The following is a 104,296-nucleotide window of genomic DNA, read 5'->3' on the forward strand; positions in this document are numbered from 1 at the left end:
CTGGAATGCGTCACCGTTCTGTTGCCAAACACAAGCCAGTGTTTAGATACAGAGTTCCTCTGGCAGATAAAAAGCGTTTCAAAATGAATGTAAATTTAAAACTTATTTTTAGAGGTCAAATTAGGCAGAAGGTCGTGTTTTTGCATTACTTACCAATTAAATTTCACTAAGGAGTAAGGACAATGACCACACAAAAATTGTTAAGAAATATGGACAAGTGGGTAGCCTTTGTGCCAATAATGCGCCAAAGCTGAAGGAGAAGTCCTTGCAAATGTATAAACATAATGATAATTTGCACGGCCATCCATTTTATATGACCACCTGTCCGTATCAAATGAATGGGTGTCAATCATTTTGTTTTTTAAATTTTATAGACGCCGTCCATAATAGATAGACGTTCATCTATATAATATGAATGAGCGTCTATTTATGATAAACGATCATCTATAAAGTATGGAAGGTCGTTCGTGATTATTAGACAGTCGTCCATTAACAGGAGATATATTTTTTGTCCAACGTGTCTGTGTCTGACTGGATGCTATGTTGTTTGATAAAAAATTTCGGTGTAAAAAATGGGTCTCCGTAGCATAATTGCTATTTATATACAAATTTTTTGGTGAGTTTTGTAATACAATATTCAAATAAAAAAATTAAGTATTTTTTCTTAATTTCTTCAATTTAAAATTACTTTGAAAGCTTTATCTATACCCTTAAATTTAAAAACATGACAACCCTATGTTATTTTCGAGGACTAATTATATTTTTCTTATGACGGAGAATAAGGTGGATTAATAAAGAAATTTTGATATAATAATTAGGAAATATTCAAAATTCTCCTTGAGAAAATCCTATGAATAAAATTCTCTTAAACCCAAATAGGGGTGGTCATTAAGGCTCTTACCCGACCGACAGTTCTAATGTTCCAATTGATTAGTTGAGATACGTACACATAAGCTGACTCAGACACTCCAGATAATTAAAAAAAAAAATCTTATAAATAAAATAATATATATAAATAAGGCTTTACTTAATCGTTTAAAACACAGTTTTGACTTTTAAGTAATGGTTATAAGCTCATCAAGAAATGAGTTTGGTAATCAATCAAAGATCGATCAATTAAATCACACATTAGCATTAGGATTTAGGACCACTGATTGAATTGGTTACAGTGATGTATAAGTCTATTCAATTTCCCGTTTTGCCGCTAATAAGGAATACATTCGGATCTTGAACCAAATTGAATCGTGTCTTTGAATTGGAAAAACCCAAATCGTTTCCTAATTCTCTTCTTCATTATTGAAACTTTTGCTTATTTCGCACTTGGAAAGAGGTAAAGCTATACTTAAAGTAAGATAAAGACATGTTAATCTATGAATATTATCATTGTTATTCGTATTACACTTTTCCAGCTATTGTTGATAAGGGCTTGTTATTTTGGTTGTGTGTGTAGTTAGATGAGCTCGTGACCAACTTCTGCCTGTTAACTGGTAGATGAATGATAGTGATGCGTTTGACAACTCCTGACTTCTGGAAACCCAATTTTTACATTATTATATTTTTATTAAACTTTTAATGGCATCTGAATTAATCGCCTTACAACTAAAGTGCCAATTGAATTTTGAAAGAGTTCAATGGCAAAATTATAAAAAAAAAAAAATTTACAATTTAAATATAAATATAAATACATATTATCAATCTTTTTTATACTAGAAAATATCATTAATTAAGAAAAAAAGTATATTAAAAAATAGAAGATGAGAGGTATAAAAAAAAAGGGAAATTAAAAGAGTGTAGAATGGATTTCAGAATTTTTTTTTTTTTTTTTTAGAAAATTAGATAATTAAAACTATTTTTTATGATTAAGAGATATTTTATTATGTAGTTAAATAAAAAATATGATAAATTATAAAATTTACATATAATCAAACATGTGAAAATGCCATTCTTTTCGTCAAAAATGCCACACTTGACTAGTTGACTTCATCTTTTCCAAAATAATGTCATGTACATGTATCACGTAGATATTCAATTTAACTATTATTGGTTAATAAAAATATAACATAAAATATTAATTTATGTGTATATTATACATAGATAGGGAGAGAGAGAGAGAGACAGAGACAGAGAGACAGAGAGGGAGTTCAATGAAAACGGCATGTGCATGTCGCTATCGGAAATTAGTATGGGAGACTTTGAGTGAGTTTGATTTCGCCACCATAAATCACAATTCACACCGAACCGCCCTTTCCAAGATATGTGGCTGATCTCGTGGAGTCATTGTACGGGCCCACAAGTTTTTTTTTTCTGATGTCACCAGCATGTAGTATATGATATTAAATTGGTTTTTGTGCAGAGGATTATACCGTGTCATATAATAGTACCACATTCACAAATAATTACGACTTTACTTACTACAACCAGAATTTAGCTGTCATTCATGGCCAAAATCATCACGACAATCATATCTCTTTTTCAGCTAAATTGGCATTGGCACATGATTGGCCAAATTTAACTGATAATATGTCGTTTTGACATCGACTGGCAACGGTGATTATTGAAGGTAAATTTTTGTTAATTTATAAATTTTTATTATGAATTATAATTAAATATTTTAAATTAAATAGAATATGACTGAATTTTGAATTGAATTCTATGAATAAAGAAACAAACACGTTTTTACTCTTTACAATAGGATAGAATAAGATTTAAAAAGTATACCATAGAATAAGATTTAAAAAGTATACCAAGCAGGGGTTAGTAATCTCAAATTTTTTGTTATAAATGAAACTATATTAATAAATTGATATGATCACATGTATTAAAAAAAGAATGATAACAATATGATAATATTATATTTTTCTAAATAAAAAAATTTGATTCAAATTTGAAATGTGTAATATCACTCACTGTTAACATATTATGTATATATTACATGTTACTGCATTAGTTAAATTTACTAATGCTTATAACAAAGCACAAACTCGTGTTTATAAACTATAGGGTAATTATTTTGTGTTAACTATTATATATATTTAACGAGAAAATACTCCTCATAAGAGATGTATATATTCAGTTATGAACAAATACATGTTACACACTTTGTTGATACATCACCTCTTAATTGGTTGTATATATCACTTTAATTGAATCGATAATTTCAAGCGACATCAATTATAAACTTTTGAAAACTTAAGTTCATAATTAATCTAAATGTCAAAGTAGCACATGAATAATGTGTGACATTTAGCATCTAAACAGGAATATGCTAACTTATGTCTATCTACATCTAATGGTCCATCCACATTTAAACTGGGGATAGAAAAAAAAAAATGAATACATATCTTCTACTAATTTTATAAAGATGATATTAATATAAATATTTTTCTTACTGAAACTATAAGAAATTACATATCTAAGATTTATTTATTTATTTATTTTGTTTTAAGGGATTATACTAAACCCTCCCTGAGGTTACCCCAAGGAATTACCCTAAACCCCCTGCCGTTACCCAAACGTTGTGAATTGGCTGTTTAATTAAATGGATGAAGGGCAAAAGGGTCGTTGTAATAAAAAATTCCTGTTGTACAGATAAATAAATAAAGAAAAATGCATCTAAGCCCAATAAATAAGGATTCTACTTTTATTTTTTAAACAAGAAAATAATGAAAATAAAAACCTAAAAAGCCCATGATACCACCAGGTACCAACAGCCAATTCCTGTTCAAATCGGTGGCCCCTATTATTTTTCGGCTTTTCTCTTAATCATATTCGAAAAAGAAACCCCAAATTTCTCTTCTTTTCTCATAATCAATCCTGAAAAGAAACCCTATATTCTACTATTGAATTCAAGTCTTTCCACTCAACATCATGAACACCTAATATATAACCCACAAAATGTTTTCTCTAATGAATAAAGCAAATCCAAATATGGAAAACAACGATATACTGTTGGAGGTAAGTTGAAGTTTTGTTGAAATAGCTAAGGAGAAATTTAGGACTGTCTCATGAACATTTGTGACCCTGGACAAGAGTTATTTTGGAGCCCTTTTAATAATATAAGCATATATTAAAAAATTATTTCAAATCTATTTTTCTTGCCTTTTGAGATGCAAAATCACTAATTAAATTTTTATATTTAAGTTTAAAAACCAAATTTTTTTCAATTGATAATATAGTCAAGAGTAAACGACATATTCCCACCCAAGGTTTGACGAAATCCCAGGTGAGTACCACAGGTTTTATTTATTCCATATTCACACCCTTAAAGTAACAGTGTTATGAACTTTTAGGGTTTAGGACGTGCAATTACCATAATGCCCCTAACCCTAAATTAATAAATTATGTTTTAACCCCTAATTTATTAGAATTATAAAACTTACCATTTTATTTTTAAATTATATCAAAAACACCCCCGGTCATTACACACCCTCATCGGAAACAGCCCGATCTGGGCTGTTTCCGACGCCGTCGAACGTCCTGGTCACTCCATCACCTTCCTCGTATTCCATCGTCCAAAACCCCTCTCATTCCCGACTCATTTGCCCCTCCAATCGCCGGCACCGTTAGACTTAGGGTTTTGACGTTCTTCACCGGATTCCGGTCGATTCCGGCGGTGAAAATCCAATTGGACACCACCAATGAAACCAGCGTATCCAGATCTATAAATTCCCCATGTCCCCAGCAGCCGTCTCGTCGTCATTCGCCGACCGAGAGTTCGTGTTCTTCGGCCGTTTTTCGATGAAGCGGTGGACGGCAAACGGTGAGCTGCCGTGGCTGGAAACGTTAGGGGTTTTGTAGGCGAGGATTGGAGGAGTCAAATGGTGGTGACAAGGGTGATTTTGGGTGAAAAAATCGCCGGAAAAAGAGCGAAAAAGTTTACCGGCGGTGGTCTGCTAACGTGCGCCGGAGGACTGTTGCAGGCGGTGGTCTGCTAACGTGCGCCGCCCATGTAAAATGACCAATTTACCCCTTTACCGTTATATCAAACGTTTTTCCGTCACTTTAAGGGTGGGAATCTGGAATAAATTGAACCTGTGGTACTCACTTGAGATTGCGTCAAACCTTGGGTGGCAATATGTCGTTTACTCTATAGTCAAATTACCTAATCTTTCTCGTGAGGGCAAGAGGTGGACGGCGGGCTATCGGGATCAAGTAAGTGAGGGGTTTTGGGGAGAGGGCTAAGGGGACGAAGATGTTGGTGTCGGGGAAGGTCAACGACAGCGGATACGTGTCAGAACTGTTGCACGCGGTGAAGAATGAAAATTGGTTGCAAAAATTAGCAAAAATCGACCAAATTGGGGGTTGTCAAGGTTGTGAAAACGTTTCGAAAATGATTAAGCTATGAATCCGATCAATTTTGGTGAGAAAATTGATTGGAATCATCACTTCAATGTCGACAGCAACACTATGGCGGTGTAGAGGGGTGGAGATGCAATGTTTTCATCATTTTAGGGATCAAATGGGTGTTTTGAAATTTTAGACATTTAAATAACTAGTTTAGTTCATTTATGGGTGTGAATGGAAAATATGAAACATCGTTTTTTTTTTTTGTAAATTTATGTAAAAAAAAGTATAATGAATTTGGGCTTTTCTGGCTTTTTGGGGGCCCTTTGGACCAATTTTGATAAAAAATTATAAGCTTTTTTAGGTCCAATGGTATTTCTGTGAATCTATTTAAAAAAAATTTAAAATAATTTTGGGCCCTTTTTTGGGGCTTTTTTTTTTTTGGGCCCTAGGCAGGTGCCTTACCTGCCTACCCCTTGGGCCGGCCCTAGGAGAAAAGTCGAAGTTTTGCTGAAATAGTCATGGCAGAAAGAGTCGCCGCATGGCTTGGTTGTTGTGCGACCAATGCTAGGACCGACAGTGGGCGTGACGTGGCCGCTGTTGCACAACCATTCCGCACACTAGTAGCAATTCTTTCATTGGGTTCCAGCTTCGGATTTGCTTTGTTATAATTTGTTTTTTTTTTTTTCCTTTATTATGAGATTGATGATGGTGTACCATGTTAGGGTGGGGTTTTTTCTTTTGTGAGATAGATGATGGTTGGATAGTTTCAGTTTTGAGAGATGGTTGTGACTCTGTATTTGTAATGGTTGGTTTTTATGGAGTGATTTGAATTTGATGGTCGTGTAGATTATAATTTGATTTGTGAAATAAAGGAAGCTATTTTCAGCCTGGATAATGAAAAATAGAAGAGAAAAGAAGATGCATGGCGATCAAGGAGTTTTGCTCTTTTTTTTTAAGTTTTTGGGTTCAAATCTGGGGGTTACTTACCAGGCTATCACAATAATATTGTGACTTATTTGGTCATTTGAGCTTGTAGGATGTTTAATAAACTTCGAGACCACAATAACATTGTGGTTTACCTGATCCTTTGGGTTTGTAGGATGTTTAATGGAACTTGAGATTAGTTGAGGTGCATACAAGTTGGTCCGAACACCTCAGTTTAAAAAAATATATATAATATAATTATTAATTTTTTTTAAATATACTTCTTTTTTATTTTTTTATTGCTTAATGTTATTTAAATATAAAGTTAAAGGACAGGGGCAAGGTGGTTTCACCGATTTGCTACCCTTGTCACAGATTATATTAACTTTGGATAGTAACATAATATCAACTTTGGGTGGAAAAGTGGTATTTTAAAACTTTTTGGGTGGGAAGTGTCACTAAGCAAATGTTGCGTGGGAAAAGTTGTTTACTCCAAAAATAAATAATAAACATGTTAAAAAAAATGCATTGTAAAACGGCCCCATAACTTATGGTAAAGCCAAAGCTATAGATGGAAAAGTGACCCGACCCGCGTTGGGCCTGGGAAATTTGAGAGTTGGGCCGAGCTCGCCAGCAAGTACTAGTTGGGTTACGCCTGCCTCTTTTCAAAAGGGCTAGCCTAGCCCAACTCGATAACCCTAGCCTAACGTGTTTTTGTGTGGGCCGGGCCCAGAGGCCCACAAAAAAAAAGTAATTTTAAATTTTAATGTTTTTTTAATTAACTTTTCAAATATCAATTCAATTCAATTAATTTTTTTTAGTTAACATTTCAAATATTAATTCAATTGTAATATAAGAAAAATTAGATTTATTCATTTATCAAAAAAAAAAAAATAATAACAAATTATAACAATTATTGCATCATTAAAAACCTTACCAAGAAAAACTCAATTGGGACAAAAACTTGGTAAGGAAAACAGAGTGCAATAATTGATGGTTAATTTACAAATTACAAAGTTACAATTTACAAAACAACTAATTTGAGGATTGACTAGGACCTCCCTCAGCTATATTATCTAAATTACAAAATTGAAATGATTCTATTAAAGTATTGTCGATAACCTTATATTGATCCTGATGGTACGATCGTTCCCAATTTCGAAAACATGTGAGAACTTTAATCAATTTTGGTGAAAGTTTAGCCCTCCTTTCATTTAAAATTCTTCCACTTGCACTAAATGTTTGTTTGGATGAGACGGTAGAGGCAAGAACAGAGAAAATATCCAGGGCAAATCTTGATAGTATCGGAAAAATATATTTTATGGTTTTCCAATTATTTAAAACATTACAGTTGGCTCTTTCCTGTGAATCTGCTGGTAGCAAGTCAGGGGTTCTCAAATATTGGTGAAGCTCATTACTCTACAGTTACATGGAGAAGATTAAATTCGTTGTTAATGCTTCTGAAGAGGAGGCTATGCTTCGGGTTCGGGTCTTCTTTCGTCTATCAATTGCATTCCAAAAGTCAAAGTCTACATTTGTGTCTTCTACTAGTTCTTCCTCGGGTATTGTGCCTATTCGCTGGTTTCCATACCTACTTTCATGTTGCAAATATACCTTTCCAAGACACTTTCTTATTTGTCCTAGTTAATTGGCATAGTCTTCTTCTTGTAAATTTTCACTTAACATGTCTAAAACTTGTTCTAAACCCACTAATTTAAGCTTAGGATCAAATATAGCAACTAAACAATAAAGTAAAGGAATAGGTTTCCAATATTTTTTAAATTTAAATTTCATTGCTTCTATTGGTTCCACTAAAATTTCATTGTTTCTGTTTCGAGCAAATAAATTTGAAATTTCTAAAATTGTATGTATTATCAATGGACTAGTAGGATAATACACACAAAAAAGTTTTAAAGTTGTAACATAAAAAGTTTTAAGAAATGAATAAAAATTTTGAGCTATATGCCAATTACACTCTACCAAAAAATAAGGATCCCTCTTATTTGCTACAAAATAACTAATTAAATTTGCATAAGGTGAACATAAATCAAGCATTAAATAAGTACTATTCCATCTAATTGGCATGTCTAATGCAAAAGTTCAAGGAGACAAATTTGAAGTTTTACAAGCATCTTTAAATTTAAAATTTCTTCTATTACTACCAGTAATCAAAGCTAAATAATCCCTAATTCTATCAATATTATTTCTAATTCTTTTCATACCACTTTTTAAAATTAAATTAATAATGTGATATGCACAACGTTGGTGAAAAAACTTCAAATTGTTATAAAAAATAAAATTTAGTTTAAAAAAATATACAACTCTACTGTTAGCACTTGTATTATTTAAAGTTAAACTTATTACTTTGTTAACCAAATCATATTCTTCTAAAACTTCAATAATTTTAAAATAAATTTGTTGACCACTATGATCTACATCTATTAATTTAAATCCTAATAAAGATTTATTTAATTTACATTCGTTATCAAAATAATGACTAGTCACACAAATATAATCTTGTTTAGCTCTACCACTCCAAATATCGGTTGTTAGAGCCACACTAACATAACAACTATGTACTTTATTAAACAATTTCTAGTTGCAGTTTTAGAATAAGTTTTAAATTATGGTAAAAATGAATTTTTAATAATTTTTTCAAAATATTTATATTCAGCCATATTAATAGGGATCAGTTGCAGTAATATATAAAGTTAATTGTTTCCTATATACATCATAATTATAACGCCAAGTATTACCCGTACTAGTTATTTGAGTTTGATTGGTTTGTCTATATCAATGATGATTTATATGTTTATCTGCATGTTTTTTTAAAGTATTAGTACCATTACTTGCATCAGTTTTATAAATATTTTCACAATACTTGCATCTTGCTTTCTTCATTTGAACTCTATTTTCTATCTCGCAAAACTTTACTAAATGCATCCAAACATCTGATGTGTGCCTGTCATCGGTTTCAGTAGCTGCAGTTGATGAACCCACTTTTACTGCATATGGAGTTGGACGAGGACGATGATTATAAGAATGACCTTTAGAACCACTGGGAGTTGTAGCAGCATGGGGAGGAAGGAGGGAAATATTATGAGATGTATCAGATTCTGAGAATGGGAAAGCGAGACTATTTGAATCTACTACGTTTGTGTTAGTAAATTTAATGGAACTAGGATAATTTTCTTCATCATCGAAATTGATGGTGGGATTATGGAAATATCTACCTATTCTAGTTATAAAAAAAAAAAAAAAAAAAAGGATATAAAAGAATTAAAAAAGAAGAATTGGAATTTGAAAATATGAATTGAAAATTGCAAAAAGTGATAAAAATTAAAATGAAAGCAAATTTACAGCTAAGATTTGAAATTTTTTTAGAGCAAGAGGAATTGAAGAAAATGAAAACATTTTGGATGTGAGGAAATATAAAAAGTTTAAGCCCTATTTATACAGAAAAATGGTAGAAAAGAAAAGGACCAAAAAGAGCCTCCAATGATTGTATTTGAAAGGTAAAATTGGTTTTTGATTTTTCCTTTTTTTCGCCAACTGTTGGCCCGCCGGGTTGCCCGTTGGCAGCCGCGGGCCAACCGGCCGGATCGGATGGGTGTTTTTTTTTCTTTAAACAAAAATCAACCCGCCCCGCTGGGATACCCGGGCCGGGCTCAGCCAAAGCAAAATTTGTAGGAAGAACTAGTACGGGCAAAATTTGTAGAAAGAAGCGAATGGGAACAGCAACAGCGCCATGGAAGCTGCTTCTGTTACACGCGATGGAGTCCAACTCCCACCTCAAGCACTCGTCTTTCTTTCAGCTTGTACGTTTATCATTAGTTATTATTTTTTTTTTTTTTGGGTTCATAGTTGATTTTATGCTAAGTTTGGGTTTCAGGCAACGATTGGATTAAATGGGAGACCTTCGAATCGCACCGTCGTTTTCAGGTATTCTCTCAATTGAACCAAATTCGTTTGAAACAGAAATGGAATTAACGCCGTCAGTGGTTGTTGGGTTTTCAGAGGATTTCAAGAAAACAGTGACAAGATTCAAATCAACACTGACACACGTACTCGCAAGGTTCTGTAATTTTGGTTTCGTTTTTATTTAATTTATCCTATTTTTATTGCAGTCTCTTGTGTGTGTTGAGTTTTGGCTTAAAATTTGCAGATTGAAGAGCTTAAGCATTGTCCATTTGCCGAGGTAATTAGTGTTTGAGGTATACATATCGGATTGTTTGATATAATGAATTCAAAACTTTAAAAGTGCTCAAGTATGTTTGGTTATTTTCAGATGAAATTTTGATGTTTCAGATATGTTGGTACTTTACCGACTCTTGGGAGCAATTTCGGATCAATGGAAGAATTGATATTATTGATGGGTTGGATCCTGATCCTGTCAAACTACAGGTGATACTGGGTGTTGTCCCCTAATTTAAAGTGCATACGAGTACCCATTTTATTTTTGTTTATAGCATAGTGTTGCTCAGTTTTGCAACTTGATGCTGTATTTTGAGATTGACTTGGATGAATTGGTTGGTGTTTGACGTATAAAATTCCATTAGAAATCTGATAGTTTTCCTTTGAAATTCATAATTGATTACATGCGAAGAACATTTAAAAAAAAAAAAAAAGAAACCCCCAAGATTCCATGATTGAATTACCCTTCTATATCAGAACCCAAGTTGTGTTGAAGTTTAAAACATTCATGGCATGAAGTTCGTTCCAAGCGGATGGTTGAAACTTTTGGTTTAAGCAAGTGGAGGGCATTGACATCCAAGTTCAACTATTAGAGTTGTGGCAAACCTAACTTTATGAGTAATAGGCTATTTGTGATTTTCCATAACCTCCAGCAATTGGGGTTCTTCTGCTGCTTCTTCTTGAGATGCTAAATCTCAATTTGAATTATTCAAAACCTTTGTAGTCAGCTTAGGGTGGGGTGCTTAGTTTCTTTTTCCTGTTAATTACCTGTAATTGTAGATCATAGTTGCACAGCGTGGTGGCTGATATGTGGAAACTATAATAATTTAGTCCTTCTGTGTGTTTGTGTGTGTATGTTTGCTCTGCTTGAATATATTTACATTATCAAATGCCAAATAGCTTCACAAGAAACCTGCAATGAGATCATGATTTCTAGTTGGTGTTTTCGTTAAGTGGAAAGTCCTACACCCTGCTGTATATTAATGAAAATTAAGTTCCATAATAGATTACTTTGTTATATGCATTACCTAATAGATTTTGCTATCATGCTTTAATAACAATCTATCTCTCTCTTATTAAAGGCAATCTACATATTTTGTTTCATTTTTTTTCTTCTAAATTTCATGATGCAGATAAGAGAGAAATCTTGGTCTGCGAGTTCTGTGAAATCAAGATTGCAGTACTTGGGCTCTAATCCAGGTCTTCCCTGTCTAGAGCAACAACCCCTGGAGTTTTCTCTAGATTCTTCTACTGGCCCAGTTGATGCATTTTGCCTGCTGGTTCTAGATCCAGATCAGGTTAAAAAATTCTTCCTTAAAAAAGTCTTGACATTTTTGTATCTCTCTTTAACTTTTAACAGTTTGCATCTTATATCACAGGTTGATTACTTGAATCTGAAGAGTAATCAGAGGCTAATGTTTACATCTAGACTAAGTGATGATGGAGAGAAATGCTGGACTTCAGAGAGTGTCAACCCATAATCTTGATTTTGTGTTGGTAAGAATAATAATGAGAAAATCTGTTGCCACCTTGAACTTGAAACTTTTATAGAATTATTAGGGATTTGATTTGATATTTTTTAATAAAAAATCCATTCATGCACCCTAACTGCTACAGATTCTTTTCTTTTACCTGCTGGAATATAAGAGTGATAAGATTTATAAAATTTTCTTAAATAAATTAATACCACAAACAGGCAAAAGTCTTACTTACCTGATTGATGTGAAGTCCTGAAAATCAATGTTGTGAATGTATGTAAACCTTCCATGTAAAGCATCTTGCTTAAATGAGTATCCATTACAATGTGTTGCGGGAAAGTGGAGAATGAAGGAAATGTATTGGGGGAAGTAAGTTTCTTTCAAAACTGAGGTTATGGAATACTCATTTGAGCAAGAGGCCTTTCTATGGAAAGAATAAGAAAATTCAGCCATGCCTTTCAGGAAATAAAAAGACTAATCTTATATTCTTTTCATATGTATCTCATCTACCACTACTCACAATTCTCTCTGAGAGGTGGTTGTACCAGCCTGGCCAATTTTAATTATTAGTTGTTGAAAATTTTCCTTCAGTGGAATACGGATATTTGGGCTGTTAGCTGGGCATGAAACAGCATTGCCTAGTCTTATTTGCCCAAACTTTTGAAGAAAGATTCCTTGTGGAATATTTGATTATCGAGACATTCTTAGGTAATTTATAATCATATTTTTAATAATATGTAGATTTATTTTAACAATATGTTAGTATTTGTTTTAAAAACACTATCTTATTACAATCTAAAGTTTTTATCCGGCTAAAAGATTTGAGTATAACAGTGTTTAGAATATGATTAAATCGCTAAGTGAAGAGGTATTGTGCTTCTCAAGTTAATTGTACTACACTATTAAGTACTACACTACTAAGTACTACATAATGATATTAGGAGTAGATTTAAATATTTTAATTAAGGTCATTGTGAGTATATAATTTCAACTCTAATTCGTGTAAGCACTCAGAAACATGCGATTATGGGGGTTGGTGCTTGTTTAAAATTCTATTCGTTTCACTGGTCTAATGGATCTTAAAATCCAGATGGATGATATGTCTGATTTTCAACATGTACCCCATGTTTTTGATAAAGTGTCTCACAGTCTCTTCCATCAACCTTTTTTTTTTTTTTTTTTTTTTTTTTTTATTGGGTGTACCACGTCCATGTGATGCTCAACGTGTGGCTAAGAAGGAGGCCTATCCGCCTTTCAAAGGCTGGGTGACCTCAGAGTCAGTTCTATTATTGACTTTCTGATTTGCTGGCTGCTGCAGATAAGGTATGTTGTAAATTTGTGCGTAAAATTTACACTTGCTGCATTAACTGAATTATTATCATCAATATTAATACTAACTAGACATTAACTTGTCTGTGATTAATGGGTAAATGTGGATTTCTAATGGAATACAGTATTTGGGGTTTAGGGTGATGCCAAGTCCTGGCAACATAGAAAGCCAAGCATTTTTATTCGTTTATATTGTTTAGCTGCATACATCAGTATGCTTCTCACAATTTTTGTGCGTTGGTGTAAGTTAAGATTGGATATGGTTGCTGCTTTGTTTATCATCAATAACGCATAGGGCTTCAAATTTTGTTTTGTTTCTCACTTTCACTGCCATTCACATTACTTAAAACTATCGCTATTTGCTGTAAAATACAACCTTTTCACTGTTCGCAACTGCTACTACCTACTACTCCAATAATATTTTCAAATTTGGTCTGCCCAAAAATAGCATCTAAAAGTAAATGGCCCTTAAGCTGCATGTGGGATTGTATTTTGTGATTGGGTTGTTTGTTTTCTGGATTTTGGAATTGTTATAGGCAATAATGACCATTTTGGTTCTCTCACTGTGTTTTATACATAAATTTATCAGTTTCCCAATTCGTTATTTATAGTAGAAATCACATTACGTAAAACATTATATAATTTAAAATGAGTAAATTGGAAAGATGGTTTATCAGTTTTATTAATTTCCCAACCATTACTTCTTTACACCCACAATTTCACGGTGTCAGAGAAATGAACCATAGATTTTACACACTTGCACTAAATTCATCCCATTTTGTGCGATTTAATTTATTAAAAATTTCTAACACTTGGGCAAGTCTGCAGGCGGATGAGGTAGTGTCTCCAGCTCTCCTTTCCCATTCTTCACTATCAATACTGTACCTAATCCCCACGACTGGTGTATATCGAAGTGACAATGCATAAACCAAACCCCTGCATTTAAATAAACTTTATCATCACGTAGTAATATTTACATTCTAACAAGTCAATACATACATAATTATCCAGAAACAATGCTTGTTTAACAATTAAAGGAAAAAAAAAAAAAAAAAAAAAAAAGACATTACCTGGATTGTCTGCAGTGAACCGAATTGCAGCCCATCCGCCTACAGGAACTCCAATTGTGTTCATGTAAGGGGGATCCACCAGATTGAAATTTACAGTTTGTGGATTATAGTTGCCGGTACCATAACCCACAACATAGAAGCTGTAGCCATGAAGATGAATTGGATGGTTTTCGGTGGTGAGGGTCCCAGTATCTTGCAAGATAATTTGCACTCTAGTTCCATATTCAAGGATCTTGGTCCGAGTCCCATTCATTGACTGTGTGTCATTAGGGATGTTATTAGGAGCCCCATTGACAAAGTCATAGAATTTAAGGGGCGCACCAGGGAAGTCCTCTGTGAAATGGCCATCAATTTTCTTATAATAAGCTTCCAAAACTGAAACACTAGGCTTAATAAAACTAATGTTGTTCATTGAAGCTGCCATAACCCCATTATTAACTCCTTGGCAATTTTGTTGGGGTGTTTTGGACTGGCACTTTTGGACATTCAATCCAATCGTGACAAAAAGGTTACTGTCTATTTCTTTTGGAACTTGAACAGGATTTAAGCTTCTTAATCCATCCATGACAGTCTTAACAGCAAGATTATCGTTAAAGTTTGGTAATTTAGCTGGAAATGATAAACTATTCGGTATGGCTCCTAAGTATTGGAAGTAAGAAATTGCTGATATGTTTTGAAATGAGACGTTCTGTGCAGACATGTATGGTCCCATAGCCATGGAATATTTTGCTGTTGGTTGATCAGCAGTGACGAGGACGTTCATGGTCTGTCCTGGTCCAAGCATCACACGGTCTGTAACGAATGGCTTTGTGTACTCAGCATCAGCTTCCACAATTGTTAATTTGTGATTAGCAATAGCGAAAAAGTTCTCCATGTTTAAGCCTGCGTTTATTAGCCTTAATAGATACGTCTTCCCAGGGACAACGTCAATCTTATACACATCTGAAATTATGATTGCATTAATTAAATAATCTAAAAGTTAAAGCGATAAATTATATTAAAAAATTGCTTAATTATTTACCATTGACAGAGCAATTGTAGTTGGGACCAGGGTGGCCGTTGATGGTATATGCATTAGCCGGTGGAGGAACTCCTCCGCTAGCTAGAACTTGCCGCTCAAGTTGTACTACGTCCTGCAGCCAATACTCACCTGACACATTTCAAAATATAAGAATTCGGAACAAATTCAATTTACATGCATTAGTTTTAATTAATCATTACACAGCTTTACCAAGGATTATAATATGCTCTTCATGGGGGTACTTGAAAGGGTAAGGGACCCCAGTCTTGGGATACACAATAAGAGCACCATAAACGGTGCCCCGAAGCCATGAAACATGAGCATGCCAAAAAAACGTGCCCTTCTGTTGAACCAAAGTGAACTCATATGTGAAAGTCTGTCCTGGTTGAATGGGGCACTGGGTAATGTAAGACGGTCCATCAAACCAGCACGAGAGTCTTTGCCTCACTCCATGCCTGCAAATATATAAATGGCCAATAACAAATTTAAGATCATTAATTAATTAATTAATGATTTATCTAATGGACGAAATATTGATAGCTTACCAATGAATTGTAGCATTGTAAGGTGATTGATTAGTAACTTTGACAATCACTCTATCATCTTCTTGTGCATAAACTACGGGGCCTGGGAACATGTTATTGACTGTGACGATTTCATTGGAGTTACACAGTTTAGTGACTCTCATAGTTTGTATCTGATTGACATGATCAAAACTGTAAGTCATTAGAAAAAGAAGTTGAAACATATTCAGTTAATATACAAATATTAAATGATAAGAGTAGTAAAAGAGACCTTGAAATCATAAAATCTAGTTGATCTCCCTCCAGGCCAAATCGCCATAACATGTACTGTGCAGGCACAGGACAACAAGCTTAACCATAGAATGAATAAAGTATTGGTTAAGCTGGACATTTTGAGAGAGAGAGAGAGAGAGAGAGAGAGAGAGAGAGAGAGTGATTAATTACAAGAGTTGAAGTGGAGAGTAGAGTGGGAAGAAGGTGGTTTTAATAGAGAGTGAGGGATGTATTTTTTTAAGGTCGGGAGGGGGAAAGGGGGTTTGTCTAGTTGTATTATGTTTGTCAGCTTTCATGATTCCTCTAACATGGTTTCGTGATAATAAGATGTTGGAAGCGTGATTGTATATTGTGACCCAATGTGGGGAAAGTTTAGCCTAATTCTCTTTATATCTTTTAAAGGAATAAAAAGATGGTTTATTTTCTTTATGGTTCATAATTTGTCAGCAATTTTGCTGTGGAAATCATGTCTTTTTGACTGAGAAAATAGCCCTATCTATCTATATATATATACTTACCTCTAATAAATCCTCTAAACCCCACTAGCACACCAACCATAGCACAGCCAGCCACTCTGCTAGGTCTGAGTCGATCGATGCCTTACAAATAATGATACCACAAATAGAAGGAATGTTTTTACATGACAGACATCCGCCAATGAAATGCTAGAAAAAGAAGTAAAAAAAGACATTTAGCTTTGCAGCACTCAAACAAAAATGTGGGCTTGTTTGTTATGCTTTTCTTAGACATCTTCTTAACTTCTTTTACTCAATCATAAGCAAACTTCCTGCACGCCATCCTAATACTTGTGCCTCTGTAACTGTGGCCCTCTCCTGTTCACACCAATTTCTTTATTATCTTTGTAAGATTATTTGTCAAATGTTTGTTCATCATTAATGTCAACAATTTTTACCCATTTCACTCTTGAAGCTCTATGATTAGGGTGATGAAATTATGATTGATGATTGAGACTCCCATGTGATTGATTAACCACTTATCTTGAGAGATTATTGCATATATATATTTACTGTCCTTAAATAAACAACTTAAATAGCAGTAGAAGCTTCTATTATATAAGTAAGAAACTCTGCAAGTTAGTGTTTCAATTCGCAGAATACCCATCTTAATCTAAATTGAAATTAAGAGCATGAACTGAAGGTTTCTCAAGTTTCAAAACCTTGGAAAAAAAAAATCAAAGTAAATTAAGAGTGATTGATTTGCATAGAGGGTGCTCCTCAAAGCAGGCACAAAAACAACTGTAAGACAATAAATAGTTATAAAGGAATGTGTAGAATTGCATGCACAATATTCCACCCAATTGACAAAAAGGGAAACTGAAAAACTTGAAGAAAATATACATAATGTCGACCAAAATTCAGTGAATAGATGATTGTGTCCAACTGAAAACTTATGTATCATGCTGCAGGCCTGCGTGTGAAAGTATCTTCTTTGCTGATTAAAAACATGATTATTTCTCTATTAATCAATTAAATCCTACACTACGTACTCCTTATCAAGATTTATTTACATAAATTGAAGCAGTTGGCCTAAAAACTCCACGTAAACGGAAGACATTAATCAACCCATTTATATATCTTCCAATTCAAAGAAAACTAATTAAATAAATACAACATTCTAACCGAAACATAGACCTTTTTGCTCTTATTTAATAAATATAAGTTGAGTATATGTAATGTTTGGTTAAATAGTAATAAGTTTATGTATCAACATCAAGATCTTTGATAAAAGAGTGCATAGGATAGGAGTTGAAAATTAGGATCGTCAGCTTTCACTTATAGGGACAAAATGTTTAGGTCTAAAAGAGTTGACTCTCCACTTCTTAAACATATAATGTAACTTAAGCTTTTTCTGCTACAGCATAATTACACTTGAAAAAGAATAAATAAAATTTAAGAGTGAACTGCACTCCACCAAATATCTCTTTTAATTCTAATTCTTTAATGGTCTCTTTTCATAAATAAATAATTATCTCTTTTAATTCTTTAATGGTTCTAGATCCAGATGGTGCCTTAAGAGTATCAATAATACTATACTTACAAAGAAAGATCTTTGTAAAATTTCTTTGTAAGTGTAGTATTACTCTAAGAGTATTTATGCATCGACATTGCAATTAAGACAGCTTTTTAATCCGGTGTGCAAGATGTCAACTAATTCGGTGATAAAAAAAAAATATGTAGAAATATATATAATTAAAAATTAAATGTTTATTTACCAAACACTATTTCAACTTTAAAGCAGTACACGTAGGATGCTTAATTAGCTCAGTAATTACTATTAAAAAGACATCAAGAATTCAGTAAGGTTAGAGAAAATGCCAACGGTTATCGATAACAATCAAATATAGTCTTACCTTAAGGGATTGGTTTGATAGTTAATAAAGTTTGTTCAATTTCTTGAGTTTTTGAGTTTAAATTTTGAGGTCACTTATCACAATAATATTGTGATTTATCTGATTATTTAGACTATAAAGTATTTAATAGACTTTCAAGATTAATTGAAATGTACGCAAACTGGTTTGAATATCCTAATTACTAACCAAAAAATAAAAAATAAAAATATGGTCTTACAAGGATCGAGGAAATGTGTTTAGTGGTTCTGCCTTCTGCGAGTTTCGTAAACAATGGTTGTGAAAGAATGATTACTGTTACGCTGTCTATAAACTTTCTTTATAACAAACCCATTATAATAGTAAGGAGGTGATGTGTTTGTATTTAATTGTTAATTGAGTTAGTAATTTTGAAGAATAAAACTGTTCTAATTCATAAATATTATCCTTCCAAGGTCCACCTTGTCCTTATCTGGCCAAATTCCGGGAGGTAAAGCCAAAACCTTGTAGCATGCAGCCAATAAAATAGTAGAATGTGTAGCCACAGAATCCATGAGTTACTTAAGTTCGCAGATGAGAAAATTAGCAAAAAGAACAGAAGAGGCATTAAATACAACCAGTCTCATTTCCTGGACTCTGCATAACCATTTGGCATGTAAATGCAACACAGCTAAATAGAAACTCCTTACAAATTGACAGTCCATTATAGCAAAGCAGAACCCAGCATTTGAATGCAGGTATCTGAATTCCATTACTTTTTCGGACCTCCCAATGAAGCCAAAAAAGTTAAAGAAACTCTATACAGTATACACACCAAGACAAAATTTTGTAACAAACCATTGTAACCTCCTCGCACTAAAAGTTTATCTTATAATCAAAAGAATCATGTTTTTATTTGTTAGGCTAGTAGCTCAAGCAGAAAAAAGGTGTTTGAAATCCATATTTCTCTCTTTTATCTTCTTCAATATCAGTTACACACAGAAACTCATATCATGGCTATGAGATGTTTGAGTTTTTCAACCCAGAGAACTGACAAAGTACAGGTTTCAAGAAGTAGGATTCTGGAGGAGAAACGAGCTAGGCTCTACATTATCAGGCGTTGTGTTTTGATGCTGCTTTGCTGGAGAGATCATGAAGATGAGTGATCAATTTTTATGGATATGCAGTATGGTATATAATTACCTTAGTCTGGGACCATATAAATTAGGCTTTATGAAGAAAATAGGGTAACAGTAAACATAGTGTTGCAAGTAATCCAAACTCTGACCATCTATGTACTGCCTATCTATGCATTTTCTGTTTTACTTCATCTTTCTCTCTTTCTGGGGTGTTATTTATATTTACTTTGAACAATCATCTTTCTTGACTCACTTGAACAAGCCTGCACGCTCAACCTCAAACAAAACTAACGCACCTACGACTATTCCTTTCTTTTGTTTCTCATCAGAAGTTGCAATTTAATGGCATGTATATGATAAGGTAAAAATCTTATACTAGCAGAGAAATTTAAAACTACTTGTGGCAGCGTGTCATGTTAGGATTTCGATAAAAAGAATTGCAATGAATTTCATAGGCAACATGGACTAATAATTAGAGAAGCAAAAATATATTTTTTTGGATGCTACAGCAAAGGTTTTAATTCGGCAGCATAGAAAGTCACCCACACATTTTAGCATCCAGATTTGCCAAACAACTCCAGAAGTGGAGAACATTATCTGAACTGCCTCACAAACTATTAGAATGATCACTGTCTTCAACAAATTAAGTCACATTAATAGATTTTGTTGTATGCTGCAGCAAGGATGTTGTTCTCGCAGCAATTAGAAAACTATGTTGCATCTCATTAAACCAGACAAGGAAACGACATTGGCATAAATTCACTCCATACTCTTTACAAACAAGATTTTCCGACAACTCCCAGTTGGGAAACATTCCTTAGATTAAGTCACTCCTTAACGGTTAAAGAAGTAATGATAGATTTTGTCGTGTGCAGCCGCAAAATCCTCATTTTGTCGCCAACTGAAAATGTCAAATCTAGCTATCCAACAAAATTAATATGATAGCATCCAATATCGGAACCACACTCTTAGTCTTTTTCACCAAGATCTCGCAACCTACTCCATATTACAAATGTTCCCTGAATTAACTCACTAAATGCTATAATAAATGAGAATACCAAAAATTTCTCAGTAGACTGCTGTATGCTGGAGCAGATATATCACTTTGGTGGCAATCAAGCACGTCATTTTGCATCAAATAGGAGAAAGAACAATATCAATTCATAAAACCTTAATCGATAGCCTTTAGCACTAAGATTTCCCAACCAACTCAACAACAAAGAAACAATCCCAAATTCAAATTTCTAAACACAACCTTTGTATCACCAACTATTAACAGTCATTGCAGAGGAAACAAAACAGGTAAGGAATCAAATGATGTGCATGAAGGGTAACAATCATTCATTTCTCTTATATACTTGTACAGCAAAGAAATATTAGAATTTGATTGTCTGGTTAAAAAAAAATTTTTGAAGAATGAACAAGTACCTTAAAATTCCACCAAGACAGCCAGTAATTGGCTCCGCAAGTTCAATCTATGTAACTGCTGTTTCCTTTTAACCTCTGAAGTCTGAAGTCACTGATATAAAATCCTTAAACTTTAAGAAGGGATGCTCTGTATTCAGTTCTCTCTCACTGCTGATGGAGGTGAATGAAAAGCCCTATCAACTCTCCAATTAACCTAAATGCTCATCAAGCAGCTAAATACTTTGTCAAGCAATATTTTAGTATTTCAGAAAACAATATATGATGTTGTGACCAAAGGGAAAAGCACCCTTCAAACACAAATTGTTTTAAAACTCCAATTAGAACTACTACTCTACCTTAAACTGGTCTTAGTTTGCCTCACATAAAAACTATCACAACAGCAAGGCTCACTACAGGTAAATCAGAACATCTAATCATTGTGTTGGAAGGAGATCAAAACAAACAAAAATCAATCTCCATGAATTTTCCTGACATAGACCAAACTGAATATTCAGTCTACATCTCATTGTACTCTGCTGACTCAATATTCTAGCTATTACTGACTGTTCATAAGCATCCAATTCCTTAAGTAAAACAACACGACGTGATAGTAAATTTTAGATGAAATGCTATTCAAATTCAGACCAAAACAATGTACAAAACTATTTCGTTTTTAATCTAAAAATCTAAGTCAGCAAATTGTAAATGTGACCAAAGAAGAACTTAAATACAATTCAAACTTGCAGATGGACGAAATTTTCCCCACCATAAAGAATTTTAGAAAAGCTCAATTGAATTAGAGAAAATAAATGAAGATGGAAATTCAGACTTAACCCATTTAGTTTTTAAATAGATAACCTCACAATGACATAAGTAAGTTAGAATTTTCATGTATAACCATATTTATTTACCATTCGATTAGTAAATAGAAGCAAGTTGATGAGGCGCAAGTTTCTACAAGAAGCTACATGCGTTGATACACAGATTCTTACCAAAACAAGAAAAGAAAAAACACAAATAATTATATAAAAAGAAACCATACATAACGAACCCTAGAAGAGTAAAATATGATCAAACTTGAAGCTTATTGACATCGGAGGCGACGGTGGGCTCCAGGCCGTCTTGGCCGGTGGGTCTGGCCAACATAAGTGGTCGATCCTTGGCCTCTTCCTCGTCTTCGAGATCGGTGGTGCTGAGGTTGATGCAGGAGCAGCGTTCCAGCGAGGCAAAGAAAGCGATGGCGACGTTGGTGCCCACCCAGTTGGCCATGCGATCCAATTTATCACATGACATGAAGCTGCAATTATTGTCCATTGGTTGATTGATTGACATATTGTTGGGTGAGATTTGACTCATATTGATGATGATGATGATGAGTATCACAGGGAGAGGACAAACGGAACCTTGGTTCTTTTTGTTTGTCACTAGTTACTACTACTATGTAACGGACCGTTGTTGTTTTTGTATGCCTCCGTTTGGCAGAAGAGCTATTAAAAAAAGTATAACTATGCCGTATTTTATATTGGAAAATGTTAACACGTGTCATTTATATTACAAAAGGTTTATCTTATTAACATGTTTTTACTTATTTGTTATCCAAATGTCTATTTTTAAGAATCAAATTTAAAACAAATCCTTTCAAATTGAATCTCTAAGCAAAACGATCTTACCCCTTTACTTTCACTTCCCTCTCTTCTTTTCTCTTCTCCTTCTCTCTTTTCACTGAAACAACACTACATTTATAACATTTTTATACAATTCTAATATGATAGTTCGTGATTGGTTAACTGGGTCTCATTTATCTAAATATAAATTAGTCAATCATAAACTGTCACATCAATATTGTATAAAAAAGTTATATGAAAAAGTTATAAGTATATGCTTTATTGTTTTCACAATTACTTCGTATCACACATAAAACTTATCTTCATAATCTTAACCCAAAATAAACTAAACACGTCAAATTTAAATCTTTATAGCCTATTTTTTTACAAGAAAAAAAACCTATATACCCATCTTTAAACCAAAATATACTTATTTCTTCTCTAACCTAATTTAATTTACAAAATCAAAACACAATTTCCCAAGTATGTTTCAAATAACACCAATAAAATGTTAATTAAGTGAATATTATATTTAACTCGTATGATTGTTTCTAGTTAAAAAAATTATTTAAAATATTAAAATTACTAGAAAATAATGAACAAACTTCTTACGTTAATGTATTATGGTAACATTACATGTCTCATCTGTGACTATCTAATAATCTACTATTAGGGGTGTAAACTAGTCGAGTCGAGCTAAGTATCATCCTAAACGAGCTTGGCTCAGTTAAGCATCAGACGAGTTCGAGTCGAATCACAAGTCGACCAAGTCAAGAAAATTCGGCTCGTGTCGGCTCGTTTAACGCGAGCTCAAATTGACTCGATTATGGTTCGATTACGGCTCGTTTAGCCCTTTTTTAATATAACTTACAGATCTTGCTTTACACAAATCAGATACAATTTTTGATAAATTTGCATCTAAATCAACATAAATCACATCCAAATCAACATAAACAACGTATTACACAACAAATTATACAATCCAAGACAAAAAAACAAAAATGTCCATCAAAATTATCATCAAAACGGCATAGAACTCAAACTTTCGAAAGTTGAATCTCTAATGGTTTCTGTGTTTATGGGTGGTTTGGTGTGATAATCAGGAAATTATTTTTGGGGTTTCTTGTTTTAGGGTTCTTGATTTGGGGGAGAATGAATTTAAGCGATTTGATTTTGGGTTAACTGGGGTTATTTGGTTAAGGGATAATTTGTAATTTTTTAAACCTTTTAGTCTTTTACATGTCAAATTACAAGGAAACCCAAAAACTTCTGTTATGCACAAAAAAACCCTAAACGAGCCACTATTGGCTCGCGAACCGAATCGAGCCGAGTCGGGGTAGACTCGAACTCGGCTCGATAACTTACTCAAGTAGAATTCAAGCCGAGTTCGAGTATTTAACAAGTCGAGCCGAGCCGACTTGCAAGCGGTTCGGCTCGACTGACAGCCCTATCTACTACAGCTATTTTCTCATACAAAATAGTTCCTAACACACAAGGCAACATGCCCATTCATAAATTGGGTAGAACAACTAATTTCCATGTATAAACCAAAATCAGGATATAAAAAAGTATTGTTCAGATCATATATCATTGAATTATAGCTCAATTGTCACCAAGACGGAGTCTTTGTAAGTAATTATCAAATAGGAAGAAAAAAATTCTGATACCTAATTAAAGTCCGATCTATCATTGATTAATATGTCACAGTAAGCACATTCCAGCTACTGCAAATGTATTCACCTAGCTGTTTGTAATCTCTGGCTTTGCCATGCATTCACGTTCTTAAAATGAGGCTGAGCGGGTGAGCTTTGGCTTGGCTATCTTCTTGTCCTCCTCAAGAGAAATCATGAGAAGATTGGAAGGGTTCTCAACCATCATTTTTGCAACCAAATACCCAGCAATGCTCCATGTCTGATATTTTCTTGCCTGCTTCCCAACATAACGTCCAGTCTTACCATCATAGTACTCAGGCCAACCATCTTTAGAGAGCCGCTGTTCCACCAGTTCTATTGCTCGTTTTGCAATTTGAGGCCTTCCGGTCTTAATGGATGCTGCAGCAAGTAGCCACAAGAGAACTACAAAAAGAAACCATACGGTCACACGTTAAGGGAAAAAAAAAAGGGATCACCGCGGTTAACATGATTGACAACATAGACTGAGTTTTAATCGGGAAACTGACTGAATGAATACAAAATACAAAGCATTAAACATAAGCACAAAAAAGAAAAAGGCGCTAAATTTCAGAAACACAGGTAAAAGCGTCATATATTCATTAGTAGCTAATAAAATAAACAAAGTAGGAATATCACAATACGAGTTGTGTGTTCATGACACTTACCTGGCCAAGATCCACCGTTATGGTAACTCCAGCGTGTGTTCTTTGGATCATATCCAGTGCCAATCCTCCATTCATGTCCCTCCAAGGCTGGGTAAGAGATCTTCAAAGGCATCTCTCCTATCAAGTCCTCCCAGCGCTCCTCAATCAAATCCATAATGGCTGTTGCCTGCGCAGGCGTGGCAAGAGAACTCAAAATGGCAATGCAGTTCCCTACTAAGAACCACCGGAAGTCCATGCGAGCTGGGCTAACATTGCCAATCAAATATCCTCCTCTCAAGGGCATGAAATCAAAAACCCAGTCGGGGATAGAATCCGGGATGACATTAAACTTGTTAACAGCTGTGTGGGAGTACTCCTCAGTCTTATAACGGTATATGTTATTTAACTGTGTAAAATCAAGCCAATAGTATTTCTGGATGTGATAGCTGAGAGCTGTGATCCTCTTATCAATTCGTTCTATCAATTCCTTGCCGTCACGCTCTGGTTTTAACATTTGTCTGGCACACCTCAGTGCAAAATAGAAGAGAGCCTGGATCTCAATTGGATACCCATATATTCCCTGTCATAAAAACAAGCCAAATTTTCAATCCAGTTGAACAAAAAGACTTAAGTATGCCAGCTATCAACTTCACAGAGGGTCCCCATTAGGCAATCAGCAGGCGTTCAGCTCGAACATAGTACTGTATATGGATGTCTTTCAATTAGCTGATAATTTTGAACCATATATAAGCTAGCTGTCATTGTTTATCAGGAAAATATAACAAGCTGCACTCAACGTTCCAATCATATATATTAAAGGGACAGATAAACTGATAAAGATGGCTCCAAAAGAGAGGAGCTGCTACCCATGCCAACTCCCTTGTTCAACAACTTCAGGCAGCACCAAAGAAATAGGACTCGGCTGACATTGGGTCAAAACAGCAAACTAAAGGACTAAAAATATTTGAACAATTAGCAATTTTTTATTTTTTACACGCATCTTTTTTAACTTCATATTCTTGCGAGACTATATAACTAAAAAGACTCACCATTCTCCTGTCAATCATGCTACATCCATCTGCACACAAAAGTGTAGGGAAAGTGTCAAAGCCATCTGAGAGACAAAGGTTGAGAATCAACTTCATTCCTCTCTGCACCTCAGGCCGTTCTGCTAGTGTATAATCACCAGTGCACTTGGTATATGACCTTAGCAGTATAATCCACCAAAAGCCAGAATCCACAGGCGCTACTCTTCCTATGGCACTACCACCAAAATCCGCAATCAAGGTCTCCTTTTGCTGATGCGAGTTAGAGAGTACCTTAAAACTTGCGGGCATCACACCTTCTCCAAGGGTAAAGTTATCAATCCTTTTCTCCCAACCTTGGAGGTGAAGGGTCTTCAATAGGAAGTTCTTTACAATCTCAGGTTCTGCAGGATCCCTCATCAGGCAAGCTAAGCCAGTTGGAACAAAATCTCTCACAAAAACCTGAACATGTATAGGAATAGGAATAGATTATTACCATTGATTGGCAGAGTTTAATCAAAACGTTAAATAGATAAAAAAAAAAGTTGCTCAAACGGCCGTAATTAGACACATATCTATCCACCAAGTATGGGAAGAATTTTTTTAGAAGAGAAAAAGGCAATTTATAAGTGTTTCCTGATCATATTTAAATATTAAGATCTAACACAGATCTAGAATTACAAATCACAATGACATATATGATTTTTTTCATGAGAAAATCGACAATAATCAAAGGAAACTTATAAATAAAGTTGTACCAAATTAAATACAAATCAAAACCAACAATCATGTAATTTGTGTTTGTAGTTTGGTATATAGGTAGAAGTCTGATTTAGAAAAGAAAAAAAAGGTAGAAAAAGGTCTAATAATGAACTCGTAACATGCTTTTATTGGTTTAATTTGTTCAATATTTTCTGAAAAATACTCTTAATCACACCTTCATATAGGATGAACAGAAAGAAATATATTGAAAACACAAGTAGATTAACCTGATTGTAGTTCAAAGCCTCGGCCATAGGATCCATTGCAGCGAATGTCCCCACAGGCTTTCCTTTGAAGTAGACGTAAGATTTCTTCAGTCTCTCCCATGCCTCTTCCATCATCGCGGCACCATTATTCTCTCCACCACCACCGTTCGATCTCATCACATAATCATATATTTCAAGGCTCGTGCCAACACTCGGACACGGCTTTAACGACATTGCCTTTGGCAGATTCACGTTATCGGACATGTTATCGTTGCTCTGCAATCTCACCATCTTCTGCACCTTCTCTGGCTTCACTATCTCTCCGGATTCAGAGCTATCTTTCTTTATAGATTCTCCATCTTCCAAAGATTCTGAATCATTTTCTTTAGGTTCTACAATGCATTTTGAAGTTTCAATGACTATAAAATCCGTCGAAGATTTCTCAGAAATCGTCAAGTCCACTGAAGTGACTTCCGATAGATCATCCGTTGTGGAGTCAAAAATTGATGAGTGCTCCTTTCTTCCAGGTGAAGACGCCACTAATTTAGGTTCGTTGTCAGACAAACTCTTTTCTTCTGGACAATCTCCGTCAACAGCTGAGAAAGAGTTCGTCAGTGCCGGTGGAGGAGCAGCCTCTGCTTCCTTTGCATCATTTAAGAAATCTCGTTGCATCTTCGACATTCTAAATTAGTAGCAAGAGATTACCTTCGAAGTTTTTATTGGTGTTTGGCTGTAGAGAGAGGGAGAGAGAGACAATTTCAGGTACCCGATAGAGGGAGTGACTGAGTCACTCACTCAACTTGAGAGAAATAGAAAGTACGAAGTGTGTGTTTTCTGTTTTGGCGGTTTGAAGGAGAATTCAAGAAGGCAATCCAAATTTTAGGTCTCGTTTTTTTATTAATTACAATGTTACCATTAGGCCCATTAGATAGTTTTTTGGTTTGGTGAAAATGTTTGTTAAAGTCTTAAAGATCCTAGCAGTGATATTATGGTAATTTATTAGGGATATTAACAGCTAGCGATCGTTTAGTTACCGAGACGGGAAATGAAGGATGGATGCCAACGCCATTGTGCGCCAGCTGCCAGCTAAGCACACAATACAGCTGCAAGCGTTGTCTTAACACGTGTCCCCCGAGAGCTAATATTAGTTTATGGGGGCGAGACTGAAGCATGAAAAATAGATATATCTTTTAAGTATGAAACTGTGCTGAAATTAAAATCTGTTCAACTTATTTGTCAGGGAAGACGATCGTGATCTCCAGTCAACACAATTACTCGGAAAATTATATTCATATAGTCTACGGCTAAGTTGAAAAAGAGCCAATATTACTGATGTTTGATAGCTAATTATAGGGAGAAGACATTTTCCCACCCAAGGTTTGACAAAACGACACTTTCACACCCGTCAAGTTTCAAAATGATACTTTTCCACCCTTCGTTAGATTCTTTTAGTATTTTCTGTTAATATTTGACTGAAAAGACGAAAACAACCTTAAATAGTTCATTTCTTAATTAGTTTATTATAAATTAAAATTTAGTTAAGTCAAAGTCTTTATTTGATTATTTATTAGTCCAAGTGTAAAGATACATTTTTTCCTTTGTTTATTTAATTAATTAGGAATATTAATTTTTTATGTTAATTAGTAAAAATGAAAAACATTATAAATTTAATATATTATTAAATAATAGTGATGAGATATTGATGGCATTATAAATAAATAAATATTAAAGTCATTTAATTTTAAACAAAATTTCATAGCATTACTCTTAACTTTTTAAGTAGGGCTAACTATTTTTTCTTTTTTGATTTTTTAACTAATTAAAAAATAATAAAAAAATTATAAAGTAAAATAGTAAAGGGTTATTTTCGTCTTTTTAGTAAAATATTAACAGGAAACATAACAAAACCTAACGAAGGGTGGGAAAGTGTCATTTGAAACTTGATAGGTGGAAAAGTGTCGTTTCCAGTGTTAATTCTGGTTACTGAAAAATGGCAGTCCTTGATGGTGCCAGTGTTGAGTTCTGGTTACTGGTTCTGAAGCAATTTGATGATGCCAGGTTGAGTTCTGGTTACTAGTTCTGAAGCAATTTGATAATGCCAGGTTTGAGTTCTGGTTGGTTACTGATTTCTGAATTTTTTTTACTGATTAAGTTTGCAACTGGTAGTACAGATTTCTAGTCAGTTTTTGGTGATTTTTTTAAAAAACTGCTAGATGGTTTTTTTTTTTTTTTTTTTTTTTTTTTTGTTTTGACAATATTAATGAGTGTTGCTGAAGTGAAGGTTGATGAAAGTTTTTTTTTTTTTTTTGGTGAAGTTCTGATGATTGAATATTGGTGGAGTTACTTATAACTCATTTTGGCAGTAAAGAATTTGGCCAATCTGTTATGACTTTGGCAGAGTGTGCTATGAATTTGGCAAGCTGAAGCGGATTTTTTTTTGAAGTGTTGCTACTGTGTTGAAAATTTGGCAGTGCAGAATGGGTTATGAATTTGGCAGTGCAGAATGTGTTATGAATGAAGATTGTGCTGCTGTGTTGATAGGTTTACAGTGCAAGAGTTGGTAACTCTGATTAGGATTGTACTATGAGTTTTTTGTTGATAACTGAAACTGGAAATGTTGACTCAAAACCAGGTTTGGTATTAAGTCTACAACTGGTAGTGCAAATTTCTAATCAGAGTTGGTGAACCTAATTTCTTTTGTGCATTTTCTTTTACTAATGGTTGCCACGATAATGCATGTTGGTGAAGTGAATATTGATGAATTTGGCAGAAATTGCTAATGAATTGTTCTAATTCTGCTAGCTGATACATTCTACTGGTTGATAATGTTAATGAATGATTGATGGAGTGACTGTTGATGAAGCTTGGTAGTGCATTGTGAATCTGGCAGTGAATATGTTGTGAATTTGAATATGTTGATGGAGTGACTGTTAATGAAGCTTAGTAGTGCAAAATTTAAATATGTTGTGAATTTAGTAGTGCAGAATTTGAATATGTTGTGAATTTGGCAGTACAGGATCAGAATCAGAATTAAGCTGATTAAGCTGAACTTTTAGAAATCAGAATTAAGCTGATGCTGAAATTTTAGAAGTATCAGAATTAAGCTGATTAAGCTGAAATTTTGGAATCTCAGTTGAGCTGCTATATTGTGAACTAAAGTTGACAGTGAAGAATCAGAATTGAGTTTTTTTTTGCTGATGATCTGAAACTGGGAGTGAAGACCCTAAACCAGGTTTGGTTTGAGGGGAGATGTTGATATAAGAGGATGAAAGTGCCAAGTTGTTAAGTCTTTGGATGATTTTGATAATAGGCCAAAGTGGTGTCGTTTTAAGTAGAAAGTTTCAGCTCACTTACTTTACTCTTTACTCTGTATAAGTGCTATATAAAAGGAACAGTTGTTTGTTGTTCCTCTTTAATTTGTAACAAGAAAAAATTTCAGTAACAAAGACAGTTTCGTTCTCTCTCTTAAACTCATTTCAGACTTTCTTTAACTCGTTTTAGCTTTTCTCTGTATAAGTTCACAAGCATGTCAAAGACAATATACTTTTTAACATGGAGATAATTCAATACAAACTGCTGCCTAGCAAGAGGGATATACAAAATTATACCTTCCATTTCACTGCAATCAGTTCGTTAAGGGTGGTGTTTTAACTAGTAAAAAATGCAACATTTCAGGCTTTCAGCCGTCAAATCTGATTCCGAAAAATTCTGCATTTCAGCAAGTCAAAAAATGTAAACGTGGATCCTATTTCAGATGTGAATGTAAGCTAACAACTTAGTGGGCCAATCTTTTCTAATTGGGCGCCTATTGGGTGCACAGCCCGAACCCACATTGGGCCAATTATGGCTTTGCGCAGGTCACAATGTAAAGCTAGAATCTGGGGATTTTCGGTTTCAGAATGTAAAACCACTCACCAAACTCAGTTTATGATAAAACCTCTTCGTCTTCTTCAGTTAGAATCCTCGGAATTACGGGTACGGTTTCATTTCTTTCCCAACCATGGACATAAACACGACCACGACCACAGTCAATTGGGTAAGTCTCCCAAACCTTGTACTCCTCTTAATCGCCGAACGCCTCCCCACACGAATCGATCTCCTCTGTTTTCGCGCCGTTAGCCATTCATTTCTGCGCTCAGTCCCACCCCTTCCAAAACCCATTTCTACACTTGCTAGTCTCAAGGTTCCCTTCCCCCCATGTCGCCCAAGCCCTATCAACCCAAACCCTATCCTCAACACAAAATTTATGCTCACTCAGTCCACCGTTTACGCCATTCAACCCCTTACCAAAATCTCCAACACTTACAAAACCTCCAAAACGTGGGTAGTCCGAGTCAAGGAGTCAAGCTCTGAAAAAGTTCAAGTCCTGGACCCGTTTTATAGGTTTCCTATAAAAAAGTTGCCCAAGAAGTTACCCAGGTCCTTGAATTTGCTGGATTATCAGGTCAAGGAATTGACTAAAGTGTTCGGACTTGTGTTAGTTGACGTTGAGAAAGGTGACGAGTTAAGCGGATTTCAGTGTCCTTGAGTTTGCTTGATTATCGGATTATTCGTTCTCTATTTCAGCTAAAGAGTTTGCTGGTGTAAAAAGAATTGTGTTTATTTTACTGATGATGCTTTTGATGAAGTTCGTGATGATCACTCTGGATTGGATGCTGGGATATATGACTTGGTGGATGATAATGCTGTTGGGGCACTCTCACACCAACATCCACTGAACCTCTTAATTACAATTGAAAATGAAAAATAATATTGCTGTTTGATTCTGAGGGAGGTAGTGGTAGTCGGCGGCCATGTTCGGTTTGAAATTTAGCAATCATTGAAAACTACATAAAAAGATATATGACACAGCTTATTTGTAATTTGATCAACAGGAGTGATTAATCCACTTAAATTAACCTTTCAAGTCTCTTGAGTTTGATAGTTAATCTTACCATCTACCATAAACCTTAAGATCGAAGATTTAGGTTTGGTTAAAGTACAACAAAAATAAAAATTCTTCCCAAAGAGATAGTTAATGTTTTATTTTTTATTATTATTAAATCGCAAATACTTAAATAGGAAATCAAATATGAGGTCGTGTGTCTATTTATACTATCTTCAATTCACTTTAACTATATGGGTTACCCACATATAGGTTAACTAATATTTTATCTGTCTTAGCGGCGACAAGTTATAATATCTCAAAGTCTTTTTTGAAACAATATTTTAACTTTGGATGAAAACCTAGGCTTGTGTAATACAAGAGGGTTTGGCATTCTTAAATTACCATATAATATTATTAACATATTAACCATAGTCATTTACTTATTATTATTATTTTTTAATGAATAATAATTAAATTAATAATAGCCGTTAGAACATAAGAAGTTTAATAATGGTTTTTTAAAGTCATCCCAGGTAAGTCGTAACCTTAAGTTGAAATGGGTAGTTGGTTTCAGGACATGATTGATCAGCTGATCAAGCAGTAAATGTTGAAAAAAAAAAGAAATTCCTCAATCAGCTGTTGATGATCTTAACTTGTAAAAAAAAAAAAGTAAAATTCAAATCCCTAATTAGCTGCAAGTACCATGGATGAATGCCAGATAGAGTCTAAAGAAATCAAACCAACAAACAAACGTACGTAACATCGTCAATATATATGTATATATAAATCAACTAAACTCATTTATAATTAGCAGTATTAGTCAATATCAATATGTGTGAACCCGTATGCCATTGCACGGAGTATAACTCTTTGGATTTTGACTAGCTATATAGTTGGGTTGAAATAGACAGCTGATGATGAATCATCGGAGGTGGTTGAGTTGAGGTCGTTGCCTTAATTAAGGTGAAATGGCTCAATAAAATACTAGAAAAAAAATTCTTGTTTTATGTAGAAGTGATACTTTAATTAATCTGTTACTTTTCAAAGGAAAACATTTCATCAGGACTCTACATATAATATAAGTTGTCATTTTCAGTATTTCTTAATTTTAAATATTATATTTACTTCATAATCACTCAGTCAACGCGAAAGTAAATACTTAAAACATTTACGAAATAAAAGTCAGCAACTCAAAACTTATAGAGGCGCCATGCATGGACGTGCCAGTGGGTTTCAAACTTTCAATAAATCTCAACATTCAACATTAAGTATGTAGCTTAATGTTATTAAGGGTCAGCCGCATTACTGTGTATTAATCTTTTACTTTTGGATGAAAACCTAGGTTTGGGTAACATCAGAGGGTGTTAATGTTTGTTTTTTGTTTTCTATAACTAGTTGTAACTAGGACTATTTCTTATAATTAATACAAAATGAAGAACTTTGTTTATCTTTTTCTTTCTTTGAATCATTTACATTTGAAATATGGAGAAAGAACATATATATATATATAACCATTCACTAATTATTATTTTTAATGAATAATAACCATTAAAACATAACAAGTTTAATTATGGTTTTCCAGAGTCATCCCAGATAGTTGAGTTGAGGTCATAACCTTAAGTTGAAATGGGTTAAAGTCAAAAGTGTTCACCTCAATGCAAGTAGATTTATTTAGAGTGATGCAATATGCACTTCAATAATTCTCTAACTATCCCTCTGATCAAAATAAGTCTAAATTAATTTTAAAATTACTCATATNTGTTTATTGGGTTGAAAAACATCAGGCCAAGTGTTAAAAGTTTTTATGAGGTCAAAAAATTGTAATAAAGTAAAGTAAAAATACGTTTAAAATGATTTTTATGGAAAACTTTACAATATGTATACAAGTTTAATAAAATATTATTTTGAGAAGTGTATTATCAATCCCAAGGGTTAGTATAAGAAAGTTTGTTCTATCCCTTTGAGTTCGTTCAAACTTTATGAGACACAGTAAAATAATAGTATGCTGACAAATATATCAAGTGACCACAATACTATACTAGCAAATATGGTTGTCAAATCAGTATTATATCGTATATCAAAAACCTAATTTTTTGAATTGTATATCGCGTATTATATCGTATCTTATCGTATCGTAGGATACGACTTTTTCAAAAAAATTATAAAATAATCAAAATTTTCTAAAAATTAATGTTATCTCCAAGATTAATTAAAGAATTTTGTGATATTATTGACTTCAAATTATGGTATTACATAATCAAATTAATTACAAAATTAATAACCTATATTATTTTCTCTCAACTATTCCTATTATTTCCAAGATCAATTTCAATATATATATCTCCCTTGTATTATTATTATTATGCAAAATGGATAACACATGTTCCTAAAGGTGGAACAAATAGGTCGGGTTAGGCAGGTCAACCCTAACCCGAACCGCATTAGAAAGGGTTCAACTCGACTTTCAACTCGAGCCGCCTTATAGGCGGGTCGAGTTGAACCCAACCCGCATGCAACCCCTGGGCGAGCCGGGTAGCTATATGGCAACCCGCCAACCCGGCAGGTTGCTATTTTGTTTGCAACAGCCAACCCCACCGGGTTGGCCGAAAAAGAATTAAAAATAAATAAAAAATTAATTATTTTTTTAAAATTTTGCAGGGAACATTGGCCACAGGCCCACGGTAGCAACCTTTTGTTTAGTTTCAAGGGCAATTGCAAAGAGAGGTCAAACTTGACACATTGTTATTATTATTTTTTATGGTACGTAAAGTATAAAAAAATTAAATACTAAAGTCTTATTCTCAAATTTTCATGTCTTGTATAAAATATAATTCATTATTCTGCTAAAGTTTCATCAATGAAACTGTATCCAAATACTAATAAACTATGATACCATCACATTTTACAATTAAACTATATAAATTTAAAAAAATAAAAAAGATAATCCAAAATATTATTTATTATTTATAATAAATTTTTAAATACTTTAGCATTAAAATATATTTAATTAAAAAATCAAACATTTTTTAAGACTAAGTCCTAATACGACCCATTATAAAACGACTTATTAACAAATTGACCATTGATGACCCAAACCGATAAGAGTAATACTACATATACAACATTCTCATACAATATTTCTCATATAGTATTATGTGGCAAAAGATGATTGAGTGAAAGTTTAATTTAAATTTAAAATCATTTAATCTTATTTTGTCATATAATATTGTATAAAAATATTGTATGTATAAACCACCCCCAAATTAGTTGTTTTGTAAATTGTAACTTGTAAATTAATTGTCAATTATTGCACTCTTTTTTCTTTACCAAGTTTTTGTCCCATTGGGTTTTTCTTGGTGAGGTTTTTAACGAGACAATAATTGTTGTAATTTCTTATTTTATTTTTTGATAAATGAATAAATCTAATTTTTCTTATATTACAATTTGATTGTATTAAAATTGAATTAATTTTTGAAATGTTAACCAAAAAAAAAAAAAATTAATTTAATTAAATTATTAATATTTGAAAAGTTAACTAAAAACAATTACATTTATTCATTTATAAATTGTTAATTATTTATTTGAAAAGTTAACTAAACAAAACAAAATAAAATCAAAAATCAAAAAAGGGGGCTAACCCGGCCCGACCCTCAGCCTAATCCGGCGGGTTAGGGTTGGCGGACTGGACTGGGCTAGCTAATCTCAAAAAAATGGTGTGCCTAACCTGGCCTGTCTTTGTTGGCCGGTGGGATAGGACCGGCCTGCCAAAATCAGTAACCCGTCGTGGGCCGGGCCGGGCGGGTTACTTTTTCAACATTGTTCCTCTTCATTTTTTCATGCAAAATAGGTAAATTTGGACAAGTTTTAGTGAATCGAGTTAGTGACCCAGTTCTTGGGCTTTTGGCATAAATTAATAAAGTCGTATCGATATTTTTAAGAATACGAACAAATATATATTGTATTATAAGATACATATCAATGTATCAAAAGGTTTATGATACACTCTCTATTATGTATCGTAAATAACTTGTATTGAAGTATATTATATAATATACATCAGATATCATAGAATACCGATAACTGACAGATATATCAAGTGATCACAATCCTACATTGACAAATACGTAAATTCGTGATGGGTCCCTTGCGTCTATAAACTGGTCCTTTGGACACGACGCCATTCGCAAAGAAACAAAACTAAGATCACGACGTCATTCGCAAAGAAACAAAAAACTTAGGGAGAAAAGATCATTGGCGAGTAAGTTTTACATTCACGCGTAAGTTTTCGTATATAAATATATAATTGAAACATTGTTGAAACTCCAATATTATTTGATATGAAACAGAGCACAAATGGAGAAACTTTATCATTTCAAGGCCTTCGTTCTCTCCATACCCACATATATCTCCCAGCAGTTACACTCTACAACACCACCACTTCCTACAAATAATAATGCAGGCGATCATGAAGCAATGGCGAATCACATGCACCAGCGCCAGCACCACCTTCCACCAGTTGCTGATCGACGTAACTTAGACTGGGCGATGATGATGATAGGTTTTTGCTTGCCATCAGCTGTTGAAATATCTCTCCAATCATTGCAGACATCCCACTTCCCACCCATCTTCCAGTTTATTTGTCTTGCTTTCGTTTTCTCCTTCACTTTTCTCTTCCTTAGCAAATTCATTAGTTTAAGGTTTCCTAAAATAGCTCAGGTGCTCGAATGTTTTGGTGTATTTTTTGCAGTGACGGCAATTTATTTAGCCATCACAATTCCACTCCCTCTGTGGCTCAAATGCTTCACTTGGACTTTGTATGCAATTTCCTTCATTGCCGTCATGGTTTGTATAATTTGTACTCGTCTCTAATAACTTCTGTTTTCGGCAATTTGACAAATTTATGTAATGCGTCCTCTACTTATTTTTGGCAATAAGATAATTCCGAAAGAGAGAGTGAATAATTACTTGACTTGAAATGGTTCATCGCTTAGGATTTGGATTAACTTATATTTAAAATATTAATTACTTAAATTGACTTTATACTCAAATTCATGCTTCTAAAATTATTTAATACAAGTCAAATGAGTTTCCAATAAGTAATCTACCACACCCAATCAAAGTAACAAAAACTAAAAATAATTAATATAAACTCAATAAAACAATAAACAAATCAATAAATTGCATGACACAATAAGATTGATTATTCACTTGTTTTAAAATAATAGAATTTTAAACTTGGTCAGAAAAAAAAAAAATCTTTTTTTCTTATATTTATAAAGTTGAAATCTAAATTTTAAATTTTAATTAATATGATTATTGATATATTAGCATGCATTAATTTAAAGTAATAATTTATTGTTGAGGAGGCAAATAAAAAAAAATGTCCTAAGAGTTAGGATTGGGCCAGCTCAGCCCAATTCATCAGTCCCTTTAAATAGTCACGTGAGTCTCACGTGGAAACAACAGTAGAAATCACAAGGGAAGTCTTGAAAAAATCCTGGTATTGTCTCGACGGAAACGAGGCTGTTGTGAGAGATGGCAGTGGCGGCACTCGGCCAGCTCAACCTGGAGGAGCCACCGCCAGCTTGGGGTTCTCGTAGTGTCGACTGCTTCGAGAGATTGGAGCAGATTGATGAAGGAACATATGGGTAAGTCAAGCCTTTCACTTTCAAAACCTTTTGTTTTTTTGGTACCCTTTTGCCTAATTAATTTTTACCCATTGTTGTTTTGTGTATTCATATATATAATCTGCGAGGAATCTTGCAAACTGGATCCGTGGGAGGATAAAGTCTTAATTTTAATTCTGTGTTGCGTGGGGTTTATGTTTAGGGAATTCCCTTTTCTGTTGATCGATTGAGATTTATGTTTGTGTCATAAATTTATTTGTATCTTTTGAATTTTTTACTTAAAATTTATGTCTTTTAGGTATTCCTTTTATGGAAGTAAGAGAAAAATTGACTCTTTAGATGTTTGAGGCAATATCAAAATAAAATTTTGTGGGTTTTTTTAATCTAAATTTTATTCCTTTTGGGTCTTTAGCTCATGATGGAATGAAGAAAAGGATTTGTTAAGCGTGTAGTGGAGTATGGAGATGGCAGTGGCGGCACTCGGCCAACTCTTCGTGGAGGAGCCACCGCCGGTGTGGGGTTCTCGTAGTGTTGACTGCTTCGAGAGATTGGAGCATATTGGTAGTTTAAGTTGAGATAAAATATGATAGTAGTTACAGAAACAGAGTAATGTGTTTATTCTTTAGGAATGGATTGAAAAGGAGAGAAAGGAGAGGTTAAATTGATAAGAAAACAAAGAAAGGCAGAGAGCTTTGTAGCTAAAGAGTATATTATATGCATGTGTGGGAGAAAGACACAATCAGAATGTTGGATTTTAAGGAAGAGGAAGAGCTTCGCCTTTGCAACCAGAATGTGTGGGAGGAAGAACTTCGCCCCCGGGTATTGGCGGTGATGATGCCTTAGAAGCTGATAAATAAAACAAATACACTTTGACATGTTACTTATGTTACCGTCTTCACAGTTTAAGCGCAACTTTTTGATGTTTAAAATAATGAGTTTCATAAGGGCACCTAATTGATACAAACAAAAGGTCACCTAAAAAATACTATTAACATTAAACTAGATACAATTTTAATCATTAAACCAAAATACTAACTTACAAAAACAGACAGCTTGAAATTAGATATGATGGTGAAAAACTCAAACTATCTCAATTGCTTTTTCTCCAACAAGTTCCGACACATCTAACCACCACTGTGACCTAATAGTAAAAGAGCAAAGGGGTTCAATATGAGTTTTTGAGTTCAAGTCCCTACAAGCCCTATTAGGGGTGGCCATTGAGAGGATTTATCCGGCTGTCAACTTCAGGGTCTCGAAAGATAAGTTGAGGTACGTGCAAGTTGGTTCGAACACCTCTGGTCAACAAAAAAAAAAAAAAATTTCTGACACATCACCATCCTTTTAAATCCAAATTAAAACTTTGAGAGTTAAATCAGAGATAGCCAACAATTCATTTTCATTCTAATATGTAATTAATAACACAAAAAGAAAAAAAAATCAAATGTGTGATTTTCACTCCAATATTCTGTTAAACATAGTGCTAGACACCACCTCATTATACAGGGAGAAATTACTGAAGAAATAAGCAAGAAGATTTTAACGGTGTTCAACCTCCAACAATATGTTGCCCAATGAATAGCAGAATCACATCAGGGAAATTGATGTCTACTACAGCAGCACCTATGGCTTTTAAGGCCCAATTATAACCAACAGAAGCTGCAAAATGTATCACCCCTTGGACACCTTTATCTAACTTAGTAAGCCCACTTCCACCTTAAAACGAAAAATGTGTTTACTTCAAAAGAAAGAAAGCAAAGCAGTTTTGAAGGAATTTACCTGCCATGATATGCCGCCCAATTAAGTGCAGTGTATCCATAACATCACGAAAATTGATATTTACAATTAATACAATTTATGTACAAGAAAAAGAAAAAAAAAAAGGTTAACAAGTAATTTTAAGATATTATTATATATTAAAAAATGGGAAGATTAAACAAAAAGACAATTTAGCGATTGAAGAAAACCGCGTTAATGGAGGGAACCATAGAGTTTCTAAGTTGTTTATTGGGTTGAAAAACATTGGGCCAAGCGTTAAATTTTTTTATGAGGTCAAAAAATTGTAATAAAGTATAGTTAAAATACGATTTAAAATGATTTTTATAGAAAAATTTACAATATGTATACCGTTTAATAAAATATTATCTTGAAAACCCTAAGGGTTAACCTAACGGTCAAGGATATTTGTTTTCTTTCTTGAATTTTTTGGTTCAAGCCTTGAGACTATATGCCACAATAACATTGTGACTTATCTGGATTAGTTCTAAAGATTAATTAAAATACGTGCAAGCTAAGTAGTGTTTGTATTGCTTTTCCTCCAATAATTTCTTACGCATCACCGAAATGAAACAAAAAACTTTCTTGGTAGAAAAATGTCCCCCACATAATTCAACAATTGGGTTTCCTATCTAATTTGGAATGAATGGGGCTCTTAGCCAACAATCATATATAAAAATGTATGCACGTCAAGGCCCTTGGATTGTAAATTACAAAGAAATTAAAGACTATAATACTCTCTTAATTTGAGATTTTACTTTTGTTAATGTTGTTTCTTCTGGATTCGTTTCTCTAATACTATTGATATTTATATAAGAATAATACCACATATACAAACTAATTATTCAAATTCTTATATACTAAGCGACATAACATAATCTTTTGACTGAAATATCATTCATTTATTAACATTATTATATACACTCATCAAACACTTAGAGATCATAGAAATCTTTGCAAATTTTCTGACAGCTGAAAATAAAATTCAGTTTAGATTTAAACCCTTCATCCATAATCGAATTTCTTCAACAGCCATGGATGAACTCTACATTCAAATGAACAAACTGCTATATGAAGAAATCAAATAATAGACATGTCTTGAGCGTAGGCAAGAATTCTCTTGAGCTCCCTGTTATAGAGGCATAGTCGCTCCAGATTAACAAGGTGACCTGCCTTCTCTATTGCCTTCAAAGGTTGCATTCTGTCCGACTTGTCGATGAATTAATTAATTAAATAAATTATATATCGTCATAAATTATTTGGTCGATGTTGATTCTTTTTCAGTAGAATAATTGTAGCAAAAAAACACAGGTAAATAAAGAAAAAAATGTACATCAATTAAGATGAAGTAATACTCTTTCAAGTTCCAGGCAGTTTCCATATCGAAAATCAAATCATTTTCAATTTCACCCCACAAGATATACACCTTCTGCAAAAATTAATTTAAATTTTACATATTACATGAATGTTTATAATTAAACAATTAAGAGAACTTTATTAATCGATGAGTAATTAAGGACATACTAACTAAGACAATTGTCTAATTAGTACTTATGGTTAATGCATACTGAAATAGTGTTACAATCGAACCAAGTCGAACCAAGCTGAGTATTAAAAAGCTAGTGCTCAACTCAACTGGAATGGTTGAGTGTGCCCTCGACAAAAGTCAAAAACTACACCATTATAACAAAATAATTACGTACCTGTCGGTAACGAGGGATAGTAAATTGCTCATCACCTATGACCAAGTTCAGTTCCCATCATAGACCCACGTCAGCAGACACTCAAATAAGTACATGTTATTAATATATTTTTTTAAGCAAAAAGCTAAAGAATTTAGGGATTGGCGGTAACCAACGCGTCTACGGTAACCGACGCAGTCTACGGTAACCAACGCAGTCATGACATCACGAAAATTGGAGGACAGGCATATCTAAGAATTATCAAAACTTATCAAAACGATAAGTTGTAAGTTGGTATCCAAAAGATTTTAAAATGATAAATAAGTATTTTTTATTATGTTCTGTTAGTGATTTTCTTTTGATAATATCTTGAAAGTTTGATATTTTAGATTTTATAAATTTAAAAATTTCTAAAAAACCCCTTAAGTTTGCTAATTTAACTAAACATCCTATATATAAAAAGTTTATTAAATGACAAAAATACTCTCACCACCCGCAGTGCCAGATTCCAGCCACCATCTCCGGAATCTGGCCTGAAAATTACGTTACGACACAGACTCATCGGATCTGTGTCATAACGTGTCGATCTGATCGGAAAAGGCCAGATCTACGGCTAGATCTGGCTGTCGAGGCCGTAAAACTCCATCTGCGGCGTCGACGGCCAGATCTGGCCTTTTCCGACCAGATCAGTCACAGATCTGGCCGAAAAAGGCCAGATCGATGCGTTACGATACAGATCCGATGGGTCTGTGTGGCCGGAATCTGGCACTGCAGGTAGCGAGGTGTTTTTGTTATTTTACAAAAATTTTATATATTAGGGTATTTAGTTAAATTAGTAAACCTAGGGGATTTTTTAGAAATTTTTAAATTTATTAAAAACTAAAATATCAAACTTTTAAGAGCATTCTAGTCTTTTCACTATTATCAAACGAAAATCACTAACAGAACATGATAAAAGGTATCTATTTATCGTTTTAAAATCTTTTAGGTAAAAGTCGTTATTTCTATAAGCCTTTGGCTTCTCCTTCCTATCGAATGAACGGGCCACCGAGTCAATGGACTTTTTTGTTTAAGGCAACTTCTAGCTCATTTCCGATCGAGTCGCATAATATCAGGCGCACCAATTATCGTGTAAAAGTAAAGACTCTGCGGAAGTTTTTTCATTTGAATCAGAGAACAAATGGAGAAACTTTATCATGTCAAGGCCTTCGTTCTCTCCATACCCTCATATATCTCCCAGCTGTTACACTCCACAACACCACCACTTCCTACAAATAATAATGCAGGCGATCATGAAGCAATGGCGAATCACGTGCACCAGCACCACCTTCCACCAGCTGCTGATCGACGAAACTTAGACTGGGCGATGATGCTGATAGGTTTTTGCTTGCCATCAGCTGTTGAAATATCTCTCCAATCATTGCAGACATCCCAATTCCCACCCATCTTCCAGTTTATTTGTCTTGCTCTCGCTTTCTCCTTCACTTTTCTCTTCCTTAGCAAATTCATCAGTTTAAGGTTTCCTAAAATAGCACAGGTGCTCGAATGTTTTGGTGTATTTTTTGCAGTGACAGCAATTTATTTAGCCATCACAATTCCACTCCCTATGTGGCTCCAATGCTTCACTTGGACTTTGTATGCAATCTCCTTTATTGCCCTCATGGTTTGTATAATTTGTACTCGTCTCTAATAACTTCTGTTTTCGGCAATTTGTCAAATTTATGTAATATATATTTACCTGTAAGCATATGTCAATGGAGAAAAGGTCTAAGACGAAAATTTGATTATATTTGCTATGTTAAAAGACATATGAATGAGATAATTCCAAAAGAGAGAGTGAATAATTATATTATTACTTGACTTTAAATTGTTCAAAGAAGCATAATTCATTCAAAATCAATACCACCACTACCGTTTAGGATTTGGATTAGCTTTTATTTATAATATTAATTACTTCGATTAACTTTACACTCAAATTCATGCTTCTAAATTTATTTAATACAAGTCAAATGAGTTTCCAATAATTAATCTACCACACCCAATCAAAGTAACAAAAACTAAAAATAATTAATATAAACTCAATAAAACAATAAACAAATCAATAAATTTCATGACACAATAAGATTGATTATTTACTTGTTTTAAAATAATAGATTTTTAAACTTGGTCAGAAAAAAACTCTTTTTTTCTTATATTTATAAAGTTGAAATCTATATTTTAAATTTTAATTAATATGATTATTGATGTATTAACATGTATTAATTTAAAGTAATAATTTATTATTGAGGAGGCAAATAAAAAAAATTGTCCTAAGAGTTAGGATTGGCCCATCTCAGCCCAACTCATCAGTTCCTTTAAATAGTCACGTGAGTCTCACGTGGAAACAACAGTAGAAATCACAAGGGAAGTCTTCAAAAAATCCTGGTAGGGTCTCGACGGAAACGAGGTTGTTGTGAGAGATGGCAGTGGCGGCACTCGCCAGCTAAACGTGGAGGAGCCACCGCCAGCTGGGGTTCTCGTGTGTCGACTGCTTCGAGAGATTGAGCAGTTGGTGAAGGAACTTATGGGTAAGGCAAGCTTCACTTTAATCAAACCTTTGTTTTTTTAGGTACCCTTTGCCTAAATAATTTTACCCATTGTTGTTTTGTGTATTCTTTATATAATCTGCGAGTAATCTTGCAAACTGGATCCGTGGGAGGATAAAGTCTAATTTAATTCTGTGTTGCGTGGGGTTAGTTTAGGGAATTTCCCTTTTCTGTTGATCGATTGAGATTTATGTTTGTGTCATAAAATTTATTTTATTTTTTGAATTTTTACTTAAGTTTATGCGTTTAGGTATTCTTTTATGGAAGTAAGAGAAAATTGACTCTTTAGATGTTTGAGCAATATCAAAATAATTTTGTGGGCTTTTTTTATCTATTTTATTCCTTTGGGTCTAGCTTATGAGGAATGAGAAAAGGATTTGTTAGCGTGTAGTGGAGTATGGAGTGGCAGTGGCGCACTCGGCCACTCTTCGTGGAGAGCCACGCCGGTGTGGGGTTCTCGTAGTGTTGACTGCTTCGAGAGATGGAGCATATTGGTAGTTTAAGTTGAGAGAAAAATATGATAGTAGTTACAGAAACAGAGTAACGTGTTTATTCTTTAGGATGGATTGAAAAGGAGAGAAAGGAAGGTTAAATTGATAAGAAAACAAAGAAAGGCAGAGAGCTTTGTAGCTAAAGAGTATATTATATGCATGTGTGGGGAAAGACACAACCAGAATGTTGGATTTTAAGGAAGAGGAAGAGTTCGCCTTTGCAACCAGAATGTGTGGAGGAAGAACTTTCGCCCCCGGGTATTGGCGTGATGATGCTTAGAAGATGTAAAATAAAACAAATACACTTTGACATGTTACTTATGTTACCGTCTTCACAGTTTAAGCACAACTTTTTGATGTTTAAATAATTGAGTTTCATAAGGGCACCTAATTGATACAAACAAAAGGTCCCTAAAAAAATACTATAACATAAAATAGATACAATTTTAATCATTAAACAAAATATAACTTACAAAATCAGACAGCTTGAAATTAGATATGATGGTGAAAAACTCAAACTATCTCAATTGCTTTTTCTCCAACAAGTTCCGACACATCTAACCACTATTGTGACCTAATGGTTAAAGCGAGAGGGGTCCAATTGAGGTGTTTTTAGTTCAAGTTTACAAGCCTAATAGAGGTGGCCACTGAGGATTTATCCGGCGTCAACTCAGGGCTCGAAAGATAAGTTGAGGTATGCGCAGTTGACTCGAACACCTCTGGTCAACAAAAAAAAAACAAAAATCTGACACATACCACCTTTTAATCCAAATTAAAACTTGAGAGTTAATCAGAGATGGCAAACAATCATTTTCATTCTAATATGTATAAAACACAAAAAGAAAAAAAAAAACAAATATGTAATTTTCACTCCAGTATTCTGTTAAACATATTGCCAGACACCACCTCATTATATAGGGAAAATTACTGAGAAAATAAGCAAGAAGATTTTAACGTGTTCAACCTCAAACAATATGTTGACCAAGAATAGCAGAATACATCAGGGAAATTGATGTCTACTACAGCAGCACCTATGGCTTTTAAGGCCCAATTATAAAACAAGAGAGCTGCACAAATGTATCCCCTTGGACACCTTTATCTAACTTAGTAAGCCCACTTCCACTTAAACGAAAAATGTGTTTACTTCAAAGAAAGAAGCAAAGCAGTTTTGAAGGAATTTACCTGCCATGTATGCCGCCCAATTAGTGCAGTGTATCCAAACATCACGAAAATGATATTACAATTAATACAATTTATGTACAAGACAAAAAAAAAAAAAAAAAAAAAAAAAAAAAAACTTTAACAAGTAATTTTAATATATATTATATATTAAAAAATGGGAAGATTAAACAAGAAGACAATTTAGCGATCGAAGAAACTGGCCAATGGAGGGAACATAGAGTTTCCAAGGTGTTATGGGGGAAAAACATTGGGCCAAGCGTTAATTTTTTTATGAGGTCAAAAAAATTGTATAAAGTAGAGGTTAAAATACGGTAAAATGATTTTTATAGAAAAATTTTCAAACAGTGTACCGTTAATAAAATTATCTTGAAAAACCTAAAGGTTAACCAACAGTCAAGGATATTTGTTTCTTCTTGAATTTTTTGGTTCAAACCTTGCGATATATATACAATAAACATTATGACTTATCTGGATTAGTTCTAAAGATTAATTAAAATACGTGCAAACTAAGTAGTGTTTGTATTGCTTTTCCTCCGTAATTTCTTACGCATCACCGAAATGAAACAAAAAACTTTCTTGGTAGAAAAATGTCCCCACATAATTCAACAATTGGGTTTCCCATCTAATTTGGAATGAATGGGCTCTCATTCAACACATATATAAAAATGTATGCACACCGAAATGAAACAAAAACTTCTTGTAGAAAAATGTCCCCCACATAATCCGACAATTGGGTTTCCATTAATTGGAATGAATGGGGCTCTTAGTAACAATCATATATAAAAAGTATGCACCGAAATGAAACAAAAAGCTTTCTTGGTAGAAAAATGTCCCCACATAATTCAACAATTGGGTTCCATCTATTTGGAATGAATGGGGCTCTTAGCCAACAATCATATATAAAATGTATGCACGTAAGGCCCTTGGATTGTAAATTACAAAGAAATTAAATACTAAATACTCTCTTAATTTGAGATTTATTGTGTAATGTTGTTTCTTCTGGATTCGGTCTCTAATATACTGATATTTATATAAGAATAATACCACATATACAAACTAATTATCAAATTCTTATATACTAAGCGACATAACATAACTTTTGACTGAAATATCATTCATTTATTAACATATATATACACTCATCAAACACTTAGAGATCATAGAAATCTTGCAATTTTCTGACAGCTGAAAATAAAATTCAGTTAGATTTAAACCCTCATCCATAATCGAATTTCTTCAACAGCCATGGATGAACTCTACATTCAAATGAACAAACTGCTATATGAAGAAATCAATAATAGACATGTCTGAGCGTAGGCAAGATTTCTTGGATCCTGTTATAGAGGCATCAGTCGCTAGATTAAAAAAGGTGACCTGCCTTCTCTATTGCCTTCAAAGGTTGCATTTGTCCGACTTGTCGATGAATAATTAATTAAAAAAATTATATCGTCATAAATTATTTGGTCGATGTTGATTCTTTTCAGTAGAATAATTGTAGCAAAAAAACACAGGTAAATAAAGAAAAAAATGTACATCAATTAAGATGAAGTATACTCTTTCAAGTTCCAGGCAGTTTCCATATCGAAAAAAAATCATTTTCATTTCACCCCACAAGATATAAACCTTCTGCAAAATAATTAAATTTACATATTACATGAATGTTTATAATTAAACAATAAGAGAACTTTATAATCGATGATAATTAAGGACCTACTAACTAAGACCAATTGTCAATTAGTACTTATGGTTAATGCATACTGAAATAGTGTTACAATCGAACCAAGTCGAAAAACAAGCTGGTATAAAAAGCTAGTGCTAACTCAACATGGAATGGTTGAGTGTGCCCTCGACAAAGTCAAAAACTACACCATTATAACAAACATAATACGTACCTGTCGGTAACGAGGGATAGAAATTGCTCATCACCTATGACCAAGTTCAGTTCCCATCATAGACCCACGGCAGCAGACACTCAATAAGTACTGTTATAATATATTTTTTAAGCAAAAAGCTAAAGAATTTAGGGATTGGCGGTAACCAACGCGTCTACGGTAACCGACGCAGTCTACGGTAACCACGCAGTCATACACACGAAAATTGGAGGACAGGCAATCTAAGAATTATCAAAACTTATCAAAACGATAAGTTGTAAGTTGGTATCCAAAAGATTTTAAAGATAAATAAGTATTTTTTATTATGTTCTGTTAGTGATTTTCTTTGATAATATCTTGAAAGTTTGATATTTTAGATTTTATAAATTTAAAAATTTCTAAAAAACCTTAAGTTTGCTAATTTAAATAAAAATCATATATATAAAAAGTTTATAATGACAAAAATACTCTCACCACCCGCAGTGCCAGATTCCAGACATATCCCGGAATCGGCCTGAAAATTACGTTACGACACAGACATCGGATCTGTGTCATAACGTGTCGATCTGATCGGAAAAGGCCAGATCTCGGTAGATCTGGCTGTCGAGGCCGTAAAACTCCATCTGCGGCGTCGCGGCCAGATCTGGCCTTTTCCGACCAGATCAGTCACAAGATTGGCCGAAAAAGGCAGATCGATGCGTACGATACAGATCCGATGGGTCTGTGTGGCGGAATCTGGCACTGCAGGTAGCGAGGTGTTTTTGTTATTTTACAAAAATTTTATAATTAGGGTATTTAGTTAAATTAGGAAACCTAGGGATTTTTTAGAAATTTTAAATTTATTAAAAACTAAAATATCAAACTTTTAAGAGCATTCTAGGCTTTCACTATTACAAACGAAAATCACTAACAGAACATGATAAAAGGTACTATTATCGGTTTAAAATTTTTAGGGAAAGTCGTTATTTCTATAAAGCCTTGGCTTCTCTTCTATCGAATGAACGGGCCACCGAGTCAATGGACTTTTTGTTAAGGCAACTTCTAGCTCATTTCCGATCGAGTGCATAATATCAGGCGCACCCATTATCGTGAAAAGTAAAGACTCTGCGGAAGTTTTTTCATTGAATCAGAGAACAAATGGAGAAACTTTATCATGTCAAGGCCTTCTTTTCTCCATACGCATCATATATCTCCAGCTGTTACACTCCACAACACCACCACTTCCTACAAATAATAAGGCAGGCATCATGAAGCGACCAGCACCAGACAACCTTCCACCAGTTGCTGATCGAGTAACTTAGACTGGGCGATGATGATGATAGGTTTTGTTGCCATCAGCTGTGAAATATCTCTCCAATAACCGCAGACATCCCAGTTCCCACCCATCTTCCAGCTTTGTCTTGCTCTCGTTTCTCCTTCACTTTTCTCTTCCTTAGAAATTCATCGTTAAGGTTTCCTAAAGCAGCTCAGGTGCTCGAATGGTTTGGTGTATTTTGCAGTGACAGCAATTTATTAGCCATCACAAATCCACTCACTTTGTGGGTCAGATGCTTCACTTGGACTTGTAGCAATTCCTTCATTGCTCCCATGGTTTGTAAATTTGTATAGTGTCTAATAACTTCTGTACGTTTTCGGCATTTGACAAATATGTAATGCGTCCTATACTTATTTTGGGCAATTGGTAATAACATATATATGAGATAATATCCGAAAAGAGAGAGTGAATAATATATAATTACTTAACTTGAAATGGTTTTATCGTTTAGGATTTGGATTAACTTTTTTTAAATATTAATTGTACTTCGATTGCTTTAGCTTCAATTCAGCTTTAATTAATATGATTATTGATATCAGTATAACATGTATTAATTTAAAGTAATAATTTATTATTAGGAGGCAAATAAAAAATTGCCCTAAGAGTTAGGATTGGGCCAGCTCAGCAAAAATCATGGTTCCTTAAATAGTCATTGAGTCTCGTGGAAAAAACAGTAGAAATCACAAGGGAAGTCTTCAAAAAATCTGGTATTGTCTCGACGGAATCGAGGTTGTTGTGAGAGATGGCAGTGGCGGCACTCGGTCAGCTAAGTGGAGGAGCCACCGCCAGCTTGGGGTTCTCGTAGTGTCGACTGCTTCGAGAGATTGGAGCAGATTGGTGAAGGAACTTATGGGGAAGCCAAGCCTTTCACTTTCAAAACCTTTCGTTTTTTGGTACCCTTTGCCTAAATAATTTTTACCACTGTTGTTTTGTGTATTCATATATATAATCTGCGAGTAATCTTGCAAACTGGATCCGTGGGAGGTAAAGTCTTAATTTAATTCTGTGTTGCGTGGGGTTTATGTTTAGGGAATTCTTTTCTGTTGATCGATTGAGATTTATGTTTGTGTCATAAATTATTTTTATTTTTTGAATTTTTTACTTAAAGTTTATGTCTTTTAGGTATTCCTTTATGGAAGTAGAGAAAAATTGACTATGTTTGAGGCAATATCAAAATAAAATTTGTGGGTTTTTTAATCTAAATTTTATCCTTTTGGGTCTTTAGCTTATGAGGAATGAAGAAAAGGATTTGTTAAGCGTGTACTGGAGTATGGAGATGGCAGTGACGGCGCTCGGCCAACTCTTCGTGGAGGAGCCACCGCGGTGTGGGGTTCTTAGGTGTGACTGCTTCGAGAGTTGGAGGATATTGGCAGTTTAAGTTGAGAGAAAATATGATAGTAGTTACAGAAACAGAGTAATGTGTTTATTCTTTAGGAATGGATGAAAAGGAGGAAAGGAGAGGTTAAATTGATAAGAAACAAAGAAGGCAGAGAGCTTTGTAGCTAGAGATATATATGCATGTGTGGGAGAAAGACATAACCAGAATATTGGATTTTAAGGTAGAGGAAGAGCTTCGCCTTGCAACAGAATGTGTGGGGAAGAACTTCGCCCCGGGTATTGGCGGTGATGATGCCTTTAGAAGCTGATAAATAAAAACAAGAATACTGCTACACTTACATTATTCTTTTATACAATTTCTTTACGTCATGATGTGACATATACCACAATCATACAAAATTTTAATTATTTTAAATTTTTAATATTGTAATAGAATTTGTGATTGTGCATATGTACATCATGATGTAATAAAAATATGTAAAAAAATGGTGTAAGTGTAACATTACTCATAAAACAAATACATTTGACATGTTACTTATGTTACCATCTTCATAGCTTAAGTAAGCAAAACTTTTTATATTAAAAAAATGAGTTTCATAAGGCACTTTTTTATATTAAAAATAATGAGTTTCATAAGGGCACCTAATTGATACAAACAAAAGGTCACCTAAAAAATTACTATTAACATTAAACTAGATACAATTTTAATCATTAAACCGAAATACTAACTTACAAAAATAGACAGCTTGAAATTAGATATGATGGTGAAAAACTCAAACTGTCTCAAATCTCAATTGCTTTTTCTCCAACAAGTTCCGACACATCTAATCACCACTATGGCTTATGGTAAAAATGTAAATGGATCTAAGATAACTTATTGAGTTCCAGTCCCTACAGACCCTAATAGGGGTGATTAGTGAGGGGATTTATCCGGTTGTCAATTTCAGAGCTCTAAATGATTAGTTGAGGTGCGTATAAGTTGACTCGGATACTTCCGATCAACAAAAAAAAAAAAAAATTCTGGCACATCAACATCCTTTTAAATCCAAATCAAAACTTGAGAGTTCAAATCAGAGATGGCCAACAATTCATTTTCATTCTAATACGTAATTAATAACACAAAAAAAAAAAAAAAGTAATTTTCACTCCAATATTCTGTTAAACTTAGTGTTATACACCACCTCATTATATAGGGAGAACTTAATGAGGGAATAAGCAAGAAGATTTTAAAGGTGTTCACCTACAACATGTTGTTTGCCCAATGAGTTGCAGTCCATCGAATCACATCAGGGAAATTGATGTCTACTCCAGCAGCACCTATGGCTTTTAAGGCCCAATTATAACCAAAGAGAAGCTGCAGAATGTATCTGCACACCTTTATCTACCTTAGTAAGCCCGCAAATCAGTTTTGAAGGAATTTATCTGCCATTACATGCCGCCCAATTAAGTGCAGTATATCCATAAACATCACGAAAATTGATATTTACAATTAATACAAGCTATGTACAAGAAAAAGAAAAAAACTTAAATTAATTTTAAGATATTATTTTATATGAAAAAAAAAAAAAAAAAAAAAAACATCGAACCAAGAAGACAATTTAGCGATTGAATAAAACTGCGTTAATGGAGGGAACCATGAAGTTTCTAGCGTGTTTATTGGGTTGAAAAACATCAGGCCAAGTGTTAAAAGTTTTATGAGGTCAAAAAATTGTAATAAAGTAAAGTAAAAATACGTTTAAAATGATTTTATGGAAAACTTTACAATATGTATACAGTTTAATAAAATATTTTTGAGAAGTGTATTATCAATCCCAAGGGTTAGTATAAGAAAGTTTGTTCTATCCCTTTGAGTTCGTTCAAACTTTATGAGTCACAGTAAAATAATAGTATGCTGACAAAATATCAAGTGACCACATACTATACTAACAAAATGGTTATCAAATCAGTATTGTATCGTATATCAAAAACCTAATTTTTTGAATTGTGTATACATATATATCGTATCGTATCGTAGGATACGTCTTTTTAAAAAAAATTATAAAATAATAAAAATTTCTAAAAATTAATATATCTCCAAGGTTAATAAAGAATTTTGTGATATTATTGACTTTAAATTATGATTACATAATCAAATTAATCACAAAATTAATAACCTATAATTTTCTCTCAACTATCCTATTATTTAAGATCAATTTAATATATATATCTCCCTTGTATTATTATTATCAGCAAAATGGAAACACATGTTCCTAAAGGTATAACAAATGGGTCGGGTTAGGCAGGGTCAACCCTAACCCAAACCGCATTAAAAGGGTTCAACTCGGGCCACTTATTGGGGGTCGAGTTGAACCCAACCGCCATGCCACCCCTGGGAGCAGGTTACTATTTTGTTTGCAACAGCCAACCCCACGGGTTGGCCGAAAAAGAATTAAAAATAATAAAAAATTAATTATTTTTTTTAAATTTTGCAGGGAACATTGGCCACAGGCCCACAGTAGCAACTTTTGTTTAGTTTCAAGGGCAATTGCAAAGAGAGGTCCAACTGACACATTGTTATTATTATTTTTATGGTATGTAAAATATAAGAAAATTAATATTAAAGTCTTATTCTCAAATTTTCATATCTTGTATAAAATATAATTCATTTTCTGCTAAAGTTTCATCAATGAAAACGTACCAAATACTAATAAACTAGATACCATCACATTTTACAATTAAACTATATAAATTTAAAAAATAAAAAAGATAATCCAAAATATTATTATTATTTATAATAAATTTTTTAATACTTAGCATTAAAATATATTTAATAAAAAATCAAACATTTTTTAAGACTAGTCCTAATACGACATTATAAAACGACTTATTAACAAATTGACCATTGATGACCCAAACCGATAAGAGTAATACTACATATACAAATTCTCAGACAATATTTCTCATATAGCATTATGTGACAAAAGATGATTGAGTGAAAGTTTAATTTAAATTTAAAATCATTCAATTTATTTTGTCATAATAATATTGCATAAAAATATTGTATGTGTAAACTACCCCCAAATTAGTTGTTTTGTAAATTGTAACTTGTAAATTAATTGTCAATTATTGCACGCTTTTTCTTTACCAAGTTTTTGTCCCATTGGGTTTTTCTGGTGAGGTTTTTAACGAGGCAAATAATTGTTGTTAATTTCTTATTTTATTTTTGATAAATGAATAAATCTAATTTTCTTATATTACAATTTTATTGTATAAAATTGAATAATTTGAAATGTTAACAAAAAATAATAATAATAATAATTTAATTTAATTATTAATATTTGAAAAGTTAACTAAAAACAATTACATTTATTCATTTATAAATTGTTAATTATTTATTTGAAAGTTAACTAAACAAAACAAATAAAACAAAAATAAAAAAAGGGGGCTAACCCGGCCCGACCTCAGCCTAATCCGGGGGTTAGGGTTGACGGGCTGGGCTGGGCTAGCAATCCCAAAAAAATGACGAGCCTAACCTGGCCTGTCTTTGTTGGCGGCGGGGTAGGACCGGCCGCCAAAATCAGTAACCCGCGTGGGCCAAGCCGGACGGTTACTTTTTCAACATTGTTCCTCTTCACTTTTTCATGCAAAATAGGTAAATTTGAACAAGTTTTAGTGAATCGAGTGGTGACCCGGTTCCACCTAAATTTTTTTGGGCTTTTGACCTAAATTAATAAAGTCGTATCTATATTTTTAAAAATATGAATGAATACATATTGTATCATAAGATACATATTAATATCAAAAGGTTTAGTACACTCTCTATATGTATCGTGAATAAATTGTATTAACTATTATATAAACATATTAGATATCATAGGATACTATGCTGACAGATATATCAAGTGATCACAATCCTACATTGACAAATATGTAGACTCTTGATGGGTCCCTTCGTCTATAAACTGGTCCTTGGACAACGACGCCATTCGCAAAGAAACAAAACTAAGATCACGACGTCATTCGCAAAGAAACAAAAAACTTACGGAGAGAGATCCTATCATCATTGGCGAGTAAGTTTTACATTCGCGCGTAGTTTTCATATAAAAATAATTGAAACATTGTTGAAACCAATATTATTTGATTTGAAACAGAGCACAAAGGAGAAACTTTATCATTTCAAGGCCTTCGTTCTCTCCATACCCACATATATCTCCAGCAGTTACACTCCACAACACCACCACTTCCTACAAATAAAATGCAGGCGATCATGAACCAATGGCGAATCACATGCACCAGCGCCAGCACCACCTTCCACCAGTTGCTGATCGACGTAACTTAGACTGGGCGATGATGATGATAGGTTTTGCTTGCCATCAGCTGTTGAAATATCTCTCCAATCATTGCAGACATACTCCACCCATCTCCAGTTTATTTGTCTTGCTCTCGTTTTCTCTTCACTTTTCTCTTCTAGCAAATTCATCAGTTCAAGGTTCCTAAAATAGTCAGGTGCTCGAATGTTTTGGTGTATTTTTGCGGTGACGGCAATTATTTAGCCATCACAATTCCACTCCCTCTGTGGCTCAATGCTTCACTTGGACTTTGTATGCAATCTCCTTCATTGCCCTCATGGTTGTATAATTGTACTCGTGTCTAAAGTCAAAGAGGTTTCCAATAATTAATAACCACACCCAATCAAAGTAACAAAAAAATAAAAATAATTAATATAAACTCAATAAAACAAAAAAACAATCAATAAATGCATGACACAATAAGATTGATTATTCACTTGTTTTAAAATAATAGAATTTAAACCTGGCCAGAAAAAAACTCTTTTTTTCTTATATTTATAAAGTTGAAATCTAAATTTTCAATTTAATTAATATGATTATGATATATTAACATGTATATTTAAAGTAATAATTTATTATTGAGGAGGCAAATAAAAAAAATTGTCCTAAGAGTTAGGATTGGGCCAGCTCAGCCCAATCATCACGTCCTTTAAATAGTCACGTGAGTCTCACGTGGAAACAACAGTAGAAATACAAGGGAAGTCTTCAAAAAATCCTGGTAGCGTCTCGACGGAAACGAGGTTGTTGTGAGGATGGCAGTGGCGGCACCGGCCAGCTAAACGTGGAGGAGCCACCGCAGCTTGGGGTTCTCGTAGTGTCGACTGCTTCGAGAGATTGGAGCGATTGGTGAAGGAACTTATGGGTAAGTCAAGCCTTCACTTTAATCAAAACCTTTGTTGTTTTAGGTACCCTTTTGCCTAAATAATTCTTACCCATGGTGTTTTGTGTATCATATATATAATCTGCGAGGAATCTTGCAAATTGGATCCGTGGGAGGATAAAGTCTTAATTTTAATTCTGTGTTGCGTGGGGTTTATGTTTAGGGGATTTCCCTTTTTTGTGATCGATTGAGATTTATGTTTGTGTCATAAATTTATTTTTATTTTTTGAATTTTTTACTTAAAGTTTATGTCTTTTAGGTATCCTTTTATGGAAGTAAGGAAAATTGACTCTTTAGATGTTTGAGGCAATACAAAATAAATTTATGTCTCGTTTTGCAGACAAGTGTTCATGGCTAGAGAAATCAGACTGGGGAGATTGTTGCTTTGAAAAAGATACGAATGGATAATGAGAAAGAAGGGGTATGTTTCTTTTAGGTTAATATGTGCTTTTATTTTCAGGCAGATGGTAGTTAGTTAAAATTTGTTTTGGTTTATCACACGTCCAAGATTTCAAAAAGTAGCTGTTTCGCCATGCACACAAAGCATTTGATTCTATAATTTTTTGACACTTATTTTGTTAATTTTGTAGTTCCCTATCACCGCCATTCGTGAAATTAAAATTTTGAAGAAGCTTCATCATGAAAATGTATTAAGCTGAAAGAGATTGTCAATTCTCCGGGTAAGTTTGTTTTAGCTGTTTAGCACATTTGCTACTTTCTTTGAAGTTCTACCAACAATATTGGATCTATATTGTTCATACCTCTAACATTATCCTTTCGCTTAAAGGTCCTGAGAGGGATGAGCAAGGGAGGCCAGGTGAGTAAGCTGTTGCACAGACTGTAGTTAAGTTGGTTTTAGTATCTTGAAAGTTCATTTGAGTTGTGTCTTTGTCGAGACTACAGATGGTAACAAGTACAAAGGAAGTACCTATATGGTTTTTGAGTACATGGACCATGACTTGACGGGCCTTGCTGATCGTCCTGGACTCAGATTTACAATTCCCCAGATAAAGGTATTATATTACTGATACTTAAGAAGACGGTTATTTCTTTTGCATCAAACGTCTAGTGATTGATAATATGTGAATTCTTTGTTTGTTTTGGAAGTGTTATATGAGGCAGCTGCTCACTGGGCTCCACTACTGTCATGTTAATCAAGTACTTCACAGGGATATTAAAGGTTATTATCATTTTGCATTTTGGACCTTTTTGTTAATTTAACTTGGTTATGACTGAACAAAACTTCTTCCTGCAGGTTCAAATCTTTTGATAGATAATGAAGGAAATTTGAAGCTAGCGGATTTTGGTCTTGCGAGGTCATTTTCTTATGACCACAATAACACTCTTACAAATCGTGTTATTACTTTGTGGTATCGGTAAGTCTCAACTTTACAAACAGCATGATAAATTGCATATGTATTGCCAAGCATGATCTCCGTATACAACATTATTATTTTTTTTTTTAAGAATTTGCTTGAGTTTATATATTTAATTGGTTCTGAAACATGTGAATTGGCCAGACCTCCGGAGTTGCTACTTGGAGCCACAAGGTATGGACCAGCTGTTGACATGTGGTCTGTTGGGTGCATCTTTGCAGAGCTATTGAATGGAAAGCCTATCTTGCCAGGAAAAAATGAGGTTAGGTGTATGTCCTGGATTTGTTTTTGTCTGCTGTGATTATTGCTCGGGAATTTGTGTGATTGTGCTTGTAAAGTGATTTGATTGTATTAAATTCCTGACTTGCTTGGCCTTCCTCTTCAAGATTGTGTTTTTTCACATAAATTTCACCTTTTGAAAATGATGAACTTAGATTTGAATGTAATGCAAGTGAGATATGGCTTCTGGTGGTAAATTAAGGTTGGTTTTATATTTTTCCCTTGATGGAGGAATCTGTTTCTTAATGATAATGTAGTGAGGCAGAATGATTTCTGCAGAGCTCAACTGGAATGTACTGTAGACTTGGAGAGAGAAATGTGTTTATGTCTTTATGACAACAATAGAATAGTAACTTAAGGTGAAGGTTTGCAACCTTGTGAGCATAGGGGAATTTGAGATGAAAGCTGAAATGGTTCTAGCTTTTAGGACAAAGACTTCGTGCAGTATTTTCTTGTTGTTGATAGGAAGGGTGACTACCTATTGAACCTTTAATATAGACTGTCAATCTGTTTTATATTGTAGGTTCAAGCAAGATTATTCTTAACCCAATTTGTGCTCCTTTCTTGTTAGGGCTGTGCCATAATTTGTCAATATACTACTTTTAAGTGCATTGATTCTCATTCTATATGCAACTAATCAGCCACTACTTTCAGTTTATAATTGCTTCTGATGTTAGACGTTCAGTTGTTTTCATTTCGCTATCCTAAGGCATTGGAACCGTTGGGAAATTTCTGTGAGGGATCAAATGACATTGATTACAGTTTTATCACTTCTTCTTCACTTATGATATAAAATTGATTGATATTTCTGGTAGCTACATCTTATGTATAAATTTTTAACTTTAATTGCAGCCTGAGCAATTGAATAAGATATTTGAGCTTTGTGGTTCTCCTGATGAAGTCATCTGGCCTGGTGTCTCCAAGATGCCTGGGTATAACAATTTGAAGCCCTCAAGGCCCATGAAGAGGCGTGTCAGGGAGGTTTTCAGACAGTGCGTAAAGAAATATTTGCCTTTCAAATCTAGTGTTGTTTCCTTATTTTTTAATCACAAAATAATGGAACTTTGTGTGTGCACAAAATTATATTTTGGTGAAAGTTTATTTGCTTTTACAGTTTTGACCGCCATGCTCTAGAATTATTGGAGAAAATGCTAATGCTTGATCCTTCCCAGGTATCACACTGAAACTATTTTTGTGAATTGGCTGTCCGCATATTATATCCTCATTCTGTTGCACCACATCGTTATATATGATGCTTCAATACTACATTTTCAAATTTTCTTTAGTTTGTTGACTTATTCCCTTTTCTTTTTTGCAGAGAATCTCTGCAAAGGATGCACTTGATGCCGAGTATTTCTGGACTGACCCCTTACCTTGTGATCCCAAGAGGTGTCTCTCCTGTCTTAATCATATTCCCAACCATTTGTGTTAGATAATATCCATAATACTTTCAGAAAACAAGAGCTAGCAACAATCTTGGGTCTTAATAACCCGTTTTTGTGACATCTGGCAAATGAGCTCGCATCAGTTCGGTTGATAATCCTATGCTTGCTACTTGTTATATTCTAATAGTGTTTGCTTGAAAGAGGAAGCAATTCCAAATTTTAGCCAACCTCTACTTGATTGCTTGATTATATGGAATGTTATATTGTCCTTATTTATTTATGCAGCTTGCCTCAATACGAATCATCACATGAGTACCAGACCAAGAAAAGAAGGCAGCAGCAACGACAACATGAAGAAGCGGCAAAGAGACAGAAAATACATCACTCACAGCAGCATGGTCGCCTGCCTCCTATACAACATACTGGGCAGTCTCATCACTGGTCTGGACCAAATCATCCTATGAATAATGCAGCGCCTCCGGTTCCTGCTGGTCCTGGTCACCATCACTATGGAAAGCCTCGAGGGCCTCCTGGAGGCCCAAACAGGTATGCAAGCGGAAACCAAAGCGGGGGATATAACCAAAATCGTGGAGGCCAAGTTGGAGGGTACAACAATGGGCCATATCCACCACAAGGGCGTGGTCCACCATATGCTGGCAGTGGTATGCCTGCTAATGGTCCCAGAGGACCCAGTGGTGGCTATGGTGTTGGCCCTCCAAACTATTCCCAAAGTGGTCAATATGGAAACTCCGGCACTGGCCGAGGTCCAAACCCACCAGGTGGTAGTCGAAATCAACAATATGGTTGGCAGCAATAAGGTTTATAGGTACTGCTTGAAGTCAATCAGATACTACACTAACTGAATATAAGTAATCCAATAAACTGAGATGAATTTATCTGGCCTCGGTTTGGGATGCTTTTCGAGTTATGTCAAGACTCAAGACTTCGTATTTTATTGGCTTTTTGTTTTATATCTAAAAGCTGTTTTCGTTCAGGTGCCTCGTCTTCATACGGCATTTTAATTAAGTGCTGGTGAAAATTTGAAGATTAATCTTATGTGTTTTTTATCTGTACAGACCAGAATTCTCAGTTTTGAAAAGAGTACAAGTTTTGTTCAACATTTGCCCATGTTATTTACATGCTTCACAAATTGTGTTCTTGGAAAAGGAAAGTTATTTGGAGATTATCTTCAAGTTTTCTTAAATGTCCATGTTTTTGGATACAGATACTCTGAAGTTTGTTCAATCTCAATTTATTCACCAACTTTGTAATCCCATTGAGGCTTAATTTATGCATCACTTATCACATAATATAAGAAAGAGAAAAAGACAAAGAAAGGCATACATAAAGCATAGATGTCTACTAACATTAGCATTTAGCTGAACTTAATTCTCTTTACGTTAGAAGAGAGCCAGGAGAGGCTAAAGCCTAAAACTAAAAGATGATGCAAGGGGACATTAGCCATCGCTGGTGTTAGAAAATGGTACAACAAAAACAAACTCCACTCTCAGAATCACAGCCAAAACAATTTAAATTTTTTCTTTGGCAAAATATGCAACATTCTCAGCCTCATCCCACTCCGGCTCCTAGACGTTTTAATTGGTTGGATTGAATGTCTATGCAGATTCAACTTTGAGCACAATCTTCATGAACTCGTATACAAAATAACTTATGGCAGCTGATGGTAGAACCTGAATGATCACAAAAACAAAAAGATAAATTAAGTTGCGATTCACAAAAAAATAATGTTCGTTATACAAAGTGAACAATTTACATATAATAGAAGATAAACACAATTTGATCAACTCTAATATTATGGTAGAGAAAAAGATGCAACATAGACATTTTAGACTTTTTGATTGATTCCCCACAAAAAGGCAAAGCCAAGTTGATGATGCACATGGACCACATAAGAAACTCCTTATCCATATCAAAAAAATCTATATCATAGAGAGGGCATGTGAAAGCCAAAAAAAGAGAGATAAAACATCAGACCTGCAATAAGCTAGGAATTAATCCTGCATAGAGAGCAGGAACACCTCCTTGCTCAACTATCTTGACACAGGTAGCCAATGCACTTAACTTTGTTGCGTGGACTTGCATCTGAAGTTGTCTTCTCACGACTTCAAAGGGGTATGTAGCAGCTTCAGCACAAGCACCAGCGATTGCCCCATAAAGCAATGTTCTGATTGGACCCAACTCCAGTTGTTCCAAGGCATTCAGTTCCTGACCTCCCTGTTTCATATACTGAATTCTTTTCCTCCCTTCCGGTGAATGGAGATAAGCTGACTTCAGTATATCATAGACACCATAGAATACAGCACCTGAAGGTGCCATGCTTGCAATTGAGGGTACCAAACCCTTATAAAGAGAAAAGAATCCTTCAGTTTGGATCATGTGGCGGAAAGCACCAATTAGACCACCCAATGCTTCTCCACCAGGTGCTACCATAACTGTCCTTATCTGCAACATTTATCATGTCGGTAGGCAGTAAGATTTTATCAGGGTTCAGCCAAAATATACATATAAGAAAGGATATTAACAGATTTCTATGGCCAGAACATGCTCAGAGCAAGTAGTGTAAACTCCTTGAAATATGCTTACTTCTCCTGTGATCTCTCTAACCAAATATAACAGATATCAAGAGAGCTTAAACACAAAACAACTTACGCCAAAAGAGAAATTGTTTCACGACAGCAAATTACATGACCACGATAAAAATAATCATAAACTCGCACTTACAGTGTCCAATGGTAAGCAGAGCAAGGTAGCAGTGATTCCAGATGCAGCACCAGCAACAAACCGCTCAAAATTTGTGGTTTCCTCATTCCCAGTCAATTTCAGCAGATGACTTCTGTATGTATCATAAGCATAAAAGTTGATAGCCTTAAATGGAGCAGTACGAAGAATATTAACAAAATTTCCTTTCCAAAAACCTTTCAACCCTTGAGTAGCGGCAATTGTCTTTATAAGGTCAAAAAGGTTCTTCTGTTCACCGCGGACTATGTATTCTAACTTTAGTCTTTCAAGAGGGGCAACAAAAGTTCTGATAGCACGACACCAAAAAGAATTTCAGCGAAAATCTAAGTTAACAGAACAATTTGTATTCATAAAACTAGATTCATAGAGCAGTGAAACTACAATATCTAGTGATAACTATAATAAGCAACACAACATAGGGGAACAGAAAAAAATCATTGGGGTGTACACATGCACGAGATTTGTTCTACATAAAATTATAGAAAAACTGGAACCAAAACATTTTAATTTGTACCTGAACAAAAAAAAAAAAAAAAACATCAGAATTTTCATTACCGAATAAGCTTAGAATGTTCCATCTACAACATATCAAACGAAAATCAGTGACATTCAAACTACAAGTTTGACATTCTAGGTTACTACTCAACAAATTAGAAGTCAAAAGCTCCATATTACCACTAAGACAAACTTTGGTGAACTTATATCAATCCTTAGAAGGAGTTCAACAAAAAATTGTCTTTTAGCAAAACTCCGATCATCCAGGAGTTCAAGTTCAGATTCTAAAAGAACGTGCAGCTGAAAATTTTCATTTCCCAGGTCCAAACCATGAGAAATATTTATCTATGTTAGTCTAACAGTTAAAAATGACATTTTGTTTTTTACAATTGCAACAGAGTCCTAGCAAGTCCATTTACAAAATAACCACAACAATAAAAACAAACAAAACAAAAACATAAAAGCAAGGCAAAAACCGAACCTCGAGACAGCAGCAGAAACAGCACCAGCCAACAAATGCTTGGTAGTATTAAAAGCACCTAAGTCCTTCTCGTTCTCCTCCACCTTAAGTGTCACCGTTTCCTCCTCCACCTCCATATCCGCACCTTTACTTTGTCCATCCTCATTTGGCCCCCAACTCTCACTCGATTCCCCGACATACCCACCGTCACTCCCCTTCACCGATAAACTCACTGATAAAAACCCACCTCCCCCTCGCCGCCTCTTCACTAAACGCACCGTTTTTCCCAACCCAAAACCCGAACTACTACCGGCACCACCCCCGCCACCACTCTTCAAGATTAACGAAACAAACGAAGGAGAAACCGTATGATCATCAAGAAACAATCCCCCATAAACAAAAGGAACAGCTTGATCAGAAAAGGACTGGCCTTTGATCAAAGAATCGAAGCTCAAAGACCGATCTTGACCGTACATTGTTATCGCGGGTGGTTGGTAATGGTGAGTGTAACTAGCATTACATTACATGAAACGAAATGGGGTTTTTGTAGAGAGAGGAGGCGTGAAGAGGAAGAGAGAAAGGAATGGAATTGATTTGATTTGAGGGAGAATAACAGATGGGAATTTTTGGAGATGCGTAAATTAATATGCTTCCCTTCTTAGTTCTTGTTGTGGTCTTAAGTCTTAGGCTTGATCGCCGCGGCATTTAGTCGTTTGTTTTTCTTCGGTTGTTTTTTGACAACACTCACAACATCGGCAACACTGTTTGCTAAACATCTGTTTGGCTGTGACACATTTCACACGTGTGCATATGTTTCTACTGTTTATTATGTGAAATACCAACCTTTTGGTTTATGAAACTTAATATATTATAAAATGAATAACGCCATGTTTACAACGAATAATCAAGGAAAATTTTTATAAAATTAATGTAAAATGATTTTTTATCTGGTTATATGTTTGATTATATGATTCAGTTGTAAGTATAACATTATTTGTACAAAATATCTCTATCGAGTTTTGAATCTTAATAATTTGATTGTCAATTACGTTTAGTGTGTGTCATTTGGTTGAATGTTTTAAGTATTATAATAAAATGAGATACAAGTTAGATAAACCTCAATTTATTCGTATTTCGACTAATCTTCTATAAAGATTAGCACAATAACTCACCGTCACAATTTCTTACCTAAGTCTAAAATTATATGCCTATCTACATTATTTTCAATTTATCCTAATTATTTAAACTACTCACGAATTGGTCAAACGCATGTAATGTGAACTTTATAAATAGCTATATCTTGAAGTTGTGTGCAGGGTGTTCATACTACGATGAATTAATATTATTTGATAACATAAAATTTTTTATTCGATCAAATAGTTATAAATTATAATTGCAAGCATGCATTTTGATAATGGGAGGGATATGAGTAGATATCAATTAACATAATGTTGATCCAATCATAACACAAAGAATGTCAATTGCCAATTTGCCATTATTTTCTAGGATGTGTCGATTCATATATAAATAATTTCGATTAATATTTAATAATTATATAATTTCTTTATAACTTTGAGGGAATGATTTATTTGTTCATATTTTATCTTCTCTAGGATACCCTTGTCAATTGCCAAATCTATATAAGTTTTGATTAATTAATTTGTAGATAATTGATTTTTACAATCAAATGGAGCTTTACCAAGCATTGAAATAGAAAATTTTGAGGTTAAAATTCCATAGAATATTACTATTCTACTTGACAGTAGCATATTTAATAATCAAATAGTGGCTCACATACCTAGAAACTATACCTATCCTGATAAAAGAATCTTGCTCATTTTCCATTCAACTTGTTCATGGAATATGTCCTACTCCGATAGGTGTGGTTGTCTTAATATTTAAAAAAAAAAAAAAAAACTACGGCTTTACCGGTCTTAGATTTGTGTTTTTGGATGTCTTAATATAGTTTCCATAAATAGTAGTTTGTTATATATCACTACAATTTATCAAGTGAAATCATTATAGATGACAAATAAGAAACTGACATGTGGTAAATTGTAGAGAAAGTTGTGAGAAGGTGTTGTTGGTCTAGCATTCTTATATATTTTTTTTTAACATGGAACCCGTAAGCATGCGGAAGGGATCGAGATGTAATTGGGCTCTAGCATGGGCCCATTACTATTTGCCCAAAAGCCCATTTGGTAAAGAGGCTATTCTAAAGGAAGCCCAAAACATTCCTGCCAAGCAATTTCTAAAGCTGTTTCATCTGTTGGCATTCGTACATACTACAACTCACAAATGGGTGCACTTATTATAAAATTAATATCCTCTGTCTGTTGTTGGCATAAAATTATTTTTTTCAATTTCTATTTAAATATTCAAGTTGGTACATCACACCTTGATCAAGATCTATCAATTTTTTCTATTATTTATAAAGATAATTTCCAACAACTTTATAATAAATTATATTATTTATTTTTTATTATAGTTTTATATTATAGAAAAACAAAAAAAAAAAAGTAGAGCAAAGTATGGAGGTGGTATGGTGAGTAAAATGTTCAATGTCTTTGTCAATTATGCAAAAGAATCAATAGGTCACATATTTTTGTTGGACAAACATACAAATAACATAAAGATATTTATTGGGTGTTGGCTCCATATATGTAAGAAAGAACATTAATCTCTCTAAATCAAGTTCCATATACATCCTAGTTTAATAGTGGTTACACTTATAACCCTCTAGAATGAGAATTATGCACCCTAAAAGGGTAACGTTCCTTTTCTAGTGGCTTTTGGATCAAGTGTGGATGACTCTTAGACCCTTTCGATTAAGGTATGTTAATATGTGAATATATTTAACTTCTTTATTTTTATTATAATGTGTATATTTATATTATATGAAATGTATTAATTAACGTTACTAAATGATTTTTAAAATAAATAGTAATTTACACTTTTAACTCATAGTAGTTGATTTGATAAGTAAATTTATTTATTTCATTATCTTATAAGTATAGTCACAAATCGATTGTTACGCATGAAATATAGTTTGGATCTCAACTTTGTATGTATAGTTTATATATTGCACTATAATCATTTGGGTATATAAAATATATCCCAATAATCAAATTCAAAGATTCAGAATTGAACGAACATTAACATCTTGTATTACAGTATGATTGAAGAATCAAATTCCCAGATTCAAAACCTTGAATCGACTCAACGTCACTAAAACTATATTACAAAATTCCCAAATTACCCTCTTAACCATAGAAAGTGTGGATGTGGGTACCATACCAAGATGGGAGAAAGGAAAAAATCACATGTTACTATGTTATGGTGGGGGGGTCATTGTCAAATGTGGGTCAAAATAGTGGGAAGATGATTGGAAAATCAGGGGTGGAATTGAGAAAAACAAGAGTTTGGAATAGGAACAGGAAACCCGTGACTCCTCTTTTTATTTTTTTCTCTCACTTGTAGATCACATGCACCTCATTGGAGACAACCGGACAAATCTAGTACATCGATTTCTATTTTATTATCCTCTCAATTTTTTCTTTTCCTCTTTTGCCCTTCACTTCTACGATTAAATTTTATATCTAACAGCCCCTTATCAATTCAAATTATTTGAAAAACGCCAAGATTAGATGAAGGTAAATTACTTTGAACTCTCAGGATTAGATATGTCTAATGTATTCCTAATAAAAACTTAAATTAATGACAAATTTTTGGAAGATATAATCATGAAAAAGATTATAGACTATATGATACTTTCATAATTTATATAAAAATACCTTCCATAAAGTATATCTATGTGACATTAATCACTAAAATAAATAAATAATCTATATTTATTTATTTAATTGGCGTCTTTAATGGTGTTGGAGCTTGTCTTAAATATTTGTAATTAAAAAGTGCAGAGGATAAATGCGGTCTCTCAATTTGATCCATTAATGAACGAGATTAATTAGAGGAGCAAAAATTAAATTAAAATTAAGATAAGATAAATTTAATTCATTCAATAAATAAAATGAGAAGAAAATAAGAGGAAGGGCACTTAGGCTTTAATCAAAAATATAAGAAGATTTGGCGTTGTTGCGATTGTCCAAGTCAGACTTTATGCCACGTCGTTCTTTCAGTTTTTATTTTAATTTTTCAAATTTTCTATTTTCTGGAACTCGAAAATTCACTCTTCCTTCTCTCTCTTTCTTTCACTTCTTTCTAATACTCTTCACAAATTCTCTCCAATGGCGGCCAATTCATGCGACGAGGTGAGAATTTATATTCGTTCGAGCTTACTAATCGCTCTCTTCTCTTCTAAACGAGCCTATTTCGTATTTCGTCAGAAACGACCTCGTTTTGGTTTGGAGGTATTCATCTCTTTTTAGCAATGGTGTGTAATTTGCATGAATACTTCGATTTCGCGCGGTTTAGTGGTTGCTAGTGGTTTAGAGTCAGATCATTACTGTTTCTCTGTTTGGCTGCTGACAAAACGATGAGAAAATGTGATGAAGTGATGAGAAGTTGAAGTGTTTGTGTGTTTTGGCTGGCTGATGTAAGTTTTGCTGTTTCTTATTTTATTCCTGATTTGGCAGTGAAAGAGAGTTTAATTTCAGACAAAAAGTATGTTTTTTTTTTGGTTTGGGTGATGAGAAATGTGAGAAATTGAAGTGTTTTTGTTACGGATAGCTGATGTAGAAGTTCGGCTTGTATTTGTGTTATTCTTGGTTTGCATGCTGTTGAAAGTTCTTCTTTTTTTTTTTTTTTTTTTTTTTTTTGGAATTTTAGTTTGTAGTTGTCTATGGTTGATGTGGAAGTTTGTTTTCTACTTCCGATTTTCTTGATTTGCATTCTATAGAAGCTAAAATTTTGTACTTCTATTTTTTTCCTAAATTTATTTATTTATTGCTGAGAAAATGTGGAAAAGGAAGGATAGAACCTTGAGTTTCTATTTTTAACATGTCAACGAACTAAAGACTTTTTTTTTTAAATGTTTTTATTAGTGTTTAATTTGTAATAATATTTACTCAATTCATACAGAAAACAAGGATTAAAAATAGTAGAATTCTCTTTAGCTATCTAATGCATTTATTTTATTTTGGTTTTAGCATACACAAATTGCTGCTATCTTGGATTTTCTTCCTCAATTTTTCTGGATCTAGCTTGGAAGACAAATCATTTTATTTTATCTAGTGATGGAGAGAATTTGGTGTGTTGATGTGTAAAGCCCTGACTGTGACTATTAGGAAATTTCAACCACTAAAAAAAGGATCAAAAGATCAGATTTAATAGGAGTTAGCTAATCAACTTTACGTCAAAATGCTTTCAGAAAGCAACTCTGCTAAAGATTGACATGGGTATCAGCCCAACTTATTCTTGGTTCATTGTCTTTTTTTGAATTTGGTATCCTTTATTGTCTATGTTTATCCACTCTCGCTCTCCCTCTCATATATATATATATATATATATATATAAAATTTGTTTTGGAATCTGCTAGTATTTTCCTATTTTAATGATAATGATAGTATCAATTAAGAAGACCATGGGTATGGATGGTGGATTGGTCTTGTTTTTGTTTTGATTTAAATACATTTATTGATATAGATTATTACTGAACTTTCCAAGAAGCATCTGTTTAATATGATGTTGTACTATCATACGGTTCTATGCTAGTTAAACGAATTAATGGTGGGTTATGCATACTCTCTTTTTGCACAATCAACTTTTAACACAATTGATTCTAGGAAAAACCATACTTCCCTGGCATAATGGATGCAAATAACAGTCTACCTGTCAGCTGTTCATGCTTCCAGTTACTTAAGCCAAGTTTTGATGAGGTCAATCATCACTGTTCTCTGGGTAATGGTGCTTTACTTAAGTCACTTATGTAATTCAATATGCATTCTTCTATTAGTTGTTTAGTGGATTCTCTTTGATCTGAAATTTCAGATGTTTTGCCTATTGTAATTGAGGAAGCTTCATTTCCAGTAAGGGAAAAGTGTCCCTTTCACAGTTCACGTGTAAGTTCATCTTAATATGGCATCCTTTACTTTTCGTTGTTCACATGGAAGTTCATCTTAATATGTATCCTTTACTTCCTCACTGTTCACATGTAAGTTCATCTTAATGTTATGCTTTACTTAATTTACTTAATCATCACTGTTCACTGTTCAAATGTAAGTTCATCTTAAGATGTCATGCTTTACTTTGTTCTTTGTGTAATTGGATCCTCGTATTTTGAGTGAGAACTTGATGCTTCAAAAAATTTGATTGAAGCTACCGATGACCTTATAGTTGTACATGGAAATTCAATTTCTTTTTTTGAACTTGTAACTTCTGTGTTTGGTTTAAGCAACAACATAAATCTGTGTTTGGTTTAAGCAACAACATAAATCTGTGTTTGCCTTAAGCAACAACATAAATCTGCTATAGTACTGGCCACAAGCCACAATGTTAATGCTTGCTTGAAAATCAATCCCTGTTTTTCATTTCAATTTCCTTCCTGCATCTTTGAACTACCATAACCTTATAACTAGGCTCTCTTTAATCTGTCAAAACTTTGGTAAGAATTCTCCATCCTAAATGATTGTGTCTCAATTTAATTTGGTATTTGTGTACTTTCCTCCAAATGAATACCTTGTCTGAAGTTGGAAACTCTATAGTTCTATGAACTTGATTTTTGTATGTGCAGGTTCAAGATGTGTATGGCATTTCAGTGTTGCCTGAGGAAGACGTCACCAGTCCAGAATGTACATCACAGTTAGCTTTTTTGAGCTTTGTTGAAGTTCCTTTTCCATCTAAAAATCAGATGTGCCTGGATGACCAACTGGATTTTCAAAACTGCATCAATCTACCGATGAAAAGTACCGATGCTTATCAATCTTGTATTGTGGACATTAACATTGATAAGGAAAATTTGGAACCACTTAAATCCAATGATGAAATTGTCGGCAGTATAAAAAGTGAGGGCACGATAAATGTAAGTCTTTTTTCCTTTTCTGCATATTGTGTGGACTTAGAGGAATCATTCTTATATCAGTGTTAGATGTGGTCTGGAAAAGTTTGGAAAAACATAATCTTCAAGTGATTGCTTATTTTTCTTAATTGTTGGTAGTCTTTGTACTTTTCTCTTCTTTTTATAATTTTAGTTACTTGTTGGCTTGCAGCATATGCAAAAGGTGTTGCAGAGGCAAGCAAGCTTAAATATAGGTGAGAATTTTTAGATTTTTTTGAATAATTATGGAAAATTCTTGCAAATTTTGATAATTTTTACTTTCACTTAGAATGTTCTTCATTATAGAATATAAGCCCTTCCATGACTTCTCAATTACAAGATCAAACCCGAGGAAAGAACTTTACATGACATTCATAATCCCAGTATAATTTTGGCTAATGCACACACATGCACGGGCACTTTCAAACTCACAAATAGACAACAGGTGTGTGGTTACTACATTGCATGGAACTATATCCCTATGCAAACCAAGGTGATCTTTATTGGTTCACTCTGCCTTACAGCCTTGCTTCCAGATATAATTGTCTCTGTCACATGTGTCATCAAAGCCTGTAGGTCTCCGTATGGCTGCTCTGCTTGGAATTGCCCTCTCTGTCCCGGCAGTTTCTTCCTAGATTGCTCGTTACCTTCTTCTCTGACAGCCTGAAATCCAACATATTGAAATTCACTTATGTTGGATTTCTTAGGCTCCTTAATTTCTGCATACTATCTTCAAAAAACTCATGTCTCATGTTGTATCAATCCCCTCTGTATAAGTGATACATTTATCAAATATTTTGGTCACTGCTTTGCAACTTATGCCAATTAAACTGTGCTGACAACTAACTAAACTAGTGTTTGTTTCAACAGATAAATCACCGACCGAGAGGATTCATGATGCACCAATTAATAGATGGAGAAGATATAGACGTGCTGCCTCATTCGACTCAAGAAAAGTTGTCCTCCTATTCTCTATATTGTAAGCTCTAGAATCTCAAGCAAACTGCATATACCTATGGGATGATCTGAGACTACACCTTCCTATGCATAATGTCGCATCCTTTTGACTTAGCTCTAAAATGCCATTAACATCTTTTACCAATCCTTTCTTTAGCAGCCAGTTAAGACTAACCATCTTTTTATTTTCTCTCTGGTGTCAGGTCAAGCTTGGGGACCTTAATATTGATATATCTGACCCTGAGGGTTCGACTGAACAGCGATGGTTTTAGCCAGGTCTAATTTCTATGACATTTCCGACTTATATCTCATGCTTAAACCACTTTGAAAGTTTGCTCAGGAATCACTTGTTTCAGTTCCCTTTTCTGGGTTTGGCAATGTTTATATCTTTTAGGCTTCCGGCCTTTGTACATAACTAGGATGATTGAGGTTTGGTATGCAATTTAATGCTTTGATTATTAAATATTGTATGAAGTATACAAAAAAAAAAAAAAAAGATAACCAAAATAAATTACCACAAATTAAGAAAAAGATTAACATATCCATTATTGGTTACAAATTAACATAAACACTCTGAACTCTCTTGAGAAAGTTGCAAGTATGATCGCCATGATTTGCAATAGGGTTGCCAAAGTTTCTAAGACTAAGAACACTCCTTGCATAACTGTTGACAATCCTTTTAAAAGTTAAACCATCCAGTACACCATAATTATAATCCTCTGGCGGAATGCATTCATTAATGTGTTGTATATGATTCGTCAGAAGATCGATAACATAATCCCCATGGTGAAAAGTGTCAAAAAATAAACCTCATGTCCACAGGCACCAAAGTTTTCCATTATAGTCCCAGAACTTTGCCAATAAGCTATATCATCAGGTCTTATAACACCAGAGTATTTAATCTGAATTCTCTTACCCAATAGTAGTCTTTCTTCTCATAATCTTTCAGCACCCATATACTAACAATAGCCAGGGATCCTCTCAAACTAATCAATGAATATTTTTTATGCAAATCTGCAAGAGTACTCCAATTTTGGATGACGAGTCCACTTGAATTCTTCTTCCTTGAAATTGAAAGACACAATCATCGTCTCATATTGGTTACCTCCTATGAAAAAAGGCATCCAATGCATATCTTCATATGCAGTCACTCCACAAGAACTTAGAATACAAGAGGGGTTTGAGGAGATTTGTCGCTAAGAATTTGTGCCCAAAGTGTAAACTTGAGTCTCGAATTGCGTGTTTCGTATACTAAGCACTCGAACAACCTTGTCTGTGCTAGTTGTACAATCAAATCCCATTCCATACAACAATTCCTTCCACATACCATCGGTTTTCAATAGCCCTGCCATTGGCTTTGTGTCATGGGCTGTGAGTTTTACACCCAAAAGGCTAACCTATTAGGTGAATGGACTCTCTCTATTTATAAGCCCATGACCTTCCCAATACATTTTTGATTTGAGATTCGTTACATTCTTCTCCACCCAATCTTGTGATGCCCTTGTCACAGGTAGAGTCCCCTGCCTATCCGTCCACCTCACTCTCGTGTGGACCCACAATCACATGTGAACGTCCCTATGTGGGCGTTTGGCAGGATATCGAAAGACAGATCAGATCTGCTCTGATACCACTTATCACGGGCTGGGAGTTTCACACCCAAAAGACTAACCTATTAGGTGGAGGGACTCCCCCCATTTATAAGCTCAGGACCTCCCCAATACGCTTCCGATGTGGGATTCGTTACATTTGGTAGCTCTAAAACTTCTCCCATGGGAGGATTCAATAGAAAGACTAATTCATGTTGTTGATGTAATTCAACACACATTTGTATAACTCGAACCCATAATAAACCATAAGCAACACAACAAAGTTTATAGTCCTCCTTTTCCCTCTTCTCTGAAAACTCTAGGATAGGAATTTCACTTTTCTTGATTGCATAATTAGCCTCATCATATGGAATGGAATGGTATTTCTTCACTAACTTCAAATATGGAGGACTATAAAGAATTTTGAGGCTCTTCAACACGTGCTGATTCGTACATGTTAGCGAAAGAAACACTGTCGATAATGCTGCACCACATCTTCGACACACATCGAAAACGCAAAAGCAATTTTACGGGCAACCTCAAAAAGATATCGACAACGATATGAGTAGGAAAATTACCATAGCACTGCTGCTTGTTCTTCCCAGAAGTACTCGGGCAGTTGGTGATTTCCATTAATATCGTAAACTCAATCTGAAAAAACCAATCCATTTGAGCATATAACCATAAACAAGACAAATATTAAACGAAATCAATCAGTAATTATCACTAAATCTGAGGTTCTGTTTGGTAGCTGAGAAAATCAGTCACTAGACAATCAAATTCTACAGTCTTAAACTCAATGCCAAACCTCAGCTTGCATCTTTGATTATAAATTTAGTATTTTCCATGGAAACAAACATAGTCTTTGAACAACTATTCGGAAATTCTCGAGATTCAAATTTACTTTATAGAGCAAAAGAAAATATTCGTTTTTTTCCCTGATTCCTTGCTCTAAAACTCTCCACGATCAACCAAGAATCTAACTTAAACAAGCCATAAACAAAAGCAAAACCGAAAACTAACCGATCATGAAATGAATACCAATCAGTGACGAAGATGAGGAGAAGGAGACTCTCACTCGATGGTCACAGTGGTGTGTGGCGATGATAGGTGGTAATTTGACGATTAGTTTGAAGATGGGCAAGGAATAAGAGGGGTGAATTTATCCTTTTCAATTTTTAGCAAAGGTGATACTGAAATTTTATAATATTAAAAACTGATTATAATTAGAATTTAAAAAGTTTTGAGTTTTGATTCCTTTAAAACTCTATATGAACTCATACACATGCAATTCGCCATTGTTTGTACGAGTTTCAACAATTGAAAAAGGAAAATACAATTAAAATTAAGAAAAATATCTATCATTCATTACAGCATAGTCAAAAGAAACAAGGAAACAAAACTAAAATTCTAATGGTCACCATCGTTTGTTTCATTAGGCGAAACATAAATATGACGAACTGTCTGGAGAATGTGAAAGTTAAATTCTCATAATTATCGAGGGGAAACATAGATGTTGCGGGCTGTTTTGAGGAAATTATAAGAATGATTTGCAACGGGGTTGCCAAAGTTTTTAAGACGAATAACACTCCTGGTATAACTATAGACATCCCTCTTGCCGTCTGTATAATCCTCTTGCAGAATGCAAATCCTTTTATCAATGTAATCCATCTGATTTTTCTTAAGATCAATAACATGATGTTTATTGGGATAAGTATCGACATATAAACTTCGGTGGCCCCAAGCACCAAAGTTTTCAGTAAACCCATGTCGATATGAATTAAAATGATTTATATTAACATCACTAAATCTAAATTCTCTTACCCAATAATACTCTTTCTTATCATAATCTTTCATCACCCATATCTCCATCTCGTTATAAGGGAGAACATTGACAATAGCTAGGGATCCTCTCAGATTAATTAACGGAACCTTTATACAAGACTTATGTGCAAAGTACTTTAAATTCGGATAACGAATCCACTTGAATTCCTCTCTTTTGAAATCAAAAGATCTTATCATCGTCTCGTATTATGTTTTTTTTTGGTTTGGTTGATGAGAAAATGTGGAAATTGAAGTGTTTGTTGTTTCGGATAGCTGATGGAGAAGTTCGGCTTTGTATTTGTGTTATTCTGGTTTGCATGCTGTTGAAAGTGTCTTCTTCTTTTTTTTTTTTTTTTTTTTTTGGAATTTTAGTTGTAGTTGTCTATGGTTGATGGAAGTTTGTTTCTATCGATTCTTGATTGCAGCTATAGAAGCTAAATTTGGTTACTTCTATTTTTTCCTAATTTTATTTATTTGATTGCTGAGAAAATGTGAAAAGGAAAGGATAGAACCTGAGTTTCTATTTTTAACATGTCAACGAACTAAAGACTTTTTTTTAAATGTTTTTATTAGTGTTTAATTTGTAATAATATTATTCAATCATACAGAAAACAAGGATTAAAAATAGTAGATTTCTCTTTAGTATCTAATGCATTATTTTATTTTGGTTTTAGCATACACAAAGCTGCTATCTTGGATTTTCTTCCTCAATTTTTCTGGATCTAGCTTGGAAGACAATCATTTTATTTTATCTAGTGATGGAGAGATTGGTGTGTTGAGTGTAAAGCCCTGACTGTGACTATTAGGAAATTTCAACCACTAAAAAAAGGATCAAAAGATCAGATTTAATAGGAGTTAGCTAATAACTTTACGTCAAATGCTTTCAGAAAGCAACTCTGCTAAAGATTGCATGGTATCAGCCCAATTTATTCTTGGTTCATTTCTTTTTTTGAATTTGGTATCCTTATTGTCTATGTTTATCCACCTCTCTTCCCTCTCATATATATATATCTAAAAAATTTGTTTGGATCTGCTAGTATTTCCTATTTTAATGATAATGATAGTATCAATTAAGAAGACCAGGGTATGGACGGTGGAGGTCGTTTTTGTTTTTTGATTTAAATACATTTATTGATATAAGATTACTGAACTTTCCAAGAAGCATCTGTTTAGTATGATGGTGTAAAATACAGTTCTATGCTAGTTAAACGAATTAATGGTGGGTTATGCGTGTCTCTTTTTGCACAATCAACTTTTAACACAATTGATTCTAGAAAAACCAACTTCCCTGGCATAATGGATGCAAAAACATATACCTGTCAGCTGTTCATGCTTCCAGTTACTTAAGCCAAGTTTTGATGAGGTCAATATCACTGTTTCCTGGGTAATGGTGCTTTACTAAGTCACTTATGTAATTCAAATGCATTCTTCTATTAGTTGTTTAGTGGATTCTCTTTGATCTGAAATTCAGATGTTTTGCCTATTGTAATGAGGAAGCTTCATTTCCGTAAGGGAAAAGTGTCCTTTCACAGTTCACGTGTAAGTTCATCTTAATATGGCATCCTTTACTTTTCGTTGTTCACATGGAAGTTCATCTTAATATGTATCCTTTACTTCCACTGTTCACATGTAAGTTCATCTTAATGTTATGCTTTACTTATTTACTTAATCATCACTGTTCACTGTTCAATGTAAGTTCATCTTAAGATTTCATGCTTTACTTGTTCTTTGTGTAATTGGATCCTCGTATTTTGAGTGAGAACTTGATGCTTCAAAAAATTGATTGAAGCTACCGATGACCTTATAGTTGTACATGGAAACTCAATTTCTTTTTTGAACTTGTAACTTCTGTGTTTGGTTTAAGCAACAACATAAATGTGATAGTTACTGGCCACAATGTTAATGCTTGCGAAAATCAATCCCTGTTTTCATTTCAATTCCCCTGCATCTTTGAACTACCATAACCTTTAACTAGGCTCTCTTTAATCTGTCAAAACTTGGTAAGAATTCTCCATCTAAATGATTGTGTCTCATTTAATTTGGTATTTGTGTACTTTCCTCCAAATGAATACCTGTCTGAAGTTGGAAACTCATAGTTTTATGAACTTGATTTTGTATGTGCAGGTTCAAGTGTGTATGGCATTTCAGTGTTGCCTGAGGAAGACGTCACCAGTCCAGAATGTACATCACAGTTAGCTTTTTTGAGCTTGTTGAAGTTCCTTTCCATCTAAAAATCAGATGTGCCGGATGACCAACTGGATTTTCAAAACTGCATCAATCTACCGATGAAAAGTACAGATGCTTATCAATTGTTATTGTGGACATTAACATTGATAAGGAAAATTTGGAACCACTTAAATCCAATGATGAAATTGTCGGCAGTAAAAAAAGTGAGGCACACTATAAATGTAAGTCTTTTTTCTTTTCTGCATATTGTGTGGACTTAGAGGATCATTCTATATCAGTGTTAGATGGTCTGGAAAAGTTTGGAAAAACATAATCTTCAATGATTGCTTATTTTTCTTAATTGTTGGTAGCTTTGTACTTTCTCTTCTTTTATAATTTTAGTTACTGTTGGCTTGCAGCATATGCAAAAGGTGTTGCAGAGGCAAGCAGCTTAAATATAGGTGAGAATTTTTAGATTTTTTTGAATAATTATGGAAAATTCTTGCAAATTTTGATAATTTTTACTTTACTTAGAATGTTCTTCATTATGAATAAAGCCCTGCCATGACTTTCAAACTCAGAAAAAGACAACAGGTGTGTGGTTACTACATTACATGGAACTATATCCCTATGCAAACCAAGGTGATCTTTATTGGTTCACTCTCCCTTACAGCTGCTTCCAGATGTAATTGTCTCTGTCAAGTGTCATCAAAGTGTAGGTCTCCGTATGGCTGCTCTGCTTGGAATTGCCCTTCTATCCCTGCAGTTCTTCCTAGATTGCTCGTTACCTTCTTCTCTGACAGCGAAATCCAACATATTGAAATTCACTTATGTTGGATTTCTAGGCTCCTTAATTTCTGCATACTATCTTCAAAAAACTCATGTCTCATGTGTATCAGTCCCCTCTGTATCAGTGATAAATATCAAATATTTTGGTCACTGCTTTGCAACTTATGCCAATTAAACTGTGCTGACAACAACTAAACTAGTGTTTGTTTCAACAGATAAATCACCGACCGAGAGGATTCATGATGCACCAATTAATAGATGGAGAAGATATAGACGTGCTGCCTCATTCGACTCAAGAAAAGTTGTCCTCCTATTCTCTATATGTAAGCTCTAGATCTCAAGCAGACTGCATATACCTATGAGATGATCTGAGACTAACACCTTCCTATGCATATGTCGCATCCTTTTGACTTAGCTTAAAATGCCATAACATCTTTTACCAATCCTTTCTTTAGCAGCCGTAAGACTAACGATCTTTTTATTTTCTCTCGGTGTCAGGTCAAGCTTGGGGACCTTAATATTGATATATCTGACCCTGAGGGTTCGACTGAACAGCGATGGTTTTAGGACGGTCTAATTTCTATGACATTTCGACTTATATTCATGCTTAAACCACTTTGAAAGTTGCTCAGGAATCACTTGTTTCAGTTCCCTTTTCTGGGTTTGGCAATGTTATATCTTTTAGGCTTCCGGCCTTTGTACTATATGTGATTGAGGTTTGGTATGCAATTAATGCTTGATTATAAATATTGTATGAAGTATAAAAAAAAAAAAAAAGATAACAAAATAAATTACCACAAATTAAGAAAGATTAACATATCCATTATTGGTTACAAATTAACAAAAACACTCTGAACTCTCTTGAGAAAGTTGCAAGTATGATCGCCATGATTTGCAATAGGGTTGCCAAAGTTTCTAAGACTAAGAACACTCCTGCATAACTGTTGACAATCCTTTTAAAAGTTAAACCACCAGTACACCATAATTATAATCCTCTGGCGGAATGCATTCATTAAGTGTTGTATATGATTCGTCAGAAGATCGATAACATAATCCCCATGGTGAAAAGTGTCAAAAAATAAACCTCATGTCCACAGGCACCAAAGTTTTCCATTATAGTCCCAGAACTTTGCCAATAAGCTATATCTCAGGTCTTATAACACCAGAGATAATCTGAATTCTCTTACCCAATAGTAGTCTTTCTTCTCATAATCTTTCAGCACCATATACTAACATAGCCAGGGATCTCTCAAACTAATCAATGAATATTTTTATGCAAATCTGCAGAGTACTCAATTTGGATGACGAGTCCACTTGAATTTTTTCCTTGAATTGAAAGACACAATCATCGTCTCATATGGTTACCTCTATGAAAAAAGGCATCCAATGCATCGAAGGAAGCCCAAAACATTCCTGCCAAGCAATTTCTAAAGCTGTTTCATCTGTTGGCATTCGTACATACTACAACTCACAAATGGGTGCACTTATTAATAAAATTAATATCCTCTGTCTGTTGTTGCCATAAATTTTTTTTTTTTCAATTTCTATTTAAATATTCAAGTTGGTACATCACACCTTGATCAAGATCTATCAATTTTTTCTATTATTTATAAAGATAAATTTCCAACAACTTTATAATAAAATTATTTATTTATTTTATTATATAGTTTATATATTATAAAAAAACATGAAAAAAAAAAGTGAGCAAAGTATGGAGGTGGTATGGTGAGTAAAATGTTCAATGTCTTTGTCAATTATGCAAAAGAAGTCAATAATGTCACATATTTTTGTTGGACAAACATACAAATAACATAAATGATATTTATTGGGATGTTGGCTCCATAATAGTAATAAGAACATTAATCTCTCTTAAATCAAGTTCCATTATATCATCCTAGTTTAATGGTGGTTACACTTATAACCCTCTAGAATGAGAATTATGCTACCCTAAAGAGGGTAACTTTCCCTTTCTATTGTGGCTTTTGGATCAAAGTGTGGATGACTCTTAGACCTCGATTCAAAGGTTGTTATAAGAGGATAATATTACCTTCTTTATTTGTAGTATAATCGTAATAATGGATTCAAAATTGAAACTGCCTAATAACGTTACTGAATGATTTTATAAAATAGGTAATGTTACACTTTTAACTAATGTAACGGTTGATTTGATAAGTTAATTTACTTATTTCATTATTTTATAATCGAGAATATATCAACAAATTGACTGCTACATGGAATGAAATATAAAGTTTGGATCTCAACTTTACATGTATAGTATTATATATTTTACTATAATCCTTTGGGTATATAATACAATATAATCCCAATAATCAAATTCAAAGATTCAGAATCTGAACGAACATTAACACCTTGTATTACAGTATGATTTGAAGAATCAAATTCCCAGATTCAAAACCTTGAACGGACTCAACGTCACTAAAACATATGTTACAAAATTCCCAAATTACCCTCTCTAATCCACAGAAAGTGTGGATGTGGGTACCATTACCAAGATGGGAGAAAGGAAGAAAATCACATGTTAACTATGTTATGGTAGGGGGGTCATTGTAAAATGTGGGTCAAAATAGTGGGAAGATGATTGGCAAATCAGGGGTGGAATTGAGAAAAACAAGAGTTTGGAATAGGAACAAGAAGACCCGTGACTCCTCTTTTTATTTTTTTATTTCACTTGTAGATTCACATGCACCTCATTGGAGACAACCGGACAAAATCTAGTACATCGATTTCTATTTTATTATCTCTCAATTTTTTCTTTTCCTCTTTTGCCCTTCACTTCTACGATTAAATTTTACATCAAACGGCACCTTATCAATTCAAATTATTTGAAAAACGGCCAAGATTAGATGAAGGTAAATTACTTTTGAACTCTCAAGCGGATTAGATATGTCTAATGTATTCCTAATAAAAACTTAAATTAATGACAAATTTTTGGAAGATTATAATTCATGAAAAAGATTATAGAACTTTAAGATACTTTCATAATTTATATAAAAATGCCTTCCATAAAGTATATCTAATGTGACATTAATCACTAAAATAAATAAATAATCTTATATTTATTTATATTAAATTGGCGTCTTTAATGGTGTTGGAGCTTGTCTTAAATATTTGTAATTAAATAAGTGCAGAGGATAAATGTTGGTCTCTCAATTTGAATCCATTAATGAACGAGATTAATTAGAGGGAGCAAAAATTAAATTAAAATTAAGATAAGATAAATTTAATTCATTCAATAAATAAAATGAGAAGAAAAGCATAGAGAGGAAGGGCACTTTAGGCATTTTAATCATAAAAATATAAAGAAGATTTGGCGTTGTTGCGATTGTCCAAGTCAGAGGCTTTATGCCACGTCGTTCTTTCAGTTTTATTTTAATTTTTCAAATTTCTATTTTCTGGAACTCGAAAACTTCACTCTTCCTTCTCTCTCTTTCTTTCACTCTTCTTATATACTCTTCACAAATTCTCTCCAATGGCGGCCAATTCATGCGACGAGGTGAGAATTTATATTCGTTCGAGTTTACTAATCGCTCTCTTTCTCTTCTAAACGAGCCTAATTTCGTATTTCGTCAGAAACGACCTCGTTTTGGTTTCGTTTGAGGTATTCATCTCTTTTTAGCAATGTGTGTGTAATTTGCGGTGAATAGTTCGATTACGCGCGGTTTTAGTGGTTGCTAGTGGTTTAGAGTCAGATCATTACTGTTTTCTGTTTGGCTGCTGAGAAAACGATGAGAAAATGTGGATGAAGTGATGAGAAGTTGAAGTGTTTGTTGTTTTGGCTGGCTGATGTGGAAGTTTTGCTGTTTACTTATTTTATTCCTGATTTGCATGGTGAAAGAGAGTTTAATTTTCAGACAAAAAGTATGTTTTTTTTTTTGGTTTGGTTGATGAGAAAATGTGAGAAATTGAAGTGTTTGTGTACGGAAGCTGATGTGGAAGTTCGGCTTGTATTTGTGTATTCTTGGTTTGCATGCTGTTGAAAGTTCCTTTTTTTTTTTTTTTTTTGGAATTTTAGTTTGTAGTTATCTATGGTTGATGTGGAACTTCTATTTTTTCCTAAATTTTATTTATTTTTATTTATTTGATTGCTGAGAAAATGTGGAAAAGGAAAGGATAGAACCTTGAGTTTCTATTTTCTTAACATGTCAACGAACTAAAGACTTTTTTTTTTAAATGTTTTTATTAGTGTTTAATTTGTAATAATATTTACTCAATTCATACAGAAAACAAGGATTAAAAATAGTAGAATTCTCTTTAGCTATCTAATGCATTTATTTTATTTTGGTTTTAGCATACACAAATTGCTGCTATCTTGGATTTTCTTCCTCAATTTTTCTGGATCTAGCTTGGAAGACAAATCATTTTATTTTATCTAGTGATGGAGAGAATTTGGTGTGTTGATGTGTAAAGCCCTGACTGTGACTATTAGGAAATTTCAACCACTAAAAAAAGGATCAAAAGATCAGATTTAATAGGAGTTAGCTAATCAACTTTACGTCAAAATGCTTTCAGAAAGCAACTCTGCTAAAGATTGACATGGGTATCAGCCCAACTTATTCTTGGTTCATTTTCTTTTTTTGAATTTGGTATCCTTTATTGTCTATGTTTATCCACTCTCTCTCTCCCTCTCATATATATATATATATATATATATATAAAATTTGTTTTGGAATCTGCTAGTATTTTCCTATTTTAATGATAATGATAGTATCAATTAAGAAGACCATGGGTATGGACGGTGGATTGGTCTTGTTTTTGTTTTGATTTAAATACATTTATTGATATAGATTATTACTGAACTTTCCAAGAAGCATCTGTTTAGTATGATGTTGTAATCATACAGTTCTATGCTAGTTAAACGAATTAATGGTGGGTTATGCGTGCTCTCTTTTTGCACAATCAACTTTTAACACAATTGATTCTAGGAAAAACCATACTTCCCTGGCATAATGGATGCAAATAACAATCTACCTGTCAGCTGTTCATGCTTCCAGTTACTTAAGCCAAGTTTTGATGAGGTCAATCATCACTGTTCTCTGGGTAATGGTGCTTTACTTAAGTCACTTATGTAATTCAATATGCATTCTTCTATTAGTTGTTTAGTGGATTCTCTTTGATCTGAAATTTCAGATGTTTTGCCTATTGTAATTGAGGAAGCTTCATTTCCAGTAAGGGAAAAGTGTCCCTTTCACAGTTCACATGTAAGTTCATCTTAATATGGCATCCTTTACTTTTCGTTGTTCACATGTAAGTTCATCTTAATATGGCATCCTTTACTTTTCGTTGTTCACATGGAAGTTCATCTTAATATGCATCCTTTACTTCCTCACTGTTCACATGTAAGTTCATCTTAATGTTATGCTTTACTTAATTTACTTAATCATCACTGTTCGCTGTTCAAATGTAAGTTCATCTGAAGATGTCATGCTTTACTTTGTTCTTTGTGTAATTGGATCCTCGTATTTTGAGTGAGAACTTGATGCTTCAAAAAATTTGATTGAAGCAACCGATGACCTTATAGTTGTACATGGAAATTCAATTTCTTTTTTTGAACTTGTAACTTCTGTGTTTGGTTTAAGCAACAACATAAATCTGTGTTTGGTTTAAGCAACAACATAAATCTGTGTTTGCCTTAAGCAACAACATAAATCTGCTATAGTACTGGCCACAAGCCACAATGTTAATGCTTGCTTGAAAATCAATCCCTGTTTTTCATTTCAATTTCCTTCCTGCATCTTTGAACTACCATAACCTTATAACTAGGCTCTCTTTAATCTGTCAAAACTTTGGTAAGAATTCTCCATCCTAAATGATTGTGTCTCAATTTAATTTGGTATTTGTGTACTTTCCTCCAAATGAATACCTTGTCTGAAGTTGGAAACTCTATAGTTCTATGAACTTGATTTTTGTATGTGCAGGTTCAAGATGTGTATGGCATTTCAGTGTTGCCTGAGGAAGACGTCACCAGTCCAGAATGTACATCACAGTTAGCTTTTTTGAGCTTTGTTGAAGTTCCTTTTCCATCTAAAAATCAGATGTGCCTGGATGACCAACTGGATTTTCAAAACTGCATCAATCTACCGATGAAAAGTACCGATGCTTATCAATCTTGTATTGTGGACATTAACATTGATAAGGAAAATTTGGAACCACTTAAATCCAATGATGAAATTGTCGGCAGTATAAAAAGTGAGGGCACGATAAATGTAAGTCTTTTTTCCTTTTCTGCATATTGTGTGGACTTAGAGGAATCATTCTTATATCAGTGTTAGATGTGGTCTGGAAAAGTTTGGAAAAACATAATCTTCAAGTGATTGCTTATTTTTCTTAATTGTTGGTAGTCTTTGTACTTTTCTCTTCTTTTTATAATTTTAGTTACTTGTTGGCTTGCAGCATATGCAAAAGGTGTTGCAGAGGCAAGCAAGCTTAAATATAGGTGAGAATTTTTAGATTTTTTTGAATAATTATGGAAAATTCTTGCAAATTTTGATAATTTTTACTTTCACTTAGAATGTTCTTCATTATAGAATATAAGCCCTTCCATGACTTCTCAATTACAAGATCAAACCCGAGGAAAGAACTTTACATGACATTCATAATCCCAGTATAATTTTGGCTAATGCACACACATGCACGGGCACTTTCAAACTCACAAATAGACAACAGGTGTGTGGTTACTACATTGCATGGAACTATATCCCTATGCAAACCAAGGTGATCTTTATTGGTTCACTCTGCCTTACAGCCTTGCTTCCAGATATAATTGTCTCTGTCACATGTGTCATCAAAGCCTGTAGGTCTCCGTATGGCTGCTCTGCTTGGAATTGCCCTCTCTGTCCCGGCAGTTTCTTCCTAGATTGCTCGTTACCTTCTTCTCTGACAGCCTGAAATCCAACATATTGAAATTCACTTATGTTGGATTTCTTAGGCTCCTTAATTTCTGCATACTATCTTCAAAAAACTCATGTCTCATGTTGTATCAATCCCCTCTGTATAAGTGATACATTTATCAAATATTTTGGTCACTGCTTTGCAACTTATGCCAATTAAACTGTGCTGACAACTAACTAAACTAGTGTTTGTTTCAACAGATAAATCACCGACCGAGAGGATTCATGATGCACCAATTAATAGATGGAGAAGATATAGACGTGCTGCCTCATTCGACTCAAGAAAAGTTGTCCTCCTATTCTCTATATTGTAAGCTCTAGAATCTCAAGCAAACTGCATATACCTATGGGATGATCTGAGACTACACCTTCCTATGCATAATGTCGCATCCTTTTGACTTAGCTCTAAAATGCCATTAACATCTTTTACCAATCCTTTCTTTAGCAGCCAGTTAAGACTAACCATCTTTTTATTTTCTCTCTGGTGTCAGGTCAAGCTTGGGGACCTTAATATTGATATATCTGACCCTGAGGGTTCGACTGAACAGCGATGGTTTTAGCCAGGTCTAATTTCTATGACATTTCCGACTTATATCTCATGCTTGAACCACTTTGAAAGTTTGCTCAGGAATCACTTGTTTCAGTTCCCTTTTCTGGGTTTGGCAATGTTTATATCTTTTAGGCTTCCGGCCTTTGTACATAACTAGGATGATTGAGGTTTGGTATGCAATTTAATGCTTTGATTATTAAATATTGTATGAAGTATACAAAAAAAAAAAAAAAAGATAACCAAAATAAATTACCACAAATTAAGAAAAAGATTAACATATCCATTATTGATTACAAATTAACATAAACACTCTGAACTCTCTTGAGAAAGTTGTAAGTATGATCGCCATGATTTGCAATAGGGTTGCCAAAGTTTCTAAGACTAAGAACACTCCTTGTATAACTGTTGACCATCCTTTTAAAAGTTAAACCATCCAGTACACCAGAATTATAATCCTCTGGCGGAATGCATTCATTAATGTGTTGTATATGATTCGTCTGAAGATCGATAACATAATGCCCATGGTGAAAAGTGTCAAAAAATAAACCTCGATGTCCACAGGCACCAAAGTTTTCCATTATAGTCCCAAAACTTTGCCAATAAGCTATATCATCAGGTCTTATAACACCAGTATTTAATCTGAATTCTCTTACCCAATACCAATAGTAGTCTTTCTTCTCATAATCTCTCAGCACCCATATGCTAACAATAGCCAGCGATCCTCTCAAACTAATCAACGAATTTTTTTTATGCAAATCGGCATAGTACTCCAATTTTGGATGACGAGTCCACTTGAATTCCCTCCTAAGAAAAAAAGGCATCCAATGCATATCTCCATATGCACTCACTCCACAAGAACTTAGAATACAAGAGGGGTTTGAGGAGATTCGTCACCACAAATTCGTGCCCAAAGTGTAAACTTGAGTCTCGAATTGCGTGTTTCGTATACTAAGCACCCGAACAACTTTTTCTGTGTTAGTTGTACAATCAAATCCCATTCCATACAACAATTCCTTCCACATACCATCGGTCTTCAATAGCCCTGCCATTGGCCTCATGTCACGGACTGGGTGTTTTACACTCAAAAGACTAACCTATTAGGTGAAGGAACTCTCCACATTTATAAGCCCAGGACCTCTCTAATACGCTTCCGATGTGGGATTCGTTATATTCTCCCCCACTTAATCATGTGACACCCTCGTCATAGGTGAGGCCCCCTACCTACCCGTCCACCTCACTCTCGTGTGGATCTACAATCACATGTGAACGCCCCTACTTGGACACTTGGCAGGACATCGAAAGACGGATCAGATCTGCTCTAATACCACTTGTCACGGACTGAGAGTTTCACACCTAAAAAAGCTAACCTAGGTGGAGAAACTCCTCCCATTTATAAGTTCAGGACCTCCCCAATATGCATCCAATGTGAGATTTGTTACACTTGGTAGCTCTAAAACTTTTCCCGTGAGAGGATTCAATAGAAAGACTAATTCATGTTGTTGATGTAATTCAACACACATTTGTATGACTCGAACGCATGATAAACCATAAGCAACACAACAAAGTTTATAGTCCTCCTTTTCCCTCTTCTCTGAAAAATCTAGGATAGGAATTTCACTTTTCTTGATTGCATAATTAGCCTCATCGTTTGTAATGGAATGGTATTTCTTCACCAACTTCAAATATGGAGGACTATAAAGAATTTTGAGGCTCTTCAACACGTGCTGATTCGTACATGTTAGCGAAAGAAACACTGTCGATAATGCTGCACCACATCTTCGACACACATCGAAAACGCAAAAGCGATTTTACGGGCAACCTCAAAAAGATATCGACAACGATATGAGTAGGAAAATTACCATAGCACTGCTGCTTGTTCTTCCCAGAAGTACTCGGGCAGTTGGTGATTTCCATTAATATCGTAAACTCAATCTGAAAAAACCAATCCATTTGAGCATATAACCATAAACAAGACAAATATTAAACGAAATCAATCAGTAATTATCACTAAATCTGAGGTTCTGTTTGGTAGCTGAGAAAATCAGTCACTAGACAATCAAATTCTACAGTCTTAAACTCAATGCCAAACCTCAGCTTGCATCTTTGATTATAAATTTAGTATTTTCCATGGAAACAAACATAGTCTTTGAACAACTATTCGGAAATTCTCGAGATTCAAATTTACTTTATAGAGCAAAAGAAAATATTCGTTTTTTTCCCTGATTCCTTGCTCTAAAACTCTCCACGATCAACCAAGAATCTAACTTAAACAAGCCATAAACAAAAGCAAAACCGAAAACTAACCGATCATGAAATGAATACCAATCAGTGACGAAGATGAGGAGAAGGAGACTCTCACTCGATGGTCACAGTGGTGTGTGGCGATGATAGGTGGTAATTTGACGATTAGTTTGAAGATGGGCAAGGAATAAGAGGGGTGAATTTATCCTTTTCAATTTTTAGCAAAGGTGATACTGAAATTTTATAATATTAAAAACTGATTATAATTAGAATTTAAAAAGTTTTGAGTTTTGATTCCTTTAAAACTCTATATGAACTCATACACATGCAATTCGCCATTGTTTGTACGAGTTTCAACAATTGAAAAAGGAAAATACAATTAAAATTAAGAAAAATATCTATCATTCATTACAGCATAGTCAAAAGAAACAAGGAAACAAAACTAAAATTCTAATGGTCACCATCGTTTGTTTCATTAGGCGAAACATAAATATGACGAACTGTCTGGAGAATGTGAAAGTTAAATTCTCATAATTATCGAGGGGAAACATAGATGTTGCGGGCTGTTTTGAGGAAATTATAAGAATGATTTGCAACGGGGTTGCCAAAGTTTTTAAGACGAATAACACTCCTGGTATAACTATAGACATCCCTCTTGCCGTCTGTATAATCCTCTTGCAGAATGCAAATCCTTTTATCAATGTAATCCATCTGATTTTTCTTAAGATCAATAACATGATGTTTATTGGGATAAGTATCGACATATAAACTTCGGTGGCCCCAAGCACCAAAGTTTTCAGTAAACCCATGTCGATATGAACTAAAATGATTTATATTAACATCACTAAATCTAAATTCTCTTACCCAATAATACTCTTTCTTATCATAATCTTTCATCACCCATATCTCCATCTCGTTATAAGGGAGAACATTGACAATAGCTAGGGATCCTCTCAGATTAATTAACGGAACCTTTATACAAGACTTATGTGCAATACTTTAAATTCGGATAACGAATCCACTTGAATTCCTCTCTTTGAAATCAAAAGATCTTATCATCGTCTCGTATCTATACGTTGCTTTAAATTAGAACGCAATCAATGCACTCCATATGCATTCACCCCACAATTACTTAGAATCAAGAAGGGTTTGAGCCGATTCGTCGCCATGATTTGTGCCCAAAGTTGAACTTCAGTATCAATTCCGCATGAGATATTTCCATCACCCGAACAATCTTGTATTGTGTTAGTTGTACAATCAAATCCCATTCCATACCACGACTTCTTGCACCAATTAATCTTCCACAACTCTGAAGTTGACCTCGGTAGCTCCAAACTTCTCCCGTTAGAGGATTTAATAAAAGACTAATTCATGTTGTCGATATTTTCGAATGCATAGTAAACCATATTCAACATAACAAAGTTCATAGGTTTTCTTTTCCCTATTGTCCCCTGAAAATTCTAGGATAAGAATTTCACTTTTCTTCATTACATTATTAGCCTCATCATAGGTCATGGAATGCAATTTCTTCGTTGACCTCAAAAGGGAAGAAGTATACACAATTTGAGGTTCTTCAACACATGCTGATTCGTGCATGATACAAAGAAACCTCGTCAATAGTTTTGCAACACATTTTGGAGTCGATTGGTTCACTCTGCCGTTTGTATAATCCTCTTGCAGAATGCAAATCTTTTATCAATGTAATCCATCTGATTTTTCTTAAGATCAATAACATGATTTTTATTGGGATAAGTATCGACATATAAACCTCGGTGGCCCCAAGCACCAAAGTTTTCAGTAAACCCATGTCGATTATTAAATGATTATATTAACATCACTAAATCTAAATTCTCTTACCCAATAATACTCTTTCTTATCATAATCTTTCATCACCCATATCTCCATCTCGTTAAAGGGAGAACATTGACAATAGCTAGGGATCCTCTCAGATTAATTAACGGAACTTTATACAAGACTTATGTGCAGTACTTTAAATTCGGATAACGAATCCACTTGAATTCCTCCTTTGAAATCAAAAGATTATCATCGTCTCTTATTCTATACGTTGTTTTAAATTAGAACGCAACCAATGCATATCCCATATGCATTCACCCACATATACTTAGAATACAAGAAGGGTTTGAGCCGATTTGTCGCCATGAATTTGTGCCCAAAGTGTGAACTTCAGTATCAAATTCCGCATGAGATATTTCCATCACCCGAACAATCTTGTATGTGTTAGTTGTACAATCAAATCCCATTCCATACCATGACGTCTTGCACCAATTAATCTTCCCAACTCTGAAGTTGACCTCGGTAGCTACAAACTTCTCCCTTAGAGGATTTAATAAAAAAACTAATTCATTTTGTGATATTTTGAATGCATAGTAAACCATATTCACAACAAAGTTCATAGTTATTCTTTTCCCTATTGTCCCCTGAAATTTCTAGGATAGGAATTTCACTTTTCTTCATTACATTATTAGCCTCATCATAGGTCATGGAATGCAATTTCTTCGTTGACCTCAAAAGGAAGAAGTATACACAATTTGAGGTTCTTCAACACATGCTGATTCGTGCATGATAGCAAAAGAAACCTCGTCAATAGTTTTGCAACACATTTTTGACCACACTCGAAAACGTAAAGTGATTTTACGGGCAATTCCAGAACGATATCATGGACGATATCAGTAGGAATATTCTTTCCAGAAGTACTATCAGTTCATGATTTCATTAATCTCATACATAAACTGAATCTGAAAATGTCCATGAATTATATAGTGACATCTAATTATAAACGCAAATATCAAATTCACCTGATCGAGCAAGAAAGCTCAAGTCTAATCGATAATGCCTTGGCTCCTAAAGAAACAATGAAGGTAATATAGTAATTAGTAAATAACAACATAATACTAGCAGAAAATTAATTATTGAATCTAAAAACTTATAGTAACGAATTATAAACAAGAACTACTCCAAAAGCAAAAGCTAATTTGTATAACCACCACCGAATTTATAGTTAAGGCTCAAAACAAGATTTTAACCTATTTGTATAAACTTACAGTGAATTTGGTGTAGAACACAAACCCTAGGACACACCCCCAAGCACGAAAACAGATATATTCATACTAAAAGTCCTAAATTTATAGTTAAGGCCCAAGAAAGATTTTATCCTTTATGGGAGAAGATTTTTTCTCTCAAACTCTTTAGTTTTTTCTTTTTCCTTTTTCCTTTTTTTTCCTTTTCAATAAAAGTGGTATTTTCTTAAATAAGGAAATTTGCAAATCTGGAGAAGAGATGCTTCCTGATTTTCAATTTTGCTATTCCATATTTGCAGGAATACAATATATTACAGAAAGACTTTTCTTTCTTTTGCCTTAAACTTTGCATAAAGCATTGAAAGCCCGAGTACAGACCTGGGTTTTTAATTTTAACATTCAACAGAACTTGTAATAAATATGATACTGCACTGGATACAATTCATTATTCTGCAAAAGCCTGTTTCATTTAAAGCTTTCAACATGCCTAAAAATGAATCATCTGACAAAACAAATCCCAAATACAGCTTCTATACTCAGTTACAAACATTTCAAAGATGTTCCTCAAAAGAACCCCAAAAAAGAAAAAAAAAAAAAAAAAAATCAGAACTGTCTGTTTTAGTATTCTGGAACAAGGATAATTCCTTCAGCAACTTAAAATACTAAAAACTTGAAAGTATATTGAACAAAAAGTTGTAGGCAAGTTAGCTGAATTCTCTCTAGAGATGTTTGAATGGTTCAAAGTTGTAGCTTCTTTCTATATTTTCTACATTTTGTTTAACAAGCACAACCCCCTCGTTTCTGATCTATCTGAGATACCTCACGTCGGCTTTAGGTTGACATCCACCATGTCTTCTTGTTTTGTGGAAGAAAGGCTCCATTCCTGGCAATGCGCCGCTATCTTGCAAATAGAGGCTGTAATATTACATAAACCATCAAGATTAAAGTGATAAACGGACCCAAATGACAGCAGTTTCTGGAATGAAAAAGAAATGCAATTTGTCCATTATTATTTACCTTGATATTGAATCCTGCTTTGCACTTGTTCTATAACATGACTCCGGACTCGCGAGCCTTGCCATCTCCTTCCTCTATGGCACTTGCCTGTTTTGTTTCATCACCAAACCCACATTATCAAACAACTTATCCATACATCCCAAACCAAAATAATTTATGCTAAAATGCTCTGTTCATTCATGAAAGGACACATTGATGCAATAACATTCCGTCAAAACTCCAATCGGGAAGTTAGTTCTTTGCAAATTACCTTTTATCAACAAGATCGGTTTTGTTCCCAACAAGGACAATAATAACATCACCACCGCGTTCTGTTCGAACCTCCTCAATCCACCTAGAAGTGTTCAAGAATGATTGTCTATCTGCAGGGTGAAATCATTTGGAAATTTGAAGCAATATGCCTTCTTGTGAATGGTACAAATTGAACTATCGTTAAATAAAAGATAGAACAATGTGATAGTCCCATTTCATCTAAGACATTGCTGGATATTTTCGGTTTAACATGATGCTAATTTGTAATTTTAGAGTCAATTGCATTGAAAACTAACATTGACATAAGTGTTTTCAATTTTCAAAGAAAAAATTTCTACTTTCATGATCTTGTAATTTTACTAAGTTATATACAGAGTTGAATACTCACTAGCTACATCATAGACGATTACTGCAACAGAGGAATCTCTGATGTAGCTTGGAATAAGACTCCTGAATCTCTCTTGCCCGGCTGTATCCCTGCAAAATTCACATATAAAGTTCCAAAATCAACCCCACAAAAACAAAACATGAAAGTAATAATAGAACAAAAAAAATCTAAATCAACCAACAGAAATTTTATTCACACAATTACACATTCATCACAAACTTCCATTAAAGAAAAAAAAAACATTGAAAATGATTCTTACCAAAGTTGCAAACGAACCGTCCGATCTTCAAGGTACATTGTTTTGGATAAGAATCATCCCAATTGTAGCCTGCAATTCACTAACCAAATGATAAACAACCGACAAATTACCAAAAAGAAAATAAAAGCATCTTCCAATAACCATTAAATTTCAGATCGTTCGAGATCAAACGATTATTCATTTACAAAAAAAAAAAAAAAACCCAAAAAAAAACGTAAGATTTAAAATGTAGCTAAAACATTAAAATTTAAAAGAGAAAAAACAAAAACAAAAAAAAAATTCAAGACCTGATAAGTGGTGTCGAATTTATCGTACATGAAACGGGTGATGATGCTGGTTTTTCCTACGGATTGATCTCCCAAGAAAACCAACTTATATTTGGCAAGAGGCGAGACTGTTGCCATGATTATGTTATTGAAATTGAGATCTGAAAATTTTGAGTCAGATTGATCTGAAGAGAAGAAGAAGCTGCTTTCAGTTTCAATCCGTTATATAATGAACGAGGAAAAACCGCCAACTATGACGAGGGAGACTTTGAACTTGTTCTCTCACTTATTTTGTTTTTACCCTTCTCTTTTTCTTTTATCCTTTTACACCCCTATAAATTAAATTAATTATTAAATACCCGTAAAAACCCGTTTAATAATTATTAAATATTATAATGATGATTAAAATAAAATAAAAAAAGGTGCGTGAATTTATTGAAAGAGCGGATCAAAATTCTGAAAAATACTGATGAATCATTCTCAAGATAAAAAAACTGATAATAATAATTAAAATTCATCAATAAATTTTAATGTTTCTTAATATCGTTCAAAATAATTTATTATTTTAAGGGGAGAAAATAAAAAGATAAAATGAGCATGATCTCTCTTTAAATCTTTAGACTTTATAACTTGAGTAAGCAAAAATCTTGATTTAGTCCAACATATCAATCATACCCTTTAATCTTTAGCTCCAATCTATACATATTTTATTATTCATGAACGATTTAATTAAATACTAGCATTAATTAAATGAATCTCATCTTGCTATTAAGTAACTTCAATGTTAGGTAAAGTGTAACGCTGAATCAAGAACTTCTTCTCTAAGATTTATTTTAAGCTTTTGGGATTTTGAATCTAGTGTTTGTTTCATTATTGATCATAAGCTTTATTTATTGAAATAAAAACTCAAATTGGAAGTGTTTTGATCTCTGTTTTAAAAACTGGATTGGACTGACGGGTTGTACCGATCTGACCAGGACCCGGCAGCTTCTCCGCTCCGGTTCAAGTATTAGAGGGTTTTTTATAATATTTCAAAATTACAAGGGTTAATTTGTATTTTATAGGGGTGTTTTGAAGAGATGTTAAAAGTTTATGGATTAATTAGTAATTTTTTGGGGGTATTTTGGAGATAAATAAAAATTTTAGGGACTAATTAACTTTTTAGGAGAATTTTTGTAATATTTAAGAGATTAATATGTAATTTTTTAAAAATAAAATTGTCGCTGACGTCATCGATCCAACCAGTTAGCCCATGACCTTGGTAGTAAAACGGGTTTCCCTTCGATCCGGGTTTTAAAACAATGGTTTTGATCCGAAAACGAGACGAACGATATTTCAATAATTGTGAATCTAAGTCAAATTGCTTCACATACATGCAATAACACAGCACATGCTTGAAAGAGATCTCTCACTTGAAAATAAAATTTACACTTTGTAAATGACATGCATGCATCCACATTTTAGCTCCAATAATAGCATTTATTAATATTTACAAGTATTAAGTCGATGAGGTGCGACCAATCAGTCACAAAACACGAATAATCAATCACAAAATATAAACGGTTGATGTATATTAACATGACGTATCATGATTAGTTGATCACACATAAAACGTGGATAACCAACAAATGTTAACATGACGTACATAACTAACAAATGTTAACATGACGTACGATGATTGGTTGATTGCGCATAAAATAGAGGGGTAATGCTATGCGTACTAACGGATTTTACTAAGCAGTGTACTAACTTAAAGCATAGTACGGATACCATACACATAGTACGGGTACTATGTGTGATTTTAACAAAGGTTAGTACATTGGTTAGTAAAATCCGTTAATACGCAAAGTATTATTCAAAATAGAGTTACTCAATACTTTCTCTATCCTCATATATGCTAAGTGGCACTTGTATGGTACAATTGAGTTCTATAAAAGCAGCAGAAAGGCCTCTTTAGTAAAGCATAGGCAATAACAAAACATTCCGAGCCAAGCATTATGAAAGTTGGAGCCACAGAATAGCTGGTCCAGTCAACTGTACGTGGTTGAAAATGGACGATTCATACCCAATATTCTCTCTGCTTGCCCATAAATGTTCACCTGGACGTTTGGTCTCTATCAAATTTTTGAGACATTTTGGCCAACAAAAAGGACTTGTATTAACAGCCCACCAAACCCATTTAATGTTACTACCATTCCAACCACAGACTCACTTCTCAAAATTATTTAAGCCATGCCCCAGTCTCCTATAACTTGATCCTCTTCACCAGATGCTTCACACAGTGAGCCACCATGAAGTCATCATCTTCGGCAATTCAGTTGCGAAGCCCTGGCAGTGATTCTGATTGCCCTGCTCAAGCTTATGAACAAAGTATAGTAATTCCCAACAGATTCATCATAGCCGATAGCATCGAGAAAAAGGAACACTCATGGTACACAAAAAGAATGTGTTACATATGTGAACTCAATAACTTGAAATAGCATATTGTGTTGTTACATTACATCTCACCTTTACTTGGTTGTGTTCTACAGGTTTGTCAGTTCTCAAATCCCAACAGATCTATCGATTCAAGTTCAAGATGTCACCTTTAATGTTCACAAGGTAACAATTATAGACAAGAGTTGAAGTATACTGCACAATCATTGAATCCTTCTCTTGCAGAGCTAAAAGAAACTAAGTAAATATCTTGAATATAGAAAATTACTTCATATATTCATATAATAGTCTTGCAAATTGAGACACTGCATAACATTCAAATCCTGCAGATAAGTAGATATCTTCATTACGAAATAGTTGACATTCAATAGGCACTTAGTTTGACGACTCTACTTTCTATAGACAGTTTTCTGGTGTATGACTTGAATGAACTGTTAAGGGTGCAGAACTGTGTATTCCATCATCTGATATCTCATATGATTTTCCTGAAACAGTATCCCTTGGTGTCAAAATGCGGGTACATAGGCCGACTGGAGCTTCAGCCTTCCATCTCAAAGTTTGGGTATGACGTTAAGCTTGAAAACTTCCCAGGAGGACCAGATATTTTTGAGATCATTTTGAAATTTTGTTACGGCCTCCCAATAGACTTCAGCCCTGAAAACATTACTCCACTAAGATGTGCAGCAGAATTTCTAGATATGAGCGAAGAATATGAAGATGGAAATCTAATCTCCAAAACAGAATCTTTCCTAACATTGGTAATCCTTTCTTCATGGAAAGCAACCATTACTGTTCTCAAATCTTGTGAAACTTTATCTCCGTGGGCTGAAAACCTTCAAATTGTCAGAAGATGCTGTGATTCAATTGCTTGGAAGGCTTCAAGAGAAAATTCAACAAACGGAGATATTGTTAATGAAGAAGGATGGTGGTTTGATGATGTGGCTACCCTTCAGATTGATCACTTCACAAGGATTATAACAGCAATAAAGGTGAAAGGAGAAAAAGCAGAGGTAATAGTAAAATGCATCATGCATTATGCCAAGAAATCGTTGCCAGGCATGGAAGTAGAGTTAGAAGGACTAAGAGGATACGGGTATGGAAAGAATGAGCTGCAGTTCAGTATTTTGAATGCAGGAAAGGAGGAAAGGGGGGTTGGACACAAGGAGCAAAGAATGATTATCGAAAGCTTAGTAAGTATACTTCCTCCTCAGCAAGAAGCTGTTTCTTGCAAGTTCTTCTTGCAGATGCTGAAGATGGCAATAGTTTATTCTGCGTCACCAGCTTTAATTGCAGAGCTTGAGAAGAGAGTGGGAATGATGTTAGAAGAAGCCAATGTCAACGATCTTTTGATTCCTAATTATAAAAATGAAGATCAAGGAAAACCATACAAGTGAGTAATCTAATCTCTTTATTCTAAATTGTTTGACACGTGTTAAAATATCCAAAGAGGAACTCTTATGAAGAGATTTCATCATTAACAATTAACTAATTTGCAATATTGTTTATCTGCAATCATGATGCAGTTCACTTGAACGACACACAATGCACAACACTGATGTGGTGCAAAGGATTGTGGAATACTTCTTGATGCATGAACACCAGCAGCAGCAGATGCAACAAAAATTTGGAAAAACTAACGTAAGTAAGATCTTAGACAGTTATCTTGCTGAAATTGCTAGGGACCCAAACCTCTCCATCACCAAGTTTCAAGTGCTGGCTGAATCCTTACCAGACAATGCTCGAACATGTCATGATGGTCTCTACAGAGCCATAGATACCTACCTAAAGGTTACCTATCATTTGTCCATTGTATCTCTCCGAATTTATAGGTTATTCAATTTTTTAAACCTAATAATCTAATATGCTTTTTCAGTCTCATCCTTCTGTACCTGAACATGAACGAAAAAGGCTGTGCAAAATAATGAACTGCGAGAAACTGTCACTTGATGCATGCACGCATGCTGCACAGAATGATCGATTGCCTCTAAGAACAGTTGTCCAGGTAAGTTTCCTAAGGACTTCATACCAGAAATTTCTCATCCCCCATGAACTATAGAGATAACAGAAATTTTGCTAGAATTTTTGAATTATCACTTTGCTGGACATGATTTAAGTACAGAGAAACAGGCCATGTGCTTAGCATTCACCATATGTCATGCAGGTGTTATTTTCAGAGCAAGTAAAAATGAGGACAGCAATGACACGAGGTGAAAATTCAGAACAGGATGAAAACCAGTCATCTACAAGTGTAGAGATCAAGAACCTGAAAGTTGAACTGGAGAATGTAAAGACAAGAATGACAGAGCTACAAGCTGACTACTCCGAGCTGCAGCAAGAGTACGAGAAGCTAAGCAACAAGCAGAAGATCATAACAGGATGGAGTTCAGGTTGGAGGAAGATCAAGGGATCGTTCCATTCAAAAGTCGATCCAGATGAAACTGGTGATCGACAACAGAGACCCAACTCAACTAGCGTCCGAACCAGCTTCAGACGAAGGCGGTCAATAGCCTAAATCTCACTGATATCTCTACATTTTCTGTATAAAAAAATCTGTTTCTATAGCATCTCTTGTAGAAATATATAGCCGAACTCAAAGTTTGTCCTTTTTTTGCAATATATCTCATGTTTATTAAGATAAATAAAGTTCAATCTTTGCCATATAACTATCTTATACAATGTCACTTTACATAACATAATGGGTAAACATTGTCATTTCACACTGAACTAGCTCATTTATATTACCGAACACCATCACACATTGCTATAAATTAAACTCAACTAAACATAAAACTCAAAACTTTCATCAAACATACATAACATAACTGGTAAAGGTTTATCATTTCCACTAAAACTAGCTCAGCACCATCACCATAGGCCATAACATAAACTCAGAAAAGCATAAAAAATTCTGAAACTTTCATTATTATTCAATGAAGTTCACAACAACCCATTATCACAAGAACAACAAAACCTTAATTAAACCATAATTAATCATCCATAAACTCTGATTAATCGATAAAACAAGCATTTTCTACCTCGACCTCATGCTACTCCATGGAAACTTCACAGCTGCCCCGTCATCAACCAACCCCTTCCCCTTCTTCTTCTTGTTCTCTTCACTTCTCGTCTCTCCCTCAAGCCAATGCTGTCTCTTCCCTTCCTCAACAAAACTCGACTTCTTCTCTTTTTTCATCCGCTCCTTTTCATCCAAAATCATCCCAACAGGAAACAAATCTCGCGACAATGAAAGGGGATTCTTTAGAGTGACATAAGCCTTCTTGTAGTCGGGTTTCGCGATCAACACGCCGCCCCGCTTCATCTTCTTTCCCTCCATGTTGAGCGTACGGACCTTCTCGACTTCGAAGCCGTAGAGGGACTCGAGGACCCGTTTGATTTCGATCTTCGAAGCTGATGGGATGGTTTTGAGCGCGATTTCTGAGATGCTTGTTAAGTTTGGGGTGGTGGGCATCAAGAGTTTGATGGGAAGATTTGCGAAGTGAACTACTCTTCTTCCTAGTCTACCCGCCATTGTTGTTGCACTGTGTTTGTGTTTGTGTGAATTGAAGAAGAAAGGTTTATTTGGGGTTTTGTAGTCTGGGCTTGGGCTTGATCTTGGCCGGGGATGATTAAGCCCACTAATTGGGAATTTGAGAATAGTTTTTGAAAGAATGATACGTTACCGTTCAACCTATCAAATCATTTATATGTCTGATTAATGAATAAAACTGCTTTATTTCTTTATTAATTTCAAAGATTATATAACAGAAACTTTATTAGATTCACCCATAAATACACATAGAACCTTTTTATTTTCTAAATAATTGTATCATATATAAAACATATCGTACCATTTATGAAAAATGTTAGTCTTACATAGAGATATATAAAGATATCATACCGTTCACTATTAAAATCATTCGTATGATTCGGTCAGTTCAACCACTCTTCAACATGCTATATTGTATTACTAAAAATGTTATATTAATAGAAAGATAGATTATCTTGAAGATCACTGAAAATGTTATATTAAATAGATTTCGTTAGATTAGAATAAATTTGTGGATATAAATAATTAATATGTTTGGTTGAGAGGAATAAAAGAATTATAAGAAAAGTTTTTTATTGAATTACCCTTTTTTTTTAATGTTATTAATAATATTATATTATTATATTATTAATATAATATAATACTGGTATATTATTAAGGGAGTGTTTGTCTGGGCTTATGAAAATTAGTTTATAAGCAACAAGTGCTTATAAGCTAAAATTAGCTTATAAACATTTGAAATTTTAAGCAATTACGTGTTTAGTTAAAATACTTATAAGTGACTGATAAGTAGTTGACGTGTTTGGTAAAATATGGCTTATAAGTACATTTTATTATAAAATGACTAAAAAATGTACTACATTAAATAAGGGTATACTATGGAATTTTAAAATTAAACAAGGATAATGTAGTAATATATTTGGTCAAATTAACTTATAAGCAGGGTGTTTATAAGCAAAAAAAAAAAAAAAAGTACCTCTCCCCCAACTTATTATTATTATTATTATTTTTTTTTGTGGCTCTTGATGCATGCACGCATGCTGCACAGAATGATCGATTGCCTCTAAGAACAGTTGTCCAGGTAAGTTTCCTAAGGACTTCATACCAGAAATTTTCTCATCCCCCATGAACTATAGATATAACAGAAAGTTCTATAAAAGCAGCAGAAAGGCCTCTTTAGTAAAGCATAGGCAATAACAAAACATTCCGAACCAAGCATTATGAAAGTTGGAGCCACAGAATAGCTGGTCCAGTCAACCTGTACGTGGTTGAAAATGGACGATTCATACCCAATATTCTCTCTGCTTGCCCATAAATGTTCACCTGGACGTTTGGTCTCTATCAAATTTTTGAGACATTTTGGCCAACAAAAAGGACTTGTATTAACAGCCCACCAAACCCATTTAATGTTACTACCATTCCAACCACAGACTCACTTCTCAAAATTATTTAAGCCATGCCCCAGTCTCCTATAACTTGATCCTCTTCACCAGATGCTTCACACAGTGAGCCACCATGAAGTCATCATCTTCGGCAATTCAGTTGCGAAGCCCTGGCAGTGATTCTGATTGCCCTGCTCAAGCTTATGAACAAAGTATAGTAATTCCCAACAGATTCATCATAGCCGATAGCATCGAGAAAAAGGAACACTCATGGTACACAAAAAGAATGTGTTACATATGTGAACTCAATAACTTGAAATAGCATATTGTGTTGTTACATTACATCTCACCTTTACTTGGTTGTGTTCTACAGGTTTGTCAGTTCTCAAATCCCAACAGATCTATCGATTCAAGTTCAAGATGTCACCTTTAATGTTCACAAGGTAACAATTATAGACAAGAGTTGAAGTATACTGCACAATCATTGAATCCTTCTCTTGCAGAGCTAAAAGAAACTAAGTAAATATCTTGAATATAGAAAATTACTTCATATATTCATATAATAGTCTTGCAAATTGAGACACTGCATAACATTCAAATCCTGCAGATAAGTAGATATCTTCATTACGAAATAGTTGACATTCAATAGGCACTTAGTTTGACGACTCTACTTTCTATAGACAGTTTTCTGGTGTATGACTTGAATGAACTGTTAAGGGTGCAGAACTGTGTATTCCATCATCTGATATCTCATATGATTTTCCTGAAACAGTATCCCTTGGTGTCAAAATGCGGGTACATAGGCCGACTGGAGCTTCAGCCTTCCATCTCAAAGTTTGGGTATGACGTTAAGCTTGAAAACTTCCCAGGAGGACCAGATATTTTTGAGATCATTTTGAAATTTTGTTACGGCCTCCCAATAGACTTCAGCCCTGAAAACATTACTCCACTAAGATGTGCAGCAGAATTTCTAGATATGAGCGAAGAATATGAAGATGGAAATCTAATCTCCAAAACAGAATCTTTCCTAACATTGGTAATCCTTTCTTCATGGAAAGCAACCATTACTGTTCTCAAATCTTGTGAAACTTTATCTCCGTGGGCTGAAAACCTTCAAATTGTCAGAAGATGCTGTGATTCAATTGCTTGGAAGGCTTCAAGAGAAAATTCAACAAACGGAGATATTGTTAATGAAGAAGGATGGTGGTTTGATGATGTGGCTACCCTTCAGATTGATCACTTCACAAGGATTATAACAGCAATAAAGGTGAAAGGAGAAAAAGCAGAGGTAATAGTAAAATGCATCATGCATTATGCCAAGAAATCGTTGCCAGGCATGGAAGTAGAGTTAGAAGGACTAAGAGGATACGGGTATGGAAAGAATGAGCTGCAGTTCAGTATTTTGAATGCAGGAAAGGAGGAAAGGGGGGTTGGACACAAGGAGCAAAGAATGATTATCGAAAGCTTAGTAAGTATACTTCCTCCTCAGCAAGAAGCTGTTTCTTGCAAGTTCTTCTTGCAGATGCTGAAGATGGCAATAGTTTATTCTGCGTCACCAGCTTTAATTGCAGAGCTTGAGAAGAGAGTGGGAATGATGTTAGAAGAAGCCAATGTCAACGATCTTTTGATTCCTAATTATAAAAATGAAGATCAAGGAAAACCATACAAGTGAGTAATCTAATCTCTTTATTCTAAATTGTTTGACACGTGTTAAAATATCCAAAGAGGAACTCTTATGAAGAGATTTCATCATTAACAATTAACTAATTTGCAATATTGTTTATCTGCAATCATGATGCAGTTCACTTGAACGACACACAATGCACAACACTGATGTGGTGCAAAGGATTGTGGAATACTTCTTGATGCATGAACACCAGCAGCAGCAGATGCAACAAAAATTTGGAAAAACTAACGTAAGTAAGATCTTAGACAGTTATCTTGCTGAAATTGCTAGGGACCCAAACCTCTCCATCACCAAGTTTCAAGTGCTGGCTGAATCCTTACCAGACAATGCTCGAACATGTCATGATGGTCTCTACAGAGCCATAGATACCTACCTAAAGGTTACCTATCATTTGTCCATTGTATCTCTCCGAATTTATAGGTTATTCAATTTTTTAAACCTAATAATCTAATATGCTTTTTCAGTCTCATCCTTCTGTACCTGAACATGAACGAAAAAGGCTGTGCAAAATAATGAACTGCGAGAAACTGTCACTTGATGCATGCACGCATGCTGCACAGAATGATCGATTGCCTCTAAGAACAGTTGTCCAGGTAAGTTTCCTAAGGACTTCATACCAGAAATTTCTCATCCCCCATGAACTATAGAGATAACAGAAATTTTGCTAGAATTTTTGAATTATCACTTTGCTGGACATGATTTAAGTACAGAGAAACAGGCCATGTGCTTAGCATTCACCATATGTCATGCAGGTGTTATTTTCAGAGCAAGTAAAAATGAGGACAGCAATGACACGAGGTGAAAATTCAGAACAGGATGAAAACCAGTCATCTACAAGTGTAGAGATCAAGAACCTGAAAGTTGAACTGGAGAATGTAAAGACAAGAATGACAGAGCTACAAGCTGACTACTCCGAGCTGCAGCAAGAGTACGAGAAGCTAAGCAACAAGCAGAAGATCATAACAGGATGGAGTTCAGGTTGGAGGAAGATCAAGGGATCGTTCCATTCAAAAGTCGATCCAGATGAAACTGGTGATCGACAACAGAGACCCAACTCAACTAGCGTCCGAACCAGCTTCAGACGAAGGCGGTCAATAGCCTAAATCTCACTGATATCTCTACATTTTCTGTATAAAAAAATCTGTTTCTATAGCATCTCTTGTAGAAATATATAGCCGAACTCAAAGTTTGTCCTTTTTTTGCAATATATCTCATGTTTATTAAGATAAATAAAGTTCAATCTTTGCCATATAACTATCTTATACAATGTCACTTTACATAACATAATGGGTAAACATTGTCATTTCACACTGAACTAGCTCATTTATATTACCGAACACCATCACACATTGCTATAAATTAAACTCAACTAAACATAAAACTCAAAACTTTCATCAAACATACATAACATAACTGGTAAAGGTTTATCATTTCCACTAAAACTAGCTCAGCACCATCACCATAGGCCATAACATAAACTCAGAAAAGCATAAAAAATTCTGAAACTTTCATTATTATTCAATGAAGTTCACAACAACCCATTATCACAAGAACAACAAAACCTTAATTAAACCATAATTAATCATCCATAAACTCTGATTAATCGATAAAACAAGCATTTTCTACCTCGACCTCATGCTACTCCATGGAAACTTCACAGCTGCCCCGTCATCAACCAACCCCTTCCCCTTCTTCTTCTTGTTCTCTTCACTTCTCGTCTCTCCCTCAAGCCAATGCTGTCTCTTCCCTTCCTCAACAAAACTCGACTTCTTCTCTTTTTTCATCCGCTCCTTTTCATCCAAAATCATCCCAACAGGAAACAAATCTCGCGACAATGAAAGGGGATTCTTTAGAGTGACATAAGCCTTCTTGTAGTCGGGTTTCGCGATCAACACGCCGCCCCGCTTCATCTTCTTTCCCTCCATGTTGAGCGTACGGACCTTCTCGACTTCGAAGCCGTAGAGGGACTCGAGGACCCGTTTGATTTCGATCTTCGAAGCTGATGGGATGGTTTTGAGCGCGATTTCTGAGATGCTTGTTAAGTTTGGGGTGGTGGGCATCAAGAGTTTGATGGGAAGATTTGCGAAGTGAACTACTCTTCTTCCTAGTCTACCCGCCATTGTTGTTGCACTGTGTTTGTGTTTGTGTGAATTGAAGAAGAAAGGTTTATTTGGGGTTTTGTAGTCTGGGCTTGGGCTTGATCTTGGCCGGGGATGATTAAGCCCACTAATTGGGAATTTGAGAATAGTTTTTGAAAGAATGATACGTTACCGTTCAACCTATCAAATCATTTATATGTCTGATTAATGAATAAAACTGCTTTATTTCTTTATTAATTTCAAAGATTATATAACAGAAACTTTATTAGATTCACCCATAAATACACATAGAACCTTTTTATTTTCTAAATAATTGTATCATATATAAAACATATCGTACCATTTATGAAAAATGTTAGTCTTACATAGAGATATATAAAGATATCATACCGTTCACTATTAAAATCATTCGTATGATTCGGTCAGTTCAACCACTCTTCAACATGCTATATTGTATTACTAAAAATGTTATATTAATAGAAAGATAGATTATCTTGAAGATCACTGAAAATGTTATATTAAATAGATTTCGTTAGATTAGAATAAATTTGTGGATATAAATAATTAATATGTTTGGTTGAGAGGAATAAAAGAATTATAAGAAAAGTTTTTTATTGAATTACCCTTTTTTTTTAATGTTATTAATAATATTATATTATTATATTATTAATATAATATAATACTGGTATATTATTAAGGGAGTGTTTGTCTGGGCTTATGAAAATTAGTTTATAAGCAACAAGTGCTTATAAGCTAAAATTAGCTTATAAACATTTGAAATTTTAAGCAATTACGTGTTTAGTTAAAATACTTATAAGTGACTGATAAGTAGTTGACGTGTTTGGTAAAATATGGCTTATAAGTACATTTTATTATAAAATGACTAAAAAATGTACTACATTAAATAAGGGTATACTATGGAATTTTAAAATTAAACAAGGATAATGTAGTAATATATTTGGTCAAATTAACTTATAAGCAGGGTGTTTATAAGCAAAAAAAAAAAAAAAAGTACCTCTCCCCCAACTTATTATTATTATTATTATTTTTTTTTGTGGCTTATAAGCTCAAAAAAATTATAAATAAACAAGTCAGCTTAATTTTAGAGCTTATAAGCTAGTTTGACCAACTTATAAGCTTAGACAAACACCCCCTAATTATGGTAAAATTATAACATAATTAATATAACCAAGTAATTTTAGAAAACTAAAAAAGAGGTGGTATTCAGATTATCCCTATATAATCTATTAGTGATTACTATTGGTATTGGAGGATTACCAAAATTTTTTGTTATTTGACAACCAAACATGGTAGTAATGACTATTGGCATTGAAGGATTATCGAAATATTTTATTACTTGATAACCAAACATAGATAATAATAGTAATATAAAATGATATTACTGAAATAATGGGGGATTACGTTCCAATTAAACCCACCCTCAATAGGTTCAATTTAGTTGTAATAAACTAAACTTGATTGAAAGAAACAGTTGTTAACATGAAAACGAATCTTCAAATTGAATGAGCCAGACCGTAGGACCAATGAACAAGGGTGAGCATGGGTAACAAGTAGACCCAAAACCAACCTTTACGGTGTTGGTTCTGGTTCTCTATGGGTGAAACCAATATTGTGCAATTCCGGTTCCGATTCCACCAGTTCAAAGAATCGAAATCGACTTGGTAACCGGAATCAGAACTAAGATTCGAATACCCAGGTTGGAATTGGTTTAGGAACCGGGGGTTAAATGATACTTTAGAAAATAATAAGGGCTATTATGTCATTATGGATATTGAATAAGAAGTTAGGGTTTGCGAATCAAAGATTACAAAGACAATCGCCACCGGCCGTCTTCTTCTTCCTTATTATTAACTTGTATCCCACCAGTACAACAACAACAACAACAAATACATTCAAGATTCAATAACTTGGTGTAAAACTCAATCAAATTATGCCAAAAAATGGAAATTTTATTACCATTTTTTAAGATATTTGAAGGGTTTTGACTGTGGTGAGGAAAAAGAAGATGAAGGGATTGCGAAAGGGTTTGTTTGTGAATTAGAGAAGACGAAAGGAGTGAAAGCATGAGATTAAGAATGTAAAATGATAATTATTCGTATAAAAATTGGAAAGATTTTTTTTTTTTAAATTGAAATAGTGTATTGGCACTTTATGAGAGAAAGACAAGTGTCCTAGTGTAGGCGGGAACAAAATTATATATATTTTGAAAAATACTAAGTTTACAACCTAATTTTACAACATTTTCTTATAACTCTGACTTGACAATAGAGTTGATACTATCACATCAGCTTCCATCACATCCAAGACATT

General features: G+C 34.1%; 11 protein-coding genes and 1 pseudogene across 17 annotated transcripts; 6 read left to right on the forward strand and 6 right to left on the reverse strand.

The window, feature by feature from the left end:
• The first annotated feature begins 9,899 nt into the window (after positions 1-9,899).
• On the forward strand, positions 9,900-11,899 carry LOC116144286 (pyridoxine/pyridoxamine 5'-phosphate oxidase 2-like). 2 transcript variants are annotated; one of them, XM_031429757.1, is made up of 7 exons: positions 9,900-10,028; positions 10,103-10,152; positions 10,210-10,285; positions 10,376-10,408; positions 10,519-10,614; positions 11,538-11,702; positions 11,784-11,899. In XM_031429757.1, exons 1-7 carry the CDS (start codon positions 9,939-9,941, stop codon positions 11,883-11,885), a joined length of 612 nt encoding a protein of 203 aa, XP_031285617.1. In that variant the 5' UTR covers positions 9,900-9,938; the 3' UTR covers positions 11,886-11,899. The 2 variants fall into 2 exon arrangements, with proteins under 2 accessions (XP_031285617.1, XP_031285618.1); XM_031429758.1 differs by having other exon boundaries at positions 10,228-10,285.
• Positions 11,900-13,884: 1,985 nt separating this feature from the next.
• LOC116144156 (laccase-6-like) lies at positions 13,885-22,432 on the reverse strand. 3 transcript variants are annotated; one of them, XM_031429613.1, is made up of 7 exons: positions 21,883-22,432; positions 20,993-21,142; positions 15,848-15,999; positions 15,513-15,757; positions 15,303-15,431; positions 14,282-15,223; positions 13,885-14,147 (listed from the first exon to the last, which is right to left on the reverse strand). In XM_031429613.1, exons 3-7 carry the CDS (start codon positions 15,988-15,990, stop codon positions 14,017-14,019), a joined length of 1,590 nt encoding a protein of 529 aa, XP_031285473.1. In that variant the 5' UTR covers positions 15,991-15,999; positions 20,993-21,142; positions 21,883-22,432; the 3' UTR covers positions 13,885-14,016. The 3 variants fall into 3 exon arrangements, with proteins under 3 accessions (XP_031285473.1, XP_031285472.1, XP_031285471.1); XM_031429612.1 differs by lacking the exon at positions 21,883-22,432 and having other exon boundaries at positions 20,993-21,396; XM_031429611.1 differs by lacking the exons at positions 20,993-21,142; positions 21,883-22,432 and adding an exon at positions 16,098-16,243.
• A 1,925-nt stretch (positions 22,433-24,357) lies between these two features.
• On the reverse strand, positions 24,358-27,566 carry LOC116144174 (probable alkaline/neutral invertase F). The gene is made up of 4 exons (XM_031429631.1): positions 26,907-27,566; positions 25,942-26,379; positions 24,914-25,472; positions 24,358-24,650 (listed from the first exon to the last, which is right to left on the reverse strand). The coding sequence occupies exons 1-4, from the start codon at positions 27,564-27,566 to the stop codon at positions 24,358-24,360; spliced, it is 1,950 nt and encodes a 649-aa protein (XP_031285491.1).
• Positions 27,567-49,000: 21,434 nt separating this feature from the next.
• Positions 49,001-58,984, forward strand: LOC116144206 (cyclin-dependent kinase C-1-like). Its single transcript, XM_031429653.1, is given in 13 exon segments — positions 49,001-49,131; positions 55,165-55,245; positions 55,415-55,475; positions 55,478-55,504; positions 55,612-55,641; positions 55,728-55,837; positions 55,932-56,004; positions 56,080-56,200; positions 56,345-56,462; positions 57,332-57,471; positions 57,594-57,651; positions 57,798-57,868; positions 58,150-58,984. Coding segments are annotated over 12 exon segments (1,362 nt in total). The 5' UTR covers positions 49,001-49,131; positions 55,165-55,224; the 3' UTR covers positions 58,682-58,984.
• Positions 58,985-59,109: 125 nt separating this feature from the next.
• Positions 59,110-62,272, reverse strand: LOC116144208 (probable mitochondrial adenine nucleotide transporter BTL3). The gene is made up of 4 exons (XM_031429654.1): positions 61,601-62,272; positions 60,607-60,910; positions 59,860-60,327; positions 59,110-59,555 (listed from the first exon to the last, which is right to left on the reverse strand). Exons 1-4 carry the CDS (start codon positions 62,053-62,055, stop codon positions 59,481-59,483), a joined length of 1,302 nt encoding a protein of 433 aa, XP_031285514.1. The 5' UTR covers positions 62,056-62,272; the 3' UTR covers positions 59,110-59,480.
• Positions 62,273-65,838: 3,566 nt separating this feature from the next.
• Positions 65,839-69,993, forward strand: LOC116144284. The gene is made up of 7 exons (XM_031429755.1): positions 65,839-65,949; positions 67,324-67,438; positions 67,529-67,599; positions 68,271-68,558; positions 68,746-68,788; positions 69,444-69,552; positions 69,734-69,993. The coding sequence occupies exons 2-7, from the start codon at positions 67,348-67,350 to the stop codon at positions 69,810-69,812; spliced, it is 681 nt and encodes a 226-aa protein (XP_031285615.1). The 5' UTR covers positions 65,839-65,949; positions 67,324-67,347; the 3' UTR covers positions 69,813-69,993.
• Positions 69,994-79,316: 9,323 nt separating this feature from the next.
• LOC116144273 lies at positions 79,317-83,554 on the forward strand. Of its 4 annotated transcripts, none has more exons than XM_031429743.1 (7): positions 79,317-79,514; positions 80,839-80,953; positions 81,044-81,114; positions 81,832-82,119; positions 82,307-82,349; positions 83,005-83,113; positions 83,295-83,554. In XM_031429743.1, the coding sequence occupies exons 2-7, from the start codon at positions 80,863-80,865 to the stop codon at positions 83,371-83,373; spliced, it is 681 nt and encodes a 226-aa protein (XP_031285603.1). In that variant the 5' UTR covers positions 79,317-79,514; positions 80,839-80,862; the 3' UTR covers positions 83,374-83,554. The 4 variants fall into 4 exon arrangements, with proteins under 4 accessions (XP_031285603.1, XP_031285600.1, XP_031285602.1 ...); XM_031429740.1 differs by having other exon boundaries at positions 79,317-79,508; positions 80,837-80,953; XM_031429742.1 differs by having other exon boundaries at positions 79,318-79,409.
• A 5,855-nt stretch (positions 83,555-89,409) lies between these two features.
• Positions 89,410-90,985, reverse strand: LOC116144257 (annotated as a pseudogene).
• Positions 90,986-93,030: 2,045 nt separating this feature from the next.
• Positions 93,031-95,908, forward strand: LOC116144256 (BTB/POZ domain-containing protein DOT3-like). Its single transcript, XM_031429717.1, has 6 exons — positions 93,031-93,245; positions 93,346-93,415; positions 93,745-94,640; positions 94,774-95,038; positions 95,124-95,252; positions 95,412-95,908. Exons 1-6 carry the CDS (start codon positions 93,106-93,108, stop codon positions 95,760-95,762), a joined length of 1,851 nt encoding a protein of 616 aa, XP_031285577.1. The 5' UTR covers positions 93,031-93,105; the 3' UTR covers positions 95,763-95,908.
• Positions 95,909-96,149: 241 nt separating this feature from the next.
• LOC116144259 lies at positions 96,150-96,798 on the reverse strand. The gene has a single exon (XM_031429718.1). It carries the CDS (start codon positions 96,777-96,779, stop codon positions 96,282-96,284), a length of 498 nt encoding a protein of 165 aa, XP_031285578.1. The 5' UTR covers positions 96,780-96,798; the 3' UTR covers positions 96,150-96,281.
• A 1,439-nt stretch (positions 96,799-98,237) lies between these two features.
• On the forward strand, positions 98,238-101,115 carry LOC116144293 (BTB/POZ domain-containing protein DOT3-like). The gene is made up of 6 exons (XM_031429764.1): positions 98,238-98,452; positions 98,553-98,622; positions 98,952-99,847; positions 99,981-100,245; positions 100,331-100,459; positions 100,619-101,115. Exons 1-6 carry the CDS (start codon positions 98,313-98,315, stop codon positions 100,967-100,969), a joined length of 1,851 nt encoding a protein of 616 aa, XP_031285624.1. The 5' UTR covers positions 98,238-98,312; the 3' UTR covers positions 100,970-101,115.
• A 241-nt stretch (positions 101,116-101,356) lies between these two features.
• LOC116144294 lies at positions 101,357-102,005 on the reverse strand. The gene has a single exon (XM_031429765.1). The coding sequence runs from the start codon at positions 101,984-101,986 to the stop codon at positions 101,489-101,491; it is 498 nt and encodes a 165-aa protein (XP_031285625.1). The 5' UTR covers positions 101,987-102,005; the 3' UTR covers positions 101,357-101,488.
• Positions 102,006-104,296: the final 2,291 nt, after the last annotated feature.

Source organism: Pistacia vera, unplaced genomic scaffold (genome assembly GCF_008641045.1).
Source record: "Pistacia vera cultivar Batoury unplaced genomic scaffold, PisVer_v2 Contig44, whole genome shotgun sequence".
In the NCBI taxonomy this organism is placed as follows: domain Eukaryota; kingdom Viridiplantae; phylum Streptophyta; class Magnoliopsida; order Sapindales; family Anacardiaceae; genus Pistacia; species Pistacia vera.

Bases quoted from the DNA above. Each gene is read 5' to 3' on its own strand.
- LOC116144284 (XM_031429755.1), top strand. From the start codon at position 67,348: ATGGATGCAAATAACAGTCTACCTGTCAGCTGTTCATGCTTCCAGTTA. The intron at 68,789-69,443 runs GTGAGAATTTTT...TTGTTTCAACAG, and splicing joins GCAAGCAAGCTTAAATATAG to ATAAATCACCGACCGAGAGG. The intron at 69,553-69,733 runs GTAAGCTCTAGA...CTCTGGTGTCAG, and splicing joins GTCCTCCTATTCTCTATATT to GTCAAGCTTGGGGACCTTAA.
- LOC116144156 (XM_031429611.1), bottom strand. From the start codon at position 16,217: ATGTCCAGCTTAACCAATACTTTATTCATTCTATGGTTAAGCTTGTTG. The intron at 15,432-15,512 runs GTAAAGCTGTGT...GAAATGTGTCAG, and splicing joins AGAGCATATTATAATCCTTG to GTGAGTATTGGCTGCAGGAC. The intron at 14,148-14,281 runs GTAATGTCTTTT...ATTTAAATGCAG, and splicing joins GTTCACTGCAGACAATCCAG to GGGTTTGGTTTATGCATTGT.
- LOC116144174 (XM_031429631.1), bottom strand. From the start codon at position 27,566: ATGTCGAAGATGCAACGAGATTTCTTAAATGATGCAAAGGAAGCAGAG. The intron at 25,473-25,941 runs GTGAGTCTTTTT...TTTTTATGACAG, and splicing joins GCATGATTGACAGGAGAATG to GGAATATATGGGTATCCAAT. The intron at 24,651-24,913 runs GTAAGTGTCATG...TTCTTTTTGTAG, and splicing joins TAACGGTGGATCTTGGCCAG to TTCTCTTGTGGCTACTTGCT.
- LOC116144294 (XM_031429765.1), bottom strand. From the start codon at position 101,986: ATGGCGGGTAGACTAGGAAGAAGAGTAGTTCACTTCGCAAATCTTCCC.
- LOC116144259 (XM_031429718.1), bottom strand. From the start codon at position 96,779: ATGGCGGGTAGACTAGGAAGAAGAGTAGTTCACTTCGCAAATCTTCCC.
- LOC116144293 (XM_031429764.1), top strand. From the start codon at position 98,313: ATGAAGTCATCATCTTCGGCAATTCAGTTGCGAAGCCCTGGCAGTGAT. The intron at 98,453-98,552 runs GTACACAAAAAG...TGTGTTCTACAG, and splicing joins GAGAAAAAGGAACACTCATG to GTTTGTCAGTTCTCAAATCC. The intron at 100,246-100,330 runs GTTACCTATCAT...ATGCTTTTTCAG, and splicing joins CCATAGATACCTACCTAAAG to TCTCATCCTTCTGTACCTGA.
- LOC116144286 (XM_031429757.1), top strand. From the start codon at position 9,939: ATGGGAACAGCAACAGCGCCATGGAAGCTGCTTCTGTTACACGCGATG. The intron at 10,153-10,209 runs GTATTCTCTCAA...TAACGCCGTCAG, and splicing joins AATCGCACCGTCGTTTTCAG to TGGTTGTTGGGTTTTCAGAG. The intron at 10,409-10,518 runs GTAATTAGTGTT...TTGATGTTTCAG, and splicing joins AGCATTGTCCATTTGCCGAG to ATATGTTGGTACTTTACCGA.
- LOC116144273 (XM_031429740.1), top strand. From the start codon at position 79,400: ATGCGACGAGGTGAGAATTTATATTCGTTCGAGTTTACTAATCGCTCT. The intron at 79,509-80,836 runs TTTGAGGTATTC...ACAATTGATTCT, and splicing joins ACGACCTCGTTTTGGTTTCG to AGGAAAAACCATACTTCCCT. The intron at 83,114-83,294 runs GTAAGCTCTAGA...CTCTGGTGTCAG, and splicing joins GTCCTCCTATTCTCTATATT to GTCAAGCTTGGGGACCTTAA.
- LOC116144256 (XM_031429717.1), top strand. From the start codon at position 93,106: ATGAAGTCATCATCTTCGGCAATTCAGTTGCGAAGCCCTGGCAGTGAT. The intron at 93,246-93,345 runs GTACACAAAAAG...TGTGTTCTACAG, and splicing joins GAGAAAAAGGAACACTCATG to GTTTGTCAGTTCTCAAATCC. The intron at 95,253-95,411 runs GTAAGTTTCCTA...TATGTCATGCAG, and splicing joins CTCTAAGAACAGTTGTCCAG to GTGTTATTTTCAGAGCAAGT.
- LOC116144208 (XM_031429654.1), bottom strand. From the start codon at position 62,055: ATGTACGGTCAAGATCGGTCTTTGAGCTTCGATTCTTTGATCAAAGGC. The intron at 60,911-61,600 runs GTTCGGTTTTTG...TCGTGCTATCAG, and splicing joins GTTTCTGCTGCTGTCTCGAG to AACTTTTGTTGCCCCTCTTG. The intron at 59,556-59,859 runs GTCTGATGTTTT...GTGATCATTCAG, and splicing joins TAATTCCTAGCTTATTGCAG to GTTCTACCATCAGCTGCCAT.